At 44.3% G+C, this 126746-nt stretch overlaps 3 protein-coding genes across 3 annotated transcripts; 1 reads left to right on the top strand and 2 right to left on the bottom strand.

The window, feature by feature from the left end:
• Positions 1-9185: 9185 nt before the first annotated feature.
• Positions 9186-11003, bottom strand: LOC139533360 (trichohyalin-like). The gene has a single exon (XM_071331404.1). The coding sequence runs from the start codon at positions 11001-11003 to the stop codon at positions 9186-9188; it is 1818 nt and encodes a 605-aa protein (XP_071187505.1).
• Positions 11004-22771: 11768 nt separating this feature from the next.
• Positions 22772-106132, top strand: rbpjb (recombination signal binding protein for immunoglobulin kappa J region b). The gene is made up of 11 exons (XM_071333968.1): positions 22772-22926; positions 63469-63507; positions 82523-82618; positions 91279-91444; positions 91988-92162; positions 93171-93308; positions 94623-94735; positions 95668-95808; positions 97955-98110; positions 98315-98418; positions 100368-106132. The coding sequence occupies exons 1-11, from the start codon at positions 22907-22909 to the stop codon at positions 100690-100692; spliced, it is 1473 nt and encodes a 490-aa protein (XP_071190069.1). The 5' UTR covers positions 22772-22906; the 3' UTR covers positions 100693-106132.
• Positions 106133-109585: 3453 nt separating this feature from the next.
• Positions 109586-118472, bottom strand: LOC139534640 (cholecystokinin receptor type A-like). Its single transcript, XM_071333934.1, has 5 exons — positions 118012-118472; positions 116819-117070; positions 112262-112523; positions 111815-111942; positions 109586-111520 (listed from the first exon to the last, which is right to left on the bottom strand). The coding sequence occupies exons 1-5, from the start codon at positions 118136-118138 to the stop codon at positions 110892-110894; spliced, it is 1398 nt and encodes a 465-aa protein (XP_071190035.1). The 5' UTR covers positions 118139-118472; the 3' UTR covers positions 109586-110891.
• Between the last annotated feature and the right edge of the window lie 8274 nt (positions 118473-126746).

Raw genomic sequence — 126746 nt, 5'->3', positions numbered from 1 at the left:
TGTTGAGAAGCTTGGTGACTGTAACGCTTCTCGTCTGGTGAAGGAGAGGAGGACCAAGGTGCAGTATGGTAAGTGGTCATATTTTTTAATAAAATACAAAAACACTTGACAAACAACAAAAACGACAAACGAACAGTCCTGAAAGGTGAAACAAAACACTAAACAGGAAACAACCACCCACAAACAAAAGTGGGAAAACAGGCTACCTAAATATGGTTCTCAATCAGAGACAACGATAGACAGCTGCCTCTGATTGAGAACCATACCAGGCCAAACACACAGAAACAGAAAACCTAGACCTACAACATAGAATACCCAGACATAGAATACCCACCCACATCACACCCTGACCAAACTAAAAATAGAAACATACAAAGCAATCTACGGTCAGGGCGTAACAGTGACATTAAGAGTGAAAAGTGATAGTTGAGCATTTTTTGGATATTATTCATTTCAAATTATAGGAGACTGAGGATGCATATTATAAATTGTTTTCGTGGTTTTAGAACTTTATTTTTGTGTCCTGTTAGTGCAATTTATTTAAATTGTTCTTGCTCACTTCAGTAGCTGAAACTAGACCATTTTTCAGTATGATCAACTGTACAGTCGTGGCCAAAGGTTTTGAGAATGACACAAATATACATTTTCACAAAGTCTGCTGCCTCAGTTTGTATGATGGCAATTTGCATATACTCCAGAATGTTATGAAGAGTGATCAGATGAATTGCAATTTATTGCAAAGTCCCTCTTTGACATGCAAATGAACTGAATCCCCAAAAAACATTTCCACTGCATTTCAGCCCTGCCACACAAGGACCAGCTGACATCATGTCAGTGATTCTCTCGTTAACACAGGTGTGAGTGTTGATGAGGACAAGGCTGGAGATCACTCTGTCATGCTGATTGAGTTTGTATAACAGACTGGAAGCTTCAAAAGGAGGGTGGTGCTTGGAATCATTGTTCTTCCTCTGTTAATCATGGTTACCTGCAAGGAAACACGTGCCGTCATCATTGCTTTGCACAAAAAGGGCTTCACAGGCAAGGATATTGCTGCCAGTAAGATTGCACCTAAATCAACCATTTATCGGACCATCAAGAACTTCAAGGAGAGCGGTTCAATTGTTGTGAAAAAGGCTTCAGGGCGCCCAAGAAAGTCCAGCAAGCGCCAGGACCATCTCCTAAAGTTGATTCAGCTGCAGGATCGGGGCACCACCAGTACAGAGCTTGGTCAGGAATGGCAGCAGGCATGTGTGAGTGCATCTGTACGCACAGTGAGGCGAAGACTTTGAGGTTGGCCTGGTGTCAAGAAGGGCAGCAAAGAAGCCACTTCTCTCCAGGAAAAACATCAGGGACAGACTGATATTCTGCAAAAGGTACAGGGATTGGACTGCTGAGGACTGGGGTAAAGTCATTTTGTCTGATGAATCCCCTTTCCGATTGTTTGGGGCATCCGGAAAAAAGCTTGTCCGGAGTAGACAAGGTGAGCGCTACCATCAGTCCTGTGTCATGCCAACAGTAAAGCATCCTGAGACCATTCATGTGTGGGGTTGCTTCTCAGCCAAGGGAGTGGGCTCACTCACAATTTTGCCTAAGAACACAGCCATGAATAAAGAATGGTACCAACACATCCTCCGAGAGCAACTTCTCCCAACCATCCAGGAACAGTTTGGTGACGAACAATGCCTTTTCCAGCATGATGGAGCACCTTGTCATAAGGCAAAAGTGATAACTAAGTGGCTCGGGGAACAACGCATCGATATTATGGGTCCATGGCCAGGAAACTCCCCAGACCTTAATCCCATTGAGAACTTGTGGTCAATCCTCAAGAGGCGGGTGGACAAACAAAACCCCACAAATTCTGACAAACTCCAAGCATTGATTATGCAAGAATGGGCTGCCATCAGTCAGGATGTGGCCCAGAACTTAATTGACAGCATGCCAGGGCGGATTGCAGAGTTCTTGAAAAAGATGGGTCAACACTGCAAATATTGACTCTTTGCATCAACTTTATGTCATTGTCAATAAAATCCTTTGACACTTATGAAATGCTTGTAATTATACTTCAGTATTCCATAGTAACATCTGACAAAAATATCTAAGGACACTGAAGCAGCAAACTTTGTGGAAATTAATATTTGTATCATTTTCAAAACTTTTGGCCACGACTGTAGGCTACTAATAAGAGCAGATGCATACAACCTATGTTCGCTGTCCTATCTGTTCAGGGTAAACTCATTGGTAACGTTATGTATTCATAGTCCATTTGTGTGTCAGGAAAAAATGTGAATGTGATCAAATTCAGTTTATATTCAAAATTGGGCTGTCTAGGCTGCCTATACGTTTTTAATCCATAATGATTAACTGGAATTAATTAATCAACATAATAGTGATGACGGATGTGAGTTAATGTTTTGTAAGGCCTACAGTTGCGGAGGCCTGCTTGATGCAAACATGCATAAAGCTCAGCCCTGTGAGTTCTATTGTGTATCAGTTGATGTTTGGGGAGAGGAAATCCCCCTCCTAATCTAAATATAATTTATATGAACCAATATAAGGTAGCTGCAGTTTGACAGGGTTTTCATCCCTCCCAGGGCCAGGAGTTTTTAAAAGTCATGTGACCTGATTAGGAAAAACTGGTCCCATCATAACCCATATAAAACCTTTTTACAACTGATTAATCACTTTCATACCATTTAGGGTCAAGATTTTTCCTAGTTAGGTTAACATATAAGGAAGAACTCCAGGCCCCAGGATGTAAAAATTGCCCCACCGCTCTGGGACCTATGGTGCCACCAGTCTGACTGCTCTGGGACCTATGGTGGCACCAGTCTGACTGCTCTGGGACCTATGGTGCCACCAGTCTGACTGCTCTGGGACCGATGGTGCCACCAGTCTGACCGCTCTGGGACCAATGGTGCCACTGTAACAGTTTAACTTTAGTCCGTCCCCTCACCCTAACCCGGGCGCGAACCAGGGACCCTCTGCACACATCAACAACAGTCACCCACGAAGCATCGTTACCCATCGCTCCACAAAAGCCGCGGCCCTTGCAGAGCAAGGGGAACCACTACTTCAAAGTCTCAGAGCGAGTGACGTCACCGATTGAAACGCTATTAGCGTGCACCACCGCTAACTAGCTAGCCATTTCACATGGGTTACACCACCAGTCTGACTGCTCTGGGACCTATGGTGGCACCAGTCTGACCGCTCTGGGACGTATGGTGCCACCAGTCTGACTGCTCTGGGACCTATGGTGCCACCAGTCTGACCGCTCTGGGACCTATGGTGCCACCAGTCTGACTGCTCTGGGACCTATGGTGCCACCAGTCTGACCGCTCTGGGACCGATGGTGCCACCAGTCTGACTGCTCTGGGACCTATGGTGGCACCAGTCTGACTGCAGTTGTCAGTTATCGTCAGGTATGTGGATGATCAGTGCTTTAGTCAGGAACATTTCTTGGGATACTTTGTTTCAAGTGTGCAAGATGCGCAGTCTGTGTTTGACTTTATGAATGTTGAGATGTCTGAGTTTAACTTCCTAGAGAAACGTGTTGTCCAAACCTACGATGGTGCAGCTGTAATGGAGTAGATCTGCTGTTTGTATTTACAGCTAAGTCCCCTCCTGTCCCCTGATTTAAGAGGTGATGACCACTCCACTACCATTGTCAACTTTCTCCTGACATGAATTGAAGCCACGTCTCATGTGCCCGCTCATCCACTGACACGTTGCATGTTTCCCCTCCAAGCATTGTGAGTAACCCTATACATTTTCTCTCATTACTGTATGTAGAGTCAATCACAAACACAATTACATTATTACACATCAATGATTTTACTCCTTGTTTGGACTAACTCATTCTGAGCTCTGTTGTCTAACTGTGTTGTGTTATTGTTTTTGTCTTCCCATTCAAATCCTGTCCTGCACTGGTCAAGCCTCTGAACACCTCAACTCATGCCTCATACCCTCATTCAATCACTGCTGTGATCCCTTTCCAACACTGTGTAAGTAGCCCTCTCATTCCCATTCCCCATAATATTGCACTTTAAATGTCTTTATTAAATGCTTTAGGTTAAAATAATTAGTCTTTGACTATTTTTGAAACACACTTTGACATCTCCGTGTGTTACGCGCCTATACCGTGGGTCTCCCATCCTCCTCAATTTTAAGTCACCAGCCTACACTGTAGATACACTTTTAGATAGTATGTTACTGAACACTTTGTTTGAATTGGACTGAACCAGTCATGGTGCGCAGGTCTCTGGTGCGCAGGTCTCTGGTGCGCAGGTCTCTGGTGCGCAGGTCTCTGTTGCGCAGGTCTCTGGTGCGCAGATCTCTGGTGCGCAGGTCTCTGGTGCGCAGGTCTCTGGTGCGCAGGTCTCTGGTGCGCAGGTCTCTGGTGCGCAGGTCTCTGGTGCGCAGGTCTCTGGTGCGCAGATCTCTGGTGCGCAGGTCTCTGGTGCGCAGGTCTCTGGTGCGCAGGTCTCTGGTGCGCAGGTCTCTGGTGCGCAGGTCTCTGGTGCGCAGGTCTCTGGTGCGCAGGTCTCTGGTGCGCAGGTCTCTGGTGCGCAGGTCTGTCTTGTCCAACAATGTACCCTATTATTAGTGATAAGCACAGATTACTGGCTAATTCAATAACTCCAACCAGACTGGAAGCTGTCTTACATACCACTGACAGAACAAAATGAAACGAGCTAATGGATGTTTTAATATCGACAATGAATTATCGTGAATCATATAACGGTATCTGTTTCTATCAAAGCCACCGAGCCTAAACCACACAAACACACACACACACACATTTTCTATTTCTCATGGGTTTTCATTAGAGCCCTGTGGATGACAACAGAATATATGACTTGGCTTGGACTGAGGATTCTGGGAAAATAATGTAATTTTGGAACTGTTGATGGAACACAGGCTGTCTGCTCTTGGCCGGGCCGGGCCGGGCCTGTCCTTCTCTTTGTGCATACTGGTGGAGCGGCCACAGCACTGGGTTTAGTTAGGCTTTCCAGACCAGAAAGATCTGACCCAGCATAACGACTCGTTTACATTTAACAACTGGTTTTTAAAACAGCTCCTGTCATCCCCTCAAAGCATTGTTTGAGGCTTTTGTAACCAGTTATGTCAAAGAGCCAGGAGAGTTCAGTCGGTCGAGCAACAGACATGATCTATGAAGTGACGTTGCAATACAGTAATGAAGTGTTGTTAACTTCATTCTCTATGCATCATTATCCCCTTCCATAGAAGCATTCACAACGTGTGAAGCCGTACCATATAGAGGATACTAACTGCACTGGTACCATTGCACAAGAGGAGTTTTCCTCACTGAATAGAAGTGAAACATCCCAGCTGAACATTCAAGCTGTCTTCCTCTGTACCCGAGTGCTCTATGTTCTCTACCTCCTTCCCTCGTTCTTTTCCTCCCCTACATTCAGAGAGAGAAACACTAACCACATATTTCTGTGTAGAAACCCAGACGGGCAGGGGACCATAACAGAAGTGGAGTTCTCTCTGCCTCTCTCTGCCTCCTGGCATGGTTGAGTTTGCCCTGTAATTACAGGCGGGTAGAGAGGCTGACGGTGGATGTTGGACAGGGCCCATTGTTTGAAGAACAATGGTGTGGATAGGAAGGAGGAGAGTGAGGTATGATGGCACTGCTGGTTTGGTTTGGAACGCGGCTGTCTGCCTGTGGTGGGGGTGCTCGGTGTTGCCTTTGCGCTCGCTGGGCCTGTGTGTGTGTGTGTGTGTTACAGATTATATCATGAAGAAATTGGAGGGGTGGCAAGCTGCAGAGAACAGTAGCAGTGTATGTGTGCATGCACATGTGTGTATGAATGATTGTGTGGTTGGAGAAGTATTCATTGTTTTAAATCCCACTTACCATTTGTTTGAATGTTTTTAGATGGATGGATGACTCGTTGAGGCAGCAGGATCAGATAGTTTGGGCTTTTCTTGTAAGAGAGGAGAGGTTTAGAAGAACATGGAGCTTGTGTTTGTGTCCTTTGGAGTCCTTCTATAGTGTTGTCTACTCCAGACATCTGGAATGTATGTTTGGATTGCATGGTAAATGCTGTGTGAGCCTATTGCACAATGACTGTTCACTTTTGACAAAAGAAGAGGACAATTATAGGCCTGTCTCTCCTGTTGTCTCTCCTGTTGTCTCTCTCCTGTTGTCTCTCTCCTGTTGTCTCTCTCCTGTTGTCTCTCTCCTGTTATTCCTATGTAGTAAATTATGTTTTGCATAATCAATATACAATATTAATGCATACTTGCCTGTATGTAATCCATACGTGTGGATAGGTTATCATTATTCCATTGTACACGGCCTACTGCGTCACTAAGTCTCTAGTGAGAAATGGGGACTTACGCATTTACAATGTAATCCCACACATTTGTTAGCGTTGCCTCCAATAATATTTGGATGAAACGGGGCTGATTCTAGATTGGAGCTACAATAACAGAGATTCAGAGCGCGGGTAATGGGAGGAGCGCTGAGGAATGGCTTGCTGGACCGATGCGGTGTAACCCGAACACTGTTTTGGGGAATAGCCAGAGAGGAATGGAGCTCTAGTGTTCCAAACTCTATCTCCTGCGATATGTCAGCATGATCTGCAGAGGGATGGGGATGAGTTCTGACAGAGAGAGGGGAAGGGGGAGAGAGAGATGGAGAGACATAAAGAAATGGAGAATGAGAGAGGGAGGGAGAGACAGAGACAGAGAGAGAGAGAGCGAGATAGAGAGGGGGAGTGGACGTAGGACTTAGGAAAACAAGCCGCAGGAAACCCTATACCTCTCTCTGGCACATGCTCACATATTCTCTCTCTCACTCCCCCACTCTCTCTCTTTCTCTCACTCTCTCGCTCTCTCCCTCCCTCTCTCTCACTGCCTCTCTCGCTCTTTCTCTCTCTCACTGCCTCTCTCGCTCTCTCTCCATCTCTCTCTTTCTCTCTCTGTCTGCATGTGTCTCTTTCTCTGTATACTTTGTCTCATTCTCTCTTTTTCTCTCTGGTTGAAAAGACTCTCTATTGTTGTCTCTCTCTTTTGCCCTCTCGTCCACCCATCCTCTCCGTCTCGCCCCTCCCTCCTACTGACGAGCAGACAAAAGAGATAAGGTTAAGGGGGAAACTGAAGACTGGGCTACAAGAGAACAAGAGGCACACTTGACACTATTGAGGAAATGACAATGACCTTGTTGAGGGCCGTTGCCAAACATCCATTTAATAATTTATCTGTTATCTGTTTATTTGTTTATCTCTGTTTATCCCTTCATCTGTTAAACCGATAAAGAGAAACAAATAAACAGATTATCTCTATCAGTTGATCTCTTTCTTCATCTATCTCTTTCTTCATCTCTCTCTTGTTAATCTCCCTTCTCCCTCTGTTTCTCTCTGTCAATTACTCTTTTCTCTCTTCTCACTCTATCCTTTCTTTCTCTTACCCCATCTCTCTGACACCCTTCACGTCGCTGTTTCTGTCCCCCCCTCTCTCACCCTCTTTCAATATGCAGGGTAATCAGGGCAGTGATGGCCGATTGTGCAGGCTGGCAGTGCCCGGGGCGGTGGGACTGCTGGACCTCTGGGTGACTGCTGGACCTCTGGGTGACTGCTGGACCTCTGGGTGACTGCTGGACCTCTGGGTGACTGCTGGACCTCTGGGTGAATGCTGGACCTCTGGGTGACTGCTGGACCTCTGGGTGACTGCTGGACCTCTGGGTGAATGCTGGACCTCTGGGTGACTGCTGGACCTCTGGGTGACTGGCAGTATGTCCAGACACACCTCCTGTGACTCCCTGCACTTTCCTGTCCCCGAGCCCAGACTGTGTGTGTGTGTTCCTCTGTCTCTGTCACACACAACAATGGGGTCAGGCAGCCACGGATCTCCTCCACAGCTTACCAATGAATGTGTGTATGCTGCAATTTGCGATGTTTGCAATAGAATAACCTGTTTTATATAAAATGGTTTCCTCTCTGTTACCCAATAAGGCTAAACAGGAGCCAGCTCAGGACCTGGGCTTCAAACTTCAGTAAGTGGAACCAGACTAAAAGAGAAGGCAACAAAGTCAGGGTTCTATCAGCAGGGTTCTATCAGCAGGGTTCTATCAGCAGGGTTCTATCAGCAGGGTTCTATCAGCAGGGTTCTATCAGCAGGGTTCTATCAGCAGGGTTCTATCAGCAGGGTTCTATCAGTAGGGTTCTGGGACATTGTGGATGGTCGTGTCACTGTTTCCATGTTATGGTTAACTAGCCTGTAGTTCCCCCCTCCTATCTCTCTCGCTCTCTCTATCTCTGGTGGAGCTTGAGGCCCATTTATCTCTTACTCTCCTCCTCCCTCTCCCCTCACCTTCTCTCTCTTCCTCCCTCTCCCCTCGCCTTCTCTCTCGCACGCTCTCTCTTGCCCCTCTTTCTCTCTCTTCCTCCCTCTGATGGGGCCCATCTCCCCCACCCCTCCTCTCTCTCTCTGGTCAAACGTGAGGCCCATCCCTCTCCCCCACTCTCTTTCCCCTCTCTCCTTCACTCCTCATGTCTTGCCCAGCATCCACACAAACAATCACAGAGCTAGCCAGCAGAGAGAAGAAGAAAGGAGCTTGTCACACAAATCCATTTCACAGATGATGTGGATGAGCTTGCTAACTACCCTCAGAATTCCCAGACTGTTCCCTTTGGATGCCATGCAGTCATTGTGGTTTGGACCAATGAGGTCACCCGTTGAAAGAACATCCATGACATCACCCCATTGGCCCATCACTCATCTCACCCAATCACACTCAAGAGTGAGGCGCTAACCCACAGAGAAGGAAGAAGACGGTCTAAAAATGAAACCAAATAAAATGAAGAAGAGGGGGAAAGACTGGAATATGTTTTTATTTAAAAGTAATCATTTTTCTGTAAACGGATAAGAGGAGAAGATGGAGAGGTTTGTCCGAGAGAGGACTGGCTGTTATGGCAGAGGCCTAGTTTCTCCTCAAACCCAAACCAGACAGTCCGAGGTGTGTCTGTATACAGTCAAAACTTTTGTTGTGCTGTGATACTAAGCAGAGACAGGTTCATTGTTAGCTTTTGTGTCTGGAAACTTTACAGATTTTTTAAACTGGTATTTTTAAATGTGTGACCTCTGTAATCTGTGTTTAAAAAAAACAACACTTTTTGTTTAGTTTCTTGTCTCACTTTATACTTTGTTGCATCCCTTCACAGGGCCCCAGCTGCCTCCTCTGTCCGTTTCTCCATCTCTCTCAATGTCTCTCTCTTGCTTTCCCTCTCTCTGTGTTCCCAGGGGTCATCAGCTGCCTCCTCTGTCCGTTTCTCCATCTCTCTCAATGTCTCTCTCTTGCTTTCCCTCTCTCTGTGTTCCCAGGGGTCATCAGCTGCCTCCTCTGTCCGTTTCTCCATCTCTCTCAATGTCTCTCTCTTGCTTTCCCTCTCTCTGTGTTCCCAGGGGTCATCAGCTGCCTCCTCTGTCCGTTTCTCCATCTCTCTCAATGTCTCTCTCTTGCTTTCCCTCTCTCTGTGTTCCCAGGGGTCATCAGCTGCCTCCTCTGTCCGTTTCTCCATCTCTCTCAATGTCTCTCTCTTGCTTTCCCTCTCTCTGTGTTCCCAGGGGTCATCAGCTGCCTCCTCTGTCCGTTTCTCCATCTCTCTCAATGTCTCTCTCTTGCTTTCCCTCTCTCTGTGTTCCCAGGGGTCATCAGCGGCCTCCTCTGTCCGTTTCTCCATCTCTCTCAATGTCTCTCTCTCGCTTTCCCTCTCTCTGTGTTCCCAGGGGTCATCAGCTGCCTCCTCTGTCCGTTTCTCCATCTCTCTCAATGTCTCTCTCTTGCTTTCCCTCTCTCTGTGTTCCCAGGGGTCATCAGCTGACTCCTCTGTCCGTTTCTCCATCTCTCTCAATGTCTCTCTCTTGCTTTCCCTCTCTCTGTGTTCCCAGGGGTCATCAGCTGCCTCTGTCCGTTTCTCCATCTCTCTCAATGTCTCTCTCTTGCTTTCCCTCTCTCTGTGTTCCCAGGGGTCATCAGCTGCCTCCTCTGTCCGTTTCTCCATCTCTCTCAATGTCTCTCTCTTGCTTTCCCCCTCTCTGTGTTCCCAGGGGTCATCAGCTGACTCCTCTGTCCGTTTCTCCATCTCTCTCAATGTCTCTCTCTTGCTTTCCCTCTCTCTGTGTTCCCAGGGGTCATCAGCTGCCTCCTCTGTCCGTTTCTCCATCTCTCTCAATGTCTCTCTCTTGCTTTCCCTCTCTCTGTGTTCCCAGGGGTCATCAGCTGCCTCCTCTGTCCGTTTCTCCATCTCTCTCAATGTCTCTCTCTTGCTTTCCCTCTCTCTGTGTTCCCAGGGGTCATCAGCTGACTCCTCTGTCCGTTTCTCCATCTCTCTCAATGTCTCTCTCTTGCTTTCCCTCTCTCTGTCTTCCCAGGGGTCATCAGCTGCCTCCTCTGTCCGTTTCTCCATCTCTCTCAATGTCTCTTTCTTGCTTTCCCTCTCTCTGTGTTCCCAGGGGTCATCAGCTGCCTCCTCTGTCCGTTTCTCCATCTCTCTCAATGTCTCTCTCTTGCTTTCCCTCTCTCTGTGTTCCCAGGGGTCATCAGCTGCCTCCTCTGTCCGTTTCTCCATCTCTCTCAATGTCTCTCTCTTGCTTTCCCTCTCTCTGTGTTCCCAGGGGTCATCAGCTGCCTCCTCTGTCCGTTTCTCCATCTCTCTCAATGTCTCTCTCTTGCTTTCCCTCTCTCTGTGTTCCCAGGGGTCATCAGCTGCCTCCTCTGTCCGTTTCTCCATCTCTCTCAATGTCTCTCTCTTGCTTTCCCTCTCTCTGTGTTCCCAGGGGTCATCAGCTGCCTCCTCTGTCCGTTTCTCCATCTCTCTCAATGTCTCTCTCTTGCTTTCCCTCTCTCTGTGTTCCCAGGGGTCATCAGCTGCCTCCTCTGTCCGTTTCTCCATCTCTCTCAATGTCTCTCTCTTGCTTTCCCTCTCTCTGTGTTCCCAGGGGTCATCAGCGGCCTCCTCTGTCCGTTTCTCCATCTCTCTCAATGTCTCTCTCTTGCTTTCCCTCTCTCTGTGTTCCCAGGGGTCATCAGCTGACTTGCTGGCTGTTGTTGATGACACCCGCTCACTTTTCCCCTCTGACCTCTAAACTTTCACCTCTTCTATTTCAGTCTTCTCTCTAGGAACGTGGTAAAACTGCCGCACAAACAAACACAACATTGACCAGTCTGTCCCTCTTGTGAATAAACAACTGATTTTCCGATATACCATCCTAACTAGATTTGCACTGTTCTGGTAACTTCCCAAAAATTCCCAATTTTTGTATTATTCCTTCCTGATTCCAGGTATCTTCTAATCCTGACCTAAAGGACCTTCGCCATCCCTTCAATTCTAAAACAAGAAGCAATGGGCATAATGAAATTATGTCTGACCAAGTTATTGTCACCTTAACTATTGTTTAACTACTATATCCATATAATGACTTACTGTCGTGTCCACATCAACACTCTCCATCAATTTGAGTCATCTGAAGTGACCAGAGACTAAAACCGTGTCGTCTCGGCTGTTAGATGTGAAGTGAGTTTATTAAGGGACTTAATGTCTGAGATTATTCCTACTTTCATTTAGTCGTCATTCATCGACTCAGGCGGAACTCGTAGTTCCAGAAAAGAGAAGTGAATTTGTAATGTACACACAGAGATGTTCAGGCCAGCATTGTTGTCATGGTGGTCTGCACTCTGCAGGTTTATGGGGGTCTCCGTCTGGGATCTGCGACGACAAGTCGGATTTGTTTGTTTTTCTCCAGACATGATGAACAGATTTCTAGGGATTTAACCTTAAACCCTTAAACCCCAGCCTATCAACACGCATAATCACAATTAAAAACAGTGTGTTGACTCTGACACATGTCTCTATTATTTCTCCAATTAAACAATAGATGGAGGGAAAAGGATGGGTTGAAGAAGAGAGGAAACACACCCCCTTGGGAATGTTGACACGTAGATAGAAGAGAGGAAACACACCCCCTTGGGAATGTTGACACGTAGATAGAAGAGAGAAAACACACCCCCTTGGGAATGTTGACACGCAGATAGAAGAGAGAAAACACACCCCCTTGGGAATGTTGACACGTAGATAGAAGAGAGGAAACACACCCCCTTGGGAATGTTGACACGCAGATAGAAGAGAGGAAACACACCCCCTTGGGAATGTTGACACGTAGATAGAAGAGTGTAAACACACCCCCTTGGGAATGTTGACACGTAGATAGAAGAGAGGAAACACACCCCCTTGGGAATGTTGACACGCAGATAGAAGAGAGGAAACACACCCCCTTGGGAATGTTGACACGCAGATAGAAGAGAGGAAACACACCCCCTTGGGAATGTTGACACGCAGATAGAAGAGAGAAAACACACCCCCTTGGGAATGTTGACACGTAGATAGAAGAGAGGAAACACACCCCCTTGGGAATGTTGACACGTAGATAGCTCGTAAAGATGTCTGATCAGCCAAGGCATTGCTCCCTCCCTCCTTGCTACGATTTAAAGATCCCAAATATTTAGCTGTAAGCTGCCCTCACTCAACTCCTTGGTTAAAAGGGACTTACTTGTTTTAGAGGTCAAATATATACTTCTTTTCACCGTTAATTAATGTTGGTTTGCCAACTGTCTTAAAAGTCCATGGAAAAAGAATATATTAAAACCGACATAAATTAATTGATTTGAGATGGGGGGGGAAATGTACCATCCCTCTCTGTCTCCCTCCCTCCTTTTTAATTTTTTTCAACAGCACCACCCTGCCACGCTTAGAGAGGGGGGCCAGACGAAAGAAAACAAACTGCCAAACTAACACAACCGAACGCCAAGCTCAAATTCAACCATGACGGGCCGCCGAGCGAGCGAGCGAGCGAGAGCAAGACTGACGTTTAAAAAAAGCCCTTTTGTAATGTATATTAACTCCAGGAGGCCCTTGTCACCTGACAGACCATTGTTCTGTGTGGGCCTGGGCCCCGCCACAGGAGCAGGTTGGCTGCATTGTTTATGGAGATTGGGCGGGTGCTGACTGGGTGTCTGCTAGGCAGGGGTTAAAAAGGGGGGAGGGGGGGGGGGGGGGGGGGCTGTGACCCTGAGCAGATGGCTGGGCAGGGGCTTTGCTGAGCCAGAATTAATAGCGTGTGCCATGTCACATTGTCTGAGATGGGCTGCCTAAAAACCAAACTGCCCCCCTCTCCCTGCCTCTGCTGTCTCCCTCCCTCTCCCTCACTACCCTTTCTCTTCCTCTCCCCCTCCTCTCCCTCACTACCCCTACCCTTCCACTCCCTCTCCTCCTCCTCTCCCTCTCTACCCCTACCCTTCCACTCCCTCTCCCCCACTACCCCTTCTCTTCCTCTCCCCCTCCTCTCCCTCACTACCCCTACCCTTCCACTCCCTCTCCTCCTCCTCTCCCTCACTACCCCTACCCTTCCTCTCCCTCACTACTCTGACCTTTCCCACTTCTCCCTCTGCCTTGGCCTTCCCTCTCTATCGCTCCCCTCCCTCTCTTTCGCTCCACCTCTCTGCCTCATTCTGCTGCCTCTACTCTCCTTCTCCATCCCTCTCTATCTTTACCCTCTCCTCCCTCTACCTACCTACCTCTCTCCCTTCTGCTCCCCACCCTCTGCCTTGTCTTTCTCCCTCCTCCTTCCTCTCTCCTCCTCCCTCTACCCTAACAGCTGGAACTACAGTCTCCATTGAGTGCTCCTTCAATGGCAACTTCACTCTTTTTACAAACACTCCTTCGCCCTCTCTCTCTCTCATCCATTCATTCACACCCTTGCTCATTCATCTTGCTCTCAATAGCTCAAATAAACATTCATTCACAGGTTTGCTCATTCAGAAGGGGCTTTATTGGCAGACAAATGAGGCACCTGTGTTTCAAACGCTCTCCCGCTGAATGGCCTGCTATCCCGTTCCTCTAGCCCTCGAGCTCACTCCCCTTCTCCTCTTCCTCTCCTTGTCTCTTCCTCTCCTCCCTCTTCCTCTCCTTCTCCTTGTCTCTCTTCCTCTCCTCCCTCTTCCTCTCCTTATCCTTGTCTCTCTTCCTCTCCTCCTTGTCTCTCTCCTCCTCTCTTCCTCTCCTTCTCCTTGTCGATCTTCCTCCCTCTTCCCCTCCTCCTCCTCCCTCTTCCTCTCCTTCCTATTCCTCACCTTGTCTGTCTTCTTCTTCCTCTCATCCTCCCTATTCCTTTCCTTCCCCTCCTCCCGCTTCCTCTCCTCCTCACTATTCCTTTCCTTGTCTCTCTTCCTCTCTCTTCCCCTCTTCCTCCCTCCTCACCCACTCATTCCCTTTTAACAGCCTACCATAACAAACACTATACATTCTGTTCTCCTAGCAGCTCCTACTGCTCATCACATAACAGTCCCTGCTGTCTAGTCTGGGGTATGCATCCTCCAACAAACATTTCCGGGGCCTCTTCAGAATCCACGGCTGGCTGCCAGGAATTGGACAGTGGGTCAGAGGGCCGCCGGACCCCCTCGACGGCCCCCTCTCCTAATCACCAGGGCTCTTCCTGTCTCTCTGGGCCCCCCGGCTGACAGCCAGAGAGATGGAGGACGAGGGGGAACCAGAGGGACAGGGCCTCATTGCAGCTCACTTGGCAGGCTCATACTGTGGGGCTGTGTGTGTGTGTGTTTGCCTTTTTTGTGTTAATCTATGTCTATTTGTGTGACGCTGTGTTTTTTTATGTGTGTTTTATTCTGTGTGTGTGTGTGTGTGTGTGTGGCAGAGAATCAAAGGTCAGGGTTTTAAATGTTGCAGTTGACAAAGTAAAGCTGTCCATCCAAACACTATCTTCACAATAATAGCATTTAGCATTAGCAACAAGAAGGAAACAGGGGTCATGTAATACACCACACAGAGAGGGAGACTGTGATGGGACTTTAGACAGGATCAACTTGAAAGGTAACGTATCGCCACTGGCATTCTGACAACCTAAAACATCAAGGAAAGGTTTTTGCTTTATTTTGGTTCAACCAAGGTTTTTATGAGTTGGCTTTATCCATGGATTGCATTAGTATTTTGTAATTGCTGAGACTGCTCTAAAAATATATATATATATTTTTTTTTACATAAATGTGTTAAGTTCTCGCTATATGTGACTGAACCAACTTTGTGTCAGGAGCATATTGCAGAATAAGGGCACTAAACCCAAGCTTAACCAGCTGTTGAGCTTAGTTTACTGTACATGAATATCTCATAAGGATTTACACAAAGTGGAGAGATGTAGGTTTTTTTGGAAACCTTCGTTATGACATTTCTGTCCTTTTCCCTCTTTGTTCTCGTGTCTGGTTTAGGTTTGAGCAGGGATTCTGTACAAGCCCTCACTACAATGAAAACCTCCCAAAACATTGGAACGGGTCCTTATTGAACGGGTCCTTATTGAACGGGTCCTTATTGAACGGGTCCTTATTGAACGGGTCCTTATTGAACGGGTCCTTATTGAACGGGTCCTTATTGAACGGGTCCTTATTGAACGGGTCCTTATTGAACGGGTCCTTATTGAACGGGTCCTTATTGACACCGCATATGAAGATTCAGGAGCAAATATTTCCACCACATCCTGACAACAAACAAAATCATTTCTGTTGAGGTTTGGAGAAAAGGTCCATTTTGTTTTTTATAACAGAAACACAGTGTGGAAGTATGTATTGACTCATGATTTCCACATAGCCTGAAGGGAGGAACATGAGTGTCACTTACAGTAAAAGTATGTCTGCAGTAACACACTGTCCAATAAAGACTTCCCGATCACATCAGTTTCCATTGCCATAGTATGAATGTAGTTACTTATGCAAATCAACATGTGGCTCCAATGTCCTTATTGTATATTTTAGGTTACTACCATCGAACCAAACTTGCCTGACATTATACCAAACGTGTCTAATGTCATTAGCCTGTTAAGGGAAACTACAGTAGGCCTAAGGCGAATGAACAGTTCACAAAGCTTATTGCGGATGCATTTAAACCATTCACAAGTGTCCATGGTATTAATTTTCACTTTGCACATTGCTTTTGGGCATCATGAAAACATCACCCTAAAAAACACAATTAAAAAATGGCTGAAGAGAGAACATTGGAGTCATAAGACCTTGTAAGTAAAAACTGAAAGAATGCCCCCTTAGGCCTTATTGTTCCTCTATCTTCAGTATGAACTTCTCAGACAAACTGTGGCAGCAGCAGTGCTTCCTATCAGATTCTTATCTATGATATTCCTTCTGCTGTTTGGGAATTGCTGTGTCATTTCACTAATTACATTTTCATTGAACGGTAGCGCACACACGAAAGGTCGCTTGTTCGAATCCGTCAGCCGACTAAGTGAAAAATCTGTCAATGTGCCCTTGAACAAGGCACTTAACCATAATTGTTCCTGTAAGTTGCTCTGGGTAAGAGCGTCTGCTAAATGACTACTGTTAAAATCAACTTGCATTATCTCACTGTGACTAAGACATTCTTCTAGATATCTGTTGCCTGTATAGTGCACTACGTTTGACCAGGGTCCATTAAAAGTAGTGCACTACGTTTGACCAGGGTCCATTAAAAGTAGTGCACTACGTTTGACCAGGGTCCATTAAAAGTAGTGCACTACGTTTGACCAGGGTCCATTAAAAGTAGTGCACTACGTTTGACCAGGGTCCATTAAAAGTAGTGCACTACGTTTGACCAGGGTCCATTAAAGGTAGTGCACTACATTTGACCAGGGTCCATTAAAAGTAGTGCACTACGTTTGACCAGGGTCCATTAAAAGTAGTGCACTATATTATACTGAAAAGCTGGCCATTTGAGGTGCAAGCCAGGGTGTTTGGGTCTAAACTGGGGGGAGTAGTCAAACAGTTTATATAGAACTTGCTATGTACTTCATTCAGTCTTCTAGAAAGAAAAAAAAGTGAAAAACTTTAAGGGGGAAGAGTTCAGTCTGTCCCTGAGGGGGGAAAACAAATGATGTGATCTCTACTGAAAACGCATCATGTGAATGGCTGATGTTGCTATCATAATTTGCTTATCACTATTTTGGTGGCCTGTTCCAGTGTCTTAGTTTAGAAGATTGGACATCTTCTATGGAATATAGAAAACACTCAAATATTACAGCCTTGCCATTTGCTGGTGTAATATGGACATGTCAGGAAACCTGTTGATGTGGCTATAACCTCATTCTACTATTGAGAAATGTGAGCCAAAATCGATTTGAAGTTCCTTCACTAAGTTCCTTCCGGCGCACACAAGCCAAGGCTACTTACTTTACTACAAGTAGGGGGTTGAAACTATTATGGCAAAATACAAAAAGTTAATGTTTAACAAATAACTAATTTGGGATAATTCATAGTCTTTATAAAAGATTCAACATATTCCTGTTTTCATAATATAATGAGTAATACATATTTTCAGAACTCATGATCATTTGCACCGTTTTTGTTGTTGATGTCAGACGGTGTAGCGGCCCAAGGCAACGACAGAACTGTGAAAGATACTGCCAAGGCAACGACAGAACTGTGAAAGATACTGCCAAGGCAACGACAGCAACGACAGAACTGTGAAAGATACTGCCAAGGCAGAGCCTGCCCAGAGCCAGGGAGACCAGACCACACTCATATACTTTTTATTAAACTGTTTCCCTCATATGAAATGAGAATACAATCTGCCATGGACAACTCCACTGGGGTGATTATAACACAATTGTTGTCATAGGTATAAGGTCTAGGACTTGGTAAAATAGAGAAATTAAAGATTTATATTTTTTAAATGTTTTTTTAATAATGTAATTATAATTTCCAATGCTGATAAGAATCAAAATTTTTACATTTATGGTCCATGTGTTACACACAACTATGACTCATTCCAAATGCTTGTAAAATTTATTTGACATAGATTTTATGTCTAATCAAGAGTTTGACTTCTTATCAAGTTTTAGATTGACTAACAAGCAATAAAACCTCATTAATCCCATAATGAAGGCAATAAATTCTCACATTGTGACCGATACACATGGACAGGTATGTCTGGTTTCACTTTAACAGGTACGTATGTAACCATGTCAAGTAACTTAATTTTGTAAGTCTAAAATGTCATGATTGTATAGATAATATATCGTGTAACTGAATCTGACCCCTTAAGATTTGTCAAGTGACAGAAATGCCAATATTACTCCCCAAAGCAGATTTTCTTGCTTTATCTCTTTATCAAAGCTTGTAAAAAAAAAATGAGCTCATCATTTTTGTAACATACACAATCAGAATTCTCTTAGCACTATATGTACAACTTATCGCTCCGTCATTTTGCCACAATAACAGAAACGCTCTGCTCCAGGCTTTCGGACCACTCACAGTCATGTGATGGGGGAGCTTTGAGTGGAGGGTGAGAGATAGAAAGGGGGAGGGGGGTCGGGCCTTTCGAAGCCCCAGCCTCTCCGCCTGGACTCCATGTCACCTCCAGGTCCCCTCCATTTGTAAAGCTGTCTGGCCTGTGCCCCTCCTAGGCGTCCCCGTACAGGCAGACATAGCCACCCTGTCTCTCCGTCCTTCATGCCTTGAACTCCCTCACACCCACACACTAGCCATGCAAAGTGATGTGTGACTCTCGTCTTGTGAGGCGCTGTGGCTTTGATTCATAAAGAGAACCGGATAATATCTGAGTTGGATCTGACAGATGCAGAGGCTTGAAGAGGTTTGTTTATATGGGGGAGAAGGAGAGAAGCGCATGCTAGGTTACAGGGTAAATATGGTTTTCCTTCCTGTTTTTGTCTGCCTGGCTGTCTGGCACCTACACTTTCTGTTCTTTTTGTGTCCATCTGAAAGTCTATGTCTGAGTCTGAAATCTTCCCCTCTCTCTCTCTCTCTCTCTCTCTCTCTCTCTCTCTCTCTCTCTCTCTCTCTCTCTCTCTTTCTCTGTCTGTATGTCTGTCTGTCTGATTCTCTATCTGACTGTCTGTCCAACTATTTTAAGTTTCATCACAACAGATTCCACACAAATTCCTGCTGAAGAACCTGTAGTCCAACTTCACTACTTGTTTGATCGTCTGGCTTTTTTCCTCATTTGCTTTCACAAAGCTCAAACCAAAAATAAAAGATCAAATATCCTCTCATAATGATTCATTACGACCCTGAACTCAAAACCATGAAAATGTGTTTTCAGAGTTCAAAACACACTATAATTTCCCGTCATTCATTTGATTATTTCAGCTAGATGCTGCAAAGAAAAAGGCTATCCAGACTTGTCTATCCTAGTGACAAATATATAAACATATCAAAATGGAAGACGAGCTGCCAAATCCATCGTACAGTAGTTAATCACGTGACTCAACCCATCTTGTGGCAAATTCATAACATGACAAAGTCAGGTCTGGTTGGGAACAAGGAGGTTGTCGAATGATGACCAATCTGTCTCTTGGCAGTAGACACTCAGGCAGTCAAGTGAGAGGATTTATAGATGGAGCACTCGTGACATAGTCATGATTGCTTGATTTGGCAGCTTCCCTTCCCTTTATTGAGCTCTAGATAGCGTTCCTGTCCATTTAAAATAATTGTTTTATACATTACGAGAGAGAGGGGCGAGAAAAGACAGGGAAAGATTGAGTAGATGGAGAAATTCTGCTAAATGATTGACGTCGCTTGATTAGAACCAAACGTGGTGCTTTAGCCTTTTAATTGGAATGTTTTACCACATTGTTTTGGTTGTGAGGTCACACATGAATTTTCCAAAGTACTCGGAATCATGATGCGGATGCCAAAAAGCAACAGTCGGAGACATCAAGATTACAAGGGGGGCCCTAAAAGGAAACATTAAATCACGTAGGAAAGTATCCATAAAAATATGTTACGAGTTTTACAACAGTGACTGGTTAGAGGTCAACTTCAGTTGTTCAACAAAAAAATATAACATATTGACAAGCATTGACAGCAATAGCTTGATTCTCTCTTTTTTTTCCCCTCCCTCTTCTGAAATATACTTGCACTTGTGTTGTCTTTTTTACTGTGTTCAGCTGTAAAACATTTGGAGAAACTTTACTCTTCCTGTATTCAATGCTGGGACTAGCTAGAGGTCTTTGGCTGACCATTAAAATGATCAAAGAATGGAAAATCGGATTGGGGAGGATGTGGTCCTCCTCTCTCTCTGTGTCTTCATAGTGTGGGCGTCAAGCCAGTCCCACTCTCATGCAAACCCCTCCTCTCACTATTTCCCTCACACTCTCACTCTCTGACTTCCTTGTCTTTCTTACTCTCCCTTTCTCTTTTGCTCTCTCCCTCTCTCTCTCTGACTCCCCCCTTTTTCTCACTCACTCACTCTCTCTCTCTTTACTTCTATCCCTGACTCCCCCCTCTCTTTCTCTCTTCCTCTCTTTCCCTCTCTCTCTCTCTCTGGCAGACCTGCAAAGGGTCAATAAAAATGAGTTAAGCTGAAGGATATGAAACGTGAGGATTTATATGGTATGCACTGGGAAAGGTAGCATCTGGTGCACTACGTGGAAGATGTGGGTATATGGATTCTGCCGGAGTTATTTAGTCAGTTATTTAGTTTTTCCTCAAGGATTTTGCCTGTGCTTAGCTCCATTTATCCTGAAAAACGTAACGAATATAAGCATACCCATAACATGATGCAGCCACCACTATGCTTGAAAATATAGTCAGACTCGAGTCACAAATATGATGACTTGCAATTCGACTTTGACTTTAACACCAATGACTCGTGACTTGACTTGGACTTGAGCCTTATGACTCGACCTGACTTGATACCCTCCCCAAGCCCAAATATAAAAAATGATGCTATTAAAAAAAATGTGCAGCGCATGAACTCGTCATTTCACGGATTACAGTTTGAATCAGACAGCGGCCAATCAAATTGTGCCAGCTGAGAAAAAGTTGTGCGTGGCAGTGCAGGGGAACGTCGGCGGGTGAATTCAGATGGAGCCCTTGGAAAGATGATACCCAAAATTATTATCTTCGGATATAAAGACGATGCTGTATCAACAAAAAACAGATTGCAACTTGCAAAACATGCGGGAAGAAAATTACAGAAGGAGGCGCAGCAATTTCCAACTTTGTTCGACATTTGAAGCTGCACAAAGAATGGTGGCTAATATAGCCGACAGCTATATATTTTATTACTTTACTGGTGTATCATGTAGGCTAACGTAACGTTAAATCAATGTCAGTCAGTCAGTCAGTGCGGGAACGTGATCATTGCACCCAAGATTGAGCTACAACTGGCTAGGCAGTTGGTAGCCTAAATCCTGCCTGATGTTACTGCTGTTCCTAAAACCAATGACATACGTTAGCCTACTGTAACCACACAGAGAGAGTGTGTGTGTGTGTGTGTGTTAAGGTTGGGCGATTGTGTATAAGCCTACATCGCCCGATTGCGCCCCATAGCGATCCTCGATAGTCGATCACTATTGGGGGGGGTGTGTCTTTCTCATGGCTACCCATATATTTCCATCAAAATATAACGTTTATTTAGAAAGTAATAAATATATAGATATTTTTAAAAGCATTCATGATTTGCGTAAATGTAATATACTATTACTCTTGTTAAAAATATGAAATGGTATTATATTTGGTGAAAAGCACATTATGATCTGTTTAGGACTCGAAACTCAAAGTTTAGGACTTGAGACTTGACTTGATACTTGACGGTCTTGACTTGAGACTTGACTCGGACTTGCCTGTCTGGACTTGGGACTTGAGACTTACTTGTGACTTGTAAAACAATGACTTTGTCCCACCTCTGATGTGCTGTATTGGATATGCCCCAAACATAACATACTGTATTCAGGACAAAAAGTTAATTCTTTGCCACATTTCAAAAAAAAGTTTTACTTTAGTGCCTTGTTGCAAACAGGATGCATGTTTCGGAGTATTTTATTCTGTACAGGCTTCCTTCTTTTCACTCTGTCAATTAGGTTAGTATTGTGGAGTAAATACAATTTTGTATTTAACCTTTATTTAACTAGTGGGTTAACTGCCTTGTTCAGTGTGTTAACTGCCTTGTTCAGGGGTAGAACAACAGATTTTTACCTTGTGAGCTCGGGGATTCGATCCAGCAACCTTTCGGTTACTGGCCCAACGCGCTAACCACTGCAGTGTTGTTGATCCATCAGTTCTCTCATATCACAGCCATTAAACTTTGTAACGGTTTTAAAGTCACGTTATGCCTCATGGTGAAATCCCTGAGCGATTTCCTTCCTCTCCGGCAACTGAGTTAGGAAGGACGCCTGTATCTTTGTAGTGACTGGGTGTATTGATACACCATCCAAACTTTACCATGCTCAAAGGGGATATTCATTGTCTGCTTTGAATTTTTTTTTATCCAACTACCAATAGGTGTCTTTCTTTGCGAGGAATTGGTCTTTGTGGTGGAATCTGTGTTTGGAATTCACTGCTTGATTGAAGGACATTACAGATAATTGTATGTCTGGGGTACAAAGATGAGGTAGTCATTAAAAAATCATGTTAAACACTATTATTGCATACAGAGTAAGTCCTGGGGGCCTGGGAAAATACATGCTTCCTCACAACTTTGTGCAAAATTCTATGCCAAACTATGTTCCAATCGGTGCTGTAATTTATTACCCCGTAAACACGTGGGAATACTATTTCAGCGCTATAATATAAGCAACAACTCCACTCCACGTCCATCTCGCGATAGGACCACGATCCCTCCATGCTTGTCTATGGTGAGAGTTTTCCTGGTCTCGCGTGATGTCGGAAGTTTCCCACGCCTATTGTTGTGGTGTCTGCCCTTTTCTCTCACTCTCTCTAGCTACCCGCCGCCTCCCCCTCCTTTCTGGACTCCTTTCCCCCTCTCTATCGTCCCTGCATCGCCAGTCTGCTTCTGTTGTCTCGGCGGATTGTTGGTCTGGGGAGAAAGGATATCGCGAGTGTTGGAGTTTTGGTGAGAGTTTGTGGAAGATGGCGCCTGTTGTGACAGGGTAAGTCTGAGATTCAGGGCTGGTGGTTGTACTGGAGTTAAAGTGAATTTAAGTTTTTCAGAGAGAATTGGTTGCTTATGCTCGAGCATAGATTGCCGACCACATTTGGGTATTTATGGCCATTTGTTTTCAGTCGGCGAAAGCATTTTCTTTGTCTAAATGTATTGTGTGTGTGTTTTCGTTTGACTACTTCACTGTACTGACTGTTGCTGCACCACGGTGCGGTGTTGTGGGGTTCGAGCTAGCTAGCATTGAGGTCCTTTTTCAGCACCAGGCAACGACACGAGTACAATCGGTCTGGGTTGGGGAAAAATAAACGGTTGTGTTTGTCTATATTTTTAGAGAACATTATTCAGCAATATATCCCACGATATAAATGTATGCACCTTCTAACCCGGTTCCAATTGAATATAACGTTAATGTTCCGCTGTGCTTGAAACACGTTGTGGCTTTGTCAAGCAAGGCATCGTTTTCTGTCTACATTGCGTTCAACTCAAGTCCGTGTTGTTAGCTGGCTGGCTAACTAGCTAGCTATCTGGATATTTCTCTATCGATTGTTGGTAAATACACTTGCAGACGTGTGATTAAGCGATGTTTTGCCGTGCGTAAATGTACTCGAATATAAAGTGGTGTTTAAAAAACAGTCCCGTGTTTTCCCGTGCCATATCCTCTCCATGCGCGGTGCAGACAAATGTTTATTTTATTTTTGAGCGCAACCTGGGGCATAACCTAACGCTAATTCTCTAGAAACTACCCGAAAGTCCAAAAACATCACGTTGTGATTATTTTTATTTATTTTGTACATATGGAATTTCGTATCTTTCTATATAGGTCCGTAGACGTCAGATAGCCAGCGCAGAGCCACTGAATTGTAAAGCTCAAAGAAAATATGCGTGAAATGTGACGCCCCTGTCCAACGTTGGTTCGCTGCTTTACGAAATAGCGAACGCTCTAATAAATTAGCTACTGTAGTTATTTAACTAGTTTTAAGCTACTTACATTTCTGAAAGGCAATCCTAAAAGAGGCAGCTATCTAATCTGTCTAAATAACCTGTATTTTTGCTGCTGTAGGCGACGAGTTAAATGATAACCTCAGACTCGCTATCTTGAATGTTAGTCAGTTTCATGGTCGTTGTCTAATATCTTTGATTGTAGCTAATTTTGCAATTGGGAGATGAAACGTGGGTAATTATTTAATGAAAAAAGGGCTTGGAATTTATTTATATAAAAAAAAAAATGAAATGGGCTTTATTTAGCCTATTTGTCACCAGACTTTATAATTGACTGGGAAATAGTATTGTCATCATAGCATGCCTTAAGTCTACTACTCTATAGCTTAATTTTCAAAGTTTCCAATGCTCTTATGATGCAATAACTAGTATTAATGTTACTATGATGTATTATAAACTACTATCAAAATAGCATCTACAGTAGCTATCTGGTCTATGGATATCTCCCATGCCCAAAACAGTCCTGTAATTTCGATGGTTTGCCTGCACATTAGCCAAACACAGGCCTTTTTGTACTGTGGAGTCAGTAATCCCCACAGACAGCTCAGTGGGTGACAGACATTAGCTGGGCCTTTTGGGGGAGGGGGTGGGGCAATGCGTGCGTGCTCATTTGGGGCTTTCCAGCAGACCTGAGCTGATATCTGTTTGGAGAGAGGGCAGGCGGGGTGGGTCTGGGTGGCTGGCCACCTGTCCAGATGATATTTACTGAAGCCGTGTGCTTTTTTTCCTGCGGGGGATTGAGTGAGGGGGGGGGTTAGAATGCCATAAGGGGTCATTATATATCATGTGGCTGGGCACGAGGCTGGAGGCTAGGGATGAGAGCGAAAGAGCCCACAGCCCAGCCGGTCTGTACACAGCCCAGTGCCCCTGCAGCCCCACTCAGGGTCAGATCTGACAGACAAAGCCCCTTCTCAGGGTTGGCAGGGCAGGGACCTGTGGTTGAGGCAGGGCACTAGTGCAGAGATGAGAGGGCAGTCTGAACTGGGTCCAATAAGAATATGCATTCTTATTGGAAAAATGTAAGCGGGAGGCTTTATATAGCCTATGTCTGAGTTTGTGAGCAAAGGTGTAAAAAATTAACACATTGTAGGGGCTTACTGAAAGTCTTGCTTAAGTTAAGATGGTTGTAATGTAAAGTACCAGTAAAACATTCTACATTGTAGAATAATAGTGAAGACATCAAAACTATGAAATAACACATATGGAATCATGAAGTAACCAATAAAGTGTTAAACAAATCAAAATATATTTGAGATTCTTCAAAGTAGCCACCATTTTCCTTGATGACAGCTTTGTACACTCTTGGCATTCATGAGGTAGTCACCTGGAATGCATTTAAATTAAGAGGTGTGCCTTGTTAATTTGGGGAATTTCTTTCTTTTTTAAAGCGTTTGAGCCAATCAGTTGTGTTGTGACAAGGTAGGTGTGGTATACAGAAGAAAACCCTATTTGGTAAAAGACCAAGTCTATATTATGGCAAGAACAGCTCAAATCATCAAAGAGAAACAACAGTCCATCATTAAATCAAATCAAAGTTTATTTGTCTCGTGTGCCGAATACAACAGGTGTAGACCTTACAGTGAAATGCTTACTTACAGGCTCTATCCAATAGTGCAAAAAAGGTATTAGGTGAACAATAGGTAGGTAAAGAAATAAAACAGTAAAAAAAACAGGCTACATACAGACACCGGTTAGTCAGGCTGATTGAGGTAGTATGAACATGTAGATATGGTTAAAGTGAGAGGGTTGGTGGGTGGGACACAATGCAGTTAACCCGGTTAGCCAATGTGTGGGAGCACTGGTTGGGGGTAAAAACTGTTGAGAAGCCTTTTTGTCCTAGACTTGGCACTCTGGTACCGCTTGCCATGCGGTAGTAGAGAGAACAGTCTATGACTGGGGTGGCTGGGGTCTTTGACAATTTTTAGGGCCTTTCTCTGACACCGCCTGGTGTAGAGGTCCTGGATGGCAGGCAGCTTAGCCCCAGTGATGTACTGGGCCGTACGCACTACCCTCTGTAGTGCCTTGCGGTCGGAGGCCGAGCAATTGCCGTACCAGGCAGTGATGCAACCAGTTAGGATGCTCTCGATGGTACTTTAAGACATGAAGGTTAGTCAGTCTGGGAAATTACAAGAACTTTGAAAGATTCTTCAAGTGCAGTCGCATAAACCATCAAGCGCTATGATGAAACTGGCTCTCATGAGAACCGCCACTGGAAAGGAAGACCCAGAGTTACCTCTGCTGCACAGGATAAGTTCATTAGAGTTACCAGCCTCAGATTGCAGCCCAAATAAATGCTTCAGAGTTCAAGGGACAGACATCTCAACATCAACTGTTCAGAGGAGACTGCGTGAATCAGGCCTTCATGGTCGAAATGCTGCAAAGAAACCACTACTAAATGACACCGATATTAAGAAGAGACTTGCTTGTGCCAAGAAACACGAGTAATCTACATTAGACCGGTGGAAATCTGTCCTTTGGTTTGATGAGTTCAAATTTGCGATTGTTTTTGTTTCCTACCGCCCTGTCTTTTTGAGACGTAGAGTAGGTGAACTGATGATCTCCCCATGTGTGGTTCCCATCGTGAAGCATGTAGGAGGTGATGTGGGGGTGTTTTGCTGGTGACACTGTCAGTGATTTATTTAGAATTCAAGGGACACTTAACCAGTATGGCACCACAGCCTCTTGCATCAATACGCCATCCCATCTGGTTTACACTTAGTCCCACTATCATTTGTTTTTCAACAGGACAATGATCCAAAATACACCTCCAGGCTGTGTAAGGGCTATTTGACCAAGAAGGAGAGTGATGGAGTGCTGCATCAGATGACCTGGCCTCCACAACCATCTGACCTCAACCCAATTGAGATGGTTTGGGATGAGTTGGACTGCAGAGTGAAGGAAAAGCAGCCAACAAGTGTTCAGCATTTGTGGGAAATCCTTTAAGACTATTGGGAAATTATTCCAGGTGAAGCTGGTTGAGAGAATGCCAAGAGTGTGCAAAGCTGTCATCAAGGCAAAGGGTGGCTACTTTTGAAGAATCTCAAATATATATTTAGAAGAAAAAAAAAAAACTTTTTTTTGGTTACCTCCAAATGTGTTATTTCATAGTTTTGATTTCTTCGCTCTTATTCTACAATGTAGAAAATTGTTAAAACAAAGAACCCCTGGAATGAGTGTGTCCAAACTTTTGACTTGTACTTTATATCTGAACTCTTTCAGCTCAGTTTATCCTAAATAGTATCATGTGGCATTGTACATGATCTTTCCTTTTGATAAGAGAAGCGGTGAAGAATTCAGGCAGGATGTCTCTTCAGGGCAGAAAAACAACAAGGGAAAGGACCATAGTAAATGTTTGTTTTGTCTAAAATGAGATTAAAACCTCTTCCAAATGATCCACAGGAATTCATATTTGAGCTGTCACAGAACATAAGACTAGCTTACCTGCAGCCTATCTCCTCAACACAGCTCTCTGAATGTTAGAAAAACTGGAATAAGATCAGATTACACAGCAATCGTTCATCCAACCTCAGTGAGCATACCAGTGAACCTACCAGCTCTGGCTGAAAAAACACAATCTGGGCATCGCCTGGGATGATAAAAACATGAATCACTTATTTCAACACAATGCTGCCTCTGCTTGGCCCCAGGGAACGCTATTTGATTCAACTTTCTTATTTTTTTTTCTCATGTCCTTACACTTTTTACCCCTCTGCCAAAAGGCGTACGTCGGGAAGACTTAGTCGAGTCAACGCCAGGCCTCTTTTCAACCATGTAATGACACCATTAAACCTGCCTGTGAGGGACAGAGGTGGTGTGTGTGTGCATTTTTGCGTGTTTGTGGCTCTTTGGGGAGTGTGTTAAGCGTACGTGTGAGTCACTGAGTGTGTGTGTGTGTATTTGGTGTGCGAGTTCCCTGAAACAGGAGTTGAGGTGTGTGTGTGTGTGTGACGCAGTCTCCAGGGTCCTCTCCTCTTCCAGTTCACACATTATGAAAGGAGTGGTTCAGAGAGAGGAGCAGATGTGGAAGCAGTGACCTTTTTGGTGGCAGAGGGCTGGGGTGGAGTTAAAAGGGTCTACCGATTCATCCCTCCTGACACTCTCGCACTCCCCGCCTCACTCCCTCCTCTACCTGAGCTGAGGCATTGAAGGATCGGTTGAGGGAGGAGATGCATGCTGGTAAAGAGCCGATCTGTTTGACACGTTGTGACCTGAGAGCTATACAGATGGTCTTACTGAAGAGATGTACATTCAGTAAATGCTCTGAATCATCTCCAAAGTCGGAGGCAGATTCATTGAACATGGAAGGCAATGAATAACATGCAGTTTGCCAACAAAGTTGCCAGGATGTTTTGAAAAGGTGCTATGGTTTCATTTCATTGTGAAATCCCCTGATGCTTATTGGCCAACATGGACCAGCTAGGTTGGACTCAACTTGATTGAGTTATGACTAGGGCCGTGGCGGTCATGAAATTGTGTCAGCCGGTTATTGTTCTACAAAAGACTGCCGGTCTCACGTTAATTAGCATAAACACATCTACATTTAAAAATATATATATATTTTTTTAATTTTAATTTTATTTAACTAGGCAAGTTATTGATGGCCTAGGAACAGTGGGTTAACTGCCTTGTTCATGGGCAGAACGACAGATATGTACCTTGTCACCTCGGGGATTCGATTTTGCAGCCTTTCGGTTGCTAGTCCAACGCTCTAACCACTAGGCTACGCTGCCGCCCCAAATATATATATATATATACACCATCACACTAAATCCATTATTTATCTTTGGTAGATCTGAAGACACATCAATAGTAACATGTTTTCACAACAAAACATATTTCATTAAACTGTCAGCCGCTCTCTCTGCGTGCTTAAGAAGGAATTAAGGAGAGAGGAGATGGAAACGCACGGCGGTGAGATATTCTGTAGCTAAAGGTAATATTTCAGCCTATGAATTATGAAAATATATAAAAATGCCCTCTTACTAGGCTATTCAAAACCAAATATAAGCCGCTTTGCACAATCATTGAACCAACCTCATCAGCTAGACCTGTATATTTTCTCCCAGACTCATGGATATAAAGTTTGGAGCGTAGCATAAGGTAACCAGTCCATCCAGTATGGATAATAATACAGTCCTCACTCAAACGCCATTAAAATACTTTAAAAAAAAGTTTGGAATAGGCTAGACCAATTATGTACCAAATACTACTTAAATCAGTTTTTTTTATTTTTATGTTCTGCCGTGTGAAATATGCTGTAGATTATGTATTGTCTAATGGCACAATAATTATTTTAGTTTTCGGGCTCATCAGGGCATATGCATAAGCTCCAATATGCATCTGAGTGTTTTGAATGAATCATCCCTTTAGAAAGTGCTGTCCACTTCGTTGTGTTAAGGCTTTGAAACAACATCCACAACAACCATGTTTTTCACTTAGTTTCAACCTGTTGTTGAACTTCTCTCTTCAAACTGATGAATCACAGTAAGGTGAGTTTTTTGTTTTAAAGCACGATACTGTTTTGCTAAGTGTTTGATGTGATTTTTGATACCATTTGCATTGATGTCAGAGTGGTTAGAGGGACCATAGAGCCCTGAGTACCAGGCCATTAGGACCTGATGGTTGTCAGTGAGTTGAGTACTACTAAGGCATGTCCAGAGTGCATAAGAGGAGATTACCGTGACTCAACGGTCACATGGAATTTTACTGAGGTCATGACTGCTGGTGTGACGGTAATACGGTCACTGCAACAGCCCTAGTTATGACATGCTTCCCTATCACGCTCAGTCTTGTTTTCTCTCCATTCTTCTTTTCTTCTTTCTTTCTCTTTCTTTCTTTCTTTCTTTCTTTCTTTCTTTCTTTCTTTCTTTCTTTCTTTCTTTCTTTCTTTCTTTCTTTCTTTCTTTCTTTCTTTCTTTCTTGCTCTCCTTTCAATCTCTTTCTGAGGAAACACAAGGGATGAAAAGGCACATTTTTTGAGTCATTTGGCTTGGCATTCGCCCAGCTTGGCGCTCCCCATACTTGGTCCTCCGCCACACACTAGTGTGAGTGTGGAAGAGGCAAGGATGTCTGCCAATGAGAATAAGCCCAATCCACGTATATCTCATACATTAGTTAACCATTTTTTTTTTTTTTTTTACATAACAAGTGGTTTTCTTTATTTGTCATGTACAATTCCAGGGCTGACACTCACTCTTTCACTTTAAAGTGTTGCTGAGCAACAACCATTGATTACAACGTTTTAACAAACCATATGACGGTATGCTGAAATCTGCTTTTAACAATAAATTGTTTCTAAAACACTTGAGGAAGAGTGCAGATGCAAAGTTTGGTAACAGAATTGACAGTAAAATCTCAGTTTTTTTTGTGACACCATGTTTTTGAAAATCTGTTAAATATCTACTCTGAATTAAGATTGCCTGCAGAAAGAAATGGTTGTCAGCTATGATATGACACTTTGAGTTTGAAAACATCTATTTTGGTTATTGAACGACAGTAAGATGGACAGTGGATCAACACCCCAAAAACAGAATGACTGTAACAGAATGACATCATGGGTCCTTGAACTGTGCTATACAGAAATGCACAATTATAAATGTGTAGTTTTAGTGTGTTTATTGTATTTTGATGTGTATTGTGAGCTATACAGGGCTAATCTGGAAAAGAGACTTTGTGTCTCAGCATTGACTGTATGTCAAAATATAGGACAAAATAATAATAATAAAAAAATTATTCCCTTCATGGTGATGTATCTGGAATAGGTGCACAAAGGTATAAACATTTAATATCCTCCTTTGCATGTTTGGTTATTATTCTACACACTGGCCAGGGCTTGACAGTAACTTTTTTAGGCACTTGTCCTTCAGACAAGTAGGACTAGGGCTGGGAGGTATACCGTATTTTATGATATACCGGTTTTGATTCAGAGACAGGTTTGAGTTTTTACTTTACCTTTTATACCGGTATTTTAATATTTGGTTTGTTAAATGTAAACATGCCATGTGTAATGTCAATTTTTATAGTTTACTGCGCTACTTGAGTCATCTCTCTCCGCTCTTTCTCTCCGTGACACTTTCCACACAGACCTAGCCACGCCCCCTGTCACTCAAGGAGCGCGTTTGATGTTCCTCAACTGTGACACTTGCGTTCAGTCTGCATGGTCAATGCAGCACATGCAACAATTCTGTTTTCACTCTGCTTCTTAATATAAATCCACTAGCGTTCTATAATGACACTATTAGTTTGTGTTTCTTACATCAGCAAACAGCTAGTTTGTCTTGTCATAGCAAGTTGCGCTAAATCTTGAGATGCTAATGGTTAGCCGCTAATGCTAATATTTAGCTAGCTAATAAATGTACTGAGTAAGATCAAACGTAGCTAGGTAATACAGCCTGATAATACCAGTGATGGTGTAGACCTAACTTAGAATGTTGTTTGTGCAACAGTATCTTCTAAATCAAAGAGCAATATGCAGAGCAAGAATATGTTAGCTGCATGATGTAGCTAAGAGAAAACATCCAATGTAGCCAAAGCTTATAGGGTCCCCTAGGAAACACTTATCAACACTTTAGTTTTTACTCTGTCACAATAACACCTCTCTGGCATTTTAATTTGTTGTCATATCAAACAACACTGTATTCAAAGTGCCCACTATGACTATTCTAACTATAGAATTAGAATAGTCATTCCAAAAGTTTTGCTCTAATTCACAAGTCAAATCGCAATTACAACATTTGGTTAAAAATACGTCTTTGATTATTTGCTCATATCGTGCAGCCCTACGTGGCAGTGTGGAAATTCTCAATTGAGCAGTGGTGTAAAGTACTTAAGTAAAAATACTTTTAAGTACTACTTAAGTCGTTTTTTGGGAGGTATCTGTACTTTACTATTTTTGACAACTTTTACTTCACTACATTCCTAAAGAAAATACTGTACTTTTTACTCCATTTTCCCTGGCACCTAAAAGTACTAGTTACATTTTGAATGCTTATTAGCAGGACAGGAAAATGGTCCAATTCACACACTTATGAAGAGAACATTCCTGGTCATCTACTGCGTCTGATCTGGTGGACTCACTAAGCTTACAAACAAAGCATTTGTGTTATGCCTGAGATTTGCAGTGTGCCCCTGGCTATCCGTAAATAAATTGGTGCCATCTGGTTTGCTTAATATAAGAATTTTGAAATTATTTATACTTTTACTTAAGTACATTTGATCAATTACATTTACTTTTGATACTTAAGTATATTTAAAACCAAATACTTTTAGACTTTTACTCAAGTAGTATTTTACTGGGTGACTCATTTTTACTGGAGTCATTTTCTATTAATGTATCTTTTACTTTTACTCAAGTATGACAATTGGGTACTTTTTACACCACTGCAATTGAGTGCAGGAAATTATAATAGTGCTGAAATTTGTTTTGGTTGTTTTATACTGTTCAATTCAACTTCAATCCGAATGGAGAAAGACTCATTGCAATCACTAAGAATGTATGTGTTGCCACCCTGGGATCATTCGCTACTCATACAGCACCCTGGGATCACTCGCTACTCATATAGCACCCTGGGATCACTCGCTACTCATACAGCACCCTGGGATCACTCGCTCCTCATACAGCACCCTGGGATCACTCCTCCTCCTGGAGGATGGTTGGCCACACTTAGTAGCCTATAAAATATTGCAACATTACAATTACAACCAAATACTTTTGTCTTTATAAAATAATTCCCTCCAGGGCTTCGAATTAAGATAAATATATTTACTGTTCAAAACAGACTCTGGGACACTTCTGGGATGACAGAACCAAAATACGACATTAAATGTATGCATGTACTCTGCTGTGCTGTACTCTACTCTATTATTCTGTGCTGTACTCTACTCTATTCTGCTGTGCTATACTCTATTCTGCTGTGCTGTACTCTATTCTGCTGTGCTGTGCTCTACTCTATTCTGCTGTACTCTACTCTATTCTGCTGTACTCTACTCTATTCTGCTGTACTCTACTCTATTCTTCTGTGCTGTGCTCTACTCTATTCTTCTGTGCTGTGCTCTACTCTATTCTGCTGTGCTGTACTCTATTCTGCTGTGCTGTACTCTATTCTGCTGTGCTGTACTCTATTCTGCTGTGCTCTACTCTATTCTGCTGTGCTGTGCTCTACTCTATTCTGCTGTGCTGTACTCTACTCTATTCTGCTGTGCTGTACTCTACTCTATTCTGCTGTGCTGTACTCTATTCTGCTGTACTCTACTCTATTCTGCTGTGCTGTGCTCTACTCTATTCTGCTGTGCTGTGCTCTATTCTGCTGTGCTCTACTCTATTCTGCTGTGCTCTACTCTATTCTGCTGTGCTCTACTCTACTCTATTCTGCTGTGCTCTACTCTACTCTATTCTGCTGTGCTCTACTCTATTCTGCTGTGCTGTGCTCTACTCTATTCTGCTGTGCTGTGCTCTACTCTATCTCTGCTGTACTGTGCTCTACTCTATTCTGTTGTGCTGTACTCTACTCTATTCTGCTGTGCTGTGCTCTACTCTATTCTGCTGTGCTCTACTCTATTCTGCTGTACTCTACTCTATTCTGCTGTGCTGTGCTCTACTCTATTCTGCTGTGCTGTACTCTATTCTGCTGTGCTGTACTCTATTCTGCTGTGCTGTACTCTATTCTGCTGTGCTCTACTCTATTCTGCTGTGCTCTACTCTATTCTGCTGTGCTGTACTCTACTCTATTCTGCTGTGCTGTACTCTACTCTATTCTGCTGTGCTGTGCTCTACTCTATTCTGCTGTGCTCTACTCTATTCTGCTGTGCTGTACTCTACTCTATTCTGCTGTACTCTACTCTATTCTGCTGTGCTGTACTCTACTCTATTCTGCTGTGCTGTACTGTACTCTATTCTACTCTACTGCAGCTGTGGTTTGTGACTGCTATGATTTCCTGTTGTGGCCAATTCAATTGTAGTCACTCTGTTACTGATTTAAAAAAGTGTTGGTCACTCTTACCGATTTGGTAAGAGTGACAGGTTTTAATCACTTAATAATTCATAAACAAAATTGTTATCAGTAGAAACACATTAACTTCTGTGAACTTTCATTATCCTCCCTCATGAGGGAGAGGAATTAGATAATATCTTAAAGATATGTGGGTTTCTGGTAACAGAAACAGACACTATGCAATATTTCTTACAGAAGGCAAATCATTTCTGCAGATGACCCCTTTTCCATCTGTGTGACCAGAATTCAAAGCCTTTGCTTATTCCGAATTTTTAGGATGGAAAATGGTTGAAAAACGTTGCCTTCATGCCCGAAAATATAGACCCTTTTTGCTTTCATTTGACACCAAATTTGATACGCTCCAATTAACTTCACATGTTGAATGCTAATGTGTCCTTCTACATGGAAATGACCTTGTGTATTTGATTAACCTTTTCTTGTTGGGGTTGGGGGTGCATTTCCTTATTCCCAAAAGCCTGAGGGCCAGAGTTTTAAGTTATTCCCTTACCGTCACCAGACAAGAATTGAATTCTTTGTAGGAGGAAAGAGCTCCCCCCTCTCTTTACCCAAGTGAGAATGCAGTATTTGCTCTGCATGAGCTCCAACTTTATCTCTGGGGCTCAAAAAGGCGTTATTGTTTCAAGAAGGACAAGATAAGAAGAATCCTCGATGCCAATAAGCCAGTGTGGTTTTGAAAACACCCTCGCGTCATGGTTGAACGAAGCCCAAGTTCCCTGTTGTTGTTGGCCTTGCTAATCCTCTCGCCGAGACTAGAGAGAGAGAGAGAGAGAGAGGGAAAGAGAGCACAGAAAGTACTGTTTTGCGCTGCCACCTCTCTCCTCAAGCCAAGCGAGTTTCAGCATCGCCAAGGGAACCAGCCGTCTTTCTACCGGTGTCAGCGTTTTCTGCCCTACCGTTACATTTCAGGATGTTTCATTCAGAAAACATGAAGTGATCCCCATGTCTGTCTGTTGCTCATTTGATTTCATTCAACGTCCTCTCCAACCATCCCAGAATCATGTCATGTTTTGCAATCTTTTACAGCACACACAGTGGAAAAAAACTGTTGGATACAGCTTGAATGGTATTGACTTTTTAATTTTTAATTTTTTTTCTCTCACTGCTGCAGGTTTTTTTTCTTGTGAAAAGAGTGGGGGCGGACTCCTCGGGTGAGAAAAAGAGATTTGTTTTTGGACACGTACTCTTTTAATAGGGGGGAAAGAGTTCTGCCAAGCGCTGTTTATTAGACATTAATAACATGCTTGACGTTACCAAGAGAACATAGCAGGAGAGCATCTGTTTAGAAAGACATCCTTTGTTCTCTATTGTTTTTGGCCTTGCACAAATGGCTTGTTGAATGTGTTGTTTTTGGAACTCAATGGATTTTTTTAGATTGTGGTTGATAGTTGACTAACCACCAGACTCTTTAGTCAGTCAAAGTTCTGTCTCTTTTCAGACTGGTGTTTTTGAATCTGGACTGTAGGCAACATTAGCCTTTTGGAAGCGTGTGTCCTTTACTAGGCCATAGAGTTCACATGAGGGGAAACCCCCATCACCATCCACAACTGCCACGCTCTCCCATCTGAGGAACAAGGAGTGGCAATTGGCAAGGCCTCGCAGAGACGGATTAACCATTTCAGAGACCCGTTAGTATAGCCTACGCCAGCTATGATGTCATCATTATCCAACCCATGCTAGGATGCTGCCACCACCACCACCACCACAAAATTAGCTCTACATTCCATTTCTATGTCTGCAACACAACCATCGCTAAGAGCTAGGAAAATATTGAGAACCTACTATAACCAGTCAGCCGCCTAGTTAACCATTTTGTCTTTTACCACCTCGTTAGCCTAGTTAACCATTTTGTATTTTACCAGCCCTGGCATTCACCCTCTTCCTGCTCCCTATGTCATCCTTCTCCTGCTACCTCTGTCACCCTCCCCTGGCAGAGGCTAATATTAGCCTGTGGCACCATGGAGCCTGGCAAGGGCCAGACACACACACACACACACACACACACACACACACACACACACACACACACACACACCCTGGCAATTCCTTTGTGTGGCCCCAGGGGCTCCACTGCCACTGTGCCCTTGCAAGTGACGATTGCATCCAGGGAGAAGGAGAGGCTGCCTCCCTCTGCTAAAGGAGGGATTGAGGGAGAGCGAGACAGAAAGAATTAGAGGGAGGAGAAGCAGGGATCTATGAAAAAGAAAGTAGGTGACAGACTCCGTCTCTTCCTTTGCTGGGCAGCGACAGACATATGAGTTGTGTTTTTCTGTTTAAAACACCACATCAGACCAGACAGAGACTTGAAAACGGGGAACAGGGTAGCTGAAACCTTTTTCTTTTTTTTACTCCTAACATGACAACAACACAGAAACCAGACAGTGGGCTGGAGGTGACAAACTCGGAGCGCAACAAACACACAGACTTCACAGTCTGCTGAGGATCACAGAGCATGTGGGTTAAAGGGCGCTGAGGTTTCTCATGTCTGACTTCTCTCTCTCTCTCTCTCTCTCTCTCTCTCTCTCTCTCTCTGTCTCTGTCTCTGTCTCTGTCTCTGTCTCTGTCTCTGTCTCTGTCTCTGTCTCTGTCTCTCTCATTCTCTCTCTCATTCTCTCTCTCTTTTTTTTTTATTTTTTTATTTTTTATTTTTTAAAATAAATTTTATCCCCTTTTCTCCCCAATTTTCGTGGTATCCAATCGCTAGTAATTACTATCTTGTCTCATCGCTACAACTCCCGTACGGGCTCGGGAGGTCATTCTCTCTCTCATTCTCTCTCTCATTCTCTCTCTCATTCTCTCTCTCTGTCTGTCTCTCTGTCTGTCTCTCTCTGTCTCTCTCTGTCTCTCTCTGTCTCTCTCTGTCTCTCTGTCTCTCTCTGTCTCTCTCTGTCTCTCTCTGTCTCTCTCTCTCTCATTCTGTCTCTCGCGCTCTCTCTCTCTAAGCAGAGGACAGTTTGTGGTGGAGTGGATTAATGACCAGAGGATAGCTTTGAATTGGTTCACTGACGTGTGTGTGTCAGGGTTTCCATTAGCGTGTAATTGTTGGCTGGATCTGTCTAAGGCTGCCCTGCTGCTGAGGAGAGAGCGAAGCTATTATTGATTGCTAAGATCGAGGCCTTTTTCATTGAAGTAAAACGAAAGTTAGAGTATGCCTATAGCTAATAGCGTACAAGGCAGGGCTCCAGAGGACGACCATTTAGTCACGTTTTGCGACCCTTTGACCATTTTATTGGTCGCGCCGGTGTGGGCTGCACGTTCGTTCACCTCACTAAAATGTTTAAAAAAAATTATGGGACTAAAACCATGATTTGGTCAAAGTGTAAGAAAGTGTCTGCCTGTCTGACCATGTGACTGTTTCTCTGAGTCCTGCTGCTGCGTTGACCGAGCCACTATCGCTCTCCTTTCCCAGCGGGGGAAAATACTCCAGGAGAAAAAAGTATTCTGATTGTATAAAATGTTACATCCAATTGCTAGGAAAACACAGCTAGCTACCCTGTTGTCACAGTGGAGAGAGGAGGTTCTCAGCTTTCTGTAGGTATTTATTTCTCAACTGTCAAAAATCGGACATTTTTGGAACAGTGAAATATAACAGCAATAGTGTTATTTTCTACCCAAAATAAATGACAATCACCGGATTAGGTTTCACATTAAAATATTTATAATCACCAGTTGATGAAAACACCTTATTTCTTCAATACCGTCTCAGTCTTTTACACTTAAAAGCAATAAGGTTGTGACCTTATGAGATGATAGGCCTACACCTTTTATTTTTCTCTTGAGTGGTGCCACAAAAATAAATTGGTGCGTCCAAATCGTGGACTGTCACCAACTGAAAAACGTAGTGGCACAATGGGGAAGGTTAGGGGAATGTTAGGGGAAGGTTAGGGGAATGTCCTCCGTATGAACTAGTTGTAATATTAGTAGTGAACAAAGATGAGGAGAATGTTGCCGTGGCCAAATGCAGGCTATTGTGTAACTCGCTGTTCAGGTAGGATGCAACAATTTGTATATTTTTTTGTATGTACAGTATAAGTAATTTGTTTTATCATTATTGTAAATCATTTTTATTATTGTAGGCCAATTTATTTATCCAAACCAGTTCTTTAAATATGCTAAACTTGTTTTTGTTTCATTGGCTAAATGAAATTGGTTAAATCTGTGTTTTTTTCTGTGCTCCGTATTTAGTTTAAGATGCGTTATTAGCAGGCTTTTTGTAAAAAGAAAAATATATATATATATATTTGAATTTACCTATTGCTGTCATATGTTGGGTATGGTAAGCACTAACCTTGGTAAATGCCTCAATATAGCCTGTTCAAAACATTTTGAAAGTTTAAACCAGTTCACAAGTGTTTTGTTCCATTTTGTTGAGCATTTATTTTGGACCAAATTTAAGCTCCAACTGTAATGTTGCATGTATTTTCCCTCTAAACAATAGCTTGACTTACCTAATAAAGTTTAGAAATGTTTGTGAACGTTTGGTGCTGTGCGGCTATTAGCCTATTTGTTGCAGGCCTGAAGGCAGTGCGCGTCGGAACTCAGACAGTTGAACTTGAAGTGAGGAAGAATGTTTTAGGCCTACCATAGTTACTCCTATAATCTAACAATATAATGCTTATCTTTTTAAAATATAATGTTTTTTTTATAATGTACAAATTAGCCAACTTTTGTACACCTATATCTGTATAGCTGAATGGCTACTACAGATATACAGCTATACAGCCATTCAGATATACAGATATACAGAAATACAGCTAATCTGACAAGGAGAAAGAAATTCATGTCGTTGTCTTAGCAACTGGCATCTCTCTCTCTCTCTCTCTCTCTCTGTCTCTCTCTGTCTCTGTCTCTCTCTCTCTCTCTCTCTCTGTCTCTCTCTGTCTCTCTCTCTGTCTCTCTCTCTGTCTCTCTCTGTCTCTCTCTCTCTCTCTCTGTCTCTTTCTGTCTCTCTCTCCTTCTGTCTCTCTCTCTCTCTTTCTGTCTCTCTCTCTCTCTTTCTGTCTCTTTCTGTGTCTCTCTCTCTCTCTCTCTCTCCTGTCTCTCTGTCTCTCTGTCTCTCTGTCTCTCTGTCTCTCTCTTCGTCTCTCTCTCTCTCTCTCTTCGTCTCTCTCTCTCTCTCTCTCTCTCTCTCTCTCTCTCTCTCTCTGTCTCTCTCTCTCTTCGTCTCTCTCTCTCTCTCTCTCTCTTCGTCTCACTCTCTCTCTCTCTCTCCTTCGTCTCTCTCTCTCTCTCCTTCGTCTCTCTCCTCGCTCTCTCTCTCTTCGTCTCTCTCCTCGCTCTCTCTCTCTTCGTCTCTCTCCTCGCTCTCTCTCTCTTCGTCTCTCTCCTCGCTCTGTCTCTCGCTCTCGCTCTCTCTGTGTCTCTGTGTCTGTGTCTGTGTCTGTCTCTCTCTCTCGTCTCTCTCACTGTCTCTCTCTGTCTCTCGCTCTCTCTCTCTCTCTCTCTCTCTGTCTGTGTCTCTCTGTCTGTGTCTCTCTCTCTCGTCTCTCTGTCTCTCTCTCTCGACAGGCCCAAGCTTCTCTTCCTTTTTATATACTGAACAAAAATATAAACGCAACGATTTTACTGAATTAGTTTTCCCCCACGAAAGAGCTTTGTTACAGATAGAAATTCTCCTCAGTTTCATCAGCTGTCCGGGTGGCTGGTCTCAGAAGAAATGAACATTCAATCCACAGCTCTGGTGGACATTCCTGTAGTGAGCATGTCAATTGAACGCTCCCTCAAAACTGTGGCATTGACATCTGTGGCATTGTGTTGTGTGACAAAACCGCACATTTTAGAGTGGCCTTTTATTGTCCCCAGCACAAGGTGCACCTATGTAGTGACCATGCTGTTTAATCAGCTTCTTGATATGCCACACCTGTCAGGTGGATGGATTATCTTGGTAAAGGAGAAATGCTCACTAACAGGGATGTAAACACATTTGACAGAGATAAGTTTCATTAAACACGGGACCAACACTTGACATGTTGCCTTTATATTTCTGTTATATCTCGTTACGTGGACACCTAAAGCCTATATGCCCTGATGCAATTTACTGCTAAAATCCGACAGCTGAACTGTGAGGTGGACAATTGTTTTAGGAAAGGAAAAACCAATAAAACAATAGGCTATAAAGTTTTCCATGGAAACACAAGGAATAGTGTTTTTGTAATCAGTTACAGGTTTTTTTTTTTTGGCAATTTGGGCAATATCCCTCATTTATTGACGTCTCTGGCTGTGTGGGTGGATACCGTAATGGGTTACGAACCCAATGCATTATGGATGACCGGTACGTTTCTCAAATTTTAAATTAATTCTTCCCGGTCACTTGTCCGGTGCCAAGATTTACTGAATAATATCTTGGTGTGTGATTGTGTTTTTAAAATTTAACCTCAGTAAGAACAAATATTATTTGTGTAGGGGGGAGGGATGATACTTTGGTGGTTTGTTTCACCACAGAAGACTACAGAAACCCTATCTAATTTACACCCCCCCCCCCCCCCCCCCCCCGCTATCGAAAACACTGCCAGGCTCCTAGAGGGGGTGGGGGGAGTGTCGCTCTATAAACTCTGACCCCCTTTTCCCCCTGGGGAGGGAAAGAAAGGGGGATGAAGATAGAAAGGGAGGTCATTGAGGGTGCAGAGGAAAGAAGAACGTCCCCGTCCCCCCGTCCCCCCCCACTGGGCCGAGCACTTCTTTCACACAACCCACACTCTGAGGCCTCATTTACATCTGTATGTAAATTTGTGTGTGTGAGAGACTCATTCTGTCCTGTAGGCTACAGTTATATACAGTTCACAGTATTCTATTATTGTTATCAGTATAGGCTACACAGTCAAAAAAAAAAAAAAGGGGGTGTAAAAATAAGTGTTGACTTATTTTAAGCCATGATGAGTATTTTCAACACTGAGGAGTCTATGAACTTTAGTTTCGGAATTAAATCGTGTGTGTAGAATTATGCAGTCGTTGCAGTGTAAATTCAACTCAATTCAGTGGAATTTGAACACCATTTTGAGTCAAATTAACTCTGAAAATGTGACACTACCTAAAGAATAACTTTAACACTATCTAGACTGGGAACTAATGTTATCTAAACAGTGTTGAATTCAACTCTATAGGAGGTAAATTAACCCTTTTTATCTTACTGTTGTTTAGGGTAGTGCACATACAGCTAGTAGCTAGTAGGCCCCAGTGTTGTTTAGGGTAGTGGACATACAGCTAGTAACTAGTAGGCCCCAGTGTTGTTTAGGGTAGTGGACATACAGCTAGTAACTAGTAGGCCCCAGTGTTGTTTAGGGTAGTGGACATACAGCTAGTAACTAGTAGGCCCCAGTGTTGTTTAGGGTAGTGGACATACAGCTAGTAACTAGTAGGCCCCAGTGTTGTTTAGGGTAGTGGACATACAGCTAGTAACTAGTAGGCCCCAGTGTTGTTTAGGGTAGTGGACATACAGCTAGTAACTAGTAGGCCCCAGTGTTGTTTAGGGTAGTGGACATACAGCTAGTAACTAGTAGGCCCCAGTGTTGTTTAGGGTAGTGGACATACAGCTAGTAACTAGTAGGCCCCAGTGTTGTTTAGGGTAGTGGACATACAGCTAGTAGCTAGTAGGCCCCAGTGTTGTTTAGGGTAGTGGACATACAGCTAGTAACTAGTAGGCCCCAGTGTTGTTTAGGGTAGTGGACATACAGCTAGTAACTAGTAGGCCCCAGTGTTGTTTAGGGTAGTGGACATACAGCTAGTAACTAGTAGGCCCCAGTGTTGTTTAGGGTAGTGGACATACAGCTAGTAACTAGTAGGCCCCAGTGTTGTTTAGGGTAGTGGACATACAGCTAGTAACTAGTAGGCCCCAGTGTTGTTTAGGGTAGTGGACATACAGCTAGTAACTAGTAGGCCCCAGTGTTGTTTAGGGTAGTGGACATACAGCTAGTAACTAGTAGGCCCCAGTGTTGTTTAGGGTAGTGGACATACAGCTAGTAACTAGTAGGCCCCAGTGTTGTTTAGGGTAGTGGACATACAGCTAGTAGCTAGTAGGCCCCAGTGTTGTTTAGGGTAGTGGACATACAGCTAGTAACTAGTAGGCCCCAGTGTTGTTTAGGGTGGTGGACATACAGCTAGTAACTAGTAGGCCCCAGTGTTGTTTAGGGTAGTGGACATACAGCTAGTAACTAGTAGGCCCCAGTGTTGTTTAGGGTAGTGGACATACAGCTAGTAACTAGTAGGCCCCAGTGTTGTTTAGGGTAGTGGACATACAGCTAGTAACTAGTAGGCCCCAGTGTTGTTTAGGGTAGTGGACATACAGCTAGTAACTAGTAGGCCCCAGTGTTGTTTAGGGTAGTGGACATACAGCTAGTAACTAGTAGGCCCTAGTGTTGTTTAGGGTAGTGGACATACAGCTAGTAACTAGTAGGCCCCAGTGTTGTTTAGGGTAGTGGACATACAGCTAGTAACTAGTAGGCCCCAGTGTTGTTTAGGGTAGTGGACATACAGCTAGTAACTAGTAGGCCCCAGTGTTGTTTAGGGTAGTGGACATACAGCTAGTAACTAGTAGGCCCCAGTGTTGTTTAGGGTAGTGGACATACAGCTAGTAACTAGTAGGCCCCAGTGTTGTTTAGGGTAGTGGACATACAGCTAGTAACTAGTAGGCCCCAGTGTTGTTTAGGGTAGTGGACATACAGCTAGTAGCTAGTAGGCCCCAGTGTTGTTTAGGGTAGTGGACATACAGCTAGTAACTAGTAGGCCCCAGTGTTGTTTAGGGTAGTGGACATACAGCTAGTAACTTGTAGGCCCCAGTGTTGTTTAGGGTGGTGGACATACAGCTAGTAACTAGTAGGCCCCAGTGTTGTTTAGGGTAGTGGACATACAGCTAGTAACTAGTAGGCCCCAGTGTTGTTTAGGGTAGTGGACATACAGCTAGTAACTAGTAGGCCCCAGTGTTGTTTAGGGTAGTGGACATACAGCTAGTAACTAGTAGGCCCCAGTGTTGTTTAGGGTAGTGGACATACAGCTAGTAACTAGTAGGCCCCAGTGTTGTTTAGGGTGGTGGACATACAGCTAGTAACTAGTAGGCCCCAGTGTTGTTTAGGGTAGTGGACATACAGCTAGTAACTAGTAGGCCCCAGTGTTGTTTAGGGTAGTGGACATACAGCTAGTAACTAGTAGGCCCCAGTGTTGTTTAGGGTAGTGGACATACAGCTAGTAACTAGTAGGCCCCAGTGTTGTTTAGGGTAGTGGACATACAGCTAGTAACTAGTAGGCCCCAGTGTTGTTTAGGGTAGTGGACATACAGCTAGTAACTAGTAGGCCCCAGTGTTGTTTAGGGTAGTGGACATACAGCTAGTAACTAGTAGGCCCCAGTGTTGTTTAGGGTAGTGGACATACAGCTAGTAGCTAGTAGGCCCCAGTGTTGTTTAGGGTAGTGGACATACAGCTAGTAACTAGTAGGCCCCAGTGTTGTTTAGGGTAGTGGACATACAGCTAGTAGCTAGTAGGCCCCAGTGTTGTTTAGGGTAGTGGACATACAGCTAGTAGCTAGTAGGCCCCAGTGTTGTTTAGGGTGGTGGACATACAGCTAGTAACTAGTAGGCCCCAGTGTTGTTTAGGGTAGTGGACATACAGCTAGTAACTAGTAGGCCCCAGTGTTGTTTAGGGTAGTGGACATACAGCTAGTAACTAGTAGGCCCTAGTGTTGTTTAGGGTAGTGGACATACAGCTAGTAACTAGTAGGCCCCAGTGTTGTTTAGGATAGTGGACATACAGCTAGTAACTAGTAGGCCCCAGTGTTGTTTAGGGTAGTGGACATACAGCTAGTAACTAGTAGGCCCCAGTGTTGTTTAGGGTAGTGGACATACAGCTAGTAACTAGTAGGCCCCAGTGTTGTTTAGGGTAGTGGACATACAGCTAGTAACTAGTAGCCCCAGTGTTGTTTAGGGTAGTGGACATACAGCTAGTAACTAGTAGGCCCCAGTGTTGTTTAGGGTAGTGGACATACAGCTAGTAACTAGTAGGCCCCAGTGTTGTTTAGGGTAGTGGACATACAGCTAGTAGCTAGTAGGCCCCAGTGTTGTTTAGGGTGGTGGACATACAGCTAGTAACTAGTAGGCCCTAGTGTTGTTTAGGGTAGTGGACATACAGCTAGTAACTAGTAGCCCCAGTGTTGTTTAGGGTAGTGGACATACAGCTAGTAACTAGTAGGCCCCAGTGTTGTTTAGGGTAGTGGACATACAGCTAGTAGCTAGTAGGCCCCAGTGTTGTTTAGGGTGGTGGACATACAGCTAGTAACTAGTAGGCCCTAGTGTTGTTTAGGGTAGTGGACATACAGCTAGTAACTAGTAGGCCCCAGTGTTGTTTAGGGTAGTGGACATACAGCTAGTAACTAGTAGGCCCCAGTGTTGTTTAGGGTAGTGGACATACAGCTAGTAACTAGTAGGCCCCAGTGTTGTTTAGGGTAGTGAACATACAGCTAGTAACTAGTAGGCCCCAGTGTTGTTTAGGGTAGTGGACATACAGCTAGTAACTAGTAGGCCCCAGTGTTGTTTAGGGTAGTGGACATACAGCTAGTAACTAGTAGGCCCCAGTGTTGTTTAGGGTAGTGGACATACAGCTAGTAACTAGTAGGCCCCAGTGTTGTTTAGGGTGGTGGACATACAGCTAGTAACTAGTAGGCCCCAGTGTTGTTTAGGGTAGTGGACATACAGCTAGTAACTAGTAGGCCCCAGTGTTGTTTAGGGTAGTGGACATACAGCTAGTAACTAGTAGGCCCCAGTGTTGTTTAGGGTAGTGGACATACAGCTAGTAACTAGTAGGCCCCAGTGTTGTTTAGGGTAGTGGACATACAGCTAGTAACTAGTAGGCCCCAGTGTTGTTTAGGGTAGTGGACATACAGCTAGTAACTAGTAGGCCCCAGTGTTGTTTAGGGTAGTGGACATACAGCTAGTAACTAGTAGGCCCCAGTGTTGTTTAGGGTAGTGGACATACAGCTAGTAACTAGTAGGCCCCAGTGTTGTTTAGGGTAGTGGACATACAGCTAGTAACTAGTAGGCCCCAGTGTTGTTTAGGGTAGTGGACATACAGCTAGTAACTAGTAGGCCCCAGTGTTGTTTAGGGTAGTGGACATACAGCTAGTAACTAGTAGGCCCCAGTGTTGTTTAGGGTAGTGGACATACAGCTAGTAACTAGTAGGCCCCAGTGTTGTTTAGGGTAGTGGACATACAGCTAGTAACTAGTAGGCCCCAGTGTTGTTTAGGGTAGTGGACATACAGCTAGTAGCTAGTAGGCCCCAGTGTTGTTTAGGGTAGTGGACATACAGCTAGTAACTAGTAGGCCCCAGTGTTGTTTAGGGTAGTGGACATACAGCTAGTAACTTGTAGGCCCCAGTGTTGTTTAGGGTGGTGGACATACAGCTAGTAACTAGTAGGCCCCAGTGTTGTTTAGGGTAGTGGACATACAGCTAGTAACTAGTAGGCCCCAGTGTTGTTTAGGGTAGTGGACATACAGCTAGTAACTAGTAGGCCCCAGTGTTGTTTAGGGTAGTGGACATACAGCTAGTAACTAGTAGGCCCCAGTGTTGTTTAGGGTAGTGGACATACAGCTAGTAACTAGTAGGCCCCAGTGTTGTTTAGGGTGGTGGACATACAGCTAGTAACTAGTAGGCCCCAGTGTTGTTTAGGGTAGTGGACATACAGCTAGTAACTAGTAGGCCCCAGTGTTGTTTAGGGTAGTGGACATACAGCTAGTAACTAGTAGGCCCCAGTGTTGTTTAGGGTAGTGGACATACAGCTAGTAACTAGTAGGCCCCAGTGTTGTTTAGGGTAGTGGACATACAGCTAGTAACTAGTAGGCCCCAGTGTTGTTTAGGGTAGTGGACATACAGCTAGTAACTAGTAGGCCCCAGTGTTGTTTAGGGTAGTGGACATACAGCTAGTAACTAGTAGGCCCCAGTGTTGTTTAGGGTAGTGGACATACAGCTAGTAGCTAGTAGGCCCCAGTGTTGTTTAGGGTAGTGGACATACAGCTAGTAACTAGTAGGCCCCAGTGTTGTTTAGGGTAGTGGACATACAGCTAGTAGCTAGTAGGCCCCAGTGTTGTTTAGGGTAGTGGACATACAGCTAGTAGCTAGTAGGCCCCAGTGTTGTTTAGGGTGGTGGACATACAGCTAGTAACTAGTAGGCCCCAGTGTTGTTTAGGGTAGTGGACATACAGCTAGTAACTAGTAGGCCCCAGTGTTGTTTAGGGTAGTGGACATACAGCTAGTAACTAGTAGGCCCTAGTGTTGTTTAGGGTAGTGGACATACAGCTAGTAACTAGTAGGCCCCAGTGTTGTTTAGGATAGTGGACATACAGCTAGTAACTAGTAGGCCCCAGTGTTGTTTAGGGTAGTGGACATACAGCTAGTAACTAGTAGGCCCCAGTGTTGTTTAGGGTAGTGGACATACAGCTAGTAACTAGTAGGCCCCAGTGTTGTTTAGGGTAGTGGACATACAGCTAGTAACTAGTAGGCCCCAGTGTTGTTTAGGGTAGTGGACATACAGCTAGTAACTAGTAGGCCCCAGTGTTGTTTAGGGTAGTGGACATACAGCTAGTAACTAGTAGGCCCCAGTGTTGTTTAGGGTAGTGGACATACAGCTAGTAGCTAGTAGGCCCCAGTGTTGTTTAGGGTGGTGGACATACAGCTAGTAACTAGTAGGCCCTAGTGTTGTTTAGGGTAGTGGACATACAGCTAGTAACTAGTAGGCCCCAGTGTTGTTTAGGGTAGTGGACATACAGCTAGTAGCTAGTAGGCCCCAGTGTTGTTTAGGGTGGTGGACATACAGCTAGTAACTAGTAGGCCCTAGTGTTGTTTAGGGTAGTGGACATACAGCTAGTAACTAGTAGGCCCCAGTGTTGTTTAGGGTAGTGGACATACAGCTAGTAACTAGTAGGCCCCAGTGTTGTTTAGGGTAGTGGACATACAGCTAGTAACTAGTAGGCCCCAGTGTTGTTTAGGGTAGTGAACATACAGCTAGTAACTAGTAGGCCCCAGTGTTGTTTAGGGTAGTGGACATACAGCTAGTAACTAGTAGGCCCCAGTGTTGTTTAGGGTAGTGGACATACAGCTAGTAACTAGTAGGCCCCAGTGTTGTTTAGGGTAGTGGACATACAGCTAGTAACTAGTAGGCCCCAGTGTTGTTTAGGGTGGTGGACATACAGCTAGTAACTAGTAGGCCCCAGTGTTGTTTAGGGTAGTGGACATACAGCTAGTAACTAGTAGGCCCCAGTGTTGTTTAGGGTAGTGGACATACAGCTAGTAACTAGTAGGCCCCAGTGTTGTTTAGGGTAGTGGACATACAGCTAGTAACTAGTAGGCCCCAGTGTTGTTTAGGGTAGTGGACATACAGCTAGTAACTAGTAGGCCCCAGTGTTGTTTAGGGTAGTGAACATACAGCTAGTAACTAGTAGGCCCCAGTGTTGTTTAGGGTAGTGGACATACAGCTAGTAACTAGTAGGCCCCAGTGTTGTTTAGGGTAGTGGACATACAGCTAGTAACTAGTAGGCCCCAGTGTTGTTTAGGGTAGTGGACATACAGCTAGTAACTAGTAGGCCCCAGTGTTGTTTAGGGTGGTGGACATACAGCTAGTAACTAGTAGGCCCCAGTGTTGTTTAGGGTAGTGGACATACAGCTAGTAACTAGTAGGCCCCAGTGTTGTTTAGGGTAGTGGACATACAGCTAGTAACTAGTAGGCCCCAGTGTTGTTTAGGGTAGTGGACATACAGCTAGTAACTAGTAGGCCCCAGTGTTGTTTAGGGTAGTGGACATACAGCTAGTAACTAGTAGGCCCCAGTGTTGTTTAGGGTAGTGGACATACAGCTAGTAACTAGTAGGCCCCAGTGTTGTTTAGGGTAGTGGACATACAGCTAGTAACTAGTAGGCCCCAGTGTTGTTTAGGGTAGTGGACATACAGCTAGTAACTAGTAGGCCCCAGTGTTGTTTAGGGTAGTGGACATACAGCTAGTAACTAGTAGGCCCCAGTGTTGTTTAGGGTAGTGGACATACAGCTAGTAACTTGTAGGCCCCAGTGTTGTTTAGGGTAGTGGACATACAGCTAGTAACTAGTAGGCCCCAGTGTTGTTTAGGGTAGTGGACATACAGCTAGTAACTAGTAGGCCCCAGTGTTGTTTAGGGTAGTGGACATACAGCTAGTAGCTAGTAGGCCCCAGTGTTGTTTAGGGTAGTGGACATACAGCTAGTAACTAGTAGGCCCCAGTGTTGTTTAGGGTGGTGGACATACAGCTAGTAACTAGTAGGCCCCAGTGTTGTTTAGGGTAGTGGACATACAGCTAGTAGCTAGTAGGCCCCAGTGTTGTTTAGGGTAGTGGACATACAGCTAGTAACTAGTAGGCCCCAGTGTTGTTTAGGGTAGTGGACATACAGCTAGTAACTAGTAGGCCCCAGTGTTGTTTAGGGTAGTGGACATACAGCTAGTAACTAGTAGGCCCCAGTGTTGTTTAGGGTAGTGGACATACAGCTAGTAACTAGTAGGCCCCAGTGTTGTTTAGGGTAGTGGACATACAGCTAGTAACTAGTAGGCCCCAGTGTTGTTTAGGGTAGTGGACATACAGCTAGTAACTAGTAGGCCCCAGTGTTGTTTAGGGTAGTGGACATACAGCTAGTAACTAGTAGGCCCCAGTGTTGTTTAGGGTAGTGGACATACAGCTAGTAACTAGTAGGCCCCAGTGTTGTTTAGGGTAGTGGACATACAGCTAGTAACTAGTAGGCCCCAGTGTTGTTTAGGGTAGTGGACATACAGCTAGTAACTAGTAGGCCCCAGTGTTGTTTAGGGTAGTGGACATACAGCTAGTAACTAGTAGGCCCCAGTGTTGTTTAGGGTAGTGGACATACAGCTAGTAACTAGTAGGCCCCAGTGTTGTTTAGGGTAGTGGACATACAGCTAGTAACTAGTAGGCCCCAGTGTTGTTTAGGGTAGTGGACATACAGCTAGTAACTAGTAGGCCCCAGTGTTGTTTAGGGTAGTGGACATACAGCTAGTAACTAGTAGGCCCCAGTGTTGTTTAGGGTAGTGGACATACAGCTAGTAACTAGTAGGCCCCAGTGTTGAATGGAAACCCAGTGAAAAGTCCACTCATGAAGATGCCTGAGACCAGCGGCCCACATATGGAAAACCCATCTCCAACAGCGCCATAGTCCACCCATAGATTACCACAGTGTGGGATCTATATTTGACCAGTGATTCCTCTTCAGAAAGCCTGTCACTTCACTCTTGAGTCCTACGTTCTATCCTCAGACAACGTCAGAGTCCAGACTACTATGTCTGGGAGGTGATAAAAGCCACGATAGAAAAAGGAGCGAATCAAAACTCTGTGATTCAGAGATGAGACCCCCAGAAGAGTTGTGAGCATCGTGGCGTTGGCGAGGAAGCTCTGTTTGCAGCTCAAACCTGACTTTGACTATCTCCAGGTCCACTTCCAGAGAAACACACACACACACACACACACACACACACACACACACACACACACACACACACACACACACACACACACACACACACACACACACACACACACACACACACACACACACACACGACTGTGTGGTGAAGTCATCTCTTCTGTACTTTGTTTGGGGAGATGGTTATTTACTGTTCTGTAGATGGTTCTGTTCTGTAGATGGTTCTGTTCTGTAGATGGTTCTGTTCTGTAGATGTTCCTGCTCTGGGCTCTGTAGATGTTCCTGCTCTGGGCTCTGTAGATGGTACTGTTCTGTAGATGGTACTGTTATGGGCTCTGTAGATGGTACTGTTCTGTAGATGGTACTGCTCTGGGCTCTGTAGATGGTACTGTTCTGTAGATGGTTCTGTTCTGTAGATGGTACTGTTCTGTAGATGGTTCTGCCCTGGGCTCAGTAGATGGTTCTGTAGATGGTACTGTTCTGTAGATGGTACTGTTCTGTAGATGGTTCTGTTCTGTAGATGGTACTGTTCTGTAGATGGTTCTCTTCTGTAGATGGTACTGTAGATGGTTCTCTTCTGTAGATGGTTCTGTAGATGGTTCTGTTTGGACCTGCTGCTTTTCGCATGGATTTAACTGGATTCTTATTTCTCTGTGGTTTTAGGCTGTTAACCATCTAGTGTGTGTGTGTGTGCGCGCATCGGCCCGAGTGCGTGTCCCTCTTTATGCTTGTGTGTTTGGCAGAGTGCTTCAGGCGCGAGGCCAACAGTTAAAGGTCTCCCTATAGAGCTCCATATGGAGCGGTGACGGCCCACTTGATGTTGGAAGGCGGTCAGAGATGGAACGAAATACAAGGAAAGAGAGAGAGAGAGAACGAGTGACAGTTTTTTTTCTCTGGTTTCCCCTCTCTGTCATTAAACTCCCATGTGAAAGCTGGTGCTGTGTGGATCCAGCCAGAACCAGCCATGTGTGTGCTCTCAGTGCTTTGCCTCAGGCGACCCAACCAGAACTACACACACACACACAACCCCCCCTGCCTAAGCCCGCCCGTTATCCCTTAGAGGGGCATCCCAGAGAAGCCACCAGCCATCTGGACCCAGTCAGTCAGTGAGTTCCAAGTTGAACTCTCCTGCTCTGCCTCTTTCAAGGAGAAGTGGAACGTTTCCTAGTGCAGACACGCCTGATAATCAATCTCCCTTTTCCTCTTTCTTTCTACCAGTCAGTCAGTCAACCAGGCAGTCAACCAGGCAGTCAACCAGGCAGTCAGTCAGTCAACCAGGCAGTCAGTCAGTCAGTCAACCAGGCAGTCAGTCAGTCAACCAGGCAGTCAGTCAGTCAACCAGGCAGTCAACCAGGCAGTCAACCAGGCAGTCAACCAGGCAGTCAACCAGGCAGTCAACCAGGCAGTCAGTCAGTCAACCAGGCAGTCAACCAGGCAGTCAGTCAGTCAACCAGGCAGTCAACCAGGCAGTCAACCAGGCAGTCAGTCAGTCAACCAGGCAGTCAACCAGGCAGTCAAACAGGTAGTCAACCAGTCAGTCAACCAGGCAGTCAACCAGGCAGTCAACCAGGCAGTCGGTCAACCAGGCAGTCAACCAAGAAATTTATTTTTAATGGACAAACACACTTTATTTCTATAGTGCTTCAGGGTATTCTCTCTCTCCATTTCTCTTTATCCTCTCCCCTGTCTCTCTTTATCCTCTCCCCTGTCTCTCTTTATCCTCTCCCCTGTCTCTCTTTATCCTCTCCCCTGTCTCTCTTTATCCTCTCCCCTGTCTCTCTTTATCCTCTCCCCTGTCTCTCTCCCCTGTCTCTCTCCTCAGTCTCTCTCTCTTTATCTTCTCTTCAGTCTCTCTCTCTTTATCCTCTCCCCTGTCTCTCTCTCTTTATCCTCTCCCCTGTCTCTCTCTCTTTATCCTCTCCTCAGTCTCTCTCTCTTTATCCTCTCCCCTGTCTCTCTTTATCCTCTCCCCTGTCTCTCTTTATCCTCTCCCCTGTCTCTCTCCCCTGTCTCTCTCCTCAGTCTCTCTCTCTTTATCTTCTCTTCAGTCTCTCTCTCTTTATCCTCTCCTCAGTCTCTCTCTCTTTATCTTCTCTTCAGTCTCTCTCTCTTTATCCTCTCCTCAGTCTCTCTCTCTTTATCCTCTCCTCAGTCTCTCTCTCTTTATCCTCTCCCCTGTCTCTCTTTATCCTCTCCCCTGTCTCTCTTTATCCTCTCCCCTGTCTCTCTTTATCCTCTCCCCTGTCTCTCTCCCCTGTCTCTCTCCTCAGTCTCTCTCTCTTTATCCTCTCCTCAGTCTCTCTCTCTTTATCCTCTCCCCTGTCTCTCTCTCTTTATCCTCTCCCCTGTCTCTCTCTCTTTATCCTCTCCCCTGTCTCTCTCTCTTTATCCTCTCCCCTGTCTCTCTCTCTTTATCCTCTCCCCTGTCTCTCTCCCCTGTCTCTCTCCTCAGTCTCTCTCTCTTTATCTTCTCTTCAGTCTCTCTCTCTTTATCCTCTCCCCTGTCTCTCTCTCTTTATCCTCTCCCCTGTCTCTCTCTCTTTATCCTCTCCTCTGTCTCTCTCTCTTTATCCTCTCCCCTGTCTCTCTCTCTTTATCCTCTCCCCTGTCTCTCTCTCTTTATCCTCTCCCCTGTCTCTCTCTCTTTATCCTCTCCTCAGTCTCTCTCTCTTTATCCTCAGTCTCTCTCTCTTTATCCTCTCCCCTGTCTCTCTTTATCCTCTCCCCTGTCTCTCTCTCTTTATCCTCTCCCCCGTCTCTCTCTCTTTATCCTCTCCTCAGTCTCTCTCTCTTTATCCTCTCCCCTGTCTCTCTCTCTTTATCCTCTCCTCAGTCTCTCTCTCTTTATCCTCTCCTCAGTCTCTCTCTCTTTATCCTCTCCTCAGTCTCTCTCTCTTTATCCTCTCCTCAGTCTCTCTCTCTTTATCCTCTCCTCAGTCTCTCTCTCTTTATCCTCTCCTCAGTCTCTCTCTCTTTATCCTCTCCTCTGTCTCTCTCTCTTTATCCTCTCCTCAGTCTCTCTCTCTTTATCCTCTCCTCAGTCTCTCTCTCTTTATCCTCTCCCCAGTCTCTCTCTCTTTATCCTCTCCTCAGTCTCTCTCTCTTTATCCTCTCCCCAGTCTCTCTCTCTTTATCCTCTCCTCAGTCTCTCTCCTCAGTCTCTCTTTATCCTCTCCCCAGTCTCTCTCTCTCTCTTTATCCTCTCCTCTGTCTCTCTCCTCAGTCTCTCTTTATCCTCTCCTCAGTCTCTCTCCTCAGTCTCTCTCCCCTGCGGTATTGTTTTATCCTCATTTTCTTAGGTGTGGTGGCTAACAGGAAAGGTTGTGAGTGTTTGTATTGAGTCTTCCCTGAGCTCGCACCCCAGGCAGTGATGTGATGCTTGGCATTGCTGGGTGGCACATGCTCGCACTGATGCCAAGCTCTGAGAGAGAGGGGCTGTACACGCTCACACACACGCTCACACACATGCTCACACACACGCTCACACACACACACACACACACACACACACACACACACACACACACACACACACACACACACACACACACACACACACACACACACACACACACACACACACACACACACACACTGTTTTCTCAATGATGAAATGGTTGTTTGAAAGATGAGTTCATATATAGTGCCTCAGACCACACACTGGCACCTAGGTGTTGATTATGGGATCTGTGTGTGTGGGGGTTTAAATTCAGCGTGACATGATGATGCTGGTATTTGTCATTAGGGAGTAAATGTAGCCAGTGCTGGCAGCTTCTTCTAAATCTCTACTCTCTCCCTCCCACTGTCTCCAAACCAGTCACTTAACACTTCCAGGTTTTCAATCTCTCCCTCACTAATGCTTGTGCATGTCCTCAAGACACTCACATTGAGGGATTGTTATCCACAGTGACTTACCAACAACTTCGAGTGTTTTAAATAATCACCGTCACAGGGAAAACCTTTCCTAGAAGTCTATAAACCTTCTCTCACCACAGTTCATCATATCTCTAGCTGTGGATTTCTCCTACCACCCATGCCTACACAAAGGTATGAGTGAGAGGTTGGGTAATTACAGGGTTGTGGAGCGAGAGGGAGCCTGTCAGCCCTCAGGTATTGAAATCAAACACCTCTAATCCCCCTAAGTGTTGTTCTCCCTTTGCACAACCCCTCCAGGCCCCAACGGGTGTTGAGCGTTCGTAGATTCATCAGCTATTCTGCACGCTGGTACACTCAGACGAGAGTGCTCTGAAATCGGAGTAGATAGCCAAAGTGAATTTACCAACGCACCCTAAGCAAAGGGCTCTGACTAGGGCGTCTCTTCGCTGGGCTCTGACTAGGGCGTCTCTTCGCCGGGATCTGACTAGGGCGTCTCTTCGCTGGGCTCTGACTAGGGCGTCTCTTCGCTGGGCTCTGACTAGGGCGTCTCTTCGCTGGGCTCTGACTAGGGCGTCTCTTCGCTGGGCTCTGACTAGGGCGTCTCTTCGCTGGGCTCTGACTAGGGCGTCTCTTCACTGGGATCTGACTAGGGGCGTCTCTTCGCTGGGATCTGACTAGGGCGTCTCTTCGCTGGGCTCTGACTAGGGCGTCTCTTCACTGGGATCTGACTAGGGGCGTCTCTTCGCTGGGATCTGACTAGGGCGTCTCTTCGCTGGGCTCTGACTAGGGCGTCTCTTCACTGGGATCTGACTAGGGCGTCTCTTCACTGGGATCTGACTAGGGCGTCTCTTCGCTGGGCTCTGACTAGGGCGTCTCTTCGCTGGGCTCTGACTAGGGCGTCTCTTCGCTGGGATCTGACTAGGGCGTCTCTCACATGCTGACCTGACCAGACACGTCGCGTAAATGGGTAAATGGGGTGGCAGGTAGCCTAGTGGTTAGAACGTTGGGCCAGTAACCGAAAGGTTGCAAGATTGAATCCCCGAGCTGAAAAAGTACAAATCTGTCGTTCTACCCCTGAACAAGGCAGTTAACCCGCTGTTCCCCGATAGGCCGTCATTGAAAATAAGAACTTGTTCTTAATTGACTTGCCTCGTTAAATTAAGGTTAAATAAAAAAATATATAAAAATGTGGACAGGTTATTCTCACCTTTTTCAAAGTGCACATCAGAATTTCCTAAGAAGGACCGGACATTGTTGCATCCTGGACTTGCATGTTCTGTTAATAAATGTTATTTCTGTGGTTCTGAGCACTGTGGGGGAACACCGTAATCAGGTTAGGCACCCAATGTATATGGGTCCGGTAAATTTCTCATGTCTGGTAAATTAAAATGCTGCTGTGCTAATGTCCGGTGCCACATTTTCCTAACGGAAACCCTGGTTGTGTGTGTGTGTGTGTGTGTGTGTGTGTGGTGCACATGTAGGTGAGCTAGATGCGTCTATCAGCCAGCTGTCAGCCATGCATATCATTGTATGATAATCAGTCAACTTGATTTTCAGCCATAAACAAGCTGCTCCCCCTGACACACACTTGAGTTGACCTTAGAGATCACACTATGACTCTTGACCTGTTGAAGTCCTCTGTGTATTGTGTGTTTGTTCCATTAGACTTTTACAGCTGTCAGTCAGAACTGTCTAACACACTCTGTTCTAACACACTCTGTTCTAACACACTCTGTTCTAACACACTCTGTTCTAACACACTCTGTTCTAACACACTCTGTTCTAACACACTCTGTTCTAACACACTCTGTTCTAACACACTCTGTTCTAACACACTCTGGTCTAACACACTCTGGTCTAACACACTCTGGTCTAACACACACTGGTCTAACACACTCTGGTCTAACACACTCTGTTCTAACACACTCTGTTCTAACACACTCTGTTCTAACACACTCTGTTCTAACACACTCTGTTCTAACACACTCTGTTCTAACACACTCTGGTCTAACACACTCTGGTCTAACACACTCTGGTCTAACACACTCTGGTCTAACACACTCTGGTCTAACACACTCTGGTCTAACACACTATGTTCTAACACACTATGGTCTAACACACTCTGGTCTAACACACTCTGGTCTAACACACTCTGGTCTAACACACTCTGGTCTAACACACTCTGGTCTAACACACTCTGGTCTAACACACTCTGGTCTAACACACTCTGTTCTAACACACTCTGATCTAACACACTCTGTTCTAACACACTCTGTTCTAACACTCTGGTCTAACACACTCTGTTCTAACACACTCTGGTCTAACACACTCTGTTCTAACACACTCTGTTCTAACACACTCTGTTCTAACACACTCTGGTCTAACACACTCTGGTCTAACACACTCTGGTCTAACACACTCTGGTCTAACACACTCTGTTCTAACACACTCTGGTATGAATTGCAGGCTGGGTTCACACTCACTCACTCACTCACTCATCTCCCCATCTGTCTGTTTGCCTGTCTGTCCTGTCTGCCTGCCTCCCTGTCCTGTCTACCCGTCCTGTCTGCCTGCCCTGTGTACCTGTCCTGTGTACCTGTCCTGTCTGTCTGCCTGTCTGTCTGTGTGGCTTTCACTTACTGCTGCTCTATACATATTAGAGGTCGACCGATTTCTGATGTTTCAACGCCGATACCGATTATTGGAGGACCAAAAAAGCCGATACCAATTAATCGGCCGATTAATATATATTATACTTTTTTAAATATACATATATATTATATATAATGACAATTACAACAATACTCAATGAACACTTTTATTTTAACATGTCACCTCTCGTCTACCACCAATACATCGTGTCACCTCTCACCAATACATCGTGTCACCTCTCACCAATACATCGTGTCACCTCTCACCAATACATCGTGTCACCTCTCACCAATACCTCTCACCAATACATCGTGTCACCTCTCGTCTACCACCAATACATCGTGTCACCTCTCACCAATCAATATCAAACACATTTCCTCAAGCTACAGGTTCACCCAGTTACTACTGTGATAGTCACCCTCCCTGTTGAGACATTTGGCTTCAATGGGTTTCAATTGAACATTTGTGACCCTACCGCTGACACTAAATGTGGAAGACTGTTGGAATCCTCTTGATGTTGCTTTCAGGAGGCTTTTACATGCAACACATTCAATTGGTAGACAATGATCCCCCCCCCCTCAAGTCACCGCACCCCCTGGATGGCTGACAGACTAGATTGGGGGGGGGGGGGGAGCTGTCTTTATGAAGTCCTCGTCTGTCGTCAGAGGTACAGAGCAGAGCAAAGGGGACACCAATCAAAACCCTGCATCCCCCTGACCATTAGGATGACAAGTCTGAGTCCTCAGGATGTTGTGTTCAGTATAATACCAACAGGAATAACGTGTGTGGTTTTCAACATCTGATTACTACCTAAGAGATGGGCGGGTGCTGTCATGACTGTCATCAGAGCTCGGTGAGGATTTGGACAGTAGAGGTCTCACTGTCATTGATGTATCACGACGTTGTTCAACCACGTTTCGACTCTTCTGAGCCCCTCCAGTCGACCACGCAGTCACAGAAATTAGCCACGCTAGATGTCTGGTGTTGACGACTCACCGTTGGTGTTCTTTCATTTGGGTAAAGCGTTGTTCTGAAGAATGCGATAGTACGATTCCATGCAGTGTGTCAGTACATTTCTATGCCACTTTATGTTTACATACCCTACATTACTCATCTCATATGTATATACTGTACTCTATACCATCTACTGCATCTTGCCTATGCCGTTCTGTACCATCAGTCATTCATATATCTTTATGTACATATTCTTTATCCCTTTACACTTGTGTGTATAAGGTAGTAGTTGTGGAATTGTTAGGTTAGATTACTTGTTGGTTATTACTGCATTGTCGGAACTAGAAGCACAAGCATTTCTCTATATTCGCATTAACATCTGCTAACCATGTGTATGTGACAAATAAAATTTGATTTGATTTCTCTGCAACAGCATCTCTACTCTCCTACTGACTCTGATGCACTATGCGTCTGTGTGTGTTGTGTGTTTTTATCAAGGACCCTAACTTCTCTTGTCAGTGTCTGTCTGCTTCCTATTGAACCTCTAAAAGCTCGAGGAAGTTTTTGTGCCAAACCCAGCATTGACCTTCTCGTGCTTAACCTGTGTGTGTGTGTGTGTGTGGGGTGTGGTTTTTCAGAATGTCATTCAGCCTGCCATGCACTGTGAGGTAGGGGAAGTACAGCCAGGCCAGTCATCACACAGTGACACTAGTGACTTATTGACCCACTTTCCATAAATTACTGTCATCGTCTTTATCCTGGTGACTTAGTGCACTGCTACGGCTGCTTGGTGGACAGTCCACAGCTCATACACTTCCCAGTGCACTGGATGGCAAGACGGATTCATTCACATCCTTACTAGGTCCAGGTGGGAGTTTTGGCCGGAGAAAACGGTGGTGACCTCACTCTCACTTCCTGTTGGAAAAGAGAGAGTCAGGACTTCCTGTTATTATGAAGGCCTAAGTATTTTTATGTGGAACTACCGTTTGGCTTGATGAGTAGTGTTAAAATGGAAGTACACAGGCCTAGTGACCTATGGTGGTGCTACCCTCTGCTTGCCAGGAGTATTGGCAGGTCCACAGACACACTGAGTCAGAATCAGGATCCTTTGGTTCTTCTGTGGGATGTTACGTTGATTCCCAGCAAAGACCACATGCACAAGGTGGTTCTGCTTGGTCAGTACGTTGTCCCCAGCTGTATACATTCCAACACTTCAGTGTTTTATTTCCCTGTCCTAATTAACTGTATATAGACTAAAGAACATCAACACTGTCTGGCTGGGGAAGTTGTCTCTGTGTAAATGAACTCCCAAAAGCAGAATGTACTGCAGACTGAACCAGTTGTCGTGAGGAGGCGGGAGGAAGCGAGAGAGTGATAGCGGAGGGAGAGAAAAACAGAAACCACAGTTTGGACAGAGCTTCCTTTTCCTCTATTGGCCTTCTCTCCGAAGAGGTGGAAATGTCACCAACAGACCAGACACATATATTTTTTTGATTCTCATTTCCTTTCTTCCCCCTCTCTTCCTCCCTCCATTCAGCGTCCACCATCCGGGGTTAGCTTGTTTTGCTGCACTCGTCCAGACAGACAAATAACAAGAGACATTTTGTCTGTCTCGACGTACGCTAGCTAGCACTCTTGGGGTCGTCAAGTGTTTTGATTGACAGCTGGCTATTTTTAATCCCAGTGTGCCGTTGGGCCTCTGAGGCCAGGAAGTGAACCCAGCTGGCTGATGGACAGAAAGGCATACCTCTTTCTGAATAAAAGTGTAAATGAAGGTATGGTAGCCTAGTGGTTAGAGCGTTGGGACAGTAACCAAAAGGTTGCTATATCGAATCCCCGAGCTGACAAGGTAAAAATCTGTCGTTCTACCCCTGAACAAGGCAGTTAACCCACTGTTCCTAGGCCGTCATTGTAAATAAGAAATTGTTATTAACTGATTTGCCTAGTTAAATAAAGATGTAAAGAAAATAAATGATTGGCCAGACAGTCTACCTCCACCTCTACTTCACTGATCTAAATTGTTTTTTGACCTCTGACACGCTGAGTGTGTTCCCCTCCTTTTCTTGTTATTCTCTGTGATTTTCTTAGCTGGTGCTTGCGGTGGTTCACTGGGCCTATTTAAAGATTGCGCCAGAAAATCCCCCACATAAATAAGCGATCAAGCAAACCAATAAATATTCCCTGTGTGTGTGTGTGTGTGTTGTTGTTGGTGTGTGTGTGTTGTGTGTGTGTTTGCAGTCTGTACATAGAGCTGTGAAGAAAGGGCTGTGGTTTTTCCTGGAACTTGGTTTTCACACTAAGCGCTGTGATGACCAGAGACACCGTCTCTAAGCTACGCCTCAGAGAGATAGCGACAAAGCTGAAATCTCTACCAATCTCCATTTGAGATTCACCTTTTTTGTGCTTTTTCCAATGTCTCCTTTTTGTGTTTTTGAAACCAGTTTTATACCAGAGAAGTTTATGATTGCTTCACACTCCATAAATGGCATGATTTATTTTTATTTTTTAGTATTTAGTTTTATATATTTTAGTATTTTTTTTTTTCACACCCTTTTCTCATATCCAATTGGTAGTTACAGTCTTGTCCCATTGCTGCAACTTCCATACGGTCTCAGGAGAGGCGAAGGTCGAGAGCCCTGCGTCCTCCGAAACACAACCCAGCCAAGCCACACTGCTTCTTGACACAATGCACCCGGAAGCCAGCCGCACCAATGTGTCGGAGGAAACACTGTCCAACTGGCGACCGGGGTCAGCTTGCATGCGCCCGGCCCGCCACAGGAGTTGCTAGAGCACGATGGGACAAGGACAATTGTGCGTGGGTCTCCCGCTCGCGGCCGGCTGCGACGCAGTGCCTTTGTCCCCTGCGCCACTTGGAAGGCCCCTGCGCCACTCGGAAGGCCCCTGCTGTGCTCTTTATTATGAGAAAGTGATGTCCTCTCATTGCCTGATATTGACCTAGTTGTGTGTGAGAGATATTTACAATGTTATCACCGTAGCTGGCCTGAGCATGATGCTGATATTTACAATGTTATCACCGTAGCTGGCCTGAGCATGATGCTGATATTTACAATGTTATCACCGTAGCTGGCCTGAGCATGATGCTGATATTTACAATGTTATCACCGTAGCTGGCCTGAGCATGATGCTGATATTTACAATGTTATCACCGTAGCTGGCCTGAGCATGATGCTGATATTTACAATGTTATCACCGTAGCTGGCCTGAGCATGATGCTGATATTTACAATGTTATCACCGTAGCTGGCCTGAGCATGATGCTGATATTTACAATGTTATCACCGTAGCTGGCCTGAGCATGATGCTGATAATTACAATGTTATCACCGTAGCTGGCCTGAGCATGATGCTGATAATTAGGTGATGATCGCAGCGAAGGTTGACCATGGTGTTGAGCAAGCCTTTAGCCTACTATAAAGCAGGACCTTGCCTGTTTTATTTTTTAGAAAGATAAGCTTGAAATGGACTTGGTCCAACACATATTAAAGTTTTAGCTTTCTTAATAATCCAGAAAGTCAACAATTATTTCTGTTTGCTTTAATTAACTCATTGTCTTTTTCTGTTCTTCTCCCTTCTTTCTCTCCACATTAAAATATCTCTCTTGCAAATATCTCAAATATCTTATAGAGGGTCTACTTTAGCCCCCCCCCCCCCCCCCCCCCCCTCCCAGGACTGAGGGGATAAGGGAGAGAAGGACACAGGGATGCAAACTAGTCACCTTTTGGCGAAATTCGCCGTTTTGAATCCAAAATAGGTGACCTATGTGATTTGTGTAGATCCGATGAGAAAAGTTTGTGCGGGGGGGCTTTGGGTGACTACTGGCTGTATGCGAACGAGTGATGCGCATTTGGAGCAATACTGGCTGTATCCAAGGCTCAGCCAATCAGGATGCTAAGAGCAGTCCCAGAGCAGGGCCTTACAGGATGCTAAGAGCAGTCCCAGGGTGGAGTTATCCTTGGGTTCCAGGTTCAGACTGCTAACGCGTCAAGTTTCCCTCTGTGATGCCCTGGCAGTGTTGTGATACGTTTCCCCCTGTGATGCCCTGGCAGTGTTGTGATACGTTTCCCTCTGTGAAGCCCTGGCAGTGTTGTGATACGTTTCCCCCTGTGATGCCCTGGCAGTGTTGTGATACGTTTCCCTCTGTGATGCCCTGGCAGTGTTGTGATACGTTTCCCTCTGTGATGCCTTGGCAGTGTTGTGATACGTTTCCCCCTGTGATGCCTTGGCAGTGTTGTGATACGTTTCCCTCTGTGATGCCATGGCAGTGTTGTGATATGTTTCCCCCTGTGATGCCTTGGCAGTGTTGTGATACGTTTCCCTCTGTGATGCCTTGGCAGTGTTGTGATACGTTTCCCTCTGTGATGCCATGGCAGTGTTGTGATACGTTTCCCCCTGTGATGCCTTGGCAGTGTTGTGATACGTTTCCCCCTGTGATGCCCTGGCAGTGTTGTGATACGTTTCCCTCTGTGATGCCTTGGCAGTGTTGTGATACGTTTCCCCCTGTGATGCCTTGGCAGTGTTGTGATACGTTTCCCTCTGTGATGCCTTGGCAGTGTTGTGATACGTTTCCCCCTGTGATGCCATGGCAGTGTTGTGATACGTTTCCCCCTGTGATGCCTTGGCAGTGTTGTGATACGTTTCCCTCTGTGATGCCTTGGCAGTGTTGTGATACGTTTCCCCCTGTGATGCCTTGGCAGTGTTGTGATACGTTTCCCCCTGTGATGCCCTGGCAGTGTTGTGATACGTTTCCCTCTGTGATGCCTTGGCAGTGTTGTGATACGTTTCCCCCTGTGATGCCCTGGCAGTGTTGTGATACGTTTCCCTCTGTGATGCCATGGCAGTGTTGTGATATGTTTCCCCCTGTGATGCCTTGGCAGTGTTGTGATACGTTTCCCTCTGTGATGCCTTGGCAGTGTTGTGATACGTTTCCCTCTGTGATGCCATGGCAGTGTTGTGATACGTTTCCCCCTGTGATGCCATGGCAGTGTTGTGATACGTTTCCCCCTGTGATGCCCTGGCAGTGTTGTGATACGTTTCCCTCTGTGATGCCTTGGCAGTGTTGTGATACGTTTCCCCCTGTGATGCCTTGGCAGTGTTGTGATACGTTTCCCCCTGTGATGCCATGGCAGTGTTGTGTTAAAAGAAATAGCTTGAGAAGAAAAAGCGGTGTTGGTAGGATAGGAATGACTGTGATGTGTTCCTCTGATGTCATTGTTGTAAAATAAACGGGTCTCTTTTCTGGTATGACTATAGCTGTGACATCACAGATGACTAATGTGAAATGTTTTGCGGTTCATGTTTCAAAGTTTGAGGTGAGATCACCTGGTTTATCATCTCTCTCTCCTCCCTTTCTCAATTCAATTTCAATTCAATTTAAGGGGCTTTATTGGCATTGGAAATATATGTTTACATTGCCAAATCAAGTGAAATAGATAATAAATAAAAGTGAAATATTTTTTTATTGTTTAACAGTAAAAATTACACTCACAAAAGTTCCAAAAGAATGAAGACATTTCAAATGTCATTATGTCAATATACAATGTTGTAACGATGTGCAAGTAGTTAGTGGTGTTTGTTGTTCACCGGTTGCCCTTTTCTTGTGGCAACAGGTCACAAATCTTGCTGCTGTAACGGCACCTTGTGGTATTTCAACCAGTAAATATGGGAGTTTATCAAAATTGGGTTTGTTTTTGAATTCTTTGTGGATCTGTGTAATCTGAGGGAAATATGTCTCTAATATGGTCATACATTTGGCAGGAAGTTAGGAAGTGCAGCTCAGTTTCCACCTCATTTTGTTGGAAGTGTACACATAGCCTGTCTGCCGACAGCGACCTTTCACTCTTTCTCTCCCCCTCTATTTCTTTCTCTCTCCCTCTCTACCTTCACCCTCATCTCTCCCTCTTTCTCTCTCCCTCTCTCCCTTCTCCCTCATCTCTCCCTCTTTCTCTCTCCCTCTCTTCTCCCTCTTTCTCTCTCCCTTCTCCCTCATCTCTCCCTCTTCCTCTCTCCCTCTCTCAATTCTCCCTCTTCCTCTCTCCCTCTCTCCCTTCTCCCTCACCTCTCTTTCTCTGTGTTAAGGCGTCCGTCCTCGCCAACTGTCTGTGTTTGGCCACTGTGTCACATGGTCTCATGCTGCAGCCGCCTGTCTCTGTCTCTCAATTAAATTTGCTTTATTGGCATGACGTAACAATGTACATACATATTGCCAAAGCTTATTTTGGATATTTACAATATAAAAAAATAAAATGAGAATCAAAGTTGTCAACGGTACAACAGTAACAACAATAACCAAGGGTCAAAATAACCATACATTCAACCATAACAATAAGCATACAGTAGAGTACATGTGCAGGTTGATTGGTCTGTCAGACACTGTCCCTCAACTTATGGCAGGCAGCAATGTAGTGCGCTGCCAACCCACAGCGCTCTGTCTCTCTGTCTCTCTGTCTCTCTGTCTCTCTGTCTCTCTGTCTCTCTGTCTCTCTGTCTCTCTGTCTGTCTGTCTGTGTCTGTAACCAGGTGTGCTTTCTCATCTCCTACCTGGTGTGTGTGTGGTATTTAGCTGCGTACTCAAGTTGTGATCTCTCTCTTTCTCTGCAGGAAGTTTGGGGAGCGCCCTCAACCACAGCGCCTAACAAGGTGAGTACACAGACACACACACAGACACACACACATTTCAGTATGCTTGTTTTATCCACAGACAGTTCAACAGGGCTTGTTATGGTTAGGATTAGGGGTGAGATGAGGCCAGGAGACTGGTCTCAGCAGTGTTTCTGTTGGTCCTTTGGTCAGTCAGCCTAGAGAGAGAGAGGAGGATAGGTGTGTGTGTGTGCCTGTCAAATCAAATCAGATTTTATTGGTCACAGACACGTGGTTAGCAGATGTTATTGCGAGTGTAGCGAAATTCTTTTGCTTCTAGATCCGACAGTGCAGCAATATCTAACAGGTCATATCTAACAGGTCATATCTAACAGGTCATATCTAACAGGTCATATCTAAAAGTAAATATCTAACAGGTAATATTTAACAGGTAATATTTAACAGGTCATATCTAACAATTCCACAAGAAATTGTGTGTACGTATCCATGCCGCTCCAAGGTGAAAATGAGCGGTCGAGCATTCTCTGGAACACACAAGCGTTGTTTTGGAGGGGGCCCTGTCCTCTCCGCCTTTTGATCTCTCCCCCTCTGCAAACACTTGTTACCGACGATCGGAAGAAAGACACTGTGGTTAGTTTAGAGATGTTGTCTATGAAAGGTGTTTGTGTGTGTGCAGCTGTGTTGCGGTTACCCCAGAGCGTGGCCCTGTTTATTTTAGTTTGGCAGTGACTGGGGCAGCTAAAAGCCAGGGTCCTCCAGGGCCTGCTAAGTCTCGGGTCCTTCAGGGCCCCACTGTCAGCCAGGCTGTTCCACTGTTCAGCTGATACAAAACACACTGTAGACTGCTCGAAATGCTGCCTGGCTTTGTTGCTTTGGAGAAGAAACCCGGTCACCAATGTTAAAGGGGAAACTTCAGAGACACTTGAAACTCATTCTGAAAATGAAAATCTATAATATATGCTGTGAGATCTGACTCAATTTTAGACTTACCTGTAGGCTATATGAATGTAGGCCTTATTTATTGTCATGTGATTTTAATGAACTAGAATGTGCCTGACGTCACAAATTAAGTTGACATGGGGGGGGGAGATTTCAGTTTCCTCTGACAGTCAATTCTCAGCCCATTGTGCCTTAATGACAATGGGAGAGGGTATGCTGACTGACGTGACTGTCTGTTGATGTTTTCATTTAACCCAAGGGTCCTGGGTTGAGGACGCGTGTCATGTCCCCTTTGTGATCCAAAGGGGTGCTCACCAATAGGGCTCCAAGACTCTTTGTGTTTTTTTCCTCTGTGTGTGTGTGTGTATACCTTTTGACTTTGTGTGTGTTTGCGTGTGTGTGCCCGCATTTGACCCTGTGTGTGTGTGTGTGTGTTTGCCCCTCCCTGTCCTAGCCAGCTGCAGGTTTAAAAAAAAAAGAAGTGTATTTTAATTTTATTTAATCTTTATTTAACTAGGCAAGTCAGTTAAGAACACATTTTTATTTACAATGATGGCCTACCCCGGGCAAACCCGGACGACGCTGGGGGGGGGTCTGGGTGATTCCACTCTATTCTGGTGTAGCTAGACACTGTGACCGATACACTGGACAGATGCCACTCTGCTGTATCTGTAGTCCGGCTTAACTCCACACACGCAGACACATCATTACTGACCCCCACTTTGCCCTTTGTCTCTGTCTATCTGTCTGTCAATCTCTCTGCCAGTGGCACACAAAGCTATACCACTAGCCTATAGCTTTCTGTTGTATACCGCTAGCCTATAGCTTTCTGTTGTATACCAGTTTTGCTGTCCAGTATTGACTTGTGTAGTATAGATCTGTCCTCCATTCTCCTGTCCGGCAATCTCCTATTCAGTTTTCCTTTTGATGTGCTGTAGCATCTCTTGTGTGGTTGCGTTCCTCACGTCTCCTCGCATGTCTCTTTTGTTTGTGTGTTGTGTTCCGGTCATCTTTTGTTGTGTGTGCTTTGTTGTTGCATGGCTGTTGTAGTGTGCTGTGCGTGTCGGCTGTGCGTGTCGGCTGTGCGTGTCGGCTGTGCGTGTCGGCTGTGCGTGTGGTGGTGAAATGTCACTTTGTTTCTCAAATCAGATGACTTGGGTCCAGGTCCTAAAATAATAACCAGCCACCTGTGGGTAGATTTGGACATTGGTGGGTAAAATGTCTATTTCACCAGCCACATTGGTGGGTGGTCAGGGCTCCACAGTGTGAGTATTTCACTCGCATTCGTGAATAAAAATGGAAAAAGTACCCTTAAGTAGTACTTTAAGTATTTTTACTTAAGTACTTTACACCACTGGTCCTGCAGTAGCTGCTTTCAAAGTATTTCTGCCATTTTGTTTCATAGCTGCTAAATGAAACGCACAAAGTCAAAGAACTACAAATCCTATAGACTATCCCACCTTGCGCTGCAACACTGCCTTGCTGGGTTCTGTGCGCACGTGAAGAGCTGAGTGAAAGATTCACTTTTAGAAGCGCTGCGTACAGGCATACAAGTTGATCTAATTTACATGAAACGAAGCTCTACTGAAGTGAGACTTTGTCCTTGTGTTGCTTGGCTATTTCCATTGTTTTGTTCACAAGCTAGGTTGTTTTTCTATGTTTCAATTTCAACTGCTAGGGAAGAGAAGGCAATGCTTCTACTAGTCAATCTTACAGGTACAAACATGACTCTAGTCGCGTTACCATGGTAACCTCCCACCCTTAAAGGGGCAGGTGAACATTTTTGCCTCAACTGTGAAATTTTGGTTAAAAGACTCACTTCTTAATCCACCTATCGTGTCAGATTTTGAAAATATGCTTTACAGCGAAAGCAATCCAAGCTTTTGTGAGTGTATCAATCAACGCTAGAACAGCTAGCCCCAAATTAGCATGGTCACGAAAGTCAGAAAAGCAATAAAATTAATCGCTTACCTTTGATAATCTTCAGATGTTTGCACTCACGAGATTCCCAGTTACACAATAAATGTTATTTTTGTTCGATAAATATTATTTTTATAACAAAAAAACGCCATTTGGGTTGCGCGTTATGTTCAGACAACTACAGCCTCGTTCCGTTCGACGAAAATTCCAAAAAGTATCCGTAATGTTCGTAGAAACATGTCAAATGTTTTTTATAATCAATCCTCAGGTTGTTTTTAACATACATAATCGATAATATTTCAACTGGACCGTAACCTATTCAATAAAAGAGAGAAACAAAATGGAGAGCTACCCCTATTTTTCAAAATAAAAGCCTGAAACTATGTCTAAAGCCTGGTCACAGCCTGAGGAAGCCATTGGAAAAGGAATCTGGTTGATACCCCTTTAAATGGAAGAAAGACGGGAAATGAAACACAGATTTAAAAAAAATCACTTCCGGGTTAGATTTCCTCAGGTTTTCGCCTGCAAAATCTGTTTTGTTATACTCACAGACAATATTTTGACAGTTTTGGAAACTTTGGAGTGTTTTCTATCCTAATCTGTAAATTATATGCATATTCTACGATCTGGACCTGAGAAATAGTCCGTTTACCTTGGGAACGTTATTTAAAATAAAACTAATAAAAATCTGGCCCTTAGCGTCAAGAAGTTAATAGTAATACATGTATTGTTTTAGAAACATTTACAAAGCATGCTCATCTGTTTTTTTTTTGTTTTTTTTTGTAAATTTAGCAAAATATTTTGGCTGGTAAAAAATCTGAATGGCTGGTAGATTTTTTAAAAGTACATTTTAGGCCTTGCTTGTGTCACCCCACCCCTCTTGTTTTTCCTCTCTGTGTGTGTTTGTGAGCGCATGTTTGTCAGTGTATTCATAACACTGTTATACAAATAAAATAAATATAAAAAGTTATAGCGCGTGTGTCCGTGTTTGTGTGTCCGTGTTTGTGTGTCCGTGTTAATCTGTCTGTGTTTGTCTGTCCGTGTTTGTGTGTCCGTGTTTGTGTGTCCGTGTTTGTGTGTCCGTGTTTGTGTGTCCGTGTTAGGATGTGTGTGTGATTATAGGAAGTTGAGTTGGTGCTGTACCCTGGTCAATGGGTTACCCTAGTTAATAGGTTAACTACTCAACCAGTGTTCATTTCATCAAAGAAATATTAGTCACACACCTATTTTTCAAGTGTCAATTGATGAGACTATAACTCACAGCTCATCTTTAAGCCCAGGGCCCTGGGTCTGAACCCCGCCCTGTGCAACTTCGTCCTGGACATCCTGACGGGCCGCCCCGAGGTGGTGTTCAACAAACCGAAGGAGCTGATTGTGGATTTCAGGAAACAGTAGATTGAGCATGCCCCTATCCACATTGACAGGACCGCAGTGGAGAAGGTGGAAAGCTTCAAGTTCCTCGGCATACACATCACTGACAATCTGAAATGGTCCACCCACACAGACAGTGTGGTGAAGAAGGAGCAGCAGCACCTCTTCAACCTCAGGAGGATGAAGAAATTTGGCTTGGTCCCCAAGACCCTCACATACTTGTACAAATGCACAATTGAGAGCATCCTGTCGGGCTGTATCACCGTCTGGTACGGCAACTGCACCGCCCGTAACCGCAGGGCTCTCGGAGGGCGGTGCAGTCTGCCCAACTCATCACCGGGGGCACACTGCTTACCCTCCAGGACACCTACAGCACCTGATGTCACAGGAAGGCCAAAAAGATCATCAAGGACAACAACCACCGAGCCACGGTCTGTTCACCCCGCTATCATCTAGAAGGCGAGGTTAGTACAGGTGCATCAAAGCTGGGACCGAGAGACTGAAAAACAGCTTCTTTCTCAAGGCCATCAGACTGTTAAATAGCTATCACTAGCCGGCTTCCACCCAGTTCCTCAACCCTGCACCTTAGAGGCTGCTGCCTAATGTACATAGACATAGAATCACTGGCCACTTTACTAATGGAACACGTGTCACTTTAATAATGTTTATATATGGCTATACTCATCTCATCAAGGGAAAGGGTGGCTACTTTGAAGAAGCTAAACGCTAAAATATTTTTTGATTTAACACTTTTTTGGTTACTACATGATTCCTGAGGTGTTATTTCATAGTTTTGATGTCTTCAATACAGAAAAACCCTTGAATGAGTAGGTTTGTCCAAACTTTTGACTGCTACTGTATATACTGTACTCTATTCGACTGTATTTTAGTCAATGCCACTCCGACGTTGGTCGTCCTAATATTTAGATATTTCTTTCCATTATTTTACTTTTAAATGTGTGTATTGTTGTGAATTGTTAGATACTACAGCACTGTTGGAGCTAGGAACACAAGCATTTGCTACACCCACAATAACATCTGCTAAATATGTGTATGTGAATTTGATTTGATTTGAAAATTTGATTTGATTTGAATTGACTAAATAGACCCAGAAAAAAACAATAATTAAATAGATTTTTCATTTCAGTTGACTAAAACGAGACAAGTGCAGTTCTGTTCAGCTGGTGAGCTGTGGGGGAGCAAGTGATGAGTGTGGGCAGACAGGCTCAGCTCCGCTCTGGCTCCGTCTCCGATTATGCATACCGTGCATTGCTTCCCTGTAGCTAACCAGTCACCACCAGCATTCTAGTTAGCTACCCTTTGCCTGGTTAGCCTAGAGTCTGATCCTGGTGGGCGTTCTACTAAGCTTACATTGCTAACATTGCTAACTAAGCTTACATTGTTTTAAGATGGTCATACCAAGGATCATTTTGTTATTTGATTTAGAATTTTAGTTAGAAATTAATGTAAAAAATGTATTTGATTAATCAATGAATTTGGCCTTACTGCTAAACTCAGCAAAAAAATAAACGTCTCTTTTTCAGGACAATCTTCATTGTAAAGGGTTTAAACACTGTTTCCCATGCTTGTTCAATGAACCATAAACAATTAATGAACATGCACCTGTGTTCCGGTCTTTAAGACACGAACAGCTTACAGATGGTAGGGAATTAAGGTCACAGCTATGAAAACTTAGGACACTAAAGAGGCCTTTCTACTGACTCTGAAAAACACCAAAAGAAAGATCCCTGCTCATCTGCGTGAACGTGCCTTAGGCATGCTGCAAGGAGGCATGAGGACTACAGATGTGGCCAGGGGACTAAATTGCAATGTCCGTATTGTGAGACGGCTAAGACAGCGCTACAGGGAGACAGGATGGACAGATGATCGTCCTCGCAGTGGCAGACCACGTGTAACAACACCTGCTTAGGATTGGTACATCCGAACATCACACCTGCGAGACAGGTACAGGATGGCAACAACAACTGCCCGAGTTACACCAGGAACACACAATCCCTCCATCAGTGCTCAGACTGTCCGCAATGGGCTGAGAGAGGCTGGACTGAGGGATTGTAGGCCTGTTGTAAGGCAGGTCCTCACCAGACATCACCGGCAACAACGTCGCCTATGGGCACAAACCCACCGTCGCTGGACCAGACAGGACTGGCAAAAAGTGCTCTTCACTGACGAGTCATGGTTTTTGTATCACCAGTGGTGATGGTTGGATTTGCGTTTATTGTCGAAGGAATGGCCACACCAGATACTGACTGTTAGTCACATGTCTGTGGAACTTGTTCAGTTTATGTCTGTTGTTGATTCTTGTTATGTTCATACAAATATTTACACGTGTTAAGTTTGCTGAAAATAAACGCAGTTGACAGTGAGAGGATGTTTCTTAGCCCATAGAAAGGCATTGAATAACAGATTCATACATGGAAAAACAGATGGTAAACAAAACAAAAGTGTCTGTCCTATATCTGAGATAATGGAATTATATTTTGTTATACATATTTAACCAAATTTTTTTTTAGGCACAAACTAATTCCATATATACATTACTAGTATTCATAATTTAAAAAAAAAAACTGGTACCTGGCTACTTTCAGTCGAGTCTTGAGGCGTTTGGCGTCCTTGAGCAAAACAACCGGCAGGTGCATTCGTAAAGTATTCAGACCCCTTCCCCTTTTCCACATTTTGTTACGTTACAGCCTTCTTCTAAAATGGATTAAATATATATTATATATATTTTTCTCGATCTACACACGATACCCCATAATGACAAACCGAAAACAGGTTTTTAGAAATGTTTACAAATGTATTAAAAACAGATACCTTATTTACATAAGTATTCAGACCCTTTGCTATGAGACTCGAAATTGAGCTCAAGTGCATTCTGTTACCATTGATCATCTTTGAGATGTTTCTCCAACTTGATTGGACTCCACCTGTGGTACATTAAATTGATTGGACATGATTTTGAAAGGCACACACCTGCCTATATAAGGTCCCACAGTTGACAGTGCATGTCAGAGGAAAAACTAAGCCAATCAGGCCTTCATGGTAGAGTGGCCAGACGGAAGCCACAACAGCCCACTTGGAGTTTGCCAAAAGTCACCTAAAGAACCTTAAAACCAGGAGAAACAGGAGAAACAGGAGAAACAGGAGAAACCCTCAAAGCATGAGAAACAAGAATTTCTGGTCTGATGAAACCAGAGTAACGTCTGGAGGAAACCTGGCACCATCCCTACGCTTAAGCATGGTATCATGCTGTGGGGATGTATGTCAGCGGCAGGGACTGGGAGACTAGTCAGGATCGAGGGAAAGATGAACGGAGCAAAGTACAGAGAGATCCTTGATGAAAACCTGCTCCAGAGCCCTCAGGACCTCAGACTGGGGCGAATGTTCCCCTTCCAACAGGACAACGACCCTAAGCACGCAGCCAAGACAACGCAGGAGTGGCTTCGGGACAAGTCTCTGAATGTCCTTGAGTGGCCCAGCCAGAGCCCGGACTTGAACATCTCTGTAGAGACCTGAAAATAGCTGTGCAGCAAGCTCCCCATCCAACCTGACATAGTTTGAGAGGATCTGCAGAGAAAAATGGGAGAAACTCCCCAAATACAAGTGTGGCAAGCTTTTAGCGTCATGCCCAAGAAGACTCAAGTGTGTAATCGCTGCCAAAGGTGCTTCAACAAATGTATTACTAAATCAAAATGTAAATCAAATAACAAAATTATCCTTGGTATGACCATCTTAAAACAATGTAAGCTTAGTTAGCAATGTAAGCTTAGTAGAACGCCCACCAGGATCAGACTCTAGGCTAACCAGGCAAAGGGTAGCTAACTAGAATGCTGGTGGTGACTGGTTAGCTACAGGGAAGCAATGCACGGTATGCATAATCGGAGACGGAGCCAGAGCGGAGCTGAGCCTGTCTGCCCACACTCATCACTTGCTCCCCCACAGCTCACCAGTTGAACAGAACTGCACTTGTCTCGTTTTAGTCAACTGAAATGAAAAATCTGTTTAATTATTGCTTTTTTCTGGGTCTATTTAGTCAATTCAAATCAAATCACATTTTCAAATCAAATCAAATTCACATACACATATTTAGCAGATGTAATTGTGGGTGTAGCAAATGCTTGTGTTCCTAGCTCCAACAGTGCTGTAGTATCTAACAATTCACAACAATACACACATTTAAAAGTAAAATAATGGAAAGAAACATCTAAATATTAGGATGACCAACGTCGGAGTGGCATTGACTAAAATACAGTCGAATAGAGTACAGTACATACAGTAGCAGTCAAAAGTTTGGACAAACCTACTCATTTAAGGGTTTTTCTGTATTGAAGACATCAAAACTATGAAATAACACCTCAGGAATCATGTAGTAACCAAAAAAAGTGTTAAATCAAAATATATTAGAGCTTTTAGCTTCTTCAAAGTAGCCACCCTTTCCCTTGATGAGATGAGTATAGCCATATATAAACATGATTAAAGTGACACGTGTTCCATTAGTAAAGTGGCCAGTGATTCTATGTCTATGTACATAGGGCAGCAGTCTCTAAGGTGCAGGGTTGAGGAACTGGGTGGAAGCCGGCTAGTGATGGCTATTTAACAGTCTGATGGCCTTGAGAAAGAAGCTGTTTTTCAGTCTCTCGGGTCCCAGCTTTGATGCACCTGTACTAACCTCGCCTTCTAGATGATAGCGGGGTGAACAGACCGTGGCTCGGTGGTTGATGTCCTTGATGATCTTTTTGGCCTTCCTGTGACATCAGGTGCTGTAGGTGTCCTGGAGATGCTGTAGGTGTCGATGATACAGCCCGACAGGATGCTCTCAATTGTGCATTTGTACAAGTTTGTGAGGGTCTTGGGGACCAAGCCAAATGTCTTCAGCTTCCTGAGGTTGAAGAGGTGCTGCTGCTCCTTCTTCACCACACTGTCTGTGTGGGTGGACCATTTCAGATTGTCAGTGATGTGTATGCCGAGGAACTTGAAGCTTTCCACCTTCTCCACTGCGGTCCTGTCGATGTGGATAGGGGCATGCTCAATCTGCTGTTTCCTGAAATCCACAATCAGCTCCTTCGGTTTGTTGACCACCACCTCGGGGCGGCCCGTCAGGATGTCCAGGACCAAGTTGCACAGGGCGGGGTTCAGACCCAGGGCCCTGGGCTTAATGATGAGCTGTGAGTTATAGTCTCATCAATTGACACTTGAAAAATAGGTGTGTGACTAATATTTCTTTGATGAAATGAACACTGGTTGAGTAGTTAACCTATTAACTAGGGTAACCCATTGACCAGGGTACAGCACCAACTCAACTTCCTATAATCACACACACATCCTAACACGGACAGACTAACACGGACACACAAACACGGACACACGCGCTATAACTTTTTATATTTATTTTATTTTTATAACAGTGTTATGAATACACTGACAAACATTCGCTCACAAACAAACACAGAGAGGAAGACCAAGAGGGGTGGGGTGACACAAGCAAGGCATAAAATTAACAAAAAAAATCTACCAGCCACTCAGATTTTTTACCAGCCAAAATATTTAGCTAAATTTACACAAAAAAAAAAAACGGATGAGCATGCTTTGTAAATGTTTCTAAAACAATAAATGTATTACTATTACGAAGTGAGTCTTATAATGTTTATAATGTTAATAGTTTTATCAGCATTTACATTTTATGTATTCCTACTGGTTGTATGAATTTGGGATCTATTGTCCCACAACTGTCCCAGAGTCTGTTTGTAATAGGATATTTCTTTCTCGACAAGCTGACCAATAGAATAGGTCAAATCTTCTACTATGGAGGATAGTGGATTGATATAGACTAGTGATTTTGAAGTTTGGTACTCGTCTTGTTGGCTAAGGAAAAGTTAATGTGAACAGTTATTCTCACCTCTTCAAAATGCACGTCAGAATTCGGTAAGAAGGACTGCACATTGTTGCATCGTCGATTTGCATGTTCCGTTATAATTAATTACCATAATCTAAATGTGATTTATGTCATTCTGATCACCGTGGGTAATTAAACATGTTGCCGGTCAAATGTCCAGCGCCACATTTTCTTAACAGAAACCCTGGTGTGTGTGTGTGTGTGTGTGTGTGGCCACATTTTCTTAACAGAAACCCTGGTGTGTGTGTGTGTGTGTGTGTGTGTGTGTGTGTGTGTGGCCACATTTTCTTAACAGAAACCCTGGTGTGTGAGAGAATGAGAACCTGATGTGTGAATTCTGGTTGAACTTGGCCTTGTGCCGTGTGGCCCCTCCAGGGGTGTAAGAGATTAATGGGGCTCCCTTCACTGCCTTCACACACACAAATGTTCTATGACAACAACCACATCTTAACCAACAGTCGTCCTCCAGGACTGTTAGTATGAACTTCTGAACCAAGAAGGTTTTGAAACATGGGACAACACTCTTACAATAGGACCAACCATTTGTAACCAGGATTGAAATGCATTCATTGGTTTTTGACCAAGATCTTCTTTTGGAATATCCCATCGTTTTTGTGGAGAACAGTCCTGTTACACTCTAATCCTACTTCTAACTATCAACTAGTGATGGGGGGAAAAATCGATAGTTACATTTCGGAATATTATTTTTGCGCTAGTTTGCTGAACCTCCACCGAAACCTGTATTTTTGTCTTCATAGCTTGTTCTCCATCTTTAAGTTATTTCCATGACTGATCAAAACTGGTTTTCTCATGGCTCTCTCTTGTTCTTGTGCAGCAGACATACGATGAGCAATATGTTTGGAACATCGAATCGTAATAAAATCACACAGTATCGAATCTCAATACATATAGAATCATGAGAATGTCAATACATATCGTATCTGCAACTAAGTTTTGCGATAATATTGTATCATAAGGTCACTGGCAATTCCCAGCTCTACAATCAACCAGTGCTTGTGAGGTAAAAGAAAACGGTCTATTTTCTACTCTAGATGCAGCAGCAATCTCTTCTCTCTCTCTTTCATTCGTTCTTTCTTGGTTAGCTCTGAGGCCATCTCTGCCAGTCAGCTCTGATCCAACAGCAAATAGGGAAGTTTACTTCCAGTCATCCACAGGGCGGCGGCCATATTGGTGAGGTAGCAACAACACACTGGTGTGAATCTTAACCCACACACTTCCTCAAAAGTCTCATCTTTAGGGTGAAATCTGGAACTTTCATTTCCCCCTGCTCTGGCAACTCAAGGTACTAGCTACAAACACAACTGACCAACGAGAAAAACAAACTACAAAATAGCTTCGCCAATATGACAACTCAGTTTTTTCTCTTATTTTTTCCCCCTTCTAGAAGTTGTCACTTAGGCACAGATCCAGGATCAGCCTAGCCACCACATATCCAAATCGTGACCATTAGTCAGGGAAGTGCAAAACTGTCCTCAGACCAGTGTCTAGGGGTCACGTTAATTCTGCATCTCTTTTCCACCTTAGTCTTATATCTGATGTCAGCCTCTCGACAGGAAGGTCACAATCAGTATCAGCGGTGTCCAATAACACCCTGTGAGCATGACATGACCGTGTTCTGAGCTGAGCGAGTGTGTTCCCCTGTAATCAGTCAGGGCTGTGAGTTCATGTGTGTGTGTGTGTGTGTCTGTGTGTGCGTGGGTACACGCCCAGTGCCATGCCAAAGCAACATGTAGAAATATCATTGGAGGAGATCACTGTAGCATCAGATGATTATAGGCACTGCAGAGTGGTGTCCGTCAGATGATTATAGGCACTGCAGAGTGGTGTCCGTCGGATGATTATAGGCACTGCAGAGTGGTGTCCGTCAGATGATTATAGGCACCGCAGAGTGGTGTCCTTCAGATGATTATAGGCACTGCAGAGTGGTGTCCTTCAGATGATTATAGGCACTGCAGAGTGGTGTCCATCAGATATTATAGGCACTGCAGAGTGGTGTCCTTCAGATGATTATAGGCACCGCAGAGTGGTGTCCATCAGATATTATAGGCACTGCAGAGTGGTGTCCGTCAGATGATTATAGGCACTGCAGAGTGGTGTCCGTCAGATATTATAGGCACTGCAGAGTGGTGTCCATCAGATATTATAGGCACCGCAGAGTGGTGTCCGTCAGATTATTATAGGCACTGCAGAGTGGTGTCCGTCAGATGATTATAGGCACCGCAGAGTGGTGTCCATCAGATATTATAGGCACCGCAGAGTGGTGTCCGTCAGATGATTATAGGCACTGCAGAGTGGTGTCCGTCAGATATTATAGGCACTGCAGAGTGGTGTCCGTCAGATATTATAGGCACTGCAGAGTGGTGTCCTTCAGATATTATAGGCACCGCAGAGTGGTGTCCGTCAGATTATTATAGGCACTGCAGAGTGGTGTCTGTCAGATGATTATAGGCACCGCAGAGTGGTGTCCGTCAGATGATTCTAGGCACCGCAGAGTGGTGTCCGTCAGATGATTATAGGCACCGCAGAGTGGTGTCCGTCAGATGATTATAGGCACTGCAGAGTGGTGTCCATCAGATGATTATAGGCACTGCAGAGTGGTGTCCGTCAGATGATTATAGGCACTGCAGAGTGGTGTCCGTCAGATGATTATAGGCACCGCAGAGTGGTGTCCGTCAGATGATTATAGGCACTGCAGAGTGGTGTCCGTCAGATATTATAGGCACTGCAGAGTGGTGTCCTTCAGATGATTATAGGCACCGCAGAGTGGTGTCCGTCAGATGATTATAGGCACCGCAGAGTGGTGTCCGTCAGATGATTATAGGCACCGCAGAGTGGTGTCCGTCAGATGATTATAGGCACCGCAGAGTGGTGTCCGTCAGATATTATAGGCACCGCAGAGTGGTGTCCGTCAGATTATTATAGGCACTGCAGAGTGGTGTCCGTCAGATGATTATAGGCACCGCAGAGTGGTGTCCGTCAGATGATTATAGGCACCGCAGAGTGGTGTCCGTCAGATATTATAGGCACTGCAGAGTGGTGTCCGTCAGATGATTATAGGCACTGCAGAGTGGTGTCCGTCAGATGATTATAGGCACTGCAGAGTGGTGTCCATCAGATATTATAGGCACCGCAGAGTGGTGTCCGTCAGATTATTATAGGCACTGCAGAGTGGTGTCCGTCAGATGATTATAGGCACCGCAGAGTGGTGTCCATCAGATATTATAGGCACCGCAGAGTGGTGTCCGTCAGATGATTATAGGCACTGCAGAGTGGTGTCCGTCAGATATTATAGGCACTGCAGAGTGGTGTCCGTCAGATATTATAGGCACTGCAGAGTGGTGTCCTTCAGATATTATAGGCACCGCAGAGTGGTGTCCGTCAGATTATTATAGGCACTGCAGAGTGGTGTCTGTCAGATGATTATAGGCACTGCAGAGTGGTGTCCGTCAGATGATTATAGGCACCGCAGAGTGGTGTCCGTCAGATGATTATAGGCACCGCAGAGTGGTGTCCGTCAGATGATTATAGGCACCGCAGAGTGGTGTCCGTCAGATGATTATAGGCACCGCAGAGTGGTGTCCGTCAGATGATTATAGGCACCGCAGAGGGGTGTCCGTCAGATGATTATAGGCACCGCAGAGTGGTGTCCATCAGATGATTATAGGCACCGCAGAGTGGTGTCCGTCAGATGATTATAGGCACCGCAGAGTGGTGTCCGTCAGATGATTCTAGGCACCGCAGAGTGGTGTCCGTCAGATGATTATAGGCACCGCAGAGTGGTGTCCATTTTCAACTCATTGAAAGCAAGAAAAATCATTAAGTCTTGGCTTAGGTTTAGAATCTGTTCTCTCTGTTCTCTCAGATGGTTATAGGCACCGCAGAGTGGTCTGTTTTCTTTCCATCCGTCTCTCTCTGGCCTTGGTCTTTCCACTAAGGGTTAGTGAAGTGTAGTAACCTGTGGTTCCCTGCCTCCCTCTTTCTATCCCTCCCTCTCGTGGTTCAGGGGGCTCCTTGCTTTCCGTAAAATAGGCCTGTCTAGTGTGTGTGTGTGGACTGTGTGGACTGTGTGTGTGTGTGTGGACTGTGTGGTGTGTGGACTGTGTGTGTGTGTGTATGGACTGTGTGTTGTGTGTGTGTGGACTGTGTGGTGTGTGTGGACTGTGTGTGATGTGTGGACTGTGTGGTGTGTGTGTGTGTGGACTGTGTGTGTGGACTGTGTGGTGTGTGGTGTGTGTGTGTGTGTGTGTGGACTGTGTGTGTGTGGACTGTGTGGTGTGGACTGTGTGGACTGTGTGGTGTGGACTGTGTGGTGTGTGTGTGGACTGTGTGTGTGTGGACTGTGTGTCTGTGTGTGACTGTGTGGTGTGTGTGTGTGTGGACTGTGTGGTGTGTGTGTGTGTGGACTGTGTGGTGTGGACTGTGTGGTGTGTGGACTGTGTGTGTGTGTGGTTTGTGTGTAGACTGTGTGTGTGGTGTGTAGACTGTGTGGACTGTGTGTGTGGACTGTGTGGACTCTGTGTGTGGACTGTGTGTGGACTGTGTGGTGTACTGTGTGGACTCTGTGTGTGGACTGTGTGTGTGTGTGGTGTACTGTGTGGACTCTGTGTGTGGACTGTGTGTGTGTGTGGTTTGTGTGTAGACTGTGTGTGTGGTGTGTAGACTGTGTGGACTGTGTGGACTCTGTGTGTGGACTGTGTGTGGACTGTGTGGTGTACTGTATTTTACTAGACACCACTACTGATGCATGGACCAGATTTTTGGTTTTTACTTGCCCGTCTATAACCAATGTATGGTTTGTTAAATGTGATACGCCACCCGCCCCTGGGCGCTCATGGAGTGCAGTTGATGTTTTTCGACCACAAGATAATTTGCCAACCATTCTCTTCAGTCTGTGCAGCAGATGCAACAATATGTTGATGACAACGATGCTGTTTCCACTTCTTAATATAAATCCACAAGCGTTCTATAATTACACTATTACTTTGTATGTCTTACTGTCTGCAAACGGCAAGTATGTTTATTTTTGTTATCAAGTTGTGGATTTAACAGTGTTAGCTGCTAATATCTAGCTAGCTGCGTTAGTTTGCTAGCTATCTAGCTAATACAGCCTGGTAGCAGTGCTGGCGGAGGCCTAAATCAGCATGTTGTTCGTGCAACCGTATCTTCTAAATCCGAGAGAAATAGGGGACGCATGAATATGTTAATTACATGAAGTAAGAGAACATTTAATGTAGCCAAAGTTTCTAGGGTCCCACTCCCCTGGGAAACACTGACCAACACTTTGGTGTCACAATAATGCCTCCATGGCTTTTTCATTCATTGTCATGTCAAACAATACTGTGTTCAAAGTGCCCAGTATTACATTCTAACTATAGAATTAGAATAATCATTCCCACAATTACCCCTAATAATTTCCATGATTACAACAGTTCACTCAACAGTTCACACAAGTCCAATCGCAATTGGGGCGGCAGGTAGTCTAGTGGTTAGAGCGTTGGACTTGTAACCGAAAGTTGCAAGATCGAATCCCTGAGTTGACAAGGTAAAAATCTGTCGTTCTATCACTGAACAAGGCAATTAACCCACTGTTCCTAGGCTGTCATTGAAAATAAGAATTTGTTCATAACTGACTTGCCTAGATAAATAAAGGTTAAAACATTTTTGTTGTAATATCACCTTTTGGTTGAAGTTTGATTGAACAGTATAAAACAATCAGAATGCAAAATTTGAAAACACTTCAAATGTATGTGTTGGCCCTAAGGTCAAGCACTACTCATAGAACTTGTATTATTCAAAAACCTCAAATACCGCCAAATAGCATCATCCCGCCAAATAGCATCATCCCGCCAAAGAGCATCATCCCGCCAAAGAGCATCATCCCGCCAAAGAGCATCATCCCGCCAAAGAGCATCATCCCGCCAAAGAGCATCATCCCGCCAAAGAGCATCATCCCGCCAAAGAGCATCATCCCGCCAAATAGCATCATCCCGCCAAATAGCATCATCCCGCCAAAGAGCATCATCCCGCCAAAGAGCATCATCCCGCCAAAGAGCATCATGCCGCCAAAGAGCATCATGCCGCCAAAGAGCATCATGCCGCCAAAGAGCATCATGCCGCCAAAGAGCATCATGCCGCCAAAGAGCATCATGCCGCCAAAGAGCATCATCCCGCCAAAGAGCATCATCCCGCCAAAGAGCATCATCCCGCCAAAGAGCATCATCCCGCCAAAGAGCATCATCCCGCCAAAGAGCATCATCCCGCCAAAGAGCATCATCCCGCCAAAGAGCATCATGCCGCCAAAGAGCATCATCCCGCCAAATAGCATCATCCCGCCAAATAGCATCATCCCGCCAAATAGCATCATCCCGCCAAAGAGCATCATCCCGCCAAAGAGCATCATCCCGCCAAATAGGAGCATCCCGCCAAAGAGCATCCCGCCAAATAGCATCATGCCGCCAAATAGCATCATGCCGCCAAATAGCATCATCCCGCCAAAGAGCATCATCCCGCCAAATAGCATCATCCCGCCAAAGAGCATCATCCCGCCAAAAGAGCATCATCCCGCCAAATAGCATCATGCCGCCAAATAGCATCATGCCGCCAAAGAGCATCATCCCGCCAAAGAGCATCATCCCGCCAAAGAGCATCATCCCGCCAAAGAGCATCATCCCGCCAAAGAGCATCATCCCGCCAAAAGAGCATCATCCCGCCAAAAGAGCATCATGCCGCCAAATAGCATCATGCCGCCAAATAGCATCATCCCGCCAAATAGCATCATCCCGCCAAATAGCATCATCCCTCCAAAGAGCATCATCCCTTCAAATAGCATCATGCCGCCAAATAGCATCATCCCGTCAAATAGCATCATCCTGTCAAAACTATTCTAGTGATATGGTATTTTGGCCATATCGCCCAGCCCTAATGTGTGTGTATGTGTATGACTCCCTTTCTGTGTCACTGGACGTGTCAGGTGACACTGACATCTGTGCAAATGGGCCATTGCGTCTGCTCAGGGTGACCCTTGATCCCTGCTAGTCTGAAGATCTCTGGCTGTGTGCTTCTCAACGAGTACACACACAGCAACCAGGTGTCTATCCAACCTTTTTTATGCCAGTAAAGTACGTCGGATAATTTTTTTGGGGACAGGCCTGATGGAAACAGCACATTTTGTCGGTCAAATTTCCAAATGTTGACAAAACAAAATACGCTAGACAAGGTGGGATCTTTTTGTGCCGGTAAAATTAATTATGCGAGAAATGGCGGTGGAAATGCTTTTATGCGCAGACATTGATATAATAACCATCATATCAAAGTAAACTTAGTCACACGATGACATGGTGTTCGGTTCTCCCGCTACGACTCGGGACAGTTTATTATAATGAACTTCACAGGGTTGCTAGGTGATGAGCTCGATGCTCCTTTACAATAAATATCCAGGGTCTTATTCTGGTGACATGATGATCGACGCTTGGCTTCCGTTTGACAAATAGAAATCTTGCTCTTTTGTCCATAATCTCATTATGTAGACTATACCCGCACTGTAGCTGGTAGCTGTTGGCAAGAGCACTGTTGCTAAGAGCAGAGTGGGAACGTTCGCTATATAACGCAACATTTGTTGTGCCAAAACCATCAGTAGAGTTGAAAATGCGATGGAAACCCATTTATGTTTTTGCTTAGGTGACAGAAGTAATTGGAGCACGGGCCTTGCAACATTTTGACACGAGATGTGGATTCTTTGGTGGTGAGCTCAGGGCTTTGGAGTTTTATTTTTCCCTCCTTTCAGTCAGCCCAGCTGGAGAGAACATAGCTTTTGGCACCAAACTGTGTGTGTCCATGTGTCTGTGTGTGTGAGCGGTCTGTGTGTGCAGAGTGTGTGTGTGTGTAAGCAACACAACCTTCAGCACACCAGAGAATTGGCTAATCAAACTGGAACTTGTCAAAATGTTCCTGTCTCTCCATGTTTCAAATGTTAGTCTTAGTGAACCTGAATTTTCATGTTCCTGTTTTGTGGTTCAATCTACACTGAACAAAAAATATAAATGCAACATGTAAAGTGTTGGTCCCATGTTTCATGAGCTAAAATAAAAGATCCCAGAAATGTTCAATACACACAAAAAGCTTATTTCTCTCAAATTTTGTGTGAAATTTTTTACATCGCTGTTAGTGAGCATTTCTCCTTTGCCAAGATAGTTCATCCACCTGACAGGTGTGGCATATCAAGAAGCTGATTAAACGGTATGATCATTACACAGCTGCACCTTGTGCTGGGGACATAAAAAGGCCACTCTAAAATGTGCAGTTTTGTCACACAACGCAATGGCAAAGATGTCTCAAGTGTGCAATTAGCCGGATGACTGCAGGAATGTCCGCCAGAGCTGTTGCCAGAGAATTGAATGTTAATTTCTCTACCATAAGCCGCCTCCAACATCTTTTTAAAGAAGTTTGCAGTACGTCCAACCGGCCTCACGAGCGCAGACCAGGTGTAACCACACCAGTCCAGGACCTCCACATTCGGCTTCTTCACCTGCGGGATCGTCTGAGACCAGCCACCCGGACAGCTGATGAAAATAAGGAGTAATAAAGCTCTTTTGTGGGGAAAACGAATTCTGATCGGGTGGGCCTATGCCCTCCCAAGCTCACCCATGGTTGTGCCCCTGCCCAATCGTGAAATCCATAGATTAGGTCCTAATTTATTTATTTCAATTGAGTGATTTCTTTATATGAACTGTAACTCAGTAAAATCGTTGAAATTGTTGCATGTTGCTTCTATATTTTTGTTCAGTATAATTTATCTCTGTCGCTTCTGTCATCTATAACTTGTTTATATAAATGGATGAATAACAAACCTCTCTCTCATCTCTCCCTCTTCCCATCCCTCTGTCTTCTTCACAGAGAAGCGATGAGGAATTACCTGAAGGAGCGAGGAGACCAAACTGTCCTGATCCTGCATGCAAAAGTTGCCCAGAAATCTTATGGCAATGAAAAAAGGTAATCAACCACCACTTACCCTACACACAACTTTCCACACTCTCCATACTTCCCACATTCCTCGCACAGCCCCTAGCTGGTGTAGTACCTCGCACAGCCTCTACCTGGTGTAGTACCTCGCACAGCCTCTACCTGGTGTAGTACCTCGCACAGCCCCTACCTGGTGTAGTACCTCGCACAGCCCCTACCTGGTGTAGTACCTCGCACAGCCCCTACCTGGTGTAGTACCTCGCACAGCCTCTAGCTGGTGTAGTACCTCGCACAGCCTCTACCTGGTGTAGTACCTCGCACAGCCCCTAGCTGGTGTAGTACCTCGCACAGCCTCTAGCTGGTGTAGTACCTCGCACAGCCCCTAGCTGGTGTAGTACCTCGCACAGCCTCTAGCTGGTGTAGTACCTCGCACAGCCTCTACCTGGTGTAGTACCTCGCACAGCCTCTACCTGGTGTAGTACCTCGCGCAGCCCCTAGCTGGTGTAGTACCTCGCACAGCCTCTAGCTGGTGTAGTACCTCGCACAGCCCCTAGCTGGTGTAGTACCTCACACAGCCCCTAGCTGGTGTAGTACCTCGCACAGCCTCTACCTGGTGTAGTACCTCGCACAGCCTCTAGCTGGTGTGGTACCTCGCACAGCCTCTAGCTGGTGTGGTACCTCGCACAGCCTCTAGCTGGTGTAGTACCTCGCACAGCCCCTAGCTGGTGTAGTACCTCGCACAGCCTCTAGCTGGTGTAGTACCTCGCACAGCCTCTAGCTGGTGTAGTACCTCGCACAGCCTCTACCTGGTGTAGTACCTCGCACAGCCCCTAGCTGGTGTAGTACCTCGCACAGCCCCTAGCTGGTGTAGTACCTCGCACAGCCCCTAGCTGGTGTGTGTGATGACCTTCGCCCCGGTCGGAGGTCCTGAGCGCTCTGGAGCAGGATTTCTTCAAGGATATCTCTGTACTTTGCTCCGTTCATCTTTCCCTCGATCCTGACTAGTCTCCCAGTCCCTGCTGCTGAAATACATCCCCACAGCATGATACTGCTACCACCATACCTGGTGTAGTAACTAACACAGTCCCTACCCCAAAAGGCATGTTGAACAGTTCCCTGTTTCATTATAAGTCAATAGGTCAAGGGTTAATAGTATGGACTAAAGGGAGGTCGAAAAAAAGCGAAATCACATTCCGTTGTGTCTGTTGTGTGACGTCGGTGTTTTGGCCCCTCCGGCTTTCCATTTCCTACTGCGTCCAGACGGGGTTAAGGGGTGAAGTTCTCTGCAGGGCACATCCAGGAGGTTAAAGGGTAGATGGCAGGGGAATGGTAGGGTTACAGGGTTGGGGAGCACGCTGTGGTAGGTAGGGGGTTATGACCGGGTAGAAGTGGGTAGACTGTTTCCTGGTTGCTGTACTAATGTTAGGATGGTGTATGGGGTGTGTGTAGGGAGTTAATGAGCTGTTCTGAATATGGTCATACAGCTATAGGGGATTAGACAGAATGAAGCCTTTCGCTCTCTCTCTCTCGCGCTCTGTGTATATGTATACAGTGCCTTAGGGAAGTGTTCAGACCCCTGGACTTTTCCCACATTTTGTTAGGTTACAACCTTATTCTAAAATCTATTAAATTGTTTTTTCCCCCCGTCATCAATCTACACACAATACCCCATAATGACAAAGTAAAAACAGGTTTTTAGAAATGTTTGCTAATTTATAGAAATTGTAAATATTATATTTATTTAAGTATTAAGACACTTTACTCAGTACTTTCTTGAAGCATCTTTGGCAGCGATTACAGACTTGTCTTCTTGGGCATGATGCTACAAGCTTGCCACACCTGTATTTGGCGAGTTTCTCCCATTTTTCTCTGCAGATCCTCTCAAACTCTGTCAGGTTGGATGGGGAGGATCGCTGCACAGCTATTTTCAGGTCTCTTTGATCAGGTTTAAGTCAGGTCTCTGGCTGGGCCACTCAAGGACATTCAGAGACTTGTCCCGAAGCCACTCCTGCGTTGTCTTGGCTGTGTGCTTAGGGTCGTTGTCTTGTTGGAAGGTGAACCTTCATCCCAGTCTGAGGTCCTGAGCGCGCTGGGCCAGGTTTCCATCAAGGATCTCTCTGTACTTTGCTCCGTTCATCTTTCATCTCGGTCCTGACTAGTCTCCCAGTCCCTGCCGCTGAAAAACATCCCCACAGCATGATGCTGCCACCACCATGCTTCACTGTAGGGATGGTGCCAGGTTTCTTGCATTCAGGTCAAAGAGTTCAATCTCGGTTTCATCAGACCAGAGAATCTTGTTTATTATGGTCTGAGTCTTTGGGGGCCTTTTGGCAAACTCCAAGATGGCTGTCATGTGCCTTTTACTGAGGAGTGGCTTCTGTCTGGTCACTCTACCATAAAGGCCTGATTGGTGGAGTGCTGCAGAGATGGTTGTCCTTCTGGAAGGTTCTCCCATCTCCACAGAGGAACTCAAGAGCTCTGTCAGTGACCATCGGGTTCTGGTCACCTCCCTCACCAATTCCCTTCTCCCTCGAATGCTCATTTTGGCCATGCGTCCAGCTCTAGGAAGAGTCTTGGTGGTTCCAAACTTCTTCCATTTAAGAATGATGGTGCAGAAATGTTTTGGTACCCTTCCCCAGATTTGTGCCTCGACACAATCCTGTCTCTCTCTACGGACAATTCCTTCGACCTCATGGCTTGGTTGTTGCTCTGACATGCACTGTCAACTGTGGGACCTTATATAGACTTGTGTGTGCCCTTCCAAATCATGTCCAATCAATTGAATTTACCACAGGGGGACGCCAATCAAGTTGTAGAAACATCTCAAGGATGATCAATGGAAACAGGATGCACCTGAGCTCAATTTCGAGTCTCATAGCAAAGGGTCTGAATACTTATGTAAATAAGGTATCTGTTTTTAGTTTTTAATACATTTGCAAACATTTCTAAAAACCTGTTTTTCGCTTTGTCATAATGGGGTATTGTGTGTAGATTGCTTAGGATTTAAAAAAAATCTATTTTAGAATAAGGCTGTAACGTAACAAAATGTGGAACAAGTCAGGGTTCTGAATACCTTCCGAAGGCACCCTCTTTCTCCCTCCCCCCTTCCTCTTGGCTGGGTCTGATCATTGGAGCCCTGCCTGCCATCACACCAGAACTATGTCTTAGTAAATCAGCAGCATCTCACCAGAACTATGTCTTAGTAAATCAGCAGCATCACACCAGAACTATGTCTTAGTAAATCAGCAGCATCACACCAGAACTATGTCTTAGTAAATTAGCAGCATCACACCAGAACTATGTCTTAGTAAATTAGCAGCATCACACCAGAACTATGTCTTAGTAAATCAGCAGCATCTCACCAGAACTATGTCTTAGTAAATCAGCAGTATCTCACCAAAACTATGTCTTAGTAAATCAGCAGCATCACACCAGAACTATGTCTTAGTAAATCAGCAGCATCACACCAGAACTATGTCTTAGTAAATCAGCAGCATCACACCAGAACTATGTCTTAGTAAATCAGCAGCATCACACCAGAACTATGTCTTAGTAAATTAGCAGCATCACACCAGAACTATGTCTTAGTAAATCAGCAGCATCTCACCAGAACTATGTCTTAGTAAATCAGCAGTATCTCACCAAAACTATGTCTTAGTAAATCAGCAGCATCACACCAGAACTATGTCTTAGTAAATCAGCAGCATCACACCAGAACTATGTCTTAGTAAATCAGCAGCATCACACCAGAACTATGTCTTAGTAAATCAGCAGCATCACACCAGAACTATGTCTTAGTAAATCAGCAGCATCACACCAGAACTATGTCTTAGTAAATCAGCAGCATCTCACAAGAACTATGTCTTAGTAAATCAGCAGCATCTCACAAGAACTAAGTCTTAGTAAATCAGCAGCATCTCACCAGAACTATGTCTTAGTAAATCAGCAGCATCACACCAGAACTATGTCTTAGTAAATCAGCAGTATCTCACCAAAACTATGTCTTAGTAAATCAGCAGCATCACACCAGAACTATGTCTTAGTAAATCAGCAGCATCACACCAGAACTATGTCTTAGTAAATCAGCAGCATCACACCAGAACTATGTCTTAGTAAATCAGCAGCATCACACCAGAACTATGTCTTAGTAAATCAGCAGCACCACACCAGAACTATGTCTTAGTAAATCAGCAGCATCACACCAGAACTATGTCTTAGTAAATCAGCAGCATCACACCAGAACTATGTCTTAGTAAATCAGCAGCATCTCACCAGAACTATGTCTTAGTAAATCAGCAGCATCACACCAGAACTATGTCTTAGTAAATCAGCAGCATCACACCAGAACTATGTCTTAGTAAATCAGCAGCATCTCACCAGACGTATGTCTTAGTATATCAGCAGCATCACACCAGAACTATGTCTTAGTAAATCAGCAGCATCACACCAGAACTATGTCTTAGTAAATCAGCAGCATCACGCCAGAACTATGTCTTAGTAAATCAGCAGCATCACGCCAGAACTATGTCTTAGTAAATCAGCAGCATCTCACCAGAACTATGTCTTAGTAAATCAGCAGCATCACACCAGAACTATGTCTTAGTAAATCAGCAGCATCACACCAGAACTATGTCTTAGTAAATCAGCAGCATCTCACAAGAACTATGTCTTAGTAAATCAGCAGCATCTCACAAGAACTAAGTCTTAGTAAATCAGCAGCATCTCACCAGAACTATGTCTTAGTAAATCAGCAGCATCACACCAGAACTATGTCTTAGTAAATCAGCAGTATCTCACCAAAACTATGTCTTAGTAAATCAGCAGCATCACACCAGAACTATGTCTTAGTAAATCAGCAGCATCACACCAGAACTATGTCTTAGTAAATCAGCAGCATCACACCAGAACTATGTCTTAGTAAATCAGCAGCATCACACCAGAACTATGTCTTAGTAAATCAGCAGCATCACACCAGAACTATGTCTTAGTAAATCAGCAGCATCACACCAGAACTATGTCTTAGTAAATCAGCAGCATCACACCAGAACTATGTCTTAGTAAATCAGCAGCCCTGAGCCGACACTGTGACACCTCTGAGTTTTGGAGCACGAGAGAGGAGGAGCAGAATTGTGTGTGACTGCGTGTGTGTGTGACTGCGTGTGTGTGTGTGACTGCGTGTGTGTGTGTGACTGCGTGTGTGTGTGTGACTGCGTGTGTGTGTGACTGCGTGTTAAAGTGCAACTGTAGTTAGTGCAACTGTAGTTAGTGCAACTGTAGTTAGTGCAACTGTAGTTAGTGCAACTGTAGTTAGTGTAACTGTAGTCTCTCTGTAGTGTAACTGTAGTCTCTCTGTAGTGTAACTGTAGTCTCTCTGCAGTGTAACTGTAGTCTCTCTGTAGTGTAACTGTAGTCTCTCCGCAGTGTAACTGTAGTCTCTCTGTAGTGTAACTGTAGTCTCTCTGTAGTGTAACTGTAGTCTCTCTGTAGTGTAACTAGTCTCTGTAGTGTAACTGTAGTCTCTCTGTAGTGTAACTGTAGTCTCTCTGTAGTGTAACTGTAGTCTCTCTGTAGTGTAACTGTAGTCTCTCTGTAGTGTAACTTTAGTCTCTCTGTAGTGTAACTAGTCTCTGTAGTGTAACTGTAGTCTCTCTGTAGTGTAACTGTAGTCTCTCTGTAGTGTAACTGTAGTCTCTGTAGTGTAACTGTAGTCTCTCTGCAGTGTAACTAGTCTCTGTAGTGTAACTGTAGTCTCTCTGTAGTGTAACTGTAGTCTCTCTGTAGTGTAACTGTAGTCTCTCTGCAGTGTAACTGTAGTCTCTCTGTAGTGTAACTGTAGTCTCTCTGTAGTGTAACTGTAGTCTCTCTGTAGTGTAACTGTAGTCTCTCTGTAGTGTAACTGTAGTCTCTCTGTAGTGTAACTGTAGTCTCTCTGTAGTGTAACTGTAGTCTCTCTGCAGTGTAACTGTAGTCTCTCTGTAGTGTAACTGTAGTCTCTCTGTAGTGTAACTGTAGTCTCGCCGCAGTGTAACTAGTCTCTGTAGTGTAACTGTAGTCTCTCTGCAGTGTAACTAGTCTCTGTAGTGTAACTGTAGTCTCTCTGTAGTGTAACTGTAGTCTCTCTGCAGTGTAACTAGTCTCTGTAGTGTAACTGTAGTCTCTCTGCAGTGTAACTGTAGTCTCTCTGTAGTGTAACTGTAGTCTCTCTGTAGTGTAACTGTAGTCTCTCTGTAGTGTAACTGTAGTCTCTCTGTAGTGTAACTGTAGTCTCTCTGTAGTGTAACTGTAGTCTCTCTGTAGTGTAACTGTAGTCTCTCTGTAGTGTAACTGTAGTCTCTCTGCAGAGTGTAACTAGTCTCTGTAGTGTAACTGTAGTCTCTCTGCAGTGTAACTAGTCTCTGTAGTGTAACTGTAGTCTCTCTCTAGTGTAACTGTAGTCTCTATGTAGTGTAACTGTAGTCTCTCTGTAGTGTAACTGTAGTCTCTCTGTAGTGTAACTGTAGTCTCTCTGTAGTGTAACTGTAGTCTCTCTGCAGTGTAACTAGTCTCTGTAGTGTAACTGTAGTCTCTCTGTAGTGTAACTGTAGTCTGCAGTGTAACTAGTCTCTGTAGTGTAACTGTAGTCTCTCTGCAGTGTAACTAGTCTCTGTAGTGTAACTGTAGTCTCTCTGCAGTGTAACTGTAGTCTCTCTGTAGTGTAACTGTAGTCTCTATGTAGTGTAACTGTAGTCTCTCTGCAGTGTAACTAGTCTCTGTAGTGTAACTGTAGTCTCTCTGTAGTGTAACTAGTCTCTGTAGTGTAACTGTAGTCTCTCTGCAGTGTAACTAGTCTCTGTAGTGTAACTGTAGTCTCTCTGTAGTGTAACTAGTCTCTGTAGTGTAACTGTAGTCTCTCTGCAGTGTACCTGTAGTCTCTCTGTTTTGTAACTGTAGTCTCTCTGTAGTGTAACTGTAGTCTCTCTGCAGTGTACCTGTAGTCTCTCTGTTTTGTACCTTTAGTCTCTCTGTTTTGTAACTGTAGTTAGTGTAACTGTAGTCTCTCTGTTTTGTAACTGTAGTCTCTCTGTTTTGTAACTGTAGTTAGTGTAACTGTAATCTCCAACTCAACATTATGAAGTTGTTCCTAATGTTTTGTACACTGTGTATAGTCACACACACGTTAGTTATGGTTTCATTCTGAACCGAACGACGTTGGTTTGGGTCAGCTCTGCGGGAGTGTGTCCCTCTCTAAGGAAGAGCCTGGTGGTCGTGGCGTCGCTGTCGGTGTGTGTTTACAATATGAAAGCTTGTCTGTGTTTTGATACACAATAGGAGCTCTGAGCATGAATAAATTGAGTGTGTGTATAGATGGCTTTTCCTCAGAAATCTCCCTCTTTCTTTCTCTCTTTTAGGAGATGAAAGCAGACTGGTATTAAGTGTCACTCTCCTTCTCCTCAGACTAGACAGACAGTCTCGTGACAAGTGTCTCCATATGACCCACTTTCCTTCTTTCCCTACACATGCTCATAAAAACAAACCGCTTTAGTTTATTTTGAAGAGCAAAATGGGTGAAAACATTTGATATTTCTCCCTAAAGAGGGGACATGACTGAGACTAGTAAAACGTGTTGTTTTAAGCAATCTACGTGTTTTTTCTCCTGACATGTCTTGCTGAGGTACTGGCTAAAATTCAAGTTCTTGTCAGATTAGACTCGAGCAAGCCCAATCAGTTATTGTATTAACATTTCACTTTCTCCTTTGAAATTAAACAAGGTTTTACGGGATTTTAGTAGCTGTTTTGAGAAGTTGTTTGTCACTCAAAGAAATGCACTGACAACTTGGCTGAAACATCATTCCCAAGTACTACTCTTCTTTTGTTGTTTATGTCACACTGCCATCTAGTGGCAGAAAGTCTAACATGCAGTATGACATGTTTTTGAAAATTCTGGATCCACCAGACCAGAGTAGATTCCAGACTGTTCTATCGTTAGTGTGTGTCTGGTATGTGTGTGTAAAGTATTATAGGTACTAATCATTTGACGTGTGTGTAATCTGGGCAGTAGTGTGTACACCGAGGATACAAAACATTAGGAGCACCTGCTCTTTACATGACAGACTTACCAGGTGATGATCGCTTATTGATGTCACTTGTTAAATCCACTTCAATCAGTGTAGATGAAGGAGAGGAGACGGGTTAAAGAAGGATTTTTAAGCCTTGAGACATGTATTGTGTGACTGGGCAAGACAAAATATTTAAGTGCCTTTGAACTGGGTATTGTAGTAGATGCCAGGTGAACCGGTTTGAGTGTGTCAAGAACTGCAACGGTGCTGGGTTTTCACGCTCAACAGTTTCCTGTGTGTTCAGAATGGTCAACCACCCAAAAGACATCCAGCCAACTGGACACAACTGTGGGAAGTATTGGAGTCATGGGCCAGCATCCCTGTGGAGTCAACATGGACCAGCATCCCTGTGGAGTCAACATGGACCCAGCATCCCTGTGGAGTCAACATGGACCAGCATCCCTGTGGAGTCAACATGGACCAGCATCCCTGTGGAACGCTTTCGACACCTTGTAGAGTCCATGACCCGACGAATATGAAGCTGTTCTGAGGGAGAAAGGAGGGGGGGGGTTGGGGTGTCGCTCAATATTAGGAAGGTGTTCCTAATGTGTGCTATACTCAGTGTATGTTATACTGGTGTGTGTGTGTGTACAGGTTCTTCTGTCCACCCCCATGTGTCTACCTGATGGGCTCTGGCTGGAAGAAGAAGAGAGAGGAGATGGAGAGAGAAGGCTGTTCAGAGCAGGAGGCTCAACCCTGTGCCTTTATAGGGATAGGAAACAGTGACCAGGAGATGCAGCAGCTCAACATAGAGGGAAAGGTAGGGAGGGTCCTGTACACTTCTTTCTCTCGCTCTCTCTCGTTCCCTCCCTTTCTTCCTGTCCCACTCACCCATCTCTCTCACTCACTCTCTCACTCACTCACTCTCTCTCTCACTCTCTCTCTTTCTGTCTCTCTGTCTCTCTCTGTCTCTCTGTCTCTCTCTGTGTGTCTCTGTCTCTCTCTGTCGCTCTCTCTCTGTGTGTCTCTCTCTCTCTCTGTCGCTCTCTCTCTGTGTGTCTCTCTCTCTCTCTCTCTGTGTCTCTCTCTCTCTCTCTCTCTCTCTCTCTCTCTCTCTCTCTCTCTCTCTCTCTCTCTCTCTCTCTCTCTCTGTGTGTCTCTCTGTGTCTCTCTCTCTCTCTGTGTCTCTCTGTGTCTCTCTCTCTCTCTCTCTCTCTCTCTCTCTCTCTCTCTCGCTGTGTCTCTCTCTCTCTGTGTCTCTCTCTCTCTCTCTCTCTCTCTCTCTGTCTCTCTCTCTCTCTTTGTCTCTCTCACCAAAGAAATGACTAACTGGTGCCTGGCCTTATTTTCCCCTCTCACTCAGAACTATTGCACAGCCAAGACCTTGTACATATCCGACTCCGACAAGAGAAAGCACTTCATGCTGTCGGTCAAGATGTTCTACGGCAACAGCGCCGACATTGGCGTCTTCCTGAGTAAGAGGATAAAAGTAATCTCCAAGCCCTCCAAGAAGAAACAGTCCCTGAAGAACGCAGACCGTGAGTCACACAAATGCCAACACACACACACACACAATCTACATGTCAGTATCACTCATAGGGCCCTGCTCAAATGCTTTCAAAAGGCATCCTTCCTTCCTCTCCTCGAGGTAATCATTGCTCTAACATGACGTGGCTCGTGAAAGATGTCTATTGAAACTATTCTATCGTGTTCAAACAATGTTCATTTCTACCATTCACAATGCTACTATTGCTCTTCAACAAAGTTTCCCTGTTTGCCGGTCTTGCAGCTAGAGGGCGCTACAGCTCAAAAACCAGATGACAACTGATGCCTGAAAATGACCCAATGTTCAATATTGTTAAGTAGCTGTAGAGTTTGTTTTGTGGCCGCTTTCTACCCTTTTCTCACACATCTTATCACCCAGACGGGGACATCTGTTGTTCTCACCCATCTTATCACCCAGACGGGGACATGTGTTGTTCTCACACATCTCATCACCCAGACGGGGACATGTGTTGTTCTCACACATCTTATCACCCAGATGGGGACATGTGTTGTTCTCACACATCGTATCACCCAGACGGGGACATGTGTTGTTCTCACACATCTCATCACCCAGACGGGGACATGTGTTGTTCTCACACATCTCATCACCCAGACGGGGACATGTGGTGTTCTCACACATCGTATCACCCAGACGGGGACATGTGTTGTTCTCACACATCGTATCACCCAGACGGGGACATGTGTTGTTCTCACACATCGTATCACCCAGATGGGGACATGTGTTGTTCTCACACATCGTATCACCCAGACGGGGACATGTGTTGTTCTCACACATCGTATCACCCAGACGGGGACATGTGTTGTTCTCTCACATCTCATCACCCAGACGGGGACATGTGTTGTTCTCTCACATCTCATCACCCAGACGGGGACATGTGGTGTTCTCACACATCTCATCACCCAGACGGGGACATGTGTTGTGGTTGTTACATGTAGTGTGGTCTCTTTATCTCTCTCTCTGTGTGTCTCTCCTACTGCAGTGTGTATTGCATCGGGTACCAAGGTGGCCCTGTTCAACCGGTTGCGGTCCCAGACGGTCAGCACGCGCTACCTACATGTGGAGGGGGGCAACTTCCACGCCAGCTCCCAGCAATGGGGTGCCTTCTACGTTCACCTGTGTGAGTGTCGTACACACGCACACACACACACACACACACACACACACACACACACACACACACACACACACACACACACACACACACACACACACACACACACACACACACACACACACTTCCACTGTAAAAATGTGTGTAAGGGTAATGTATGTGTGTATGGGCAATGTATGTGTGTATGGGCAATGTAATTTTTACAAATCTTTATTTAACTAGACAAGTCAGTTAAGAAAAAAATCTTATTTTACAATGACAGCCTACCGGGGAACAGTGGGTTAACTGCCTTGTTCAGGGGCAGAACGACATATTTTTACCTTGTCAGCTCGGGGATTCAATCTTGCTACCTTTCGGTTGCTGGCCCAACGCTCTAACACTAGGCTACCTGCCGCCCCAAATGGGTAATGTATGTGTGTGTGGGTAATGTGTATAGGGAATCATTCAAACCCCTTCACTTTTTCCACATTTTGTTATGTTACAGCCTTATTCTAAAATTACATTTTATTCCCTCATCAATCTACACACAATACCCCATAATGACAAATATTATTACAAATTGAACATGTTTCATTATTTATTTGAGGCTAAATTGATTTTATTGATGTATTATATTAAGTTAAAATAAGTGTTCATTCAGTATTGTTGTAATTGTCATTAAAAATCGGCCGATTAATCGGTATCGGCTTTTTTGGTCCTCCAATAATCGGTATCGGTATCGGCGTTGAAAAATCATAATTGGTCGACCTCTAATATAGACAGGTGTGTGCCTTTCCAAATCATGTCCAATCAATTGAATTTACCACAGGTGGACTCCAATCAAATTGTAGAAACATCTCAATGATGATCAATGGAAACAGGATGCAACTGAGCTCAATTTTGAGTATCATAGCAAAGGGTCTGAATACTTATGTAAATAAGGTATTTCTGTCCAAAAAATTCTAAAAAACAGTTTTTGCTTTGTCATTATTGGGTATTGTGATGTCATTATGGGGTATTGTGATGTCATTATGGGGTATTGTGATGTCAGTATGGGGTATTGTGATGTCATTATGGGGTATTGTGTGTAGATTGATGACATTTGTTTATGTAATCAATTTTAGAATAAGACTGTAACGTAACAACATTTTGAAAAAGTCAAGAGGTCTGAATATTTTCTGAATCCATGGTATGGGTAAATGACAATATCATGCTTTGTTTTAAAGTGGATTGTTGAGAGGCTGGCCTGACGTTACATTTCCACCCTAAAATGGTTTCTACTCAGTGTAAGTGTGTGTGCTATTGGGACATAAGATGAATGTTGTGTGTCCTATTCCCCAGTGGATGACGAGGAGTCTGAAGGAGAGGAGTTCACTGTGAGAGATGGCTACATCCACTATGGACAGACGGTCAAACTGGTCTGCTCTGTCACCGGGATGGCCCTGCCACGCCTGGTACTACCCACCACTTCACTCTCTTTTACATCTGTTTCTGTACCCTCGCCATGTTTCTCTCCTCTCTCCATGTTTCTGTACCCTCTCCATGTTTCTCTCCTCTCTCCATGTTTCTCTCCTCTCCATGTTTCTCTCCTCTCCGTGTTTGTCTCCTCTCTCCGTGTTTGTCTCTCCTCTCCATGTTTCTCTCCTCTCCGTGTTTCTCTCCTCTCTCCGTGTTTGTCTCCTCTCTCCGTGTTTGTCTCCTCTCTCCGTGTTTGTCTCCTCTCTCCGTGTTTGTCTCCTCTCTCCGTGTTTGTCTCCTCTCCGTGTTTGTCTCCTCTCTCCGTGTTTGTCTCCTCTCTCCGTGTTTCTCTCCTCTCTCCGTGTTTCTCTCCTCTCTCCGTGTTTCTCTCCTCTCTCCGTGTTTCTCTCCTCTCTCCGTGTTTCTCTCCTCTCTCCGTGTTTCTCTCCTCTCTCCGTGTTTCTCTCCTCTCCGTGTTTCTCTCCTCTCCGTGTTTGTCTCCTCTCTCCGTGTTTCTCTCCTCTCTCCGTGTTTGTCTCCTCTCTCCGTGTTTGTCTCCTCTCTCCGTGTTTGTCTCCTCTCTCCGTGTTTGTCTCCTCTCTCCGTGTTTGTCTCCTCTCTCCGTGTTTGTCTCCTCTCTCCGTGTTTCTCTCCTCTCTCCGTGTTTGTCTCCTCTCTCCGTGTTTGTCTCCTCTCTCCACGGAACTCTTTTTGTCTTTTTTATGTTAATATTCTCACTATTTCTCTTTATTACACACACACACACACACACACACACACACACACACACACACACACACACACACACACACACACACACACACACACACACACACACACACACACACTAATGAAAGTGGTTGATGTTACTTGTACACTGAGCTCTAAGCAACTAAACCCTAAACACCAGCCTGTCTGTGTGTGTCAGATCATCCGTAAGGTGGACAAGCAGACGGCCCTGCTGGATGCAGACGACCCCGTCTCCCAGCTGCACAAGTGTTCCTTCTACCTGAAGGACACAGAGCGCATGTACCTGTGCCTTTCCCAAGAGAGGATCATACAGTTTCAAGTGAGTGAGAAACTACCTTCCATTACGCGTTGACTACCTTCCATTACGCGTTGAGACTACCTTCCATTACGCGTTGAGACTACCTTCCATTACGCGTTGAGACTACCTTCCGTTACACGTTGAGACTACCTTCCGTTACACGTTGAGACTACCTTCCGTTACACGTTGAGACTACCTTCCATTACACGTTGAGACTACCTTCCGTTACACGTTGAGACTACCTTCCATTACACGTTGAGACTACCTTCCATTACACGTTGAGACTACCTTCCGTTACGCGTTGAGACTACCTTCCATTACACGTTGAGACTACCTTCCGTTACACGTTGAGACTACCTTCCGTTACACGTTGAGACTACCTTCAATTACACGTTGAGACTACCTTCCGTTACACGTTGAGACTACCTTCCGTTACGCGTTGAGACTACCTTCCATTACACGTTGAGACTACCTTCCATTACGCGTTGAGACTACCTTCCATTACGCGTTGAGACTACCTTCCGTTACGCGTTGAGACTACCTTCCGTTACACGTTGAGACTACCTTCCGTTACACGTTGAGACTACCTTCCATTACGCGTTGAGACTACCTTCCGTTACACGTTGAGACTACCTTCCGTTACACGTTGAGACTACCTTCCGTTACACGTTGAGACTACCTTCCATTACGCGTTGAGACTACCTTCCATTACGCGTTGAGACTACCTTCCATTACGCGTTGAGACTACCTTCCATTACGCGTTGAGACTACCTTCCATTACACGTTGAGACTACCTTCAATTACACGTTGAGACTACCTTCCATTACACGTTGAGACTACCTTCCATTACACGTTGAGACTACCTTCCATTACACGTTGAGACTACCTTCCATTACGCGTTGAGACTACCTTCCATTACGCGTTGAGACTACCTTCCGTTACGCGTTGAGACTACCTTCCATTACGCGTTGAGACTACCTTCAATTACACGTTGAGACTACCTTCAATTACACGTTGAGACTACCTTCCATTACACGTTGAGACTACCTTCCATTACACGTTGAGACTACCTTCCATTACACGTTGAGACTACCTTCCATTACACGTTGAGACTACCTTCCATTACACGTTGAGACTACCTTCCATTACACGTTGAGACTACCTTCCATTACACGTTGAGACTACCTTCCATTACACGTTGAGACTACCTTCCATTACGCGTTGAGACTACCTTCCGTTACGCGTTGAGACTACCTTCCATTACACGTTGAGACTACCTTCCATTACACGTTGAGACTACCTTCCATTACGCGTTGAGACTACCTTCCATTACACGTTGAGACTACCTTCCATTACGCGTTGAGACTACCTTCCATTACGCGTTGAGACTACCTTCCATTACGCGTTGAGACTACCTTCCATTACACGTTGACTACCTTCCATTACACGTTGAGACTACTTAAATTGACCCCATATTTGCAGTAACCAATCAGAATGATCTTGTGAGAAAATGTATTGTTGGATGGTGAACATTAGTTGGTTCCTACGGTAATACCCAGTTTACAATCTTCAAATTCTCCTGAGTGGCGCAGGCTTCTAAGGCACTGCATCTCAGTGCAAGAGACGACACTACAGTCCCTGGTTCGAATCCAGGCTGAATCACATCTGGCCGTGTTTGGGAGTCCCATAGGGCAGCGTGCAATTGGCCCAGCGTCGCCCGGGTTCGGCCTGGGTAGGCCATTTGTAATTAAGAATTTGTAATTAACTGACTTGCCTAGTTAAATAAAGGTTACATTAAAAAAATATATATATATATATATTTTTAACATTGTTTATCAGATCCCACCTGAAAATGGTCGGCAACCATTCTCAGTGCCCTGTGCAGGTCCCCATTGCTGGAATAATTCAGTCTTTGTTTTGCTAAGAGGTTATTCTTCCCCTTTTGATTCCATCTTCGATAGATGACGGATTAGATTGAGCGTTAATATAGCGTTAGGGTGATAGGCTCCTTGTGGAGGTGTGATCTCTACATCAGAGATCACCATAGAAACAACTAAACCAAGATTCATTACACACAGCTGTATTCATTTATTTATCCATCTATATCTGAAATATGGTGAAGCGCTAGCAGGTCCCTTTAACTTGTCTGTGTGTGTGTGTGTCCCAGGCCACTCCATGCCCAAAGGAACCAAACAAAGAGATGATCAACGACGGAGCGTCCTGGACAATCATCAGCACGGACAAGGCTGAGTACACCTTCTACGAGGGCATGGGCCCCGTCCACTCGCCTGTCACCCCCGTGCCTGTAGTCGAGAGCTTACAGGTTAGAGAGGGACGCACACAGATATGCATGCACACATAGGCCACATGCACACTCCATTCCTATTATAAACAACAATTTGTTCCTCTTGTAGTACTCCAAACAAACACCCTTTAGGCCCTTTACCACATTCCATCTCTTCCTCTGTCACACCAGAAAAACATTTACACTTTTGTATGGTTTGTGTTTATGTGTGTGTGTGTTTAGCTAAACGGGGGTGGGGATGTGGCCATGCTGGAGCTGACGGGACAGAACTTCACCTCAAACCTGAGGGTCTGGTTCGGAGACGTGGAGGCAGAGACCATGTACAGGTACCGACAGACACACCTCACTGCTCCTTTCAACCGGGGGCTGGCTCAATACGGCGGTGCAAAATTATGCTAAATTTCCCAAAATGTTCAAGTTTTTCCTGCCAACCAGACAGAACCTGTTTAGGACAGAATACTGTAGCTTGACCAGACAGAATACTGTAGCTTGACCAGACAGACTACTGTAGCTTGACCAGACAGAATACTGTAGCTTGACCAGACAGAATACTGTAGCTTGACCAGGCAGAATACTGTAGCTTGGCCAGGCAGAATACTGTAGCTTGACCAGACAGAATACTGTAGCTTGACCAGACAGAATACTGTAGCTTGACCAGGCAGAATACTGTAGCTTGACCAGGCAGAATACTGTAGCTTGACCAGACAGAATACTGTAGCTTGACCAGGCAGAATACTGTAGCTTGACCAGACAGAATACTGTAGCTTGACCAGACAGAATACTGTAGCTTGACCAGGCAGAATACTGTAGCTTGACCAGGCAGAATACTGTAGCTTGACCAGACAGAATACTGTAGCTTGACCAGGCAGAATACTGAAGCTTGACCAGGCAGAATACTGTAGCTTGACCAGGCAGAATACTGTAGCTTGACCAGGCAGAATACTGTAGCTTGACCAGACAGAATACTGTAGCTTGACCAGACAGAATACTGTAGCTTGACCAGACAGAATACTGTAGCTTGGCCAGACAGAATACTGTAGCTTGACCAGACAGAATACTGTAGCTTGACCAGACAGAATACTGTAGCTTGACCAGACAGAATACTGTAGCTTGACCAGACAGAATACTGTAGCTTGACCAGACAGAATACTGTAGCTTGACCAGACAGAATACTGTAGCTTGACCAGACAGAATACTGTAGCTTGACCAGACAGAATACTGTAGCTTGACCAGACAGAATACTGTAGCTTGACCAGACAGAATACTGTAGCTCGACCAGACAGAATACTGTAGCTCGACCAGACAGAATACTGTAGCTCGACCAGACAGAATACTGTAGCTTAACCAGACAGAAAGGATTTGGAATCAGAAACACTATTTCATTCTACTAAAGTCAAACTGAAACGGCTTCAAACGATGAATTTTGTTTTATCTATGAGATACACCTTTCTGTAAAGGGGAAGGGGATGTCCCTCTTCAGCCTGACCTTGTTACTCATTATAATCTCTATATGAGTACTAATCAGGGGATAACCCAGACAGTTTGCAGCCGTGCTTTGATCCAAGTCAAAGCAATGTTCTGGGCTAATGAGTACTAACTGAACAAACGTGAATTCAATTTAGGCTCAGATATTTCCATTTTCAAAGCACACCCTTTAGGCTATGCCAAACATTCTTCAAAAGGTACTGTTTTTCCTTTTTGATGTAGAATTTTCTAGATGAATTAGCGACCCAGTGTTTGTCTGCCACCCATGGAGGTAGAGAGAGAGGTCTTTAGAACAGATGAGAGAGCTCCTTGGTTGTCCTGTAATAAACGGTAGGATTCACCCGGGATTTAAAACCCCGCTGGGAGGAGCCGGGAGTGAAACGTTGAGGTTGTTATCGGCTGCAGCATGGTGGTGTAAGTGGTCCTAATGTTGACTGAACACCACGGTCCCCATTTGACCCATTTTGTGTGAGATGTGTGTGTCGTAGTGAGGTTTTACAGGACTGTTTTTCTACAAGATCTGAGGCTCACCGATCATAAACACTATGGGAAAACATGACCCTCCCATAGTGCTTATGGATCCATTTTATCAGTGGTTTACTTAAGTCATTTGTTCAAATCCTGCTCGAAGGACCATGAAAGACAATACTCAACCGACGTGGGATCTTTACATGACCTACCTTTTTTTTGTTTCTTTAGTCAACAGTGAGGTCGGCACACAGTGAGGGATTCAACCCAAATAGCTAGAGTCAAGCCTGTCTGACTCTCTCTTCTCTGCTTGCTGGTGTAGGTGTGCGGAGAGCATGCTGTGCGTGGTACCCGACATCTCTGCCTTCCGCGAGGGCTGGCGCTGGGTACGTCAGCCGGTGCAGGTTCCCGTCACGCTGGTGCGAAACGACGGCATCATCTACTCCACCACGCTCACCTTCACCTACACGCCGGAGCCCGGGCCACGGCCACACTGCAACGCCGCCGGAGCCATCCTACGGGCGGGCAGCGACCGCCTTCTAACGGCTAGCAGCAACAGCGCTAACAACAGCGACGCTAACAACAGCTACGGCCCCAACAACGCAGGTGTCACATCCTCTTCCACGGCTGCAGCCGTGGTGTCCTAACACACACACACACACTTATACACATACACAATATGCCTCGAGAGCAAAATGTACCACATGGTAAAAAGACTATGAAGTAAACTGACTCTCTAAAAGTGCTGCATATTGATCTGGGATTCAAAAGAAGCTGAAATTGAAAATTGATCGGACGGAAAAAGGAGGAATTCAAAGATAGTTCCTTTGTTAAAAGTTGTCAACCAGCGGAAATAAGAGAAACTGTGTGAACTCCTCGCCGCTGCCCTTTTGTGATTCGTAAGGGACATACCTGTCGGTTTATGGTGTTTGAGCTGTGTAATAGGGAGTTCCTATTGGCTCAGCGCGCCAGTGTCTTTAACGGAGACCACAACAACTATACATCCACCACATGTATAGTACGTTAACAAAACGGTCGATTTTCTGTTCTTTTTTCCCCCTCCCTCTGTTTATTTTTTCCCTCTTTTTTTTGTCTCGTTAGTCGTCTATGTTACTGTAAAGGGACGAAATGTATCGTTGTTGGAGGGAGAGCGAGGAGTGGACATAGTGGGACACATATAAACATTTCATGACGATAACATCGTTTTTGTGGACCAAGGATCTTGCATAAGCTTCAGTAAAGGTACATTTTCACCTTTTTTGTATGAAACATATAGTACACTTTTGTTACCAAATAGTTTCTATTCTCTTCCTCCGAGCTTTGGGCTTTTTTTGTTGTTGTCCAAATCCCGACCTGGCATGTGTATTATAGCTACCTTTACTTCTTGTCTCCATCAAATGCCTGCTTCTTTCGGTCTTTTCGACGGAATGTTGAATTTTTGATACTTTGCTAGTCTTGGGATTTTTTTTACCTAACCGATGGTTTGTTTGTGTTAGGGAGTAACCTCAGCGGGCCTAATTTTTGTATTCTCATTGTTTTTTTTATGAAGTCTTTAAAAAGAAAAGCTTTAAGCAACGCCTCTGCCTTGCCTGCAATACTCTGTGTGCTACAAGCTACGTTTCCTTTGGAAAGTACAGCATGTCTGTACATCACACATGGAGCCATGGTGAAGTGAATTCTTCCATTTATTTAAAATGTTAAAAACTGGACTTCCAGTTACAAAATAGTTTGTCATTTTCATACACATTTAATGAGTCTAGTCGTTAAAATGAAATGTTAGCCTTAGTACAGTAATATTAATACAGTCAACTAAAATCATGTCACATATCCAAAGTTGAGATCATGTTGCTGTATTGGTCGCCACAGAAGTGTCCAGCGACGTCTTCAAATCTGTCAGTCAGTATATTGTGTTACCTGGCCTTGGTGTCTTCTTATGTATAGATCTGGTGGCATTTAAAACTTTCATTGGGTTTAGAAAACGGAAAAGACAGACACTTCCAATTCGATGTGGCCTTACCGCTAACTTAAATGTCAAAGAGTAACATTACCCTTCCAACGACCTGCCCTTTTCATTTACGTAACTAGAAAGTATCTGTGTGGGGGAAAAGTCTGTCTTATCTCTGCTCATTACTAGGTTGAAGATGACAAGGGGATTCTAATATCCCATAACTCTTTACAACAATGGGACCAGCTATGCTAGTTAGCAACGACACTAGTCCAATTAAGTTGTTTGTTTTCTAACGCTGCCCAATGGAATTATTACGTTGTCCTAACCTGTATATTTTTCACCTGGACTCGTTACAGGAATGTGATTCATTGGACAACATAACCCATAATGCTGTCTTTGTGTCACTGCTTCAAAAACACACTGTCATACATATGATCATCATTCTGGAGGATTTGTTGTTAAAACAAACTCTGTTCAGTGTGAAAGTACAACACTTCCAGTACCAGTCAACAGTTTGGACACACCTACTCATTCAAGGGTTTTTCTTATTTTTTTTTACTGTTTTCTACATTGTAGTATAATAGTGAAGACATCAACACTATGAAATAACACATGGAATCATATAGTAACCAAAACAGTATTTTATTTGAGATTCTTCAAATAGCCACCTTTGCCTTGATGACAGCTTTGCACACTCTTGGCATTCTCTCAAACAGTTTCATGAGGAATGCTTTTCCAACAGTCTTGAAGGAGTTCCCACATATGCTGAGCACTTGTTGACTGCTTTTCCCTCACTATGCGGTCCAACTCATCCCAAACCATCTCAATTGGGTTGAGGTCAGGTGATTGTGGAGGCCAGGTCTTCTGCTGCAGCACTCCATCACTCTCCTTCTTGGTCAAATAGCCCTTACACAGCCTGGAGGTGTTGGGTCATTGTCCTGTTGAAAAACATATGATAGTCCCACTAAGTGCAAACCAGATGGGATGGCGTATCTGAGCAGAGATCATCCGTTCACCTACTCTACGTCTCACAAAGACACGGCGGTTGGAACAAGAAATCTCCAATTTGAACTCCAGACCAAAGAACAGATTTCTACTGGTCTATTGTCTATTGCTCGTGTTTCTTGGCCCAAGCAAGTCTCTTCTTCTTATTGGTGTCCTTCAGTAGTGGTTTCTTTGCAGAAATTCGACCATGAAGGCCTGATTCACATAGTCTCTTCTGAACAGTTGATGTTGAAATGTGTCTGTTACTTGAACTCTGAGGTGCAATCTGAAGTGCAGTTAATTGCCGGTTTCTGAGGCTGGTAACTCTAATGAACTTCACCTCTGCAGCAGAGGTAACTCTGGGTTTTCCTTTCCTGTGGTGATCCTGTTTGATGGTTTTTGCGACTTTCAAAGTTGTTTAAATTGTCTGCATTGACTGACCTTCATGTCTTAAAGTAATGATGGTATTTTACCAAATAGGGCTGTCTTCTGTATACCACTCCTAGCCTGTCACAACACAACTGATTGGCTCAAATGCATTAAAAGGGAAAGAAATTCCACAAATGAACTTTTAAGAAGGCACACCTGTTAATTGAAATGCATTCCAGGTTACTACCTCATGAAGCTGGTTGGGAGAATGCCAAGAGTGTGCAAAGCTGTCATCAAGGCAAAGGGTGGCTACTTTGAAGAATCTCAAATATATTTTGATTTATCTATCACTATTTTGGTTACTACATGTGTTTTTTCATAGTTTTGATGTCTTCACAATTATTCTACAATGTATAAAAATAAAAAAAATAAAATAAAATGTTTCAACCTTGAATGAGTAGGTGTTCTAAATGTTTTGACTGATACTGTATATGTCTACTTCATCATCACAGCACTCGTGTTCTCTCCGTTTTAGAGACCATTGTCTTGCGAGCACTGTGACTCATTTAAAAGCCTTTTAACTAACGTCCTGTGGTTTTTGACCGAACAAAACAATTACGTCACTGTCTTAAAGCAGCCAAACCCAGCCAATGTATTTATGGTGATCAAGTCTTCTGTTAGAAGTAACAAGGCCTTCTAGACGTAGGCTGTATTATTGAAGATGTATATTTAGAGAAACGTACAGCAATATTATACAGGTCGTGTCTCTTGAGGTTTGTATGCCTGACCACCTACTTCACCAGCTTGTTTGTGTGTTTCTGCTCACGATCTGCTGTCGAGTCTGTAACAATAGATCGGTGAGCGAAACTCGTTCCGTTTCAAAGTGTGTTTGTGCGTGTGTACACTGTTCATGTTCAAAACAATCGATGTTCTTGTAAAGATGGACTTTTGCAGGTTGGTTGTCCATCTTCTGATTCGATCCAAATATAAAACAAGTGATTATTTCTCTGGCATCGTAATGTGTGGATGAAGAAGACGATAAAAGCCAATAGTTTGATCATAGTGTGTTACAGTGGAACTGTCTTCCAGGAAGAACTATGATGCTGAAACTTGAATATGTCCGCGTTTTAATTAACAAGTGTTACTGGCCTCTCTCATCATGTACCCGTTTAACAGTCAAATTGGTTTAATAAAAGGGAACAAAAAAAGTGCTCTATTTTCCCTAAAAATACAAACGTAACAGATGGGATGCTTTCCCCCCCCCCCCTCACCTGTTTCTTCAGCCATTGATGTTAATGTAAACAGTGTAATATTGATGATATATATTTTTTATTATTGTATAAAGTTTCCCCGTTGTTTTATTTTATGTCAAAGAAATAAGGTCATTATTGTCCTTGCTGTCTACTTTGGCCCGGGAGTCGATTTACAAAAGGCCAGTTGCTATCGGTCCAGCAACAGTTGTTTCATCCTTTTCATTCATTCAAGAATGGGTGCGATCAACCTGACTTGAATAGTTTGCAGCATGGAACCAACATGAGCTTTGTCACATATCACCTTACTATGGAATGTCTTTACACAACAAAGAGAAAAAGGCTACTGGCCTTTTCCAAACCCTTTACTCTATTGTGATGTCATGTCAATAAGGTGGTCGCTGAATCTGTTTGGGTTTGCTCGGTGTTTTCAGGATGTCAGCTGGGAGAAGTGAGTTTGGGAAAGCCTGTCTAATGCCCGACTCATTCTCCAGTCAGTGTCACCTGTCTTTCTGCTTTGGGGTTTTTGTTTTGGGATTCTAATATCCCGTAACTCTTTTCAACAATGGGACCAGCTATGCTAGTTAGCAACGGCGCTAGTCCAATTAAGTTGTTTGTTTTCATGGTCAAGAATAGCATCAGTTCTCACGTTTTACTCAACGAGGAGAAGGCAGTTCTCTCTTACAGGGGTGGAATGTTGTTACATGCCTTTTTATAATCTGAACAAACGATTAACCTGGTAACAAAATCTGATGAAATACTCTCTTAACCTTGTGTGAAGCTTTTTGCAAATACTGTGTACATACTGTACTTGCAAGCAGTTTTAATTTTGTCAGTCATATTGTTTGTTTTCTTCCAAAAGCAGCAGTTTTTTTTTGTGTGTGGGGGGGGGTTAATGAGCTCTGAACAACGTATGTATGTATCCTCTAATATGCCAAATGTCTTTTTATAACATAGATTTGTCATGCACTGCTAAACAGGACGGAGCGAGAAGCAGCTTTAAATAAATGAAAAGCCGTGTGGGAGGAGCCTTTCTCTGACACGCTCTGCCTTGAATGCTCCGCAAGACGATTGGCTGGCTGCATTATGGAGTAGTAATGTTTCTCTCTCCTCTGTGTCTCTCTGTACCTACGTTTTCACTTCACTCTCTTAGCTCTGCACGCTTAACTTCGCTGCAGTCCCATTTCTTATCTTTTCTTTCTTGTCCCCCTCACGCATCCTTTCACACACACTCTGTCTCCATCTTTCTCTCTCTCTGTCTCTGTGTGTAATGTTCCAGTAATGGTAAACAGAGGTGTCAGTCAGTGGTAGTATACTCAGCGATCGAAGGGTTTGCTGATGGTAGAAATCTGTGCAGTTTGTAACATTTTTAGCAATAACGTGAAACAAGGGGACTGTTTTTTGATAACATTATGATTGGTGGTTTTGTTTTTTGTACATATTGAAATTCCATGTCATTTAAAGGAAAAAAACAAGAAAGTTGCTATATTGGCATATAAAAAAAACCCTACAAGAAATAAAAAAGTGTCAAAATGATGTGTGAAATTAACTGTCTTTATATGTATTTTACATTGGAGGACCTGAAGGACTTAAAGTATGCATAAACATGGTAACAGCCTTGTAGGGGGCTGACATTACACTGCGAATCGACTGTGAATAGTCAATCTTTGATGCAACTGTACCTTCAGTTCAGAGGTTACCCACTGGGCACAAACTGGTTAAGTCAACGTTGTTTCAATGTAATTGGTCAACGTATTGTGACGTGGCATCTACACTAGATATAGAAAAGTATGTGAACACCCCTTTTGCTAACAGGTGTATAAAATCGAGCACGCGGACATGCAATCTCCATAGACAAACATTAGCAGTAGAATGGTTTTACTGAAGAGCTGAATGTGGCATCGTCATAAGATGCCACCTTTCCAACAAGTCAGTTCGTCAAACCTCTGCCCTGCTAGACCTTCCCCCGGTCAACTCTAATTGCTCTTATTGAGAAGTGGAAACGTCTAGGAGTAACAACGGAAGTGGTAGACCACACAAGCTCACAGAACGGGAGTGCTGAAGCACGTAGCGCGTCTGTCCTCTGTTGTAACCCTCACTACCGAGTGCCAAACTACCTATGGAAGCAACATCAGCACATAACCTGTACGGCGGGAGCTTCAGGAAATGGGTTTCCATGGCCGAGCAACCGTACACCAAAGATCGCCAAGCGTCGGCTGGAGTGGTGTAAAGCTCACTGCCATTGGACTATGGAGCAGTGGAAACACGTTCTCTTGAGGGATGAATCACACTTCACCATCTGGCAGCCCAATGGACGAATCTGGGCTTGGCTGATGCCAGGAGAACACTACCTGCCCTAATGCGTAGTGTCAACTGTAAAGTTTAGTGGAGGATGAATAATGGTCTGGGGCTGTTTTTCATGGTTTGGGCTAGGCACTTTTTAGTTCCAGTGAAGGGAAATATTAACGATACAGTATACAATGACATTCTAGATGATTCTGTGCTTCCAACTTTGTGGCAACGGTTTGGGGAAGGCCCTTTCCTGTTCCATCATGACAATGCCCCCGTGCACAAAGTGACGTCCATACAGAAACGGTTTGTTGAGATCGCTGTGGAAGAACTTGACTGGCCTGCACAGAGCCCTGACCTTAACCCGATCGAACACCTTTGGGATGAATTGGAACGGCAACTGCGAGCCAGGCCTAATCGCCCAACATCAGTGCCCGACCTCACTAATGCTCTTATGGCTGAATGGAAGCAAGTCCCCGCAGCAATGTTCCAACATCTAGTGGAAAGCCTTCCCAGAAGAGTGGAGGCTGTTATAGCAGCAAAGGGGGGACCAACTCCATATTAATCACCATGATTTTGGAATTACATGTTTTACGGTAAAGTTGCAACCACAGGATTATGTCACCATGGTAACCAAATTTCAACATAGACCAACCTTTTATAAAATATGTTGATAGTGGAAATTACATTGAAGAACTATCAGCAAAAAGCAGTAGTCTGGGCAGCACCTCCTACTGGAGAGGTGGGCCATCTACAGCACCTCCTACTGGAGAGCTGGGGCATCTACAGCACCTACTGGAGAGCTGGGGCATCTACAGCACCTACTGGAGAGTTGGGCCATCTACAGCACCTACTGGAGAGCTGGGCCATCTACAGCACCTACTGGAGAGCTGGGGCATCTACAGCACCTACTGGAGAGCTGGGGCATCTACAGCACCTACTGGAGAGCTGGGGCATCTACAGCACCTACTGGAGAGCTGGGCCATCTACAGCACCTACTGGAGAGCTGGGGCATCTACAGCACCTACTGGAGAGCTGGGGCATCTACAGCACCTACTGGAGAGCTGGGGCATCTACAGCACCTACTGGAGAGCTGGGGCATCTACAGCACCTACTGGAGAGTTGGGGCATCTACAGCACCTACTGGAGAGTTGGGCCATCTACAGCACCTCCTACTGGAGAGCTGGGCCATCTACAGCACCTCCTACTGGAGAGCTGGGCCACTCAGGGTTTTAACCAAGCCCAGCTTGGATATTAGTCACTGACTATTACCAATGTGCTATTATGAGAATGATTGTTGATAAATCTCCACTTAATAGGTTCACTGTTGCTATCGAAGTCATTCCAAAGGGTAGGTTCAACAGAGCAAATGAAATGTCACCATAGCCCCCACCAGCTCACAATCAATGGGAGTGATTGGGGCATGTGAGAGAAAGAAAAAAAACATGGAACCAAATATGTTGATTTCAGGTGATTTAGATTTTTTGGGGGGGTTTGTTTTTACGTGCTCATGCTCCCATCAACCCCATTGATTGTTAGCTTGTGGTGGCTAAGGTTAGCTGAAGTCTGTAGTGGCTGTTTAAAATACACTGAACCCTGGATTACAGTTTCTCTTGGCCCCTAGACTCCTTTCAGGGTGAGGAGCCATTTAAAATCAAGTTGTAAAATAGTGGACTACTCCTTTAAAGAGTTGTATCAAATCAAACTGTAATTACATGTGCATTTAAAGTGTATTTGATTTAGTCCTGGTCTTTAAGTTAGATTTTTGGTTGAAATGGAGCCGTGAATCCAACATGTTCATTATTAATTTGTAGACAAACTAATTAAAGCAAGACTCAGTAGCAAAGATGGATGCATCTCCTTCAAATGTTGATATTTGGTTGCCTTTGACAACCAAACATAATTCAATATCACTTTTGCTATACTGTAAATAGCCTAATGTTAAGGTTATCTTACAAACTAATGTAACAGAATTTATTCAACCGTAAAATGAGTAACGCATCAGTGGCCGCATTGAGGTTACTGTAACATTTAAACATCTTATGTAATCAGAAGGCCTGCAGGTTCAGGGTCACAGGTCTGTGGAAATCGTCACAATTGCTATAAACAGCACAGAATCTCAAGCGGCATTAATCATTTGCACCATGTAGTATAGTGTAATCTCAACTGCAATCCAGGTCACTTGGTTGTTCTGTTCGATGAAGCACAGTGATAACGCATTAAGTTGTTTTATAAATCAACAAAATGTCTGACATTATATTCCCATTTGAACTGTGTTGTGGTTTTAAATGGTTGAAAGTGCAGTGATAACACATTTATGTGACAACTATACCAAAAATCAGACATTCATTTGAATTTGAATTTGGTTGCGCTTTAGATGGTGCTTATAGCATAGTGATAACACATTGTTGAATTCCCAAACTTTTGGCTGTCTTTTTGAGTAGGTGAATATAGGAATCTCATTGATCAACGTATCTATTAAATATGACCCAATTCTCCACATTGAAATGACGAGGTGCGTTTATGCTTCTCAGAAGCCTCGTGTCGAAGAAGAAGACCACACTAGCCCTTCCAGTACATTCCATCAGCCCACCTCTCTGCTGTAGCTGCTGACTCAGAGATTTGAAAGGCCCCCCCCAGACACCAGCAAGTAGCATAGCAGAGCAGAAATGCATTCTGACATTCTCATACAACACTACAGACTTTTAAATATTTAATTTCCTTTTTTTGGTAATGTATCCCATGCACTTTACAGAACAATTTCCCTTCGAGAGCAACACTAAAATCCTCCGATTAACAGTGACATGATGATACAATACAGCCAAGAGGACAAAACAACACAGTTTGCTACGTTTGTGCTGCAGTGTATTTAACAACCCACGTCAACAGAGACCAGGTGTGGTATGCTTGACAGGTAATGCTGGGAAAGGTCCTTTTTGAAGTAGGGGGACAGACAGGTGCACAGAGTCCCACACCACGATAAGGCCACAGTCATGTCACTTACAATAAATAGTACACTAGGTACAACGATAAAAGATGACTGAGTCAAGGACAAGAAAACACAGCTTTTTTTTGTGCGCCCACGAGGATGACACTATGCTACAAGGCTAGGAATGCGTTTCAGAGCATGACACTGCCAGGTATGGTAACAATTAGTCCAGAAGTATTTACACATATGGGCATATTTGTGTGTCACACTGCCTGTAAAAAGGAGTCAGAGTTATTCATGTCTTGGTGGACGTGGTGTTGTCATTGGGCTGTGGTTTGTGCCTTTCCAAGTCCCTGACGAGAATGTGTACAGAGAGAATATTATGCAGAGAGGGGAGAAAACACACACACAAGGGTCATCCAGGGTTCATCCGTTCAACATGCTCATGGAGATCTTACATGGCTCTGAAAAAGCTGCTTGGACGTTCCTCTGGGATCATCTGATCAACATCAAACCAAGACAACTAGGGTGCTGCTTTTCCCCGTGGGTGATTCGGGAGAGGAGGGGTTACGTAAAGAGACACCGTGACGATTGTACACATCGTGGGTGAATGTCTGTGTGGAGGAACAACATTGAATGTAGACCTCATGGCTGTAGACATAAACTAGCCATGTTTTCTCACGGTCCCTATTAAAAGAAGCAATTAGGATCCTGTACGTCATAAAGAGTTATATCAGGTGCCACTGTTCCTCAGTCCATGTAGTTTATTTACCGATACTTATTTAAATTCATAACCTTCTCCTTGTTGAAAACCTTGGCTGATTATTCCATTTCATGTAGTCAACATGCTATCGTTTGATTGTCTTTTCTTTGTAATGGCACCAAGTTTATCATCAACCTATTGTCTGAGATTCTCTTCATACATACATGTCCACTTTCACAGGCATGGTGACTTTAAAAGTTGAAAGCAGGCATGCATGACCTCATCAGAGACCGAAAGCTCAATGTACAGTGGGGGGTGGGGGGTGCTGCATGACCACTTACTCATTCTGATTGGTCAATGATGGAGAAAGGAAGCTAAGCCTGGGCGGAGCCACGGATACTACAGTACGTGAAGCGCGTGTTATTACCACTCTGCGGCGTGTGCCCATTCTCCTCTCCACTCCTCATCCCTCCTCTTCCTCCCCCTCTCCCCGTCCCCATCCTTCTCCCAGCCCCTCTCCCGACTCCACCGGCCTTGGGGCTGCTACAGCAGGTGAAGGTGGACAGAATACCTTGGCGGAAACGCTTATTCATGAAGCAGTATATAATGGGGTTGACACAAGCGGAGGTGTACGACAACAGGTGGATGAAGGATATCGGCGCCCCCGAGAGGAGCTTGTCGGCAGAATGGCGGTCGAAGGCCCGCCAGGCGTTAACGGCGAACACGGGCGTCCAGCAGAGGAAGAAGAGACAGACGATGACCAGGAGCATGCGAATCACGCGCTTCTTAGCCATCAGGTTACAGGTGGAGCTGTTGCTGCACACACGGCTCAGCTTGGACTTGTTGCTGCCCACGTTGTCTCTGCTGTTGCTGGTCACGTTAGGGCTGGGGGTCGAGGGAGGGTTCTGGAGGTGGGCGAGCTCGCCCTTCTTCTTCTTGGCGGGCTGAAGGTAGCAGCCGTCATTGTCGCCGGGTTTGATGCTGCCCGTGCTGCACTGTCTCTCTGTGACAGATCATAACAGCAGATATGAATATAAATTAACTTAAACTGAAGTTGATTTCTCTAAATAAAAATGATAGGTGATAGAAGTGGATCTAATAAAGATAAGGAAATCATCTCTGTGATAGATCAGAAAAATAAGACATGAATAATGACTGACCCTGTGCAAATTAGATTTACTAAAGATTAGCCAATTGTAAACAATCACCAATAAGGATGCCACCAAATTGATATGGCATGATAATATCGCCAGAGCTGGACATTTTCAAGAGGTCAGTCGAGGTTTTGTATACGTACCTCTGCTGGACTTCCTGTTGGCCATCTCAAACTTGATGCCCCTGTAGAGCTCCAGGGAGATGAGACCATAGGCTGTCATCATCATGATCCCAGGAACCAGGAAGAGAAGCAGCAGCAGGGACACATACCTGTAAGGAAGAAGGCTCGATGGTGTCACCGGATTGGTCGAAAGCAAGTGCCCATTCAGCATGCATCAAAGTGACATGCTGACCAAGAACCGATCTCTGAGCTCAGTGATGACCTATCTCATCATTGTTAAGTATCTATCATCTAACAGACCAACAAATCAGTGAATTTGAAACTTCCCCCTTAAATTAATAGACATGAATAGCCCATTTCATCTTTTGCACAGACCGTTCCATTATTTACAGTGAAAATCTCCTAGCAGTTGAAACCCCTCTTTGTGATGGCACCCGTCTACCGAAATGAAACTATCTATCCTCTCACCAGGACTGCTGGATGACATCACTGGGCCATACCAGGCGGCACATGTTGCCCGTGCTGTTGTTGACCCGGGTGAAGGGCACCAGGGTGCTGGAGATGGGGTAGGGCAGCATGAACAGGAAGCTCACCACCCAGGTGGCAGAGATGACCTTGGCGGCGTGGGACTTGGTTTGCCAGGTCCGGGAGGTCAGGGGGTTGCAGATGGCACTGTAGCGCTCCAGGGAAATGGCCACCAGGTTGAAGGTGGAGACGCTCACCGAGATCCCTGGAGAGATGACCACGGTTAGTGGTCCACAGTTTTGTACCACAGGACTGAGTATACGATCTGATTAATAGATCGATAACAGACAAGAATGTAGGCTACACTAGCATATGTGATTTTGTACTCCGCTCAGTTAAACCAAGCTCATTAGCATTTATAAGTTAAATTTTTTAAGAATCAGGGTATAGTAAATATCAGTCATTTAAAAGTCCAAAAATTAAGATAGCAATCTCAGATTGTCCCTTTAAACCTTGTACAATGGCTAATGTAATACTGTACACACAGCAGTTGGGAATGACACTTTGTCTACTGTAATACTTCTAATAGCTGGCCTGACACTTTGTCTACTGTAATACTTCTAATAGCTGGCCTGACACTTTCACGACTAGTCACTTTGTACTTTACGAGGTTGTAGGGACAGAGGTAAGTTCCAGCACTTGTGGATGATCAACAACCCCATCCGTTAACCGGTGGATGTTACAAAACTCACAAAATAACAAACAACGGCACCTATAAATACATGCACGTTACCTTGGTTACACACCGTGACATATGAGGTAATCATAGCTACTGAAATGGCCAGGATCTCACCGCACGGACCCAAGTCAAGAACAAATAGATCAGGGAGGCGGTGAACTATCTGACTACAAAGAAACACCACGGTGGAAAATTTACCAAAGACAATGAATAATACAACCTTAACCCAGGTTAAAGAAATGCATGAACATAGGATATATCCATGTCATATCCAGTGAGGAAATATTGTTGAAAAGGATTTGAACTACAAGGGCACTTGAAATTCCAGCTATGCTGTATCCGGGACCTGTATATCCATACAATATCCAGACATAACAAATATCAAAGTAATGTTTTGAACGGGTTACGAAGCATGAGAACGGTACAGCCTTGACTGTAAATGGCTGTAGAGAATGGATCCTCAGCTACATAGACATTGATATTTCTGTGCCTGAGAGTTTCAGGTCATTGAGACACTTGTGAACAACAAAGATCACTTTTCTACCCCGTTCTTCTTCCTCATCTTCTTGTCTTGTGACCTGGACCTTTCAGCTCAGAGTAAATGGCAGTGGTGTAATGTACTTAAGTAAAAAACACTTTCAAGTACAACTTAAGTCGTTTTTTGGGGGTATCTGTACATTACTTTGCTATTTATATTTTTGACTACTTTTACTTTTACTTCACTACATTCCTAAAGAAAATAATGCACTTTTTACTCCATACATTTTCCCTGACACCCAAACGCACTTGTTACATTTTGAATGCTTAGCAGAACAGGAAAATTGTCCAGTCACGCACTTATCAAGAGAACATACCTGGTCATCCCTTCTGCCTCTGATCTGGTGGACTCACTAAACAGAGAACATACCTGGTCATCCCTACTGCCTCTGATCTGGAGGACTCACTAAACAGAGAACATACCTGGTCATCCCTACTGCCTCTGATCTGGTGGACTCACTAAACAGAGAACATACCTGGTCATCCCTACTGCCTCTGATCTGGTGGACTCACTAAACAGAGAACATCCCTGGTCATCCCTACTGCCTCTGATCTGGTGGACTCACTAAACAGAGAACATCCCTGGTCATCCCTACTACCTCTGATCTGGTGGACTCACTAAACAGAGAACATCCCTGGTCATCCCTACTACCTCTGATCTGGTGGACTCATTAAACAGAGAACATACCTGGTCATCCCTAGTGCCTCTGATCTGGTGGACTCACTAAACAGAGAACATACCTGGTCATCCCTACTGCCTCTGATCTGGTGGACTCACTAAACAGAGAACATACCTGGTCATCCCTACTGCCTCTGATCTGGTGGACTCATTAAACAGAGAACATACCTGGTCATCCCTACTGCCTCTGATCTGGTGGACTCACTAAACAGAGAACATCCCTGGTCATCCCTACTGCCTCTGATCTGGTGGACTCACTAAACAGAGAACATCCCTGGTCATCCCTTCTGCCGCTGATCTGGTGGACTCACTAAACAGAGAACATCCCTGGTCATCCCTTCTGCCTGATCTGGTGGACTCACTAAACAGAGAACATACCTGGTCATCCCTACTGTCTCTGATCTGGTGGACTCACTAAACAGAGAACATCCCTGGTCATCCCTACTACCTCTGATCTGGTGGACTCACTAAACAGAGAACATCCCTGGTCATCCCTACTGCCTCTGATCTGGTGGACTCATTAAACAGAGAACATACCTGGTCATCCCTACTGCCTCTGATCTGGTGGACTCACTAAACAGAGAACATCCCTGGTCATCCCTACTGCCTCTGATCTGGTGGACTCACTAAACAGAGAACATCCCTGGTCATCCCTTCTGCCGCTGATCTGGTGGACTCACTAAACAGAGAACATCCCTGGTCATCCCTTCTGCCTCTGATCTGGTGGACTCACTAAACAGAGAACATCCCTGGTCATCCCTACTGCCTCTGATCTGGTGGACTCACTAAACAGAGAACATACCTGGTCATCCCTTCTGCCTCTGATCTGGTGGACTCACTAAACAGAGAACATACCTGGTCATCCCTACTGCCTCTGATCTGGTGGACTCACTAAACAGAGAACATCCCTGGTCATCCCTACTGCCTCTGATCTGGTGGACTCACTAAACAGAGAACATCCCTACTGCCTCTGATCTGGTGGACTCACTAAACAGAGAACATCCCTGGTCATCCCTACTGCCTCTGATCTGGTGGACTCACTAAACAGAGAACATCCCTGGTCATCCCTACTGCCTCTGATCTGGTGGACTCATTAAACACACATGCTTTGTTTGTAAATGATGTCTAAGTGTTGGAGTGTGCCACAGGGCTGTCCGTACATTAAAATAACAAGAAAAAAGTGCAGTCTGGTTTGCTTAATATAACAAATTTGAAATAATTTATACTCTTACTTTTGATACTTAAGTATATTTTAGCAATTAGATCTAATTTTGATACTTAAGTATATTTAAAAACAAATACTTTTAGACTTTTACTCAAGTAGTATTTTACTGGGTGACTTTCACTTTTACTTGATTCATTTTATATGAAGGTATCTTTACTTTTACTCAAGTATGACAGCTGGGTACTTTTTACACCACTGGTAAACGGCTCCTTAAATCAGGAGACGTGCCAGTACATGTACAGCCCCAGTGGAGGAGAGGCGATGTGGGAACGTGGTCACGGCTAATAGCCATCAGATTACTTTATTTGGTGTCTCTTCACACCAGGCACCAGGTCAGAGCCAAAATGGAGGCTTTAATGGCTTCTGGGATTTGCTTCTCTATTGATTTTCTATCATCAGGCCAATTTAACACTCCCACCCCCCCCGGTGAGTGAGTGGTTGGAACTGGAAGGAATCTTCCTATGTGGACAGAACCTACTGTACTCTCTTCCCTTACCTGACCCCTTGAAGTGAGTGGCATTAGTGTAGAAGACAATAACAAGGTCAGACCACGCACGGGGAGGCAGGTAGGCCAGTGGTTAGCACGTTGGGCCAGTAACTGAAAGGTTGCTGGATTGAATCCCCGAGCTGACAAGGTAAAAATCTGTTGTTCTGCCCCTGAACAAGGCAGTTAACCCACTGTTCCCCGGTAGGCCGTTATTATAAATAAGAATTTGTTCTTAACGGACTTGCCTAGTTAAATAAAGGTAAAATAAAAAATGTTTCTGACCCTATTGATTTTTTACAATACAATACATTAATTATGCAACACTTGCAGATGCCGAGCATGTAAACACCTTCTATTGCAGTACCACACAAATCCCAACAGACAAACCCATTACGGTTTGTGAATACGTAACCAGGGCCCATATCCACAAAGCATCTCAGAGTAATGAATGAGATTATATAATGAATAACATTAAATGGACAGATCCAAGATCAGCACTCCAACTATGAGACGCTTTGTGAATACGGGCCCAGGTCTGGACCTGTGTACGTACAGTGCTTCCACAGGACTCACCCATGAAGTACATGGCCACGACTTTGTTTCTCAGGTATCATATCGGCACCAGGGTCATGACCTGTGTACATTAAACTCACCCATGAAGTACATGGCCACGACTTTGTTTCTCAGGTATCATATCGGCACCAGGGTCATGACCCGTGTACATTAAACTCACCCATGAAGTACATGGCCACGACTTTGTTTCTCAGGTATCATATCGGCACCAGGGTCATGACCCGTGTACATTAAACTCACCCATGAAGTACATGGCCACGACTTTGTTTCTCAGGTATCATATCGGCACCAGGATCATGACCCGTGTACAGTAAACTCACCCATGAAGTACATGGCCACCTTGCAGATGCCCGAGCCGAACACAAAGTCCCTCATGAGGTTGGGGATGAGGGTGAAGGGCATGCAGAAGAGGCAGAGCATCAGGTCGCTGGCGGCCAGGGAGAGCAGGAACAGGTTGGTGACGGTGCGCATGCGGCGGTTCCTCACCAACACGGCGATGATCAGGCTGTTACCCAGCACGCTGACCAGGAAGATGAGGCTATAGAGGAAGATACGTACCGTCTGATTCAAATCTATAGAGGAGAGAGAAATGGTCAGCATAATTGTCTTTATCATCATTATTATCATCATTGTCATAATCATTATCATAAACATCCTTATCTTAATAATAATCAACATCATTATCATCCCTACATTGTTAAAGGTCATTATTATCATCATGATCATTATCATTACTTTCAAATAATCAATCCGTTAAGTCTGTCTGTTTTCAATGGCATGGCCCTTGTGTAAAGAGGTTGACGTTCATTTAAGTGTATCCTAATTCGATTGTAAAATATGTTTGTTGTTCATTACTCATCCTGGTTGTTTTAGAGCCAGCATTAATCAAGGCAAGCTGGAATTCAGTTGGAGTCAGTTCTGATTGGTCGCATCACTCAGGGGAACAGTGTGTGCATATGTGGGGCTTGAATTAGCAACACTAAATTCAACATGTTCTGTCCTTTGTTTAATGTTTTAAAGATTATAGATCTATATTATACATATCAGCTCAATTGCAATGAGAATTCAGAGATCATTTCCCGTCAATGTAACACTCAGACCATTTTGACTTAAGCAAATAGACAATACGTGTTGACCTGCTACTAACTTCTAGTCTTAATTTATGTTTAAAAAAAAATGATATTCAGTCCTAGGGCACTCCATCCAAGCAGAGGAGCCGAAAGAACGCATGCTACTTCAACCGGCGTAAAGCGCACTGGCCCTGCTTGGGGGTGTCCAAAGGATCGCTCTCCATGTGCAGTTGAGCAAAAATCCCAAAATATGACTAACAGTTTAAAATATATATTATTTGAGAAACAACGCATTTTCACAATCAAAAACAAATGTTTTGTGACTTTTCATCAATATCTCCACTAAAATGTTTTATTTAGATTTAAAACATACTACAATTAGACATTTACTTTTTGTTAATTTAATTTCCCTCCAATTTATGATTATCAATAGGATTGGTTACCTTTCGGTTCCGGAGGGGGCTCGCTTTCATCTTCACACTCTGAGACATTCTTGATTCCAAAGTCACATAATATCTTATAAAGATTCGTTGAGTTTATGAGCATATCATGCAATGTAAATGGTTCCATTTTTGCTGTTCTATCTTGTTTTTTTTCTAGTGCATAAATTGATATTATAGGCTATGTAAAGGAACCCATTCGGTTCATCCTTCGCAGTCTAGGACGATGGCAAACTTGACATTATAATGCCATCAAATCACACTTCCCACATGTCATGTTCATATTCTCCAGGGAAAAGTCTTAAAAGATCCTCCAACTGAAGATGTCGCATTCAAAGAAGTTTGCATGACCTCATTTATATTTGATATAAGAGAATGATCCAGGTTTCAACGACATCTACAAGTAATAGAGTCAGATAGTAAAAATGATTTAAGTCAAGCGCCTGCTGCATGCGGTCTGTTGCGCTCCCTCTCGCGCCTCAATGTTGATATGAGAAACACAGTAGAAGTGCAGTGGATAGAGACTCTCTGCTCTTCGAAGAGACCCCGCCTCTCGAGCCCATGGTCATGCAAGGTGCAACGGCATTTTCAAATGGAGATCTGTGTACTTCCTACTGGGATTTCTCCGTCTGTTGCAAAAGTAAACGTTCTACTGACAATATTTCAAGAACATCAAATCAAATGTTTTCATACAAAACTAAAATAGTTTTAGATTTGTTATCTGAACAACAACAAAAAAACGACTATATGCAGGATCTGCGAGATGTAACCATGTCAAAGCGCATTTCCTCCCGTAATTGGTTGTTCACATGAGAGATAATACGCAGTCGTTATAGGAGAGGACTGGACAGAGGCTCACCTGATGATGGCAATCCATCAACAGGCCTTAACTCCACATGAATGTTTTGCATAAAAAAAATCTCCTCTCAGTAATTATATCACGTTAAAAAATGACCCTTCTAAACCCTCAGCCATGGTAGCTTATAGTCTATATATATTGGACACCCACACACTTTTAAACTGATTTCTTACCTTTGGATGTGGGTGACAAAGTCATAGCAGAGTCATAGGGTACATGTAGCAGGTCATTGTTATTATAAGCTTGACTTACTCAAATGACTCCACCATTTATAGGCTAAGTAATGCTATAGTAGTGAGATGTTGTTGGATACAGCGCCACAAAAACATAGATCATCTAGAACGTTTGAGTCCAAACAATGTCTGATCCATAGAGATATACCATGTCCTACAGTATATACAGTACCAGTCAAAAGTTTAGACACACCTACTCATTCAAGGGTTTTTCTTTATTTTTACTATTTTATGCATTGTAGATTAATAGTGAAGACATCAAAACTATGAAATAACACATATGGAATCATGTAGTAACCAGTAGTAGTTTCTACTACTTTCTGAATTTAAAAGTAATCCTTCAAAAGTATCTGAAATCTGATTACTATATTTGCTGGTAATGTAACGGATTACAGTTACCAGTTGTTTGTAATCCCTTACATGTAATGGATTACATGTAAACCGTTACTCCCAACACTGCTGGTACTGCAATAAATAACTACCAGGCAACAAAATAAACAGCAGCTATCAATGGGCTAGGACCTAATCTCGTTTGTCTTTGTTTCCTTTTCATGCATAGTACACATGTAGTTGCTAAGTAACCGCTGCCTCTGCACAGGACAGTCCCATCACTGGAGAGCCAATGGATCCGGAAAATCAAATTGCTCTATCGCGGTTACAATAAAACGAGCTTTGAAAATAATGGTTAAGAGAATGGAATTATCACTGACATTTGCGCACATTATCCAGTGATTTAAAGGAACTAATTTACACTCTCAAATAGAGAGACAGGCCAAAGTGAGTAGCTGCTCTCCAGAACCGAAAGGCGTGTGCACCACCGAATGTTTTCCTTTCCGTCTGCTGTGACATTTGGCAGCTACCAAAACCATACCAATATTTTGGCTCTATTTTGGTCCCTATAATATTGCTTTTACAGTCAGTAACTGGTTGAAATGTCAAAATATCTACATAGCGAATTTGCTAAACTGTTTTCTTATTCTAATTAGGAGTGTTTGCAAAGACCTGAGATAAAACTAGAATCTCTAAAGAGGACGTTCGTAATTTTCTCAAAGCGTCAGGTAAGCACGTGAATGCAAAACAAAATGTTTTTGTGGGTATTTTAGTTGTCACGGACTGGACATAGATTGAATATCATGCATATCATGTTGCAATACCTATATTTTGTGTTGCAGTTTGGGATTTGCATGTGTACGTTTTTTTCTTCTTCAATACATCGTTTTTTAAATGTATTAGTATGTGCACATGCACACAGATAGACAGAGAGAGTGAGATTGAGCGAGAGCAGGCAGGGAGAGGCTGTTTGTATAACATTTATATAACATTTATGAGGGAATCACCTGAAATGTTCAGCCTACGATAGTTTACAACAGACTCCAGTAAAACGGATTCACCTCTTTCGTCTTGGCCAAGAGCCACACACCAGACCAGACCACCAAACTGGCACCAACAATCCAACCGTCGTGTAATCCAATGTCACCAGGATCTCATGCTTTTATCTTTCTGTTATGTCTTCCTCATCTTTCTGTCTGTCTGTCTGGACCTGTCTGTATCAGATATGGACAGTGAGACGCATGTTCAGTTCATTGCTGCGGTTTATCTTTTTAAAAGACAGCACTTTCAGAGTCTCTGATTTTGATACTAAGGTTTATCTGTTCGAGCAAATCATTAGATGTTATTCCATTTGACAGAATCTAGTCCAAGTTACCTCATGTCAGTCAAGAGTACCATGGTGTCTTTCTGTAGTGAGAGGAAAACTAACTCAGTTGGCTGTTGAGTAATCGTTCCTAAGTGCAATTTTACAGTGTTAAACCTGCAGTCTCTGCCTTGTCTGTACCATCTGCCTGAACTTGAGGACGTCCAGTTTCACCGCGACATAAAACGTTGACTTATGCCTTCCTCTCTTGAACATGAGTCATCCGTGTATGTTCCCGTTTAGGTGACATGTTTAGATAAGGATGAGTGTTTTATAACACAAGTTCTAGGGTTGTCTGAAATGATGGTGTTTGGGTCCAGAGGACTCCAGACAGGAGACAGGATTCTGTGTATGAACCCAACCAAAGAGAGAGCCTACAGATGGTCTGGGTCGAATGTTCTTTTTCAACAGTCATTTAATTGCATAAATCCATTTGTTATTCCACCCAGTTTCTCTCTCTCTCTCTCTAGTCAGGCACCCCCCCAGCCACCCGCATCTCCCCCAGAGCACGCCAAGGAGCAGCTGGCGTACATGTACAAGGTCCAGGTGGGTCTGTCTCTTCCTCTCTCCATCAGTCTCTTCTTTCTCTCTCCATCACTCTCTCCTTCTCTTCTTCTCTCCATCACTCTCTCCTTCTCTTCTTCTCTCCATCACTCTCTCCCTCTCTTCCTCTCTCCATCAGTCTCTCCCTCTCTTCTTCTCTCCATCAGTCTCTCCTTCTCTTCCTCTCCATCAGTCTCTCCCTCTCTTCCTCTCCATCAGTCTCTCCTTCTCTTCTCTCTCCATCAGTATCTCCTTCTCTTCCTCTCCATCAGTCTGTCCCTCTCTTCCTCTCTCCATCAGTCTCTCCTTCTCTTCTCTCTCCATCAGTCTATCCTTCTCTTCCTCTCTCCATCACTCACTCCTTCTCTTCCTCTCTCATCAGTCTCTCCTTCTCTTCCTCTCTCATCACTCTCTCCTTCTCTTCTCTCTCCACCAGTCTATCCTTCTCTTCCTCTCTCCATCACTCACTCCTTCTCTTCCTCTCTCCATCAGTCTCATTCTCTTCCTCTCTCATCAGTCTCTCCTTCTCTTCCTCTCTCATCACTCTCTCCTTCTCTTCCTCTCTCATCACTCTCTCCTTCTCTTCCTCTCTCCATCACTCTCTCTTTCTCTTCCTCTCTCCATCAGTCTCCTCTTCCTCTCTCCATCAGTCTCCTCTTCCTCTCTCCATCAGTCTCCTCTTCCTCTCTCCATCAGTCTCCTCTTCCTCTCTCCATCAGTCTCTCCTACTCTTCCTCTCTCCATCAGTCTGTCCTTCTCTTCCTCTCTCCATCAGTCTCTCCTCCTCTTCCTCTCTCCATCAGTCTCTCCTTTTCTTCCTCTCTCCACCACTCCCCATTTCATTGTTTTCTCTGTGGTTCTGTCTCTCAAATTTGTCTGGGGACTTACCCTAGCAGATGTGCCTTACATTTTAGTTAAATTGATGCTCCCGAACCTTTGTATGATTTCAGCCAGTGATTTTTAAAGTGTACCCGTTTTTTGTGTACTACGTCATCCATTTAGTATGATATGTTACGTCCTGCAAAATGATTATTATAAATTTTTTGTGCAATTCGTATGATATGTTACAAATTAGTTGTGCTTAAGATCTGCATTGTTAAAGGCCCAGTGCAGTCAAAAACGTGATTTCCTTGTGTTTTGTATACATTTCCACACTATGAGGTCGGAATAAGGAAATTATGAAAATGATGATAATGCCCTTTTAGTATAAGAGCTGTTTGAAAAGACTGCCTGAAATTTCAACCTGTTTTGGTGGGAGGGAGTTAATTTATCAGGCGGTAAATTAGTTAATAGACCAATAAGAAAGAGAGTTCCAAACCTCTCTGCCAATAACAGCTATTATTATCATTTTTTTAATGTATTTTTATATTTTACCCCCTTTTTCTACCCAATTTCGTGATATCAAATTGCGATCCGATTGCGTTGTTGTTTCATCGCTGCAACTCCCCAACGGGCTCGGGAGAGACGAAGGTCGAGTCCTGCGTCCTCCGAAACATGACCCTCCAAACTGCACTTCTTAACACACGCCCGCTTAACCCGGGAAGCCAGCCGCACCAATGTGTCGGAGGAAACACCGTCCAGCTGATGACCGAAGTCAGCCTACAGGTACCCGGTCCACCACAATTGAAAACAGTCACAGTAATTTACTTAATTGTTATCCAGAAGTGATTTGATATTGAGAGACAAAAACAGCTGCATTGAACCTTTAAACATTGTCTTTGTAATGTCTTTAAGTTAACTGTGTGTGTGTGTGTGTGTGTGTGTGTGTGTGTGTGTGTGTGTGTGTGTGTGTGTGTGTGTGTGTGTGTGTGTGTGTGTGTGTGTGTGTGTGTGTGTGTGTGTGTGTGTGTGTGTGTGTGTCATCCCTAAAGGCAAGCTGGGAGATGTGTATTCTCATAAGCCTGAACAGTATCTGCACAGATCTAGGTGTGCCCTTGGCTGGTAAAGTAAACAGTGGATAGCAGTATATAGCAACATGTTAAAGGATACTCAGCCGAAGAGGAGGCCATCCAGAATGTCTCTACAACTTGGTCTTGTATATATTCTAAATGTTGAGGCTTTCAACAAGTGGAATGGGAACAGATGAACCAGAACAGAAGGAGTTGATCAACAAGTGGAATGGGGAGAGATGAACCAGAACAGAAGGAGTTGATCAACAAGTGGAATGGGGAGAGATGAACCAGAACAGAAGGAGTTGATCAACAAGTGGAATGGGGAGAGATGAACCAGAACAGAAGGAGTTGACCAACAAGTGGAATGGGAACAGATGAACCAGAACAGAAGGAGTTGACCAACAAGTGGAATGGGGACAGATGAACCAGAACAGAAGGAGTTGACCAACAAGTGGAATGGAGACAGATGAACCAGAACAGAAGGAGTTGACCAACAAGTGGAATGGAGACAGATGAACTAGAACAGAAGGAGTTGACCAACAAGTGGAATGGGGACAGATGAACCAGAACAGAATGAGTTGACCAACAAGTGGAATGGGGACAGATGAACCAGAACAGAAGGAGTTGAGCAACAAGTGGAATGGGGACAGATGAACCAGAACAGAAGGAGTTGACCAACAAGTGGAATGGAGACAGATGAACCAGAACAGAAGGAATTAACCAACAAGTGGAATGGGAACAGATGAACCAGAACAGAAGGAGTTGATCAACAAGTGGAATGGGGAGAGATGAACCAGAACAGAAGGAGTTGATCAACAAGTGGAATGGGGAGAGATGAACCAGAACAGAAGGAGTTGATCAACAAGTGGAATGGGAACAGATGAACCAGAACAGAAGGAGTTGACCAACAAGTGGAATGGGGACAGATGAACCAGAACAGAAGGAGTTGACCAACAAGTGGAATGGGAACAGATGAACCAGAACAGAAGGAGTTGACCAACAAGTGGAATGGGGACAGATGAACCAGAACAGAAGGAGTTGACCAACAAGTGGAATGGAGACAGATGAACCCGAACAGAAGGAGTTGACCAACAAGTGGAATGGAGACAGATGAACCAGAACAGAAGGAGTTGACCAACAAGTGGAATGAGGAGAGATGAACCAGAACAGAAGGAGTTGAGCAACAAGTGGAATGAGGAGAGATGAACCAGAACAGAAGGAGTTGATCAACAAGTGGAATGGGGACAGATGAACCAGAACAGAAGGAGTTGATCAACAAGTGGAATGAGGAGAGATGAACCAGGTCTCATCCTACATGCACATACAAACTCTATGTTGATGACAATGTTTATAAGACAAAGTTATTTCTCTATGTATCGCAGGATGTAACTCTTGTGATTGTAATCAAGACTGTGTGTGTGTGTGTGTGTGTGTGTGTGTGTGTGTGTGTGTGTGTGTGTGTGTGTGTGTGTGTGTGTGTGTGTGTGTGTGTGTGTGTGTGTGTGTGTGTGTGTGTGTGTGCGCGCTCGCGGGCCTGTGTGTGTGCCATGCATACTTCCTGTATATACCTCTTGCGTAGGTGAATTACACTACGTTTCCTCTGCTTGTACATAGTACTCTGTGTAACATAACAGTTCCCTAACAATGCTATCTCAGAGAAGGGGGTATGATAACATTTACCAGTGTGTGCTGGGCCTTGGCATAAACAGCAGGCCCTGTGAATCCAGAGGATAACCAGACTCCTGGGCCTCGCCTGGCTCCGATAACGAGTGGAACTCTTCTCCCAACCTTAACATGCCCTCTTTCTGGATGGACCATGCACTTGACTTGGTCTGAAGACTGGGAATCTTCCTGCCAGTGAAGATGTTATGCCAGGGTTTTCATTGGACATTAAAATGAATGTCCAATTGTCTATTCAACGGTCACCAACTCTGGAGAAAAGCTAGTGAGCTGCGCAGACCATCCACCCGAGCATCTCTGCTATGTTGTAATTACATGATGTCTATTTTATGACTACATTATTATTGTTATTATTATTATTGTGTTATTATCAAAAGCAGCTATGACATATGTTCTTCTGTCTTGGGTTCTCTACAGATCTCCGTTTTCAGGCCCACCTATGTCCTCAAAGGCTTTCTGGAGGTAAGTGGGTTTCGTTAATCATTCAGACTGGCAACCTAAATGCAGCAAGACTACAGTTCCTTACAAGACTCAATTTCCCATGATTCCCAGATGCTGATTAGCCTACGGAACCCTAACGATGGCAGCGGTGAGGGGGCTAGCGTTAAGAGTCACTGGGGCCTCATCCAGGTTCCCCTCCACGTCAGAGACATACCTCAGATGGTAGGGAAAACACTGTGTGTGTGTGTGTGTGTGTGTGTGTGGTTGTGTGCGTGTGTGTGTGTGTGTGTGTGTGTGTGTCTGTTGTAACTGTTAATGCAGTAAAGGTTTGACAATGTTTTTTTGGACACTTTTGGGTCTGTGTGCTGTGTGCTGTGTGCTGTGTGTGTGTGTGTGTGTGTGTGTGTGTGTGTGTGTGTGTGTGTGTGTGTGTGTGTGTGTGTGTGTGTGTGTGTGTGTGTGTGTGTGTGGTTGTGTGCGTGTGTGTGTCGTTCGCCAGGTGGTAGGAGAAACTCTTGACCTGACTATGAGAATAGAAAGGTTCAGAACTTTTGTGAAACATCACAGCACAGTGGAAAAATATATTGTAGAAATCCAACCTGGATGGTGTTCAGAGATAGATGGGAGGGGTTGAGTGTAGCTGATGGATGGGACTGGATGGTGTTCAGAGATAGATGGGAGGGGTTGAGTGTAGCTGAAGGATGGGACTGGATGGTGTTCAGAGATAGATGGGAGGGTTGAGTGGAGCTGAAGGATGGGACTGGATGGTGTTCAGAGATAGATGGAAGGGGTTGAGTGTAGCTGAAGGATGGGACTGGATGGTGTTCAGAGATAGATGGAAGGGGTTGAGTGTAGCTGAAGGATGGGACTAAAAACAAACAAAAGATAACTAATGTAAAATATACTGTCTGTGAAATGTATATAGTATGTATGAACTGGAATTGGAAACCTAAGTATTGTTGTCCATTAGTTTACTCCAGTTAGGGAAAGGGTGGTAGGGTTAGGAGACGATAATAAAGTCGGGAAATATTCAGTACATTCAGAAGGTACTCAGACCCCTTGACCTTTTCCACATTTTGTCACGTTACAGACTTATTCTAAAATGGATTAAATAATCTCCACACAATACCCCATAATGACAAAGCGAAAACAGGTTTTTAATGAATTTTTGCAAATGTATAAAAAATGAATACAGATACCTTATTTACATAAGTATTCAGACCCTTTGCTATGAGACTCTAAATTGATCTCAGGTGCATCCTGTTTCCATTGATCATCCTTGAGATGTTTCTACGACTTGATTGGAGTCCACCTGTAGTAAATTCAATTGATTGGACATGATTTGGAAAGGCACACACCTGTCTATATAAGGTCCCACAGTTGACAGTGCATGTCAG

Source organism: Salvelinus alpinus, chromosome 11, assembly GCF_045679555.1.
Source record: "Salvelinus alpinus chromosome 11, SLU_Salpinus.1, whole genome shotgun sequence".
Classification (NCBI taxonomy): domain Eukaryota; kingdom Metazoa; phylum Chordata; class Actinopteri; order Salmoniformes; family Salmonidae; genus Salvelinus; species Salvelinus alpinus.
The sequence above is the reverse complement of the archived record's forward strand: the minus strand, read 5'-3'. Positions and strand labels throughout refer to the sequence as shown.

What these genes read in the sequence shown, in the direction of transcription:
- LOC139533360 (XM_071331404.1), bottom strand. Translation starts at nt 11,003, where the DNA reads ATGGAGAAACGGACAGAGGAGGCCGCTGATGACCCCTGGGAACACAGA.
- LOC139534640 (XM_071333934.1), bottom strand. Translation starts at nt 118,138, where the DNA reads ATGGAACCATTTACATTGCATGATATGCTCATAAACTCAACGAATCTT. An exon ending in GGTGGCCATGTACTTCATGG is followed by an intron (nt 112,524 to 116,818) that starts GTGAGTTTACTG and finishes TCATCTCTCCAG; the next exon opens with GGATCTCGGTGAGCGTCTCC. An exon ending in GATGTCATCCAGCAGTCCTG is followed by an intron (nt 111,943 to 112,261) that starts GTGAGAGGATAG and finishes TCTTCCTTACAG; the next exon opens with GTATGTGTCCCTGCTGCTGC.
- rbpjb (XM_071333968.1), top strand. Translation starts at nt 22,907, where the DNA reads ATGGCGCCTGTTGTGACAGG. An exon ending in CAACCACAGCGCCTAACAAG is followed by an intron (nt 63,508 to 82,522) that starts GTGAGTACACAG and finishes TCTTCTTCACAG; the next exon opens with AGAAGCGATGAGGAATTACC. An exon ending in AGCTCAACATAGAGGGAAAG is followed by an intron (nt 91,445 to 91,987) that starts GTAGGGAGGGTC and finishes CCTCTCACTCAG; the next exon opens with AACTATTGCACAGCCAAGAC.